Here is a 144179-nt window from a genome sequence, read left to right as displayed (position 1 = left end):
AAATATTTTGATAAAAATCAAGGTCTTAGACGTGTATTTGATCATGTCAAAATGGCAGTTTTTTTCCAGTTTTTCAGTTTCTAAGTCTATGATTGCTGACCATGATAATGGAGGCCTTTACACAGTCAAAGAAAGGATGGCCCCAGCAATACAAAATGGTATTACTCAAGAAGCAGAATCTGTTTGAAACATAATTAAACGTTCTAGACGTGCTTCCACATTTTCTGTAGCATTGTGTTAATTGCCTAATTAAAAGTCACCACCTGACAGGAAAACATTTGGACTCAGAGCAACTTGTATTGTTCCACTCATAAATAAATATATATAGCATAGAAAAAAAAGTGAAAGAAAGCAAACATAAGAAAACATTAGGTAGTATATACATTTTAGAAATTATTATTGTTAAATTAAGAGTTAGTTATGTAGAAGCACTTTCTAAACCTTTAGTGAACAACCCAAATAACCAGGTAACATTGAACAAGGTCACATGGCTTCTTTTTCATGACTGACACAGACACCCAAGTTCATCAAGAAGGAATCCTGTTGCAAATGGGAGATATACTGTTGTCTGTTTTTTTTCTTAATGCAGGTCATCTGAACTTTCTAGCCAGTTATGTCGTTCAGCCACCATGGAGTCCTCATGATGATCAGGCTGATAACATTACACTAGAGCTGTGTAAAAATATCACAACCTACAGCACCTACGTAGTACTGCACACAGGAGCCTGGAGAAGGGGGGATTTTTTTTCGAAGAAACTGATATTATCGCATATCTTAAGGAAAAAAAAATGTAACCACCCTTTTCAATAAGGTTTATCTTATTTAGTGTTTTCAACTGTCCTGCCTTTCTTAAAGCTGTACATGAATATGACTTGCTTAAACTGTATGTTTAAATTGCAGGTCCTATTAAAACTGTTGCTCTTTTGTTTAAAAAGAGATTCTTTATTTTAAATTGTTGGTTACAAACCTTGACATCCCTCTCGACAAGCAAGTTCATTTTTAAATGCTTACATTACTTAGAAGAATCAGTGTGATTATATGGTAGTTACTGGAATCCATATTTCCATACAGACTTTTCAAGTTGCCATGGTTGCTAAGTACATGTGTGACTATCAGTCTAACAGCCAAAGGTAAATATCAGAGTCAATGTAGGAACTACCTCATATAGCACAAGCTTCCTAACATCACAAGAGAGACAGAAGATTTTAAATAAATTTAAAATTGAATAGAACTTTCCTTTTGTTGTGTTTCCATATTAAATTAAGTCATAGTAGAGTTGGCCACATACACAAAACCCTTTTTTAAGTGAGAGCAGGCAGATGCCTGTAAGAACAATGGGTTATATTAATATGAAGATTAAAAAATCAGAAGTTAAGAAAATAATGGCTATTTAAGGTGATTAACTCAATATACAAAGTAAGGTTAAGACGCATACTTTGCTCTAACTACTTCACTTGCTGAGCAAAGAAGAACTTTGATTTTTTCTTGTGTGTGTAATTAAACCTGAAGAGATTCAGTTCAAATTTAAGAGTTATCTTTCTATGATGCATTATTAGTATAAGATCCTAATATACTAGATGAAGATCCTTTTCAATATAACAGCAACCTGATTTACAATTAAATTTCTTCATTTGAAAGATACTTTTAATTAATAATAAAACACTTATATAGCACTTTTCTGGACACTCCACTCAAAGCGCTTTACAGGTAATGGTGACTCCCCTCCACCACCAACAATATGCAGCATCCACCTGGATGATGCGACAGCAGCCATAGTGCGCCAGAACGCTCACCACACACCAAGGATTATTAGGTAAGGGCCAATGGGAAATTTGGTGTTACCCCTACTCTTTTCGGGAAATGCCCTGGGATTTTTAACGACCACAGAGTCAGGACCTCGGTTTTCAACTCATCCGAAGGACGGTTCCTGTTTACAGTATAGTGTTCCCATCACTATAGTGGGGTATTAGGACCCACATGAACCACAGGGTGAGCACCCCCTGCAGGCCCCACTAACACCTCTTCCAGCAGCAACCTTAGTTTTTCCCAGGATGTCTCTCATCCATGTACTGACCAGGCTCACACCTGCTTAGCTTCAGTGGGTTGCCAGTTGTGAGTTGCAGGGTGATATGGCTGCTGGCTACTTTTATCCAATCTGACTGTCTCATATAATCGCATTAAATGCTAAAATACTGCATGGTGTCAGTTCTGTTTGACAAACAGGAAGTTAGTGACAGACAGCAAATGAACCTTAGTTATGTGCCCATGGGCTTAGTTATACCCCGAAGAGATGAGATTGTTTGTCCTAAGTAAGACTTTTGTATTTTATAAGAAAGGCTTTCATTTCCTTGTGCCAAATTTGTGTCTTTTTCTGTCAGTGTTTGAATCTGTTTGCCACTCAATAGTTAAGTTTAGGTTCTGTAAAAAGTACTCACTGTTACCGTAACTTGATTTTTTATGGTTCTATAGACTTGTGCTGTACAGTATATACACAGATATTCACAAGTCTAATTACTGTTCTCTGAACCCACATAGTGCCAGAAACAAAGAAATTACATGACTACTCAACATTTCTTGTCTAGTGGTTTATTGTACTTAACCTTCATAAATTTGCTTGTTTGACAAGCTGGTGGTAGGACCTAATTTCTCACTCAAACTTCAAATTTAGTTACACTACTTGTTACAATTGGTGTCAGAGCTCGACAATCCCAGACAAGATGCAATCCTCTACATTATTTTTAGTTTTTCATTTGTTACACAAATCCTTGTAGGGTTGTTATAGGATAGTAGGTAAGACTTAACACAAGACATAAAACTACTATTCACAATACCTGTTACATCCTTGACTCTATCACCTTATTTTAAATCTTCTGTCCTAATACTTATTATTGCAATAATAAATTATAAATAGTCCTGTTTGTCAAACAATACTCTAGCCTGCCTTCTAAATCTTATTAGCTTATAATAAGGGGGACAACCATTGGTCTCTCACAAAAATACAGAGTGGCAGATTTGGAATGCAAAGTTAAATATTTCCACAAATATGAAAAATACTATTGCTTTCCTTAGATTTAGTCAATGTCCCTTCAGTGATAATGAGAATTTTCAGTTCTTCAAAGAGGAATCCAGCAGCAAAAGTGGGATACGGGGTCTAATTAGCTCCCTCTCTCCCATCCCTGAATCCCTAACCCCATTGTGGTAACCCATTACCACTGCAGAATACAGACACCCTCTTCCTCCTCAACAGCAAAGGACACCAAGAATTCCCACCAGGCAGTACTTAGGGATGAGATTAACAAGGGTTTAGTGGTGCCCTCTGTCACACCCAAGCCACAATCACCCCCTCCACTACCCATAGACCCAGGTAATGAAGAGCTCCATACAGACAATATCAAAACATGACAGGGCCCACAAAATCCTGGTAGGAAAATACTAAGGCTTCCAGCAATGTGCGATCAATTTGGTAGCAGCAGTCACGTGAATCAGCCAAAAACACCTCTACTGTACATATAAATCTAGCAATGAGTCACCATTCAGTATTAAAACAGAAGGTACAGTAGTAGATAGACTTGACTAGATCTGCCCCCTGAAGTGATCTTCAACCCCACATAGACTTATTTTAGAATGATCATGAATAGCTTCTCATAAATCTTTTCAGTATTGTGGAGAAGCTTGTCAATCACCTTGTGGTATTTATCAGATGCACTGGGATTGTCTCCAAAATTCTGTGAGGTTTGTAAATCTCTTATGGAAGCAAAGGAGAGGCCAGGGAATAATGGTTACAATTAGGCAGGCCAACCAGTCAGATATTGCAGTGAAGTGATCTGTCCTAAAGGTCATCACCTGAATAGAATTTAGGAAGAATTTCCAAAGACAAGGAAAACTGAAGGACCTACCAGACACATATTTCATCTAAGCCCTGGGGATATTGAAAAGTCTGAAGCATTAGACCACAAGGTACAGACAGGAGTATAGCGTTATCAACACCCCAAAAACAGAGATAAACAGTGCAGAGTGTTAAATAGTGAAAAATAGCTTTAAAAATAATGAAACTTTAGTGAAAATTAGTGGATGTTTGAAAGTAAGGGATTGTTTTGCTTTCTAGGTCTAGTCCTGTTCAGAACACATTGGATAATGCAACTTAATTTCCTCTTTTATGTAATTATTTTTGTATATACAGTATGTTGCTTTACTTTGTTTTAAAGTTTTACTGAAATTAAATTGCAAATGAATGTACATGTCATGCGAATGAATGGACAGTATTACAGGACTGTCCATTTTTCTCTTCTCAACCTGCCTAGCTGCCTGTCTATCCATCCTTTCACCTCATTGACAGCTGTAAATACCAATTAAAGGTAATGTAATACAATAAATTAATAAACAACAACATATGCCACAGTTTCTCAATTTCATCAACCAAATATAAAGAATACATTTGTTGGCTTTGCTCCTGAAACAGATTTTTGCACCATATGTGTTTTCTGCTGCCTCATTGCAATGTTCTACTGCTTATCATGCATCAACCACCAAAGCTCCCTGCTGCATTAGATAACAAACTCAGGGTTTATTCCCTTGAATGCTCTTTTTTGGTTAGTGTGGCACAAAGGAGCTTCTTCCTGATTTACAATTTACAACAGCACTAATTTCTACACTAGAAATTACATTTAAAGCAAAGATGCTGAATGAAAGCAAATGTGCAAATGAAAATTTAAAGGTTTCACACGTTTCACAATAGCGCAACAAAAAACCTATACAGGGTACTTTAATTTGGTATACTGTATTTTCGGCTTCATATCTGATCAAAAATAAAATAATTACTTGTAGAGATGAGGCATGTTGATTATCCTCTACACAGGAGCCCCTTACTATTGCCTTTTTAAGTAACGCATTTGCAAAAAGGAAATATTGATTGTCTACCTTGGCTGCCTGAGTCCCCAGATATATCATGAAAGACACTACATCCACTGCATGTGAAAATAAAGACAGGGATAACAAGGGTAATGTATAGATGTAATGGCGGAGATAGACATGTACATCAATATTAAAACCCTGTGTTGTTCCATAAGTATTTAATGAAACATTTCTCAATCATGTATTTTTCCTTATATATTTCCAAGCTTTGCTTTCAAAGCATTATCCCATGAAAAATGAGGTAAAGTGCTGTAACTGTATTGTTTTTAAATTGCCCTCCCCATCTACTGTACATTTGAAACTGAACTGTGGAGGTGGTATGTGCAAATATATCAAAATAAAATAATAACCTGTGTTCTCCACAGGTATAGAAACTACTGAGGGCAAAGAAATGTTATTAGTGCCAGAAGTGTATACAAATGATATTTTTTTGCAAAATATTTAAACACACTTTGGATAGAGCTTGCTAAATGATGTTTAAAATGTCATCATACTGAAACAGCACACATTTGGTTAGACTGATTTATATTACTTCTGATTTATTATCAGAAGATATGACCTACTATCATAGTTCAGAGGCTGTGGAAGACTTCAGTGTTTGGGAGTTTACTAATAATATCTTAATAGTCTTTAGGTTCCCATTTCCCTTTCTAGATGAATTGTGTATGGAGAACAGATCTGTTTGCAAATACTGTATATTAAAATATCTCATGTCATACTAAGCTATTGTATCTTCAAAACACTTGGTTAGGAATGACATATTTTACCTATTTGGGCCTATAATTTAATTAACTCTTACTACTCTTACTCTGCTCGATTATGTGTTTGTGTATCTTATTAATGTCAGAAACAACATTTCAGTTTTCAATTTTTCACTATAATAATTTGATTTCACACAATAAAACAAAAATGAGGGAGGAATTGTATTTTCTCATAAGTATGCCACTAGCAGTCCACATGCATGGCAGAATCTGTTCTTAAAGTACATAATTACTGTATATAGTTGTTACAGGGCAATCCACAAGTTAGGGAGACTACCTGTTCTGAGGTCAATGCAAGCTCATTTGTCTAGACTCAGTAAAATAACAAAGACATTTGAAATACTATAAAAAGAACTAGAACCTATAGTTTGTTCTGTTCTGAATTTTATTAGCCCTCTCATCTCTCATCTCAAATAAACCAGGGCACTATCTTTTTCAATTGTGATACTCTCCAATTTTAAAAATCTGTGATACCTTGTCAATCACAAACAATTCCCTATTGTGATTTCAAAGGATTCACCAGCCTCTCCAGCTCTCCGCTCAATGTGAAAACAGATATTGACAATGCTTCTTTATTCTTTCTCATGGGAAGGTGGCAAATTCAAAAGGATGTAACTATTTTGTAATGTAATTAAGGTTTTCCCATTGATAATTTTACTAGGATAAAACTGCTTGGAATAAGTGCCAGCCTCCGGATTCAGTGTTGACTGCCAGAGGGCTAATGAAATGGACAATGTTTTTTACCCAACTACCTCCCTCATGCATCAACTTTACATGCCCTCATTTATTTCAGCTCCTGTGGGGTTCTACATAATTGGACAAGTAATGAAGAGGAATAACTCAGTTACTAAATTACTGAAGCCCCAGACATAATGGGTCATAGACAGGAACGCCTTATAACTGATTGCATTCCTTGGTACAGTAGTTACAGCAGGTCAAGTGTGTGATGGTGTGATGGGCCTACAAACAATGTTTGATACAGGTCCTTATAATTATACAGAAAAAGAACATAAGGTTAGAAAGGTCACAAGAAGAGGAGACCATTTGACCCATCTACCCTATTTGGTTGTTATTAAGTAGATATTTGAAATTAGAATTTCATCCTGCTGTTTCTTGAAAGAAGCCAGGGTATTGGCTTCCAAAACAAGGCTGGGTTCCAGGCTGGGTTCAAGCTTGTTCCAGACTCTCACAAGCCAATGTATAAACATGTGCCTCATGTTCTCAAAAAGAACATAAAAAAGCTAAGAGCTTCCCTTTTGCTGTAGGTCTGTAATTCATCAGGATTCATGTCAGTAGCCATCCAGGAAAGGAAAGGAGGAAAGGAAAAATGTACATTTGTAAACAGGTTTGTTTGTTTTATTTAAAAGGCAGCTAAATTTCACCAACTTACATTATAGGCCAAAATCACACTCAAAACAAAGGCCAAAGAATAACCTAGACAGCAACATCGGACTGTTGATGGCCTACTTCCACAATGCCCCTTCCTTTTATTCACACTGGGAGTATAACTTATTACCATGATAACATAATCCTTCCTTTAACAATGATTATTTTTAGGAAAATATATTAAAAAAACAGATACACGATACAGAAACGTGTATTTGTAGGTGCGGAGACTATTTGTTATTTATATGCAAGGTGCATTATAGATTAATCTGAAACTTTTCTTTTTACTGTGCACTGACTTCTGTTATGCTCTGGTCCCAGGGGACTGCTCAGTGCAGAGGCCCTGTGACAAAGTGTTATATAGACTTCAGCTATCGGGGTTAAAAAGGAGGTACTAAGGAAAGAATAAATGTTAGATCTGCTTCTAGAACCACAAATCTTTTTTGGAAAAGCAAGGAAAACGTTTCAGAAGTGATGAAACAGGCCTCTACTGATGTATTATCAGAAATCTGCTTATTCCCAGTGAATGTCAAGGCAACCAAGAATCTATCACAGAACTGAAAGGCACAAGATAAACCTACACACCGGATAAAATATCAGTCCATTACAGAACACATGTGCATAGGGGCAATTTAGAGACACAAATTAACCTACTGTACATAGAATGTTTTTGGCAAGTGGAAGAAAAGCAGAGCACCGGGGAAAATCACAGTGAACAAAAGGGAAACTTGCAAAACCCACACAGCAAACATTTCAGGGTGGAATTGAATTCAACACCCAAGACCTTTTAACTACAAGGACTGTATTCATTTCCTGTATGTGCTCAAATCTGATCTCAAACCTTCCTTGAATTTCAGATCCTGAGTTACAAGTGATAAGAAAACAATTTGATTTATAAGCAAATAAAAATTTCAAAATATTCTGAAAGAACAACAATAATAATACATTTCATCATACATATTCACTTAATTTTATTACTGAAGGAACCGGGCCTTCTAGTCATCAAGTCAACATTTTAATCAAAGTGTAATTACCCCCTAATTACTACATTTTAAATGTAAAGTAATCAGCAATGTAATTAAAGTTAAGGTACCTAGTGAATCATGTTAATTACTTTCTTTTATGTTTATTTGATTCATTTTTTGGGATACCTTTATGTAGTTTTAAAATGAGAAAAATGCGTTTTTAAATGTTGATTAAATGAAATAACCTGTGAGAACCTTTTCAAGGGAACTGAGAAAATGCTTTCTCAAAATGTAAAGAAAGTAATATCTTACACCTCAAGGTTCAGGTCATTCTAAAACATGAGCCGACAGCAAAGAAGGTAAATAAACACAGGTAGAAAAGATAATTTTAATGTTACATGCTTTAATATTTAATAGTTTTTACCGTAATAAAGTATTCCACTACCACATTAGTAATAATTGCTATTATTCATTTATCCATTATTAATAAGCCAATTGTGCTGGTAAGTCAATACCAGACACATAGGGTGCAAGCAGAGACTGTAAACTCACAGCTCTCCTGCTAGACAAGACCTAGAGAAAGGACCTATTTAAAATATCTAATCAAACCATCATATATGATGGAGGTGGATGGAAACTAAAATATTTGATTAACACCCAAAGTACTGAAGCATTGAAGTAGCAGAACTACTTACCCTGTCATCATGTCACTCCTTGATAATTGATCTAACATCAGGATTGCAACGATTTTCCTATCATTTGCCATATTTTTAATATGGACCAAAGGGGCATCTATTTGTATGTACAGTTACTCAGTTTACACCTGTACAGTATATGAGTGAAACACAGAGGGGAAACAGTTCATGAGGTTCATGCCATGCCAAGGAGTTATTCCATTTTGTTGCTCCCAACGGTTTGACACACTGGAAAGACTGGCATGTGGCATGTTGAGAGGCAGAATTCACTCAGTGCATTGCACAGGTTTAGAATATACTCAAATTAGCTCCAACACTACAGCATCCCAATAAAGCCAATGAAAAAAGCAAGCAAATATGAAGTGAACTTTGCTCATTCATAGATCTCGTAAACACATTGACAAAGATGTTGCAGGTTATAATTTATCCGGGTAATTTGCATGACTCTATCTAATTTGTATTTCTATTTGGGTTGCTGTGGTCAAGCTTCAAACTGGGAATTTCCTTTTGATAAAGTGTCTACTTGTGCATGGCCCTATTTATAAATAAATGAAGCTTGTTTCAAAAGCATGAAACTGGGGATGAAAACAGTCCTTGAAAATTAATTGCCTTGCTGCAAGGAAGCGCCAGGCCGTGATCTTGTGTTATTTTAGTAAAATGTTATTTTATCAATTTAAAAGGCTATAAAATGCCATCCTCAGAACTGTACTGCCCATTAGAGGAAGATGACACTTCTAATTGGGATCTGCAGGGAAGGGGCACACATTGAAAAAATAAATAAATAAAAAATTGGACAAATTACCAGAATAACACTAAATAACCAATAATGACATGAACAAAATGCATGTGAAAATGGCCTTTAAATGAGTTTCAAATCAATTACTCTACTTGCAGTTCTGAGCAATTAGTATTAGACATTTTTTCTAAACAATTAAGTATAAATATTACCTTATCACATGAGGCTGTACATGTTTTCTTTAGAAACGTGAAAACAGAAGTGGGCTGAGAAAAAATGAAAGGGATCAATTAGCCAATAAACTCTGTCTGTAATCATTATACCTCATCTTATCCATATTACAATACCCACATACTGTACATATATATGCACAGGAGGTTGAATTGCAGTGTACAAACAAATGACTGAAGTAATTCTTTATGTTGCACACAAGGTTTAGTTATTAAAAAGTCATTAGTTTCACAATATTGTCCTATTTCAGCTGGCTACATGTCATTCTCCCTCTTTTAAATAAGGGCTTTTGATCAAATGCCTAAGAGCAAATTAAGTTTTAATCATCTAAACCTTGTTTACAACATAAAATCTTCCTCCTCTTAAATATATGCACACTGTATATGTATTTATTGAGAGTATAATAAGTCAAAACCCCTTTGAAAAGTAGCATGTCACCTTAAAGTTCTGCCTCGTGCAAATGCTTTTGATTCCCTACCTCAGCACGACACCCTTTTTAGGAATCAGCACGCATGCTTGAAAGGCAGCTGTTCTAGCTTCAATTGCTTTTATTAACAAAAATGGGGTTTGAAGCAAGCTGGAAACTAGGTGGAGTGGAGAAATCGATTCCTGTTAGCACTGCAAAGGCCTCTGTGCACTGAGAGCCTGCAAGCCTTTGGCCTCCTGTGAGGATCTCACAGCTTGTGTCAGGGATGAGCCCTGACTGGGCAATGAATCACAGCCCGGAAACATTACCACCTGCCATTCAATCAAATCTGATCAGCCCGAGTCAGCTACCAGTCACAGTCGACCAAGCTAGATGTGGAACGTTAATACATCTTGATATGCTTGCAGTAAGAAATAATTTGCTGGAGATGTCAAAAATGTAATGCAGCATAGCTCAAATGCCTTTTGCGCAACGAAATTAGATTTTCCTTATGTACCAATTATCACTGTGTATTTATGAATCACTCAGTGTCTCTCACAGCGAGAAGGTGTCTTTCTGGGTGTCCTGTTATTTTGTTGAACGAATATTTTAAGTGTGTTCTGTTTGAATAAGAAAGCTCACTTAACATTTGTGCTCTTAGTTCCCTTTGGGATCGTATATGACAGGAGCTACCTTTCAAATCTAAAGGCTGTAACTAACAAGTCTAATATCATTAAATTAATATTTTCCTCTAGGGCATCTTCCACTTGGGATGCATTGCCTGATAACATAAACACATCCACTAGCCGCAGGGCCTTCATAAAGTTGTATTATCTAAACCCTAGTTTCTGCACATGTTAAAGTTATTAATTAGTACTGCTATTGGTAAAATGCAAGGTTTTGAATTATCCTTCCCCCAGGAAACAACGTGCATTGACATTTTAATGAAAACATAGTTCTAAGAACAAAGAGGATGTAGAGGAAGAAAGTTAAGAAGAAATGATAATCTTAAGATTTATTACAGGATTATACTTGTGCTTTGCCTTCTTTGTCATTAACTTGGCTAAAATTACTGTCACTTTGCTGTACTAAAAACAAGAGAAGAATAATTACTGCAATATATTAAATTCTTCTTTCCTCCAAAGAGATGCTAATCTAGATTTTCCTCAAATTAAATGAAAACTACTGATGAAGGTTTAGTATACTGTGCATGTTTTCTGACTATCACTTACGGTATTGCATTTCTATGATATTTTCAGACTGAAAATCATTCATGTCTCTGTAGCTCAAACATTATCTTATATAAAGATATTATATAACTTAAATGATGATGATGAATTTGTAATATGATGATGAATTTGTTTCTTTTATTGATTTTTAGATATATATTGATATATACAACATACCAGTTTTAAGCAAAGTATTCTAAAAAACTCAATACTGTTCCCCATGATATAAGAATGTTAACCATTCCTTGCAGTTTCTTTTTTTACTTTTTAATAAGGCAAGTGTTAAAAGAACAATGAACCATAAAGGATAACTGATTTTTTTCTTGCCATAGTATTGTCTTACCTTATATCCCCTAAACTTCTCAAGTGTAGATTAATATCTACAGTACCTCACAGAACGATCACATTTTCATTACTCCTTGTGCTTTTTGGCTCTATCTGTTTTTTCACACAGGCCAAAGATGTCAGACAAATTTACATTCCACAAAACTGAAAACAATTAACACTAATGTGAGTGCGTATGTGAGACTGTGTGGCCTAGGTTTGTGTGAGCAAGTATAAGGGAGTGGGGACTTAGAGGGGTGTTTGAGGGGCTTGTGAAGCTTGTCTATACCTCCCTAGAGAAGGCTTCACAACTTGTCTAATTATATCTAATGAGTTTTATTAAGCATTGCTCTGGAGGAACTTGGAGATAATGCTGAGGATATTACCTCACCATTTGTGAGAGGGCAAGGATCAGCCCTTCGAATGAAGAAAGCCTTCTTTTAAACAAAGAACAAGAGCCCCTTTTTCTCTGGGAGTTTACCAGAAAGTCAATTCCCCTGGAGGATTTCAGAGCAGGAGATAATGCAGCCTTTTGTTAGATAATTTTAACACTTTAATTTAGATTAATTCTTCTCTCTGTCTGCTCTCGAATGCAGGCAGTCCCCAGCTTTCTAATGGATTTATCATCCTATCTGTCCTATGTGCCGCCCCCTGCTGAAATTGTGGAGCAGTAGGTTCTACTCTTGTGACCTTGTTGATTCGTTAACTCCATTAAACAATATGTCACGTTAATAAGCGCTGAGAGAATTGCAGTCTGTGTGGTCTACTTGTGACCCAGAAAAAAATGTTTTTTTGTACACAGGTGATACATAATACCACCTAAAGAGTATTTTATAATGTTTGAATGGTACAACAAAATCCCCTGAGAAAGCTTAAGAGCAAGAACTAATTGTGCTTGTTATAGATGCATTAGTTCTTTGGTAATTAGATATTGTATTATAGTATATTTTTGTAACGATCAAGCAAAAAAGTCCCCATCACAAAGTTAGAATCATCACTGCCACTTACAATACCTATTATTCCAGATTTACATTTATTTCTGAAGCATGTAAAGTATAATGAATGAAGGGAATCAGATAATTAATCATTGTACTATTACACCCCTTCAATATTCATTGATAAATTAACTTTACTGTTCTCTAATAACAGCTTGATGCTTATTTTTAAGGCATTAAATGTTATCAAAACCCTACTTCACTACCACTCTGTCACTGATTGGCAGGTACAATTTCTAAAGTACAAAATGTCTCTTTGTTGAGTGTGAAAACTGACAAAAACAATCACAAGAAAATTGTAGAGTGAAATATAGATAGTACATATATTTATCAATTTATATGGAGATTTGTCTTCAGTAAAATAATATAAAGATTTAGAATCCTAAATAATACAGCAGAAAAAAATAAGCTTTTTTGAGTGCATACAGTGCTTTATGAGTGCACAAAGTGCTTAATAAAAGTTTTCATTTCCAGTCCTGTCTTCCAATGCTGAGCCCGGCATAGTGGGAGAGCCCGCCTTAAATAAAGACGGACAAAACAGGGGGCAGATGAATGAAATCAACTAAAATACGAAAGGGCCGGAGCGCCCTTAAGAGGAGGAATTACGATCATGACACATATATTATTCTGTGCAGAACCACATACTGTACACAAGACTTTACATTAAGAAACAATGCATTTGTATGCCTAAGAAAAGTCATCATCATAATTTTACAGTTTTTTATCTAGAAATTTTAATAAAAGTACTTATTTTCCTTATTATTGATTACTGTGCAATTTGAATCCTTTAAGAAGTTTGTTTCATGATAGTGAGCTGGCTGTTTTCTATGTAATGTGTGGAAAATGTGCTTGGAAGCAGATATCCAAGTGTATAGTACATTAACAATACTAGAAATACATGACAGTGTCCTTGATTGAGTCTGCTGCAGTAATTAAAAAATGCGCAATGAGAATTAGAACTCAAGGGACAGGCAGAACAAATACAGCAAAAGTATGTTCTCTAAAGCCTTATTTCTTTCCTTAATAATCTTAAAGCTCACTAAGCCCTGAGGGCATTAACATTAAATGTCGTTAGTGCATTTTTAAATATATGTTTTGTGTGAGACGAGGAAACAGGAGAATTTCCCTAGTGTTTTAATTTTAGCACTTCACCAAGGATTAATAAAACCCTTGAGGGATCAAAACCACCATTGTTCTTAACCTCCAGATCTTATGCTCATAATTAATTATTAGAACAGAGCTGATTATGTACCCTTGACGCATAATCAATAAATCATACAGACTTTTTCTTGCTGTTTTCTGTCTAATATTTTCTTTTGAACCTTAATAAAAGAGTTTTTTCAACGTTTTAGAAAGGTATGTTTCTGATTGTACCTGTGCTGTAATTCATCCATTGCTTTCTTTTCATTTCAATTGACTTTTTTTTTCTCATAGAGAATAGTGGAGTTTTGCTTATGTGTTGAAATAGAGCAACAGCTTCATGTAGGTGCCTCGGGTGCTGCACTCACTTAAATAATTAAAAAAATGAATTCATATTAGCCAGAATTTACTATTAAACCTGCAGTAATTAGTACTTTATTGTTAGTTCAAAAAGATCATGAAGCCTTGAAATTGTTTTTCCACGTTAGAGTACCTACTGTACAGTGGAAGTCCTAGCTTTTAGAGGCTTATTGTGTGTCACATTGGTAAACTCCCTCTAGTGGCAATATTTTAGTTAGTTATTGAAGCCAGCTGTATTTAGTCTGGTCAGTGCTATTGATTACACATACTGTACATAAAAATGATCTGTCCATTCATCTTGCTGAGCGGCGTATTCCTAGCTACTTCAGTTCTTCTACATTCTCTTCTAGAAATGTTATTTTTATACCCAAGTTTTATCCAAGGCAATCCTTGTCATTTCAATTCTCACATTTCTGTTTTTGTGTGCCCATTAAAACTCTTTCTTTTATGGTGCAGGCTGGGAATTACAGTGCCAAGAAATAGTTAGTGAAGTTATTTAATCCTTTTGGGTGGTCCATATTGTTTTAGAATGTAAAAGCATAAATAGATCTTCATGGAACTCTTGTAGAAAGGATGAAAATAACCTGACAGAATGTTTAACATGAAAGCATAACATACTGTACTGTACAGTATATGTGGATTATTTAACAAAATCATCAAAAAGTACATACAGTATTCATGTGAATAAGTATGCAAAACCTTGCATTAATTAACTGGTCAACTCCCCTTGAGCATCAATGTTTTCAATCTAGAACTTGGCTTTTAATTTAGCTCTTAGAACTTTTGACCTGTTCTGTCTCAAAGAAAGGCTTCCAGTATTTGAGGGTTTCCTTGCACGAACAGCTCATATCAGTCGTTGTTTTAGCATCTCAAAGTGGCTTTGTTCCGAACCTTGATTTGGTCCATCCAAAATGTGATACTTCTTTTACCTTAGTCATTCTATAGTAGATGTGCTTGAATTTTTAGGATCGTTGTTTTGCAGCATGATTCACTTTTGGCTCATCTGATGAATGGACAGCCTGACACCCACTTTATTTTGCTAATACAATTCTGGATTTATTGTTATGTCACTGATACTAGTATGCTGTCCAGATCTTTGGTACTGTAGCATAACAGCCCCACACTGTGAAACTCCCACCATCATGCTTGACAATCTAGATGTGTTTCTCATATTGGAAGCTAGTTTTTGTCTTTTGCCACACAAAACTAATTTCTCTTTGTGGCCAGATTGCTAAACTTTTGATTCAAAACCTATTTTGTTCATGGCATTGATCTGTGTGGTGAAGACCAAACGCACAAAATTTCTGAACATTGTATTCACTGTGACAAGACGAGTCCTTGTTTACTTGTTGTAAACTTATTTAACCACTTGATTCTAACTAGTTCCTTAATTGTGCTATGTTAATAGGGGTTATATTATTATTTCATATACACTGATTCTTAATTGTTATTTTTTTCAGCATGTAGAGTCTGTACGTTCCCTCCATATTTGTGTGATATGAAAGGCATACTGCCATATTTTGCCAGTTGCCTTAGTTTTCTGCCATATCCAAAAGATTATACTGTCTATGTCTGATCAACTGTTCCAAATGTCCTTTCCCCATGACTAGCTGATGGAGTGGTGTTCTGACAGGGAGAGTAGTTTTCAGTTCTTGATCTTTATGTCTCGTGCAACGTGCTTCCAGGACAGGCTCCAACCTGCTGCAGCACTTGCCTGGAGAATGTATGAATAAAGCTGTCAGGCTCCAAAGTGTCTCAACATGCAAAGAAATCCATGAAGAGTGCAAGGTGGCCCCCATTGCCCAACTACTGTCAAAGTGAAGGTTATGTTGTTAGCCAACTCTGACTACGGTTTTCTATTGAGTTAGGCACCCTTGGCTAAGCACCAGCAAGGTGCCCTCAGGATCAGAAAGGCTATCCTCAGCCTACTGTACCTATAACAGTTGCCTATGTGACCTGTTCTTCCTAAGTCTTATGCTGATGCTATGAGCCTGTAACATCTCATGTGAATAGTAATTGGATGACCGAAGAAGTGCATTCTTTCAAAGCTGTCTGCACATTTTTCTTTAACTCCCCTTTGATAGTAGGAGAATAGCTGATAAAATCTAAATAGCAGATTCTAAAAAATAGTAGAATATGAACAAAAATAAAAATATAAATTCCACATTTAAAAAAAACACATCTGGACTTTTATCATTTTGACTACACTTTGCGCTTTAGAATACACAAACATAAACAAAAAAGTTTTTTAGTACATTGACATTAGCCATGTTTGACTCTTTTTGATCCAGTGTTTGTTTGGTCCTAAATTCCACCTCTATTCCTGTAGGGAATCACCATCAAAGTGCTAGGTCTCCAGATTCCTGAGGCTTAAATCTATTTCTGAATTTTGGGTAAGAAGAGAAGCAACAAGGGTATACAAATAAGAGGAAGGTTTACGGTTTTGGACTTAAGTGATAAGATCAAACATTAACCTACCCATGCTGCAAGATGAATATCATGTCAGCCTGTGTCAGAAAATATAACCTAATACCCCTAATTCTAAGGTTGGATGCAAGAGATTTGACAGTCATACAGCAGTTAAAGACCTGCCACTCCTGAAATACAATTTTAAGTAAATTAGCTTTGCATCAGTGTTCATCAAATCCACTTAGGCAATTCTGCTCAAGATAATAATGCTGTTTAAGTGGATGATCTAATAAAAGGAAGACATTACTGTTAATAATTAAGCTGCCTTTTTGTAGAATTTTGTTTATGTAGTATGGAATTGTGAAAGCTAATCAAGATGTGAATTTGAATATTTGTATGTCCTAACATTCTAGAATGATTTGTTTATTATTGATATTTGTTTATTTTTAAAGTCTTATGGGTCTGGGTTGTATTTGAAGCACATATTGGATTTAAAAATTAAAAAGGAGACTGTATCCAGTGGGACATTTCTAACAAAATAATGTAGATGGATCATAGAGATCCTTTGTGTCCTTCAGTATCACTGTGCATGTGGACAATGCAGAATTAGATAGTGGAAGTTTAATCAAATTCTTTGTACATCATCAGATATGTTCAGCTTTTTCTTCAAAACAAGGATAAAATATGTAAGCAAAACCAAATATGTACTAAAGAGCAAACTAGGGTGTTAGAAATGTACTTCTATGTGGAACTAAAATGTAAAAATGTTAAATATAAAATCTGCCCTGGGGAAAATGAATGTATTTAAGACTCATATGATTGGCACAACATCAGGAGAGATGAACACAGATTTAACCAAATTAAATTTATGTCCACAAAATTAAAGTGATGGCTCCTATTATGTATATCAGTATATATTTAAAAAATAAAATAAAAAAAATCTAACCTTCAAGAGCACAGGCTCTGTGTTTTTTCTAAAGTTACCATTGACACCCTGTTTAAGATGATTATTGATTTAGCCTTTGGGAATTTCTCTTCAGTGAAGTTACAGTGATCAACTGAACCTATATTCCTGACATTCCTTCAACTTAAAAATTCATTTGGAGAAGAAGAGTCTTGTTAGAAATCATTAATGTAGTTTTAGGACTGACATGGCACGGACAGCAATAATCATAGTCTGTAAGAACCATACTTAAGGGATTAAGAAGATTAAAATTAAACACTTTGAGGAAAGATTTTTAAAAGGTTTATTCTCCTTTTTACTCCCATAATGCTAAAAGTACTATTTCATGAAGAAACAAAGTCCATATATTTAACAGTTTATTTCTAAAGTAATTCATAATTCACATCTCTATCAATTCCCATAATAATTTGATTGTTCACTTGGAAGCAAGGCATGCAACTCATTATAAGCTTGTCCTATCCTAGAAACAAGATATACATCAGTTAAGTAATTAAGTAAACAATAAAGTGTATGTCAAAACACATATATTCAGGGAAAGTATAAGTTCATACGCTACATATAATTTGAGAACATTTATAACAAATAACATATAATAGAGCTGGAAGGATGAATGGAATAACTGGCAATAAAAATGACAACAAAAATGTGTACTCTGTGGGCAGAAAACACGTTTGCAAGGTAATACAGCTAGGGTTAAATTTTACATTCCTTCTTGTTTCACTAATTAGCTTTTCTCTCCTCCAACGGTCTGTTATCAAGTGCCATTTCTAATCCAAATGGAGGCCACGTTATCTTTGAAATTAATTACACATATAACACAAAGGCCTGCAGGAAGAATAAACAGAATAATTAGGAAAAGCAATCAAACCCTTATTAGATTTACTGGAACAAAGAAAAGGATTTGGTTGGTAGCTTTAAAAGACAATGGTCTTCTAGGTAATAGAAACTAAGGGCTTTTTCAAATCAGCACCATGGCCAGTGCAAGTCCGCAGAATGGGTTTTGAATAAGCAGAGATTAATAATAAAAGCCATACTCCCATGCATTCAACTAACAAAGATCCATAAAAGGCTCAGTATTATGAAATAAGATCTCAGGTTTGTTAAGAATCTGTTTGATACAACAGTACAATTAACAGAGTGGAATAAGACTGGAATAAGATGATTATTTCCAAAACTGTTTCAGTTCGAATAAATTACATGAGAATAAGAATGCTCATATTTTTTTATTATGATAATTTTTTATGAGCTATTTAAATACAATTCATTTAACTTGTCATACTTTGGCCACAGAGTGATCAGCGACAACTTACTCCATTACAACTATGGTATTTTACTATGTAAAATTCTGTACAAACCTCACTCCATAATAACATTATGGGTTAAACAGAAAGCCACTGAAGCTGAGAAATGTCACAGCACAGGCAGCTCAGCTGGATACAGGTTGGGCTGTCATCAGAGATGCTGAAAAGTGATGGGCAGAATGGTATTCCGTGGAAAAAGGGAAGTGTGGAAAATTCCACTGATGCTAATAAATGAAACTAAAATTAATCCCTAACCCTTAGCAACAACACAAAACAATAGAATATTAAATCTCCACATCTTCCTCTTATTATTTTATGACATGGACATTAGTATGTAATGCATTGCCAGTAGTTTTCAATGACAAAATAAAATTAAGCAGAAATGTTGTTCCATCAATTTATTTTCAGAGCAACACAGAACAGAGCAGCTTATGTGTGGTGAGGGTCTTTCCAAACCAGAGCCTGTGCTGAAAACAGGGAGTGAAAAACACGACTGTACCCTTTACTATGTACAATGATATTTGCCAACATTTCTAATTATTTTTTCATTATGTGCAGGTCGATTTCTAATTTTGCTGTCATCAAATGCCCATTTTGGACATAATCTCTTAACATTTTTTAAGTAACTGAAGAGACAAAGCATTTCTATATTTTCCATGTGCAACTGCCTGTTTATATAGCATGAATAAAAGCATTTTTAGACAGCTGCATTTCAATTACCTTTCATAAAATGTAACATCATATTGTGACAATGGACAATGGACACAGAGTGTCAAGCAGCACCATGACTGACATGCAATGAGACAGACAGCGAGAATCAGACACTGGCATGAATAACAGCAAGACAGTGAATGTCAGTTTGTAGTATGAGCTTCAGATAGAAGGACAGAGAAGAGCTGTCAGTGAGTAGACACCAATGGCACAAACAGTCACAATACTTTATTCCTTGGGTGGCTCAAATGTACCTTAAAAGAAGTCACCTGCTGAACCAAGCAAACGTAGCATTGTACTATGAGGGCTGAAACATGCCTATTGCATGTCTTTGTATGCTGAAATCATTTCATGCTAAGGATTGTTAGGATTTTATTTCCACATAAAGAGTGATAGAGAAAAAATAAATAAATAAACCATTTATTTATGTTTCAGCAATTCCTGTGAAAAAAAGTGGTAAAATGTTATAAATAACAGCTCAGTTATAATCATCACATTACTTCAGATTCAATGTCTGAAGTAAGTCTAGGTTTAGATATGTAAAGAATGTGTTCCTGTGGGCAGTAAAAGCAAAAAAAAAAAGGTTATAGAAATAAAAAAGAACCAACATCCAAACGAACCTAAGAAATGTTATAAACAAGAGGAGGTCACCGTCACCGCTCTATGAGAACAGCTGCTGTGGTAGAATTCTGGCCATCACAGAGGACAGTCACCATTCCAGGCATGAGCTCTTCACCCCACTGCCCTCAGGCAAGGGATACAAGAGCATATGGACACTTATCACCAGTCTTGAATAGCTTCTACCCACAAGCAGTGTGATTGGCGAACACATTTGGCCACACTTACACCATCTACCTCATTATAATTTCTTATTTATTGCACATCTGCAGTCATTGTTTACATGTCTGCATTGTTTACATTCAAACTGTTTACTTGTTTACGTGTACATTGTCTACTGTTTGTTTGTATATTGTCTTGATGCACTGTCTGCACTTTGTGTTTTTACATTTTTTAACAATCGAGAGACTTTCTGTAAGTACGAATTCCATTGTACCAGTACATGTACCAGTTACATATGGCAATATACTGTAGTTCAAGTTCAAGTTCAGATCATTCGATTCATAAAGTTTGTTTCACACTCCTAAAAACATAAAACATGTAATTTTATCTATTTCCTTCCTGGATAGATTTCACAAAAATAATGTCTGTCTGTTCTATGATATCTAAAAAAGCATTGATAAAAAGTATCATTTTTATCCATGTTTCTGTAGGTTCAAAGAAGCATTTTGTAAACCCTGGATTGTTTGGCTGAAGAAGGCATACATTATTTTATAATACGTAAGTATGACTTAGCAGACAAAAGTGCATGTGGAACATATCATTTACAAATGAAAGCTATCCGCATATGTTTTGTGGGGAGTGGATGCTTAAGTCCTAATATAAGTTTAAGCTGTATCAGAATTTATGAAGCTGAAAATATAAAACCCTATTTCTTCCTGGTGTTTTGCCTATAACAGTGTGTGACAGCCACCTACACACATTCACAGACAGCACTGCAGGTTCCATTCTGTGCCCATAAAGACACAGTTAGCAAACAGAAAGGGAATAATATGTCATCTTCCTTTTCAGCTACTGAGGTCACAGATAAGTATTTACTTTTGTATCATCAAACAGGAATTTATGACATGGCTCAAAGGCTCATTTGAGTAAGCTAAGACCGAATCAAGGAATGATTCAGGAAAAAAAGGTTGCTTCAAAGAATCCCTTGGTACTACTGAACCTGACAGCATTACAACCACTGTGTTCAGCTCTCAAAAAGTCCAAACCTTTTCCCCCGTGAGAGCTGTTAACATTGCTCTTCTTTTAAACATAAAATTGATGTTTAAAAACATGTTGCATACAGTAAAATATAGGAGCGAATAATGAGGTGCTACACATGCAATCTTTTACTTCATTAACAACCATTACATTATTTGTCAGGAACTGAAGATCTATTAATTTATTGAAAGGTACTGAGCTCCCTGTTTGAGGCCAGAGCTGCTTGTAACAGATACTTAAAAGTATGTTCTCTCATACTACATCTGCAGTTAAGGAGTTACAAATACTTTAATAAAAATTTATTAGAGAAAACAGTCTGACCGGAAGATTTGTAATGTAATTAAAACAGAAAAAAATACAACAAAATATTATCTTTCTTTGTTATCCTTTTTATTCTGTCACACATGTTGACACATACAGTGTACTGTATGCTATCTACTTAAACGTTATTTTCTATGAATGGGAACAAGTAATAGGTTTAATTCCATGCTGAATTCAGGTGTGAAGAAGTTCCTTTGCAGACTACGCATGCTGACTCAACTACCCACCTGAGCTATTTTCTATGAATTGCTAATATGGTGCTTTTTGATGCTACATATTGTGATATAATGGCATGTTTTTTTATTATTCTACAAAGTTGGTTTATGTTATGAATTGTTTCAACAATATTAACATCATGGATTATTTAATAGAAATATCCAAAAGCTATAAACTGTTTACTTTAAATAATGTTGTACAAGAGTTTTTCAGCATATCCAAATGTGTCTAACTATGACCGCTGTTGTATTTAATAATTGGTAACATATTTGCAAAACATAAAAAAATCATCCATAAAGAATGAAAATAAATTCATCATAATTTAGGTGAAGTGCTATTTGTGAATGGTGTTTGCTTTATTTTTCAAGAGGAAACATGTCTCCTGCAGTTTAAGTGCAACCTTTTAAGAACTGCAGTACAAAGATATTTGAAAGCCTTTCTGTAATTTATTTGAATTTTATGGGCCTACACATACCCACACACAAATGCAAAAATTGCACTGTGCCTTTTTAAAAACAGATGTTCAATGCTGCCTTCAAACCCACGTGAATTCACCTCTACACACCATAGCAAGAGTGTTGCTTAAGAGCTTTGAACATGTATTCCAAGGCTAGAGGGATGAGGTGAAATTTCCAATGCAGATTACAGTCATTTGTTACATAACTAAAGTATGAAAGTTCCAAACTCAAATTACAGCCACACTTCAACTGCCAAGAAAAGCTGTTTTTTTTTTCACTAATAAGTTCTATTGAAACAAATTAATCTTTAAAGTCACCGAGATTTTGCTCACGTGTCTTTACTCAAAATGTCTTGGGCGCCCATGTCTTAAGGTGAAACTCTTCTGGAACCCTGAAGTAGTTCCTTTCGATCTGCAGGCCATTAGTGGGAAAACAGCAATGCGTCATAAACTTGACAGCTCATTAAATGTCCCAGAGACTAACTTCGGTAGGATTCAGCCTTACATTTATACTGTCTGACCTCTTGCTCTTTTTTTCTAAATAATGGGAACTCGTGTTAGTAAACATAATAAATGCCCTATATTCCTCTGAGCCTAATAATTGGATAAGAACAAATCACCATATTTGCTGTTGAAACAAACATGGAATCCACAATGTTGCTTCATTACATGGTGTATAGGTCTTTGTAAAAGTATTTTATTGGGTTTCTTTGAAAGATGCAGCTTAATTAAAATATTGAAACAGCCTCATTGGAAACTAATTATGTTTTCATTCAAAATAGGCATTACGTTATTTAAATAGGACTGTAATGTTTCCAATCTGCAGTATAAAAAAGGTAGAGGATTTTCTGCCAGATCCATATCAGACATCCATTCATTTTCTAATAGCTTAATATCCAATATATCCAATTTACTGTATTGTATATCCAATATAGACACAGGGGTGCTAGAGCCTATTCCAGCAATCAACTGTCACGCCCTTTACACCTAGAGGGCGCTCTACTTCTGTCCTGTTCCTAGTTCCCTGTGATTATTCATGTTTTTCCACTGTGTCTTGTTGTGTAGCCTATTTACTTCCTGTGTCTGCTCTGCTCCTGGCTCAGCATTGAGGGTACAGATGTCCTGAGACCCGCCTAGCACCAGGTCGCTGAGGGCATAGGGTTCTATACCGACATCGTCTGACTCCCTGAGGCTGGGCTATCCTGTGTGTTGCCCCTTTCACAGCTACGCATAGGGTCTTTACTACTCTCCTTGTCATACCACGGCTTGCCCTTCCCGACATCTGTGACAGAAACGGGTGAAAGTTGGTATACATTCTTTATGGGATTCCGGTCCATCATAGTGTAACGCATACGGCCACCATTGAGTGTGTAAGAGCCGGCTTACCAGAGCAGTGACGTCACCGCCTTCCCCTGTGCTGACAGGAGATCTTCCTTTAGCTCAAGCGGCTGGGTCCCTGTTGAGCTACGCTGGCGGTCGCAGGTTCGGGTCCCCGACGGTGGGGGCCGACTTAAGCAGCAATGGCAAGGGTGCCGGCCTGAACCCCGGGGCGTTACAATAGGATACCACATCACACTTTCAGGTGTACATCAAACAAATCATCAATTGAGCAAACCATGAAGTGTACTCAAATAACATTTAAAATGAAAAAGAAACACACACTTTTATTTCAATTGCACCAGTGAGGGGAATAAATGAAACTTTGAACATAGGATGCTTTTACCACAGGAAATATTATGTGCTATAATTAAAATCCATAAACATATTTTAAAAATTCAGTCTAGAGAGCAACACTCCCCTGTTGCTGACAGAAATTGTTCTACTCCCACATGTGAACATTTTTCATTACATTGATTTCTTTATTTAATAAAATATCACAAGCGATTTAAGTGCAAAAACTAGCTTTCAGGTGTACAGTACATCAAATGAATTATCAATTTAACAAACCAAGATGTTCCCCATGCACCTCCCCATAAGATAATGTAATTCATCAAAACAAAAACTGTCATTTGTATTACATAAGAAATGTGGAGAAAAATATATGTTTATATATGTTAAATATGGGATTAAACATACTAAAATATAAATTTCATATAAAATCTAGAATCCTTACACAGTACACCCAATTAGACAGTACACCCAATATTTCAGACTCTTTTAGTGCAATAGTTTTCACATTCATAATAGATAAATGGACAGTTACACAGTATGTAAAACAGGTATTAAAATTAATTTCCCAGTTAATAAAAAAAGTATAACATTGTATTGATAATAAACTAAAAATAATATAAGGACAAAATGAGAATAAGGTAATTGGATGCTATGTAGTCTTTATAATGCAATTATTAAAGCTAGCTAGAGAAATTAATAAGGTCAACAATTTTTTCTTTCCTTAACATAATTCATTGCATTTTTCCTGCTGCTGGTTAGCAATGCTGCCTTGTTACTTCTTTAAAAAAAGGTGAATAAAAGACTAATTTATGGCTCTGGAAAGAACCTTCTGTGTTTAATAATTGTCCACCACAGAAGTGAATGAGCAGGAGATATTCTGTGAATAATTGGGATATAAATAAATGGTGTTAATTAAAGGTAATTTATGAGCTTAGAGATTCTTAATTATAAGCAGGCACTTGTAATGAGGAAGAGAGAAAGAGAAATTACAACTTCATTATACTGGGTGGCCTTTAACTGTATCTTATGCAGCAACAGAAGATTGGGAATACAGTGCCGACACCTCAGATAGATTGGACTGTCATCACATGTGTAGTTTGAGGTAGTTCAAGAACTTCTTTTTCAGTTTAGTTATTATCTTTCTCACAGTGTCAGGTTTCTAGGCCTAACTCGAACAGGCTTTGCTTGGTTTACAGTTGTTAACAGAAGGAACATTCTTGAGGTTGGAGTGTTAGAGATAAACTGGCAATCACTGCTCACAGCGTGTATTTAATCTGGCAAATCTGTAAGAGGATGGAGGTCTGATTATTTTAAGAATATTTAAACTAGTCTGATATCGTAACAAGTGTAAGAAAACTCTGAAAATGTTGACTTTCTCCACTTTAACTTATCGTCAAACAAACAATTGGAAATGTCAACACACTATGCAATGCACACATATCTGCAGGGTCAAGTCCCATATCTACTGTATTTAGCTTGTTGGATAAACTCTGGGTTCTCTCCCAATTTTAAGAACAGAAAACTGTATGTCCCGCGGGGTATTCTGATATTAAAAATAAATCAGAGAAACAGTTCATAGCAATACCCTGCACAGTAATATCTGTAATGGATTCAAGAGATATTGCAGACAACATTGATCTTTTGTGAACAGAGAAGCAATTCTGTATCCTAAGGGTGTTGATTTGTAGGTTTTGGAGAACTGCTTTTACGTATGATATAATTTTATTTTAAATATTTTGAGCTCATGTCTTTCTCCTAATGAAAAAATGTAGAACCTTCTATTCATTTTTTAATAGTAAAAAATATTGTTTATAATGAGCCTTTGAAAAAACTTTACTAACAAAGAAATTAGTCATGATAATAACTATCGTAAGGACATGTTAATGCAATTCTAGTTCTTAGTTACTCTTTACGCCAGTACATGATACTGCATGTTATTCAATGTGGCATAAATTATTGATGAGAATGTTATTGTTCTCTAAATTGTTGCACACTGACTGGTTGTGTTCTCAAAATATGTAGATACAGTACACCTTTATTATACACACAGAAACTCAAGAGTCAGGTAAAAATAAAAATAAATGTTCAAATTAATTCAGAATTAACAGACTTAGTATATGAAAATGTTAAATCTTGAAAACAAATTTCTACAACCAATTGTCTTCTCCTCCAACCTATTGGGTATCACACTGTTTATGTATACATTCATGGATGTAATCTTTTGTAAAATAAAACTGTAATTCATTAACTTTTTGAGAGATTTGCCTTATACAGTATGCCACCTAATTACTATTGAATTATTTTAGCAGCTTAATTTGAGGGTGAATATCACTCCTTTGCAGAGTTCCAGGAAGGATGGTTCCATTTGGTGAAAACAAGACTATCCTCATATAAAAACAGAAATTTTGTTCCATTAGATAAATTCAGTGATTGGTATAATTGTTACCATCACAGAGAGTAATGTATAATTTGATAGTGCTTTACACTGACATGCTACAGGGTTCCTTTACACCTTTCTCCCTCAGAATTGAGGAAACAGTGATGCAATTGCTTTAATTGGCTTTCAGGCAGGTTTTGAGTCTGTTTTTGTTTAATTTAGCTTGTTAATAATTAAAATATTTGCATCATTTCAACAAGCACAGCTACCACACCATTTTAATACAACTATTTCTAGAGGGAGCAAATACAGTATGTCCATGCAGGTTTACATTATTACAGAAAGAAATTGGGCTCAGTCTGAGCAAGGATCATAACACGGACATGGTATTTTGGAAATGCTGTCTCCACCTATGTTTTGAGCACTTGGGGTGGAAAATATTGTGAAGCCAGACCGGACTCTAAAATGTAATCATGCATTAAAGATTTTAACTCCTAATTAATTGATTCAACATTGGCTTAAACACATTCTTAAATAAGCATTTTATTTTTTTTCATGTCAGCCAGTTAATTAGTAAGATCTCTGTAGGGGTTCTCCAATAGACCAGATGGTGAGGGGTATTTTGTACGGGATGAAAATGCTGATTTGTCAAATGCAACTAAAACAACTTGATTGTGATTCTCACTACAGTATATCCTGTTTCTTTTCTCTCCTGGCATCTTCACTGGACTGTGAGCACCTTTGCTCACCTTCCATCCTGGCTGTGGTTAATCATAGAAACCACACTCTCTTTCTGCTAGTAGCTACACCAGAAAAGACTCAAGCTCCTGACCTCTAACTCACACTCTTAATTGAAGTTGCTTTTTGAATTTAACCTTTCCGGTGCCCCATGACCATATAATAATTACACAATCTACTGTTAAAATGTCAAAGCCAATTTCATCAGCCATTTATGTTTCAGCTCCTGCTACCCACACATTCATACTTGAGCCAGATAAAGAATTAAATTGTCAGACTATTTTTACCGCAATAAATTTAGTAGCATTGAATCTACACATACCCATAAACTGTAAATATATATAAACAGAAGAGTCTAAAATACAAAATTAATTAAAAAAAAGTGTGACAATTCTTTTTCTATTTGGATGAACTGGAATGCGCTTCTGAGGCAAATGACATTATGGCAAACTGAAATACATACAGATTGTTAGCATAGAAACATTTCCTTCTAATATCTGTTTTTATGTAGAGCGTGGACATTCAACACTGTACTACTGTATCATTGTATCTGTACTCATAGAAAAACTGTGAGAATGGATAGTAGTAGATGCTACTGTATAAAGACCAACTCAACAACATTGTAAAAACTGATGTATAATGATTAAAATACATAACAGACTACCTCTTACATTAAACATCATTCGAAAAACACCCTTTTACTCTTGATTTTCCTCCTCATTTCTTCCAATGCCAACAATAACCAAGGCTCTCCTATACTGTAGAAGAGAGTCTAAACTCTAAACTGGAATACCCAATGAATGTAGGAAACAGAATATAACAATACAGCAATTGGAAGTCTATGGATTCCTTTGCAATCACAGTGTAACACATTTTCATTAAAAGTCATTTTGAGGTTGCACAGTTTCAAATTAACATTTTAACCTAAATAGATTTTTTAATTTACCACGAACATTTAATGGCTTTTCACCTAGACATTAGTTAAAAAGGAAATGTAGATAAAAAAGTTTAACTCAATATGCACTAATTAGACATGTTTCTTTCATTAGAAACACAAAGAATCCTGATGGTGTGGAAATGAGGAAACTGTTTAAGTCCAAATTGCCTTTATAATACACCCCTTCCCCTTTCTCTTCTCTCTTCCCTAAGACGTCTAGAGGCCAAATTCACCTGTGTTTTGTATACAGCCATGTCGGTTGTGCTCTTTAGCTACAACTGATTTTCAGTCTTAAAATATCACATAACATCACTTCTTTACTGCCTTGCACTAACAACTAGTTCCCATGATGCTTTACTGACAACCCTTTTAAAGACTGCAGGGTGCTCCCTGATCAACTATTTGGTTGATATCTCAACCAATGAGAATGAGTCAGACAGATTCTCATGTTTGTTAAGGTGCCTGAGGGAGCCACATTAAATAATTAAGGTCAATAGAGATGCCGTTCAAAATGCCACAAGGTGTAACCCCATAGCAGCACATATGTACATACTGTACTGTATGTTACAGTATGTGTTGCTGTGATTTCTTAATAAATACTGACCATTATAAAGGTTTACCTTAGTATACCAAGGTAATAGTATGGTAAAGATTAGTAAATCACAATAAGGTCAAGGTAAAAAAAAAGGTCACAATAAAATACAACTATAGGAAAACTATGATTTTATTACAGTAAAAATTAATAGGGGAAAAAATTCTTTCTTCTGGGATTTCTTATTCAAGGTGAAACAGTGAACAGTGATGTTTGATTGGACCAAAGGTTTTTTATTTTAATTTTGTTAAATATAAGCTTGACAGTCAGTTGAAATAATTTTAATACCATCTAATATCATTTTAAACTTATTTTTATAGCTCCTGAGAGCTGCAAAAGCAGATTGCTTATCTATTTTGAAAAGTGCAGTTAGCAAAATTATACAGTTAAAGATTTTGTGGAAAAAGCAATTTATTTTTTAAATCCAAACTTAGTTGAGAAACACTGTGGAACAGTTTATATACTTAAGCACAAACTATTGATACGATCTGCAGAAAGTGTATTTAGAGAATTCATAATTTACACCTGCGAGATCTTCTTGGTGACAAAATGTGGGTTCACAGTTTTCAGCCAATTGAGAACAAGCATTCTTAAACTTACGGTACAATGTTAAGTTTCAAATTTAAAATTAATCTATTTCTGATAAATTGTTTAACTTTACATGTTGTTTATGGTAATAAACAGTGTTTTGAGGATGAAAAAGATTAATAAAAAACAACAGTGCAATATTAAGTACACTATGCATATAAACATCATTTGTAATCTCATGCTGCTCATAAAATTAATTAATTCAAACTGATTAATAAAATTTGCAAGATACATTTCACTAAATGAGAGAAGGCAATATATATATAATTCCTCAATTAAAACAAAAACATTATTTTGAATATGTTTAATGTTTTAGGGCATGATTATATAATGCTTACAGGCACAGGGTGTATCTGAATTCAGAACTATTTGTCAATGTCACATAGGTTAGATAATATATTGCCAATCCTGAGACAGCAGAGCTGAAAGTGAAAATAAAACTTTATGAAGCTTTTCAGCATGCTGGACAGAAGTTCCCAAAAAAAGCCATCATCCCAAAGACGAACTATGATATGGACTCACAGTTCTCTTAAAGATACAAAATATGTTTGTATTTTATACATGTTTTCTTAGTTTAAGAAAAACAAAACATATTAATATCATAGCTGCATTTTTGGGGCCCAGGTGAACTGTAGGAAGAGTGATTTGTCTCCCATCTTCAAATTTTGGCTAGATTTTGGCTGTTTTCATTGCCTTAGATTGTTCAGGAATTGTATTAAAAAATGAGTCAAATTAAAACCCTTAAGACAAACCATTCCATTGGGTAAACCCTCAATTTTGACATTTCACGTGGAACCAGTAGTATACTGTACACTCAGTCAAATTCTTATAACCCTAACCCTAGGATGGCCAGAAATGCACGGTCACTTAAATACCATTTGAATAGCATTTCTTCTCCTGAAAAATTGCATTAAAAAGATCCATCATTAAAGAAGATTAATTTATCAGAATTTTTAATCAATTGGGTTGTTTTAGGATCATACATTTTCAAACCAGATGAATGGACTGCATCAGAGACAGATAAATGCATTGCTCATTTTAATCTCAGCTAGGGACATTTTTAAGAATAATGAGTGCTTTTATGATCTGAAAAACTTTTCAGAAAGTGATAGGAACTTAGGGGTCATATAGGAGAGTCACTTAACCAGCTGCAGAGTGTTCAGGTAGTACTTTATTAGATCAGGGGTGCAGAGCTCAGGTGACTTCATTAAATATTTTTGCTCAATATCAGTGATGTATGATGAGAAAATCTAAACATTAAGCCCCTGAAATAAAGTCGCTGCAAGATCACATTGCAGTGAAGCACTGGATGACATTTAGCTACATGAAAAGAACTGTTTAGGATATGTTAATAGTGAGGATATTTATTAAGGTATAACAGGAGGACACAAAGAACCAATGTGTTATCCCTAGACCTTAAGAAAACATTTTTTGGTTCTAAGTGATTCATTTTAAGTGATTTCATGTTCTAAAGCTTTTGGAATAGAAGCTGTTTGAAAACTAACTTTAACATTGACTACATCTGTCAAATAAATGCACCAGGTACAACTAGTACAAAGAAAATCAAATAGAGAATGCTAAACTAGCTTTGAAAATTAACAACCTACAAACTATTATTTTGTTTTAAATTATTTTAATTAGTAATTAAATATATACCTATCTCTAATGTGTTTGTAATTTCAGCAACTATAATATAGCTGATATCAACATTATAGTTTATGTTTGAATAGTTCATGGAATGTCAAACAGGCAAAAGTTTCTGGTTTTCTGTTAAACTAAGAGGCTTAATAAACTGCATCTCAGATTAGGACACATCTGGAATATTGCAAAATGATCAGAGTAGCCACTTTGTACACTTGCTCAAAATGTTTAGTGCTTTTTGTAAGGAGTGTCTGTATATCGTCAGTTTGAAAACTCTTTTTTCTTTTATTCTTTCCTCCTATTGCTTTGCCTTTATGCATTACTTTTTAAAAGTGAATCTTCATCTTGCAATTTCTACAAGCCTGGAGAACAGAAGCAGCAGTATAGCATATGGCTTAGAGAGATAAGAATCTACACAGGTGAAAAATTCTGAGTTTTACTTCAATAGGATACATATGAAAGAAAAATGGCTTTTGAGATTTTTCTTTTTTATTAGAATATAGTGTTTTTAACAGATGAGATTTAAAAACATTTCACAGCTGAGTGACATTAGATTCTTTTGTGTCACCTTGCAGTGTATCATCTCCTAACACTGTCATAAGCAATCTCGCTGCTTTCATAACACTTGTATTGGTTGTCATGGAAGCCCAAAGCCTGTTTCCAGGAATACTTGCTTTTTTGTAGTCCTGCCAAAGAATGAAAAGAATTCTGCAGAAGATTGACATGCCTGGGCTCCTAACCCTTTAATCCTCTGTTTTGATTTTTTTCACTATAAATATGTCCCTTTTCATGTAAGGAAGAGCTTGTTTACTGTGTAAATCATTTGTTAGCTGCTGACTTTAATTCTATCAGTTACTAGCAGCTGGCTTTGATCCCATTGAGAGAGGCTGGAAATATTTTTTCTTCTTTTTTTTTCTTTCAGCTGAAAGGTACTACCAACTAGTTTTGGCTCTAATGCTTAATAACGGAAGGAAATCTTACAAAAAAGTTTCCCAATTATAAGTATATAACAAAGAAAACAGTTCAAAACACTCTTCCTCTTGAAGCGATTTGTGGAGTCAAAACTTCTCCACTGTTCTTGTATGCTGTACATCTAAAGGTCAAAGCCTGAGGGTTCAAAACTTCACAATATTGTATGTCAGGCTTTTCCACAAACGTCCAGTCCTCTTTGAGAGACTGAATTCCTCAATCTTTCCAGTCAGTTCCCTTTGTATTTGCATTTACATACAAGAAAGCATTACACATGTTTATGATTGTCTAATTATATCTGTCCAATCCTATATGCAGTATTTTCCTAAACACCTCCCAATGTTTCTAACAGGAATCATGAAGAATCTGATAGCCCTTTAATAGATGTATTGCTACTGCGTTTTACAGGTCATTTTGAAAAGATTTGATTCCCTGTTGAATGGAATTACAGACAAAGTGATTGACTTGTTAATTGATTGGTTTCCAATTGATTGTGGGTTTTTTTACATGTCACAAACACTAAGTGCTAGAAGTGAATACAAAGTACTTGGTTTAAGTAGTCAATTAAAATAATGAAATGTGTCCTTGTGTCAGTTCCACATATTTTAACCCACTACTTTTTTCCAATACATGCTTTGACTATTTAAAACACTTCAAGAAAAGTCCAAACTAGTCGTTTAATTTTGGATGTGGAGTGGAATAATACTGTAATTGGAGTGGAATAATACTGTAGGTTTTGCTTCTCTGCAGAATTCAGCAAACACAGCTCTGCAGTATATAGTATTAATTAAATTATCTGACTAGGTGAATTTGTACTCTTAACATGAGTAATATTAATAATTGTGAAAATAAAAAAAAATCTCATTATTCTGTATAAATAGTTGATCACATAGTTCAGTGAAGAGGTAACTTTTAAAATGTGCTGAAAATTATTTTCTTTACTGAAACTTAATCTGATAACTCTCCTAACAGTTTATATTTCTCTCTTTATGTGGAAGTTCTTACCTGGGGGTTTGGGAGGGATGAGAACAACCAAGCCACTTTCTGCCCAGCTGTTCTAAATCAGAATCATTAGTGGCATTGTTTCTCCACTACACATTTAGTCTTCTGCACCTTTCCTCTCCCTTTGCAGCTACCTTTTGATTGAGCTTCTTCTGCATATCGCTGCTAACTTTCTTGCTCTTTGACCAGGGTACTGACCCTCAGTCAGGCAAGCCAAATTTCATTATACTAAAATATTTAATAAGCATGTGATTCTTGGATATCATTATTCCTCATTAACTCGAACATTATTCGGGAGTTACACATTAAGGTCAATTCTACCACACATTGTAGAATTGTCATGATGTCAAAATGACATCACAATGATGTCATTTTGATCACGATGGTCATGAGGAAAAATGTCATGATGTTTAAGCCTCAGGCTAAGTGACCTGTGCGACAAAGGTGCACTGTAAATGGGTGAATAGGTGAACTGAGGAGAATATGCTGTACTGAAAAACATTGGGTTACTTACAAATATTTGTTTCCCTGAAAAGGAATGATATCATAACTTTTCAAGGAAGTGCCAAGCCATTGCACCTTCACTGTTGAAGTATGGATGTTTCCATGTAGAAGCGGTCGAATATGCATTAATTTGTGGTTATATGACCAATGAAAAAAATACAGTGGACACTTGTCATGTGGTGTCTAACATGGGAATCATTTAGTTAAAGTTAAGAGTGATGCTAATAAAGACAGAAGCAATTCAGAATGTCTATTAATTTACAGTACATCCCCTGCTAATTTCTTATCCTATTTTTGATCATTGTACTGGGTACTGAAATGAAATATTTTTTTTATTGAATGTAAATACTGTATGATTATGGGGAGATTCTTTATTTTAAAAAGAGAATCTTCCTTCCAGGATACAGGCTCAGGTTATTTACAAAAATATAAAATTCTAAAAACACTGAAAATGAAAATCATTTACAATAATTTGAAGTGTTTTGAACAAGTGAATCCCAGTTAACCACAAATAGCTTCTATCACGTTTCATATAACACACAGCATTACATATACAGTGTTTTATATAAAATGAAATATTTTGCAGCTTGAAAATGAAAAATGTCGAGCTTCATAAAATTTGCTCAACTTCAATCAACCTCTGTAATTAGTTCTGTTTTAGAGATGAGCAAATATGCTGTATAAAGTCAATGGACCATATCTTGAGTAAAATCAAATCACCATCTTTAAGCTTTTTTAAAAAATTTATTGAAGTTATGTTGAAAAATATATTTCACTAAACCATACACGTTTTTATACATAGTTTTTTTCATACACAGATTTTTTTTTTATTCTGTGAATACAATGAGTCATATTCTTACTGTCCTCACTTTCTGTTTTAGGGAGCATTCTATTTTATACCAGGTGGCTCAAAATGAAATTCAAACACAGAACAACACCTCTTATGAGAGATGTGCATATTCATATCAAACTTACTAGTTACTGACAGAAAACATTATTTTGCTATTTTAATTAGTTTCATATTACCAGCTACCTCTGAGACACATGGCACCTTTTGAAGTTTCCCTGATACACCTACTGATTAACATTTTTTTTTCCTTTCTTGTCTGAAATTCTGAAAATAAAATGAAAAGACAGCTTAATGTTTTAGCTGCTTTGGTTCTTATTATGTTTCCAGTGATTCAGATGTAGCAAAACAGCTTTGTTCACATTTATGACAAGCTGTCTTTCACTTGTCTTTCACACTGATGCTCCTGTTAGCAAATTATTTTCTTTTAATCTTTTTTGTGGTTGGTCTTATTGTTGTTTTCTTTATATGCTTTTTAATTTGATTTCTTTGGCAATAGATGCTGATGAAACAGACTTTCTTCTCACTTTATTTTCCACCTGTCAGTTATTAAAAAGCTTCTCTGTTCTTTCTTTTCACATTCTCTTCATTTGATGGTTTTTTGATTAAAAAGCCCCAAGGGACAGCCAACAAACATTATGGAACTTGTAAAAATTTCAAAAGGTTAGTGGGTTCACAGCATATGTTGAGCAGATTATCAGAGTTAACACTGAAACAAAAATATATAGGAAATCAAATGTTTTTTTATGGGATATCCTTGGATATCTGAGATATGTCAAACACAACTCCGGTTTATCATCAAACATTAGCTAATGATAAATTGCATCTTTTGATGACTAAGCATTTCTTAAGGTTCTTGAAACTATACTTTTGTCTAAACCCAGAGAAATGTCCTTCCAAATATTATGTGTCCTTATTATAAAGACTAACATTAATATTCTATAAATATCTGCGGTATATTCTCAGTGTCCTACACTGTCCTGTGCATATATTTAGCCATTATGTTTAGCTTGAAAGATTTCTACCAGCCCAGCAAAATTGAAATGTCAACATATTTTGTTAATAAAACTCAACCTTGTAAACTTTCAAATTTGTTTGTCAATCATTAATGCTTATATACTGTAAATAACAACTGTATCATGTTAAAAATGTACATATGACTGCAAAATATAAAACTCCTACAAAAGAAATAACAAAACAAATAATTAAATATTGGTTAATGAAGTTTATAGTAAACACTCAAACCATCTTTTAAGATATTTTTAATACTTTTTTTCTGTAGTGCTTCAGGAAAATGAAACGTGAGAAAACGTGAACAAAGCTAGGTTTGTGTCTGAAAAGAAAGCATTAGTGAAGAAAATTACAAATGCTCAAAGCTAGGGGGGAAAGCATTTATATGCAATTGTCATGCTCTGCTTTCTTTAATTTCTTGAACCTTGCTGTAAATATCTCAGATGCCCCTGGGTTTAAGGAGTTACGTAAAATGAATCATTTAACATATTCCATTTGCAAATCTAATGTAACCTGCCTGCCAATATTCAATCTAATCTTTTAAAAATAAATGTGTGCTTCCTGAAATTATCCTATAATGTAAGCCACCTCCATTCACTTGCATTTCCTTTCTGCTTCACCTGTATTTTTGCTTTACTCCATCAATATTGGATAAAGCAAGTAAGATAGAGAGCGAGATTTGTAACAATCATCAGCTCACGGCCTTTTATTTTTTCAGTGACATGACAGATTGGAAAAAAAAGTTAAAAGAAAATGGTAGCTAAAACCCATTTCATGTAAATTCAAGCAATAATGAATTTTTCACGAAGGTGGAGGATAATTTTGATTCTAAATGATGAATAGCAGCTTGAGAAAAATAAATCATTGCTCTTAATCAGATCTACAGTATATGGTGTCTAATGTAAAAAAGGCATTATTTCTCTCAAAGTTAAAAACATAACACCAGTTCTAACAATATGATTAGGAATTATACATATATACATTTAAGTTTTACTATGTTCATTTTTTTTTTCAAAACAGAAAGTACAGGTAATTTATTTTTTACATACAAAGGTTTTTTTTTTTAAATGTCCATGAACTTAACATGGGCAGCTTTTATACTGAATGATTAATATTTTCAAACATACAATATAACATCTTTATCTTTATCAGTTTTTACAACTGAGATCATATGTACATCTGAGTTCAATGGTTTGTCTTTTCTGGTGTCTGTCTTGGTGAACATTGATGATATAAACTCCACAAGGTATACATTTAGGTTTCACATGTTCTGTTGAAATGCAGTGAACTCATAATAAATTTGATTACTACCTAACCTAGCCAAACCTGTTTAGCTTTTCAATGTTATTTTCTTTGCATGGTCTGTGATTTCACATGAATTTTGTTGGATGAATATCATAAAGGTTGCTTTGGTAGTGCAGTGGTTAGCAGTGCTGATTCTGTGAAAATGGCGTGAATGTGTGTGTGTGTTTGTTCTTGTGTGAGCCCTGCAATGGACTGGCATCCTGTATATCTTGTCTTGCTCCCATTGTGTCATGGAAGCGGGTTCTGACTCCTGTAAAGTGCGTTGTTAAAGACCCTATGCGGGACGGTATAATCCAGAAAAGACTGGAGAAGGAAATCAGGGGAATGTACAGCAGGGTTAGGAGGGGTTGACAGACAGGGGGCGGTGACTGTAGTGAATCGGTGCATGGGGGGAAAATGCGGAAGCAACCAAGTCCAGGGAAGTCCAAAACGATAAATCGGGTGCAGTCCGTAATCCAAAGGTCTGGAAATTCATCCAAGACAATACACTTAAAATTCCCGGGAAGGGGAACCGAGACCGGGAACACAAAAACTAAAAGCATAATGGGATCAGGCGCTCCAAGCCCTGGTCCCAGATGGTCAGAACGCCGGGGAATAAAGCTTGCACCTGGGCTACCCGCGAGCTTGGGGAACAGGCACGCCTTGTGGCGTCCATCTTCCAATATTGAGCCAGGAACTGCAGAGACGCTAGGCTTTTAACTAAAATACAAACAAGCCACACCAGAAATCATAACAGAAAGGGGGGGATCAGAGGGGGGATGTGGAATGTAACACATTGTTTGTCTTGCAGGTTTGCAGGTGAGCCACAGTATACTATAGAACATATATTGTATCCCTGTATAGGATGAAGTGTTTAGAAAATGTATGAATGGATTCGATGAAGCTCACATGCCCAATCAAAAAGCAAAATTTAAAATAGAAAGACAAAATGACAAAAAACATAATTGTAGCATTAATCTCCCCAATGCACACATAAAGAGGTTGCTGTCAGATTCTACAATTGAATTAAATCAAATCTTATTGTAGAAGGCTGTAAGCTAGCAAGAGTTTAGTTCCAGCAGATCTACTGTAAGTGGCAATTGAGAGAACCATTTTATGAGGTCAAAAAGTTATGTGTGTAGTGTTATAGATAAACAGAAAAAAAAAATCATTAAGGTCTTCCGATGAAAAACATACTGTAGAATATAGTGCAGAAAAAATGTCTGAGGATTAGCTTGGGTGATGAGTTTACTCCAGTAAAGCTTAATTTTGTTTAACACCACAAGCTCTGTTTGCGTCTTTAAGTTTTGATTTTCCTGACCTTTTCTCAAGACTCTTCTTTAACATGGATGGAAGAATATATTGATAAATAACGTAGATCATCCGATTAACAGTAAGACCTAAGAGATTAGAGCATCACAGCTGGCCTTCCATATAGGAATTTTAACAGTTCTTTCAACAGTTTCCCCTCAAATATTAAAAGACTTAAGTGAAGAAATTAACCTACCAATGTGACATGTCTTAATTCCAGATACAGTATGACATATTCAAGACAAAGACAAAGATTAGTCACATACTGTAATGCTGAAAAAAATGAAGTGGGGGTATCCATATAACTCCAGAGAACACCCCGGGAGAACTATTAACAAATGCCAGTCTTTTCCATTTATTATACCATTTATTATACCTGACCACTGAATATATTAAAAATATAAAGAATATTAAGAATATATTGTAATATATTAAAAATGAAGCCATCCCTACTGCTTCCAGAGACAGGTCAAAGAGGTTATCTATGCTTTGAAAGTAGTAACTTGGTGATGTCACCTCTGGCCGGGAACACATTTTCTGATTACAAAATCCATTAATATCAATCTTAACTCATAATAAACAATATATCATGGTTTTATTTCAACTTCATTGATTTTTCTGGTTGGGTGAACTTTAGGTTGAATAATAGGAAGATCCTGATTACTTAATTTCTCTTGCTGTTCTGCTAAGATTTAAATTAATGGGTATAAATTACATAAATCTTGCTCCAAGAAATGATATAATCACATCAGAACTCTTTCTCCCCATGTGAGATGAAGCTTTTAGAAAAAGGCTATTACATTATGAGCTACAGTCTGGGGCACAGAAGAGCATATTTATGATAAAAAGTGCAAATTATTTAGAAAGAAACAGAGCAGTTGTTCAGTCAATATTTTAAGAATGTATTTATTTTTAAAAGCTTTGATAGCAAATTTATTTTCTTTACATCTTTAATAATGATGAGCTATCTTGATTTAGTTTGATTTTTTTTCTTTTCAAGAATGAAGACATTAAAACATGTTTTGTCATGTTTGTGTTGTCATTTTTAAGATGTACCTCTGCCAGGCTTTAAATATAGAACCAATATACAGGCTTATTCCTTTAAAAGGTCTAAATGTTAACCTACTACAGAATTCCTGAATACTTTGTTCATCTTAGTAAATAAAAGAATATCTGAGCCCACCCAGTTTCTCAACTGACTTTTCATATTACCTGTTATTATTGGAACGAGTTGCGGAGCAATTTCTATTTAATGTAATAAGTTTCCATTTGCATGTGGTTCAATGAAACACTGTCCATCATGGATGGCACCTGGTGTCTTCAGTCTTAAATACAGTGTTGAGTATTCTCATTTGGACAGAGCTAAATTTTCAATGCAATGTTCCCTTGTTGGTAAATGATGATAATTTTTTCTGTTGCATTTAGCAGTAAAAAAAAAAAAACATTTTACCACATAACACATGACACTCTTTAAGAAGTTTTTACAAGGTGTTACTGTATATTCGTCACTAGAATTTATTGTAGCAGTGCTTCTTTTTAAGTTAAATAAACCAATTTAAAATGTGCTATGTAATTACCATCTCTTCTAAAGAGCTGGAAAAATATGGAAAAATAAGAGATGCACATAGAGAACAAAACAAAAAATAAAAAGCCTCGCTTTAAAAATACTAGCAAATCAAAAACATACTTTTTGGTCACATGTTGCTGTACAAATGAGACAATGGGTGATTACTGGAAAACATTTAACAGCAGAGTCATTGTACTGAATATTAGAGTAAAGAATTTCATGTCTCAGGTGGGATATGTGTTAAATGTGAAATGTTTTGCCCTCATGACACTTTTTAAAGGATGGAACGGCGAACTGAAAAAACTGTTTAAAAGAAGAAAAAAATGTCACAGTTTCTGAAAAACCCAGTACTGGCACTTTTAAAGCAGAATAAATGGATATAAAAAATATAAAAATTGAAGTTTCAAGTACAACACCCACTTATGGAATAATTTTCCAATCAATGATAAGCTTAGATTTATGACTTGACATTGTTAGTAATGTAGGTTCTAAATATCAGGGTTTAAGTATGTGTAAACTGTAATTGAAAATATCTGGACTTCACTGCTCTTTTGTGAGTTTCAAGGTAGAGCTAATGTTTACAGAGACATTCATTGAAGTATCAGGTGGACAAAATGTCACAATCACCATCCCTCCTCTTAAGGGCTCTCTGACCATTTTGTATTTTATTTCATTACATGCACCTGCCCCCTATTTAGTCTGCCAATATTTAAGCTTGGCTCTCTCGCTATTCCTGGCTCAGCATTGGGAGTAGCCCACCAACCAGCTGGTCCAGGAAAGACCTGACGGCATAGGCTTCATCATGTTGTCCTTACAACCTGAGTCCGGGGCTCGGAGATCCTGGCCTCGTTAACCTGGTTTTACTCCCTGTTCGTGTTCCAGATCCCGTTTCGGATTTTAACCTTGTTTGTTAAACAACACAGTTTCGGATTCTGGACTGCGCCTGGTTTTCCCCCTTGGACTGTTTGGACTTGTTTGCCTGCGTCATGCCCCCCGCCCACCGGATCACCGTCGTCACCTCCCCCCCCATCTGTCAACTCGTCCTGATCCTCTACGTCTTTTCCTGCATAGGGTCCTAAACTATGCTTCACGGGAGCCTGGCTGGCTTCTGTTACACAAAATATACAGTAGGTCTCAAGAAACAGATGTGATTGACAAAAACAGAATTAAAAAAAAAAGCCTTATGCCTAATCTGAGTTTTTGGGACAGTGTCTGGACACTCAAAGAGAGCCCAACCACATTATAGTGGTTTTGGAATAGTGAAAATCATTTTATTATTTTTTTTCCTGAATTCTAGACTCAATAATTGGTTTCAAACTACAATATGAGGAAAGCAAATTTAACTTTCAGAAATAGGGGGTGATGCTAAGAAGAAAATCCCAAAAGAAACAAGATGATTCTTTATCTTGAGCAATATGTCCTATGTTTTTTTTCATTTTTTACAGAGAATGGATTCCTGTCCTTAAACAGGAATGCCCATGGCTGCTTAAGACAGAGTTTACTTCAAAATCCTTGTTCTTTTTTTTTTAAAGCAAGCTTTTCTAACCTCACTGATATCTTCTCTGAACACGCTGCATTAATTTTACCAGCATAGTCATTTTGGGGGGAATTATAAGGCTGTAGGAGTTTTAAGAACAATGCTTGACAGAATAATATGTCTAGACATTTTAAATGCTGAAAAAAGACCTTGGTTTACTGTTATAAATTTGTGAATGGCTATGCCTGTTGTATAAGCCATGAGACAGAGAAAACTATGCAGAACAGTCACATTGTCTCTCACATTTAGCAAAGGTGATTGAAAAATATCCTTGCATATAGCAGTGCAACTACATATCAGAACATTAGAATTTTCAGATAGTATCATGGCTGTTTTTCTAAACCTAGTAGTATCTTTTGACACCTGCATACATGTATCCTTCCTAGCATGTTGTTGATTCTGATTTCACACACTGCACATACATTTTTATTTCTTTGCATAATGACAGTGATCTGCTCAGTGTCATTTTATGCATTTAATGTATTGCTTATTAATCCTACTATTCACCTCCTAATAATAAAATAAATAAAATTAAATTGCATGACTTCCTGTTCCACAACTATATGCTGTAGGTAGCAGATTTTTAATCTACTTTCTAAATCACCTTGTGTTTTCTGTTTCATGATGTTGCCTGGAAATGTTTGGCTCTTTTTAAATAAATCTGCATTTTGTAAATATTATTAATATTTAGACATCTGATGTGTTTCATATCAGGTAATTTTATTTATGATTGAGTTCAAGTGTTTCTGAAACCTAATTATTTGATTATGCTTTTGTATATACAGTACATGCAAGCTATTTTCAAAAGGCAATTTGAAGCAAAAAGCATTTGAAGAAATGAAAATCATTTTAGCACAAAGAAAATGTCAGATATTACTTTTTTGCAGGTTTTTTTAGGTTCTTATAGGATTGTTTTCAAGACAATATCCATTGGATATTTGCTTGTGTTTTGGAACCATGTCGTTTTCTGTTTTATTACTATCTGCTCTTTGCCTTCAGCTTTTTTTCCATCAAACCCTAATGTGATACACACGTAGGAAGAACTGAATATTTAAAACATTATTGATCTTGTGGTTGAGTGATTTCAGATAATAATTAGATTTGTGTTATAAAAAAAAGTTTGATTTTTAAAATAGCTGATCACTCTGTCATTGTAGTATTCAAATATATCAATATTTTTACATAATATGTTTTAAGCAACAACAGAGTAATCATATCTGACACATTCTATGGGGTATTCCCAGAGATCAGTGTTTGGCAGCAATGTGCTACTGCTATAATCTATCAGGAAAGTAGGAAAGAACATTACTGTGGCTACAAAGCTTATTAACAAAGCTTCAGGCCATGCATTATTTAATGAGTGTTATTTTTAAGAGCCTGATTCAAAGCTAACATAAATTATGCAACTGTTGCAACATGCTTTTTGACTCTCAAAATATAATTTGTCCAATCTGTACATTGTGTTTAAACCATGACTATTATATAAGAACAATCAAGCGTATATAAAATGACCATGTTGTGTAGGGTAATTACTACATCTTTGTATGTAGCTACTTTATTGGTTTGTTTAAATCTGACCTAAAAGGAAATCACAAATGTAGCCCAGAAAAGATGGTTTTCATCCAGCTGATCATTTAATGTCAACACTAGGTCATTATGACATAGAAGCAAACTTTGTTGTGGGTGACCTGTTGTCTGAAAGGTCACATTTTACTCTTGGTAGTAATTATCTCAAAATTAAAAGGATTTTTCAGTCCAAATGGAATATTCAAGCAATTTTCACAGTATTTCATTCTGTATATATTCACGCATAATTAACTATTTCAAGATGTATTTACTTGATGTCTTGTTTAATGCACTTTTCTCCTTATTATCTTTATTTCCAAATAGTAAATTAAAAGCTGGTATGCTAAGTGAACAGAAGAGTAAGATTTGGGAGCTCCTTAGTGGTCCTAATCAGCTAGTGAAATAACCTGAAAATCTAATGTTTGTATGCAAAATGTTTCACAACTACAGTACATTAAGCCAGTTTCGCTCTTTGTATTACTCAGAAGAGGGACTTGTTATGTATGCATTAGTTCATCATACACTGATGGGTATTACTTTTCCCTGACATAGCTTTGGAGAATTTTTGCTGAACACTGTATTGTTCATGACAAAGACTAAATAACAAAAGGCTTGTGTTCATTAAAAATTGCCTACACAGAAATCAGGAAAGTCAAAATGCTCTAGGGCAGTGGAATGCTTCTGTCGAATGTTGCATTCTCCATTTTTAAACAAGTTTATGAATGTCATCATCTTCATAAAATCATAGTGTTGGGTCAGTGTAGAATGCATTAACATATGGGAGGTATACCTTTGTGTGATCAATACTGTCACGCCCACCCTTACTGGAGCACTACGGAGAAGGCAAGCTATACCGTGGCCGCTGTCAGTCAAGGCCAGTTAAAATTAATAGATCCATTTCAGGAATTTTATAAATGTAACCATAGTAAAAAAAAAAATTGTAACACCCGGGCGAGCCCAAGCTCACAGCCCCTGGTCACAATGGCGACTGGCAGCATTTGCACATGGACTCAAACACCTCCCGATGCCGTGAGAACATGATCTGTTTGGGGGTCACTGCCATCTGCACCAACTTACTGGGTCATAACCTCATCAGCACCAGATAGTTAAGCATTGTCCTGTCCTCTGTCTGAAGCCTGTCTGCTCAGCACATCCTCCGCCTTGCCTGCTTTCAACTGGGGTTATTGACAGGATTCCTTAGCATGTCTCACAGCCATGGCATTTTCAAGGTCCATACTGTGATGTAACGGCAACAACACTCATATAAGTGCATCACAGAAGTATTCCATAGCAATTAATATGCTAAAGCGAAACCCCCACTATCAGGAAAAGATTCATATTGATACCAAAAATCATCTGTTTCAGATAACTTTTGCACTGTTCACGTACTGTATCTACAGTAAATAGCTCAAATATAGAATTCAAGATTCAATATACTGTAGGTGTGTATGGGGGGTACACAGCAAGTTTCAATCTGTATTTATAGAACTATAGAAATAAAAAGTCCCTCCAGATATGCAAAGATGCAATGCAGCTGTAAAGTGTATCTGATCATATCAGCCATGTTCATGACCCTGAATATTAAATAAAATGTCAAGTATAGTTTTTTTTTTTAAAAGATTTCTGGCCTAAACAGCTGTTTATTTTTTTCAATTTCTGGAATGATGTCAATGTGGATAATTTAGACAATAGCTCAGTATTGAATAACAAAATAACATTTGTGTTTTCCTCGGGGAACAGTAATCAGGTAAGATACATCTTTTGACAGATTCAGATAAATTTGAGATATTTCTGTGCTTCAGAAACTGTTATTTTATATTACTGTCATAATAGTCATAAACGTGCATATTAAAAAGGACAGTTTCCAGTAACATGTATAAATCTGTACTGAATAGCTTTTTTATTAATATGCAAATATTACATTTTATAAACATTATGATTTCTGTCTCCATAGATTTTTGTGTACATGACCACATTAGATGAGACTCTGAATGTAGTATTGTCTAGAAATGCTTCTACCTATTTACAGTGGGTGAATTGGAACCACTTCAATACAATGCTACAGGGTACAACAGAATTGTCTGTAGCAGGGACATGAACCCAAAACAAGTTAAGAGTTCTATGCTCTGGCCTAACTACTATACTAAATGCCAGCCCAAAGCATGGATACACAGTTCAACCAATGCACTTTATCAAAGACAAAAAAAATCTAGGAGGTTTAGGTGAGTAAGAGAGTATTGCATTTTATTTTAACTTCCATTGTGTGTTGTATGCCTAAGGGCACTTTCCATCACGAGGGTGACTGATAACCTGTTTTCAAAGCATATCTGCTTTCAGTGAGTTTTACCTTTTACATGGCTACCATAACTGATGTGAGATCTTTCTTAAATCCATGTCTTGTCTTCTGAAGATTCCAGGTAGCCAGATCTAAAATCAATGTTGTCTAGGAGATGGTTCTTTAAGATGGAAGTGTGTCAAAGGCAGAAGAGCTTTTAAAGGAAAATCTAGCCTGAAGGTAGATTCTGTAAGAAAGAGAAATCATTTTAGACAAATTACATTTTCAGATATCCTTCAGATTATACCAGATATAGCACAACTCACAAACACTCACACACTCACAGAGGGAGAGTCTTTTAATAAACATGTTGGTTGACTGTATAGTCCTTATGTTTTAAATTAGAGCAAAATTAGAGAGCTAAATCTCCTGAAATCGTAATGAAAAAAGTAACACGATACCTTTTGACTTTGCCATGTGTGTAAGTACTGTATTTGACCTTTCCATTTCTATTTTTTATACTTTATTTACAATGCTCCATGTTAAACCTCAAATCTGAATGTGCTGTACAATAATCTAAAAATAATAACAAAACAAAAAATAAAAGGCAGACAACAATAAAACTGAAAATACTATAATTAGTTGAAGCATTATTAATGATGTAATATTAAATTACACAGTCTATATTTATTCAATGTGGCTGACAATTCTGGAATCAAATCTATTATGGAAAATATTCAATTGACATTTTTAAGTAATTTGAAAACTGTTATTCTGGGAATGTTTTCTTTATTTTTTTGTTTTTGAAATTAATGCTTTATTTTTTTACCCTATAATGTTCTGAGTGCAGAGATAATATAAAAGAATACCTGAATAAAATTCATTCTAAGACTTCTATCTGTTTTCTTAATTTGGTCACGTAAAATTACATTAAATTAGAGGACATTACTAATTACATTAAATAAACAGACAGAAAACTAGGAAGGAAAGAAATATTAACATTAATCATTTTGTAGAATAAAAAAAATACTTGATAAAATAATGAAAGTAATAAAAGAAAATTAACTGAACACTTACTTCAAATACATTTACAGTAGGTAATATTAAAAAGCTTGTAAAACAATGTGATCAATTGTTTAAATATCTAGATTATATATAAATAAATACCTTGGGAAACTATGTTAAAATAACAATATATGCACAAGTGCAAAGAACCTATCCATCTGTTTTTAACTGCTTTATTCAATATAGGGTTCTGGGAAAGCTGGAGCCTATTCCAGCAAGCAATGGGCTCAAGACAGGATAAACCCGGATGGGATGTCAGTCCATTGCAGGGCAGACGCACAGACATGCACGTACTCATACCAGGGGCAAATTTCCAAGAAACAATTTAAACAACCAGTATGTATTTGGACTGTGGAGCACCCAGAAGAAATCCACATGAAAACCAGGTGAAAACAAACTCCTTTCAGATAACACCACAGGAAATGAACCCAGGACCCCTGTCCTGTGAGGCAGCAATGCTAACCATTTAATCACCACGCTGCCACCATGATAATAACCCCAAACACAAATTATAATGTGTTTTATTAAACATAATAATTTGATCTGTCTAAGAATATTTCACTTGATCTCACTCAGCTTGCACCTCTGTGCTATAGAATATGTCCCCTAATTTGCTCATTGTGCTATGAACAATAATGTTCACCAAGACAGCTTCATAACTCCAACCCTGCTGAACCACACACTGACTCCTACACTCCTTACAGTATCCAAGGATAAGTACCCTGTTGATCCAGACAGCTCACTAATCAACTCAAAGGAATGTCAGAGTGATGCTGTCAGAGAAAGTAACCCTGTGTAAGTCAAGAGGAGAAAACAGCAGGAACTAAAGAGAGTCAAGTCCAATATCTGAATTAATCTGTTTCTGTGAAAAATACATTTCTGTTTTGTCTGTCCATCGTGTTGATATGACGTTCACCTGCCTGAAGCAACTTCACACACATAAAATCTTATCCACCTTTAAAAAGAGTAGCTCCTGACAGCATTTTTTGTAGACAGGTCATGTGTACTATACCTGTTGAGGGAAAATGTTCAATACTCTGCCTAGGTACAGATGCAGCCATTCAAACTGCGCGGCACAGACACGTACCGGAGGTAATTGGCTATGGCCTCACGCATCGTGGACGTGCGATGTCGCAAAATACTGCGGTATGTGATTGGTTGACCGACAGGGGCACTCGTGGTCGGTCGTAGAAAGATTTAAATGTCTTTACTGTGCCCGTTTAAGTATTGAATATTTATATGGAATTTTACCACTGAAGGGAAATCTTAGTAGCTGAGCATAAAAAGAATAGGAGCATACTGTAACACGTGTGAAGGCCATAAACGATATTAATTTTGGAACATAAACATACAGTATATGGCTGGTCTCGGTACTTTAAAGAAAACATACACACCAGTATTCCATTTCTCCCTAAACATTTTAAGCATCGAAGTCTTTAACTAACATGATACCAGAGTCAACAAGCATACTTTTAGAATTTGATTATAAGGGAATATAATATGGAATCGCGTATCTAAAGAAATGAATAATGATATAGTTATATTCATGTACCGCAACACAAGAATAGTACACGCTGTACGATGTCTGTTGATAATGTTTGTAGGGCTTTTTCAACTCTCTTCATACGACCGTGCTGGTGGTGCTGTGGGTTAGGTTCCTGACTCTCACATCACACGTTGGGTGTTTGAATCTAGATGGAGCCATGACTTTTTTTTTAAACAAACGTTTATTCGAAAAAATAAAATGTTTCCCTGGGTCAGAGATGAAATAAAACTTCACTCGCACCAAACAAATTTATATTTCTAAATATCACAACATGATCGAATTTAAGTCATTTTAATAACAATGAATAGTCACCTATGCGTTACAATATAAACATTTATATTGATTTAAATCGCATTTAAATCCCCTTTATTTAAAACCCATAAATAAAGCTGATACTGTTTAGACTTTTCATTATTTAAAACTATATTACAGCAGCACAATGCACAATGCAACGTAAATCGCTATCTTTGTCTTCTGCGTAATAATGTTCACCTCTCTGTCCAGCAAATTAACAATAGTAATAATAATGAACTTTATTGTATATGGCGCTTTTAAAGGTAGCTCCTCAAAGCACTTTACAGGATAAAAACAATAACAACAATACTGTTAGGCTGGGCAAACGATTTTTTTTTAAAGAAATACAAAATGAGATATAATGATGTGTTCCAGCTTAGGCATAAACGAAGAGCATAACACGGGGGTGGCGTAGCGGTCAGCTCTGGCTTTCCCATCTATACCGATGCACTGCAAGTATAACCCCCCTCTCTGTGGGAGTGCTGGCTGTAAATAAAACTTCACTCGTACCAGGGCAATACTTTGAGTTTACAGCTTGTCCAAGATCATTTATTATTAATACTATTAGTAATATCTTCGTTAAAGACTTTGATGGCGACAGCTCAAACACGAGAGGTTGAGCTTTATTAGCTCCACCTTGCGGAAATTCCGGATACTATTATTTTACTTGCGGTACCACATGGTATTATGAGGTACTATACGAGAATTTACGGTCTCGCCCGCAAAATAATGCGGCATCGCCTGCTTGTTTTGAATGGCTGCATCTGTATTGGTCTTAACTGTGAAAAAATTGCCAAGATTATAATTTATGAATAGCTGTCAGTGCTTTTGAACTATGCAACATGTCACAAAGGAAAGATGGAGATAGATTTAGTTCTTTATCACATAAATTAGTTTATCATAACAGAATTATTTCACAGAACACTCAAAATGCAGCATGAACAAAATAACAAAGGCACAGAAATGGTTAAAGTTGTCAACAAATCTATCTTAGCAGTACAGTATGTTCTCATTTCTGTATACCATTTCCCCACTAAACCATCAATGTATTATTAATAAAGACATCAGTGTTATAATTGATATCAACTGTTCAATAAAGTGTGTAGCATCATAGAATATTATGTTTAAATATGTATTGTAATGTTAGAAAAAATCATGTTAAAAATGTATTAATCTTTCATAAATTAAATTTCTCAGGAATTAATTTAAGATTTGTTTTTTTTTTTTTCCCTTAACACACAGCTAACAGCAAACACAGTTTAATCAGTGGCCACCCACTTTAGCATACCAGTTTCCTCTTTTAATGTCATATTAAACTTCATTAAATTCTGCATGGTGGCTTTTAACCAGATAATGGTGTTTGAAACATTTGCATTTGCAAAGACATTTTGTAATTATAACCAAACATGCTTAACATTTTAATACATGTACTGAAATTCAGATGAAGTGCTGATGTTTTTCTTTATCTGATCACACTCTCTTTAATTAGGATTTTCTGCCTGCATAAATGAGGTGCGACTGTATGTTCAACAGAAGCCTCAGTTTTAATTTCAGATCTGACAAATGTCAGCTCTCTTATACTGGCATTCAAGAGTTATAAAAATCCCTCGCTCAGCTCAAGCATAAAAGTCAACAGAGGTCTGATTAAGACCTTGGTAACATACAGTCTATTCTTAAGATTTCTTTCTTCAAGACAAACAGAGATGCGCAATTAGCAATGGTGTATTCTGTGTGCTGGATGAGTTCTATTATCCAGACATTCTAAACCCAAGACTGAGTCATGTCACCAGCCAACTGTGACTGGGATTCCCCAACTAGAAGTGCACAATAAGCAGAGTTCCACCAGCATTATTGATCTCTTGGAGTTCTGGCAAACAGTGTGTTTCATAACTTTTAAGGAACCTGCAGGTTTGTGGTGACATCAGTGAGGGACATACAGATGCACCCATTCAAAATGCACGGTACAAACCCGTACCACACGCAACTACTGTATGCACGAGCCACCGTGCCGGACCGTGGTACATGATTGGCTGGACAAAATGACCGACAGCGGCTAGTGGTTCATTGGTCGGTAGTAAAAAGATTTAATCATTTAATCTCTTTAATGTGCACATTTTAATCTGCTTAGTATTGAATATTTATATGGAATTTTACAACTAAAGGGTAATTTTAGTAGCTGAGCATAAAAAAAGAGGAGCATTATGCATCTGAAAGTCATAAACGATATTAATTTAGGAACATAAACATATGATGTAAACTATACTGTATATGGCTGGTCTTGGTAGTTTAAAGAAAAAATACACACCAGTATTCCATTTCTCCCTAAAAATTTTAAGCATCAGAGTCTTACATATGGTTATTTCGGAAACGTTTTTACGTGCTCCTTCTGACCATATTACTGTACGTTTATATACTTTTTGAAAAATGATCGTTTTTAACCTTTTCTGTGAATTAATGTGAAAGCATGTGAAAGGCATGGCGAATCAGAGATTCTCAAGACTTACTTTGTATGATTGGAAACGAATACATGGTCGGATCAACGAAATGCTGTGGTGTTACTTTTTGTCAATGAAAAAATAGTCTTTTCATTTACAAAGACGGTTACAAAGAATGTGGACCAGGGTAATACTTTAAGTTTACAGCTTGTCAAGGGTCATTCATTATTAATACTATTAGTAATAACTTTGGTAAAGACTTTGAATTTTTTTTATGCATAAAATATTTCTGCATAATTAAAATATTTATGATAAAGGTGGTAGGTTGTGTACTTTTGTCCAACTAAGCAATCTTGCTTTCATAAAATCTACCAACAATGTATAATGATTAACATGCACTAATACACAGTTTAAATTTAAAAGTCTAAAGAGTATACAACTTAAATTCTTAATTGAATGAAGATTGTCCCTCAGCAGTGATCGGGACTCAAAACCGAGTGTTTTCTGGTGACAACTCAAATACTGTACATGAGACATTAAGCTTTATTAGCTCCTCCTGGCGGTTTTACAAGGTGATTCCGGATACTATTAACATAATTTAATTTGCATATGGTAGAGCGCATTATGATGCGTTTTGATGCAACACACCCACCGCGTTGTACCGCAGTTTACCCTGCTCAGTTTGAATGGCTGCATCTGTATTGCTCTGTTAATCAGTGATAACCCTCTTGTGGTGTACTGTGGAGCTTGTAGTATGTCAAAAGGATGAATTCCTCAGTGGGAGAATAGGTTGGAGGAGCAGGTCCATATCATTTTGTCTAGTCAACCTTATCTGGCTCTCACATAAGAGTGTGTCAATACATTTTCCATTTTTGAACACTTATTTTCACTTATTTTTTAGGTTTGTGTTAGGTTAATTTAATCAAGTACGTTTTCTCTCTATTCTTCCAAATGTAATACTGTGGGATGTGTTATGAATTCTGCATTTGATAACAGTCCTATTAAACTTTGAGAAATATTTTTCAAGGCTTGACATCTACATGTATACAGTACATGCACATACAGTAGTTTTCATATTAATAGCACCTTTTTGTGTAGAAAATATGTTGCAGTACTTAATAACACATGGAAACATTTGGCTGGATAATTCACAGTAATTCATAGACGTTACATTATGGCAGCTCTGCTGAAAGTAAAAAATAAACACATGCAAGTTTATTGCAAATCAGACCTTTATATATACTGTAGGTTCCAGCTTTCAAAAATCAAGTGGCTTTAAAGTAGTTGTACTTATTCTTTCCTATCACACCATACTGTAAATGCTCCTTTGTGAATGACATTTGTTTAATATATTATGGCATTTCGATTTCATAGTGCATCTGACTATCTAGTTAGAATTCATTTTTAGGCCACTGGGAGTGATTGTGTCTTGTTAAATGGTGTTTTATTTATCTTTAGATTATGATGCTTTTTGAAATATTTAAATTTAAAAATTGCTAGCATAGGCACTTGACATCAATTGTAAAAATGATCAAATAAAAGTATGCCAAGGAATTAATCTACATTAACATGGTGCTGTGTGACAGTCTGGTCACATCCAATAAATTAAGTGTAGTTAGGTATGACATCTAAACAGCTTTAGACATTTTAAAACTAAAAACTTTTAAAACAGTCTAGATGCACCAGCAGTATTTGCAAATATGAATTTCTGTGTGAACAATGATGGAGTAATTATTTGTTATGTAAACTCTTGTACATAGTGTGAGAAGTTGTTCAGAAGAGTCTCTAAAGTGCTGAAAACATGTAAAATCAAAATTAGTGTAAATTTGAGCAAAACCACTACCCAATTGCTAATCAGAGAGTGAGGTTTTGTTGACAGCATAGACAACACCTTCAGCCTGTTCTCATTTATGATACTCACAAAGACAGAATCAGGAACTACTTTTACTGATTTCCATTTGTGTAACAAAGTTATTTGTTGTCATATGGCTCTAACAGCATATCACAAATTAAATCTAATATGTCGAGAATTTCTTTCATGCCTGTGGATTACCTTTTTGGTCAGTTCATGTAACCATCTTCATTCATTCATCTTGTACTGTATTTAGCTTAACAAAAGGAATATTGTTGTTTAAATACACATTGGTACACACATAGATTCTACTTTTAACATTTTTAAAGGTATATTTTGTTTGATAGGTAAATGTACTCACATATTTAATGGGGAACAATTACATTTGCAATCATTACAAAACTGTCTAAAAACACAAACAACTGTTAGGGTAGTAACGTTTTAAACAAGGAATTCATGGCACTGAATACTGAGTCATGCAATACCTTGATTATGAAACATATCAATACATTCAAAATATGGGGTAACCATTCAAATTTGTCTTAGCAGTATTCTCTATTAGGTTCAACACACCTAATTCTGCTAATAACATATTAAAAGTTATTTTACCCAGACTTGTTTAAAAGCAGTAGGAAACATTATCTTCTGGAGCCAGTAGACATTTTCCATCTATTTACTGGATGGAGGGGGTGAAATAAAGTATGATATACATATAATATATAATATATATTGTACATCGTACATGGGACTGTATAGAAGTTGCAAACTACTGCATATCAATAGGTATCATCAAAAATAAAATGACCAGGTTAAAAAAACCTTAGAAAAATTTCAGTATTGGGGTTTCATAGACTTATTTCACAACCATATCATAATCAACGGTATTAAATACTTAAAAGGTGTCACGGAGCATTTTTCAGGACCCTATGCAGATAGCAGAATCCGGAAGGGAGTGAAACAGACACTGGGAGGAGACGACAAGGAACTGGGCTGGTAGGCGAACAGGGGGGCGTGACGAGTGCTCGGGGTGAGGGCGTGGTCCAGCCGAACAAATCCAAGGGAGTCTAGGGGGGTAATCCGGGGCGAAGTCCAAGAGTTCAAAACCGGGAAATCCAGACAAGACGAAAACATTAAAAACCGTAATGGGATTCGGTGCAGGGACGGGGAGTAAAAACTGGGGAGACGGCCAGGTGTGCTGAGCCCCGGACTCAGCCAAGTTAGAACACCGATAGGAGGCCCTCGGCTCTAGGCGGGCCTCTGGGTGTCCGTCTTCCAATGCAGAGCCCAGAATAAAGTGAGCTTCTGGCTTTTAAGGAGGGGCAGGATTAGAGTCAGGTGCACATAATCAACTAAAATGTGAAAGAGCCAGAGTGTTCTTAGGAGGAGGGCTTACTATCGTGACAAAAGGAATGTATATACCGTATATCAGGGGTGGGGAATGTCATTTGGTCTGGCCCTGCCAAGGCAACCGCAGGTGGGACTCAATAAATCTAGGAGCTTTTTTCATAGCAACATAAATTTATATTAAGTAATCATAATATATATATTATATTATATTATCATAATGATAACGTAAATTTTGAGGGACAAGCAAGGAATGTCCATTACAGGATAGACAGGACACATACGAGTACATGACGGGACAGACACGCATGCTTCTCGTCGGCTGCCAGCAGCCCGTCTGCCTGGATTGCGGTGACTCAGAGGACACTCAGTGCCAGGCAGGCTGGGAGTGTACACGTTGCGAAAGTGTTAACACACTATGGCGAAACTACGGTGATCCGGTGATGATGAGACGAGATGCGATGAGACAATTCCTTGCGACGTTGATGACCTTGCCTCCGATGATTGAGGACGATGTTGTCGACTTCTTTGTCAACACAGACGATAACTCCAATCCAACCTTTATCTACGTCCATGATCAACAATCCTCACAAAAACTGAATCTCAGATGAAGATAAAGGAAATTACAGTACACAGAAAAGACCTCAAGAGTCGATGATACGTATGTTGGATATGTTCCAAGTCCAAGATGCAGGATTAGAACAGCGATCAAAGCAAAATAATCCCGTCGCTTGCAACATGGTATGACATCCTACAAATGGCAACTACAAATTAAAGAAAAGTTGATGCAGAGTGTCGATCTTTCCAAGAGAAATGGACAAATGATTATTTTTTGTTGAAGTCAAAGGCAAACCTGTGTGCCTAGTAGCGATGGGTTAGCAGTAATGAAAAAAGCCAATCAGGAGCTTCATTAGCCTCACCAAAGAGAAGCAGTTCCAGCCATCACACTAGGGGTGAGTTCATTAAATGTTCGACCAAATATAGCAGGCTAATTTTTTAATTGATAATTTTGTATGGCCTGCGAATGATGTTATAAATATCCAAATGGCCCTTGGCAGAAAAAAGGTTCCCCACCCCTGTCGTATATTAAAATAAACATATTCACCTTCACCTGTCAATATTTTGTGGTCAAATCTTTCATTAAAACACATGAACAAAATGCCGTTTTGGAATAATGGAATCATGTTCAGGTGTGAGTTCTTTTATCCTAATTGCACACCATCCACTGTCTTTTAAAAATAGCCACAGAGTCCAGAGAAAGAAATACAGAAGAGGTACATTACAGGATAGTGAGTAATGAAATTATAACTTATGCTGAGTTCTGCAAAAGAAAGAATCATGCAGAGTACACGTTGCAAAAAATGAGAAAGACTCCATCTTGTATCCACAGCACTACAGCTATTTCAGTAGTTAAGTTTGGTTACAAACTCAGTTGTTACAAAAAAGCTTTCCATTTTATTCATTTTTGGTCTGTCTACTCTGCAAAATAATATTGCCCTGGCTCTTTTTGCAGATTACAGTAAGGAAGGGAAAACAAATATATGTCCCTTGATAAGAACTGTTGACAGCCGCATTACATTGTGGAATGCTCAGCATGTTGCAATAATATAAAAGCCTTTTCAGGATTATTGTAGCATTCACCTAATATCATTCATGGCCTTTCACTGCTATGGTGTGAAGTTTTTATGTTGTGCTTTTTACATTTTGTAGGCAGAAACACTTGGCAAACACTTGATTTCTGAATAGCTTATGATTAGGCCTATAAACTTTGCATATGTACACATCATTAATTAAATGCAAAGGAAGAGCTGGCAGTCTTGTGACCCTGTTGCTTTCTCCAGCTGGTAAGACCTCATTCTCCTCAGTGGGATAATAAATAGAGCTGTACAGCACAGTGGACAGCACTCATTTTTTAAAAGTGGTAGGACCCATATCATTAGGACTTAAAGATGTAAGAATGTCATTTGGAATCTCACCTATATATTTTTTGTTTAATTATGTTTATGCTAATAATAATGTTGAGAATATAAATACAGCAACTTTATCACTGTTTAATGGAAAGCAAGGTCAGGCTTGTGTACAGTTCCTCTGAGCTAAATATAATGTAAACAAACAGAGCCTGAATTCAGATGGCATTTTTGTCATTTTTCAGTGTAGTGCTGTGGTGGAAATCTCAAATGTAAGGTGAATGAGTGAGTGTTTTTTTTTCCTTTTCAGTAAATGGTTAAGAAAACACAGAGTAAGTGGAATACAGGTGCATGGAAATCTATTAATTTGTGATAGCCATGGGGAAATTTCGAAGGAGTGCTATGCACTCAAATATTTAGAACTACCTATATTAATTGTTCATAGTTTACCTGATCAGTGGCAGAACTTTAATGCAAAGAGTTTATTTGCAAATAATATCAGGGTGTTCTGTGGGATTTTTGCTTGTCTGTTTACTGTCTCCCTGATAATAATTCTCTGACATCAAGCTTTTCTATATACACTGTATGCTTCTGATATGTCTGCCACCATATTATACATTTTATTAAGTAGTAGTAAAGATTTGTTTGTAAAAACATTAGCAGGAAAACACTGAAGTCAATTCTTGCACATATTGCAGTGCTCTGCTTCATGTGGTCATACTGTATGAATAAACTAGCAACAGAAACATGAATTGTACAAACAGCAGCTGCTGGTGTCAAAGTGTGTAGGAGTTGCTGTGACTTTTTTTCATTTAATTGGTTCAAAAATATAATTAAAATAAAAAAACATGTTCACCCATATGAAAAAAGAGGGGCTTAAAAGGACAGATCGTTCTAAAGCAGATTGCTCTTCACCATAATTTATACCATCCTTAGTCTCCTCTGCCAAGAATGCATGATTCATTATATCTAAATTTCAAACAAATCTTGAAATACAAATGCAATATCATTGAGCACACCACACTGTAGTGAAATTGATCTAACTGATGGTTAAAATACACATTTCTTCTAAATGACATCACTTTGCTATGCACTTAAGTGATTAAAAGGCTGTTCAGCCATCCCATTGTGTAGTACATACAGTATAAGACAATCTTACTTAAATGAAATTGGGTAATTTTGATAATGCAATAGATACATCATCTATGGCCCTTTAAACAAGTTGAAATCGCAATTAAATTCTAATTTAAAATAATATATAACAATTTGATAATCTGTCAGTTTGAGTATTTCTCAAATTCTGCTTTGAATTCTGCTCTTTAGTAATAAATATAAATATTTTAAAGTGAGTGCTGATTTAGTAATTTCATGCTTCTTTTATGCTAAACGTGTATTTAATCTGTATTGTTTGCTCAAAAAAGACTCTGAAATTATCACTTTGGATGTTGAGAATCCCCTGCAGTTTTGAAAGAACAACAAATAAGAGAAAACACTTCACTTGCACACTAGTATAGCAAATTGTTTCAATTAACTTTGGAAGAAAAACTTCCATACAGAAATATTGTTCTGTAGTGTTAATTAATTGGAACTTGTAAAAAAGCAAAAAGTAGTTAATCATATTATAAAAATAGATGTGCATATATATTGTATATCTACATACATATATATAACATTTACATTACTGCACACGGAAGTAGTCATTTGAAGGAGTAATAATGTAGTATAAGTATTGAGAATACAATGGTTTATGACATGATATGTCTAGTGTGGATTATCATTTTTTAATGGTGCATCTAGACATCAAGATTAGTGACATTCTCCTGTTACACTGACAGAAATTCAGTGAACAGTGGCAAAATAATTAAATTCTGTGATGAAAGACTTTCAGTCACACTCAGTCAAAGCATCCACTCCAATTATTTAGCAGACCTTTACAGTACATTCTCTCTTTTAACCATGGTTGATAATTTTCTTGTAAACTTTGTTGAAGTGGGAACTTAAACTAAGCTTCCTTAAATATCCTCTTAGTACTGTAACGACCGCAGGGTTCATAAGGAATGGAGCAGGCATAGGACTTGGGAAAAGAGGTTAAACAACACATTTATTAAGCACAACTGGGGAAAGGTACACACACAGGGAAAGGGGTTACAGCGCTGCACCTACTGTACACCAACACAGACACGGGAAGAGCCCGCCTCACAGCCCCCACCCCCTTATATGCAGTCTGGTGCCCCCAAGTCCCGCCCCTCAGGCACTGTTCCCAGCCTGCCTTGCACGTGCATGGCCAAAGGGGACGGAGCAGCCATTAAAGTGCCCCAACTGGGCACTACAGTACTATACATAAACCCCTAATGGGAACTACTATTTTATAGTATTTTGGCCAGGAATCTTTGTTAAGGTTAAGATGACCTTTTAATATCTGTCAATTTTTAAACTGTTGTATATAAAGAGTACTATTAAGTGAAGCAAGGGCAAATCTCAGCAGCACTGGGATAGGAGATCTCTGGGGAAAAAAACATGATGTTTTATAGTGTAGGTTGATCAGTTGGTGGCGATCTTTCCTCTGGACTATAATTCTCCAAGAATATGTTCCAGCAAAATGAATGGGGACATTGTACTATTGGAAGTGCCATTGTTTGGATGAGACATTCCCCTTAAGTTTTGATTATTTGTGATCATACAATATCCTATGGCACTGCTTGTAAGAGTAGGAAGTTAGTCTCTGTATCCTGACCATTTCACATTTGACTTGCATAAACTGACTTCCCTAAACTTCCCCTTTAGGGTGGAGTGGTGGCTCTGTGGCTAAGGATCTGTGCCTGTGGCTGGTAGGTTGCTGATTCAAATCCCACAGCTGGCAGAGGAATCCTACATTGTTGGGCTCCTGAGCAAGGCCCTTAATCCCAACTGCTCCAGGGGTGCCGCCGTATAATAGCTGACCCACAGCTTCTCTCCCTGTCTGTGTGTCTCATGGAGAGCAAACTGGGTTATATGAAAAGACAATTCCTAATGCAAGAAATTGTAAAGGGTTAGTAAAGTGATGTTGTTTACATTAGTATTAATTCAAGTAGGAAAAACACTTCTCTCTTCTCCATCTGATCTGTTGTACAGTATATAGTGGTGCTACTGGAGATCACAGCTACTGAATATTAATCAGGTGGGTGGATAAAGTGGGTCTCCACATACTGTATATGTGAAACATTTAGGGTTTCTTTGGCAGGAAACGTTTCATCCAAATGCAATGAATTTTAATTATTATTTTCTATTTGCTTGAAAACCTACAATGTAAAATTCTATGGTGGCTCATGGACTGTAACCTAGCATACTGTACATAAATCATGGCTATAAATGATCTTCACATGGAACAGATCTGATTGAAGGGGAGATGAATAATGTAGATTAATTCAAAAAACACATTTGTCTCTTTCATTTAACACTTGAACACACTGCAAAATCCAAATATTATTAATCCAGTGCTAATGAGGCTCTGAAATGTGCTACTTCAGGGAGCCCTCCACTATAGATTTTAAAATCTGATTAAAAACACTAGCTAAAACAAACATCCACTGAAAAAAGCAGCATTTTTCAAATTAATTTAAAGGGTCAACAAAAAATGTTAGGTTAATATAATGAGAGGCATTAAATTACAGCAAATTGAGTTTTGGAACCAGTGGCATTTGTTGCTTTTTAATGCCTCTCAAAATACTGTTCATCAACATTTTCTCTGTAAAATATTTATTTTATCTATTTGCAAGTCCTGCAATCCAAGATATCCCATTTACTGAAGAGAATGTAGATGTATGTTTAAAAGGCAAAGAGAAACATAATGAGTATAGGGGGAAAATAATGAGTATTTTAAAATATAACTGCATTTATATCTTCCATATATAGTTTTAACGATATGTTTCAGACACTGGATAGTGTCAAATGAAATCTAAAAAGACAGACAAAGGTACAACTTTTCACAACGTGAGGTGACATGTATGATAATTACACTGGCACACGATTAGCTAAAAGGGTAATATTTAAACTAATTGCTTTGTTGCAGAAAAAGGAAGTTCACATCTACTGAAAAAGAAATAAAATACCTTGTCACACTTATAGCATTAATTTTAAAATTATGCTAGAATTATATTGAAAATACTATGTACTTGCGCTACATTTCCTATAAACATCTCACATATAATTTTTAATCACTCCAGTATAATCTGTGATCACTGAAAATCATGCCGCCGTCAGGTCCAGCCATGACTGGAGATATTCCCAGAAGCACAGGCACAAGGCAGGACTGACAACATACAGTATTACTCTTACCCAAGGCAGAATGGCAGTCCTATACAGGGCCATCTTCCATAGATCCACACCTGGAAATTAACATTTATTATTACTAAAATTGTAACTAATCCTAATCCCAATCTCAGATGAATTGCATAGCATTATGAAGAACATTATCTGAATATTTGTACTATAAATTACATGCACACATTCAGCCACAGAACATAATTTGCTTATATGCATCTCTGCATCAAGTCCATGCATAATTCCAAAACTATAAAAAGATATATATATATATTAATTTGCAACAAATTAGAAACAGAATTCCAAGAAGATTTGGAATTTAAAGTAAAAAATGCAGCCATCAATTGTATTCAGTGTAAGTACAGACCTCTAGCAATTGTTTTATTTGCAGACTAAATTCATTTTGTAATTCCTGCATTTGAAAAAGAAACAGATGATTGCTAAAGAAGGCGTACTGTATATGTAATAAGACTGTTGTAAATAGGTATATATACACTTATTTTAAGTACATACAGTAGCTGGAAAGAATAAGGTGAGGCAATCTAGAAACAATTTAAAGTTGGCATGACATGTCCCTGGGAAAAAATATTTGCTTATGTAACAGAGCAATAGTGACTTTGTTGCTGCACTGACAGACATTAATGATAAACATTCTATTTTCTCACCCACTGATCCATAAAGTCAGTGGTTTCCTGATAGACTTCATTAGCATTTTAGACTGACTTCCCTTCTTGCTTTCCAAATCTAAATATATCCAAATGAGGATGAAAAAAAAGAAAAATAAAGACCTAGTGACACATTTAGTGCCAGAATTACAACTTTAAAACTAATTACTTTGGGAAGTAAGATAATGCTTCCCAGAATTCCTTTATTTTAATACTTGCCTTGCCTACTAAGGCACCGCCAACCTTACAGCAAACATTCACAGTAAAAAGTTTTCTTTTTATTTTAGAAATTCTTTGTAAATGGAATCATGCTATATGCCAGTATAATGTTTATAATAATGTTATATGCTAAGATATTGAGTGAAAAGTGGCTTTTTATTCAATAAGAGATGTTATTTATACCAGTTTAGAATGCATAGCCTTGTTTATTCAGCTTTGCTCAGCAGTCCTCACCCTCAAACTGTGCAAGATGACATTTATACAGGTACATTAAATAAGAGGCATTCTCCATGCAACATATTAATTTATACGTGATTAAACAAGATGTAGCAGGGTCTAGTAAAAGTATTTTCTTAAAGTTGAAAAATACAAAAAAAATCAGTTAACTAGTTATATGGCAAAAAAGTTTTAAATTAACTATAACAGATGTGCCCGACTCCAGTCCTGAAGGGCAGCATTCCAATTGCTTTTATAGGTCACTGTAGCACCTTAAAGGCACTTAAAGAAATTATTAATTCGATACAGTGGCCCTCCAGGCATGGAGTTGGACACCCCTAAACTAGGATATAACAAAAGTGTTTTTTGACAAGTAACCCAGGTATAAAATGCAAAGAGACAGAACAGTGATGTGAGTCAAAAAGTATAAAGAGAAACCACCAGATACTTTCTGCATTCTGTAGTGTGGCAAGATGTGAGATAACTTTGATATAATATCAGTTTTGAAGAGGCAAATCTAAAATGTCGGCATAGCATCTAAGAAACATGATGGATATGCTATCATAGTATCAGGAGAAGTCTGGCACTGATGCAAGAGGAAGAAAACCACTGTATGCTGAAGAATACAACTGTCAATGACAAAGATGAAAACTATAACAGCATTAAAGCTGAACAGATTCACCAGAGCCTCAGAAAATAAATACGTTAATAATCATAAACAAAAATAAAAAACACAATGTCCAAAAAATGTAAAATAAGTTTTCACAGGTTTTGCTGATGTTAGTGTATTCAGGTTATAACCTAAAAGCTAAATTTGTTTTTTTTAAGTGGAAAACAAACTTCAAACATTTGTTACCTTACACACATACAGTACTTAGGTACATGTGCAAGCAAACTCTAACCGTACTCAGTCCAACTTCAGTCCAAAAGTGTCCATTATTCATGACGCTGGCATAAAATACTGTAATAAAGTTTGTCATGTACAAAAGGTGTTATGTATTGTAATGTACTGTAGATATGTTTTATAATGTTCTGCTTAGCAGTACAACAGTATAAGCCATACTCATCTGTTCATATTTTCCAAACAACTCTGGCAATGATTTACTCAAATTCATTTGTAATCATAACACCATTTTTCCTATTGAGCTGTTGACTAATTTGGTGCTGAAATTTGTGCATGGAGTCTATGCAGTGCCTGGGTATTCATTTTTAAAGTGTTTCCCTTGTTTTTACTGCTCTACATTAAGAATTAATTGAATTTTGTGAAGTCACTCATGATTCTTAATTAGGACACAAAAATCTGTTAATTATGTAATGGTCTTAACACAAGGGTTTTTGTACTGTGACTAAAAATGAGGCTAAGATGTCCTTTAAATCTTCCTACTTTTATCATTTTGCAGCCTGTGATAACAAAGAACTGCTTCCTTTCAGAATCTGATTTATCTGGTTAGATTCAATAATAAATGCTAGCACTCACTATAAATTGCTTCTTTTCATTATGTCTTCCTTGTCCAGGTTAAAAGAGTACAGACTAATCTGGAAAATTTACAGTCTGCATAGAACAGTTTTTTCAGTTCGTATAGCTGTGTAATTATGGAGGGACAGAAAAAAGCAGAAGAGAGACAATGGTTGGAAATGTATTATTACTTTTTAAATCAATAAAAAAAACAATTTAACATAAGTATACTATTAAAAAAGCAGACTACAGTTGTAAACAAAATGCTAAAATAGTTTATTTCTCTACATATGCACTAATAAAGATTACGCCTTTTTAGGGTTTCATGTTTATTTTTTAAAACAGTAATAATGATTCAGAAACATATTTTCTTTAAACTGAAAACTATAACCACATTGAATTAAGAAACTGCTTAGAGCTTTTGGGTTTTTCTGTATTTTCTTCAACATTGTTAAAAATGAACAATGTTCAGTTAATTTACAGCTAACTACACTTTACAGAGTTTCCTTAATGATGCTCTTCAAGGTTTTGAGTTCAGTTTCACAATGTATCAGTAATGCATTATGCAGTGATGCAAACCAACACATTTCTTCATTTTGCTGTGATCTTGAACAGCTTTAGAGCAAAGAGTGCAAAGCCAGTCACTTTTCTTAAATACTGAATATAAATGATAATAAACCACACACTAAAGAAAACAGAGCATCAGCCGATAGAATCACAGAACAGCCGCTTCCTGTAAACATGCAAACAATTAATTTAAGTTCCGTGATAGAATCACAGGAAACATTTCCTGATGTGCAAGCTCATATGCAGTAGTTATTAGAGGCTGACTTCATGTTCACCTGCTGCTGACCTAAATGTCTCTAAACATTACAAGCAGTCTGTCATTGTGCTTATGCCAATTACACCTTTTCAGCTGTATGGTCTTCAGCAAAAGGTCATTGCCTCTCTGTCACTGAGAGGAGCAGTAGGGCACTGAAATGCTTGTTATGCTTAGTATTCATTGCAGCTCTGACATATCGGATGACAAATAATTGGAAGACATGCCACAAGATAACAGATGGGACATTCATAATAAGGTTTTATTTGTGGGGTTAGTTTAAGGCATATCACCCATTTTGTCCCCCTATTAAAAATCCTGACTCAGAAAATATAGATCAACGGACATTCTTATTTTAATTTTTCATTCAAGGAAATCATGTTCCACAAAACTATAAATCAAATACATATCCACTGCACTTCTATGAGATCATACTATCTTACAAATATCAAGATAAATGTATTGTTTGAATCAATAAATTAGAACAGGATGAGTCATTCTTGCCTGTACAAATATTACAGCTTTTGTCAAAAACTATAGAATTATAACGTGTTACCTAAAACCATAAGAAAGGTTACAAATGAGAGACCATTCACCCCATCTAGACAATTTAGTAGTTACAGTATTAGCTAAATGATCCAAGGCTTTCATCCAGCCTTTTTTTAAAAGAACCTAGAATATCAGCTTCAACAACATGGCTAAGTAGCTTGTTCTATACTCCCACAGCCCATATTTAACTTGTTTTAGCTAAATAGTATTCTAGTATTACCATACTAGTATTCTGCTTCCATTTGTCACTTGTATTATAGTTCACATTTTACAAGGATAATAAACATGCATTTCAATAAAAAAAAACATACAATAATCTATTTTCAACAGGACAATTAAGGCAATAGGATTTATTTCTATTAAAATACAGTGTATTACAGGTGTGGGGATGTGATTCAAGATATTATGTTATTTTTTTTTTATTTAGGAAGCTTCCAATTTTTGAATTTGTAGTAGAATATCCAAATCCTTTTGTCACTCTAACCCTAGTCATTTTCTGAGAATGGGCACATTTGAACAAAACAGAAAGAGCATGGAGAAAATTATTAGGATTAATCCCTATGAACTGTAAAGGAAGAGCATTGATTGCTGCTATTTTGGGAGACTGAAACAGCTGCTAACGGTCAGTATTTTTCAGTGTGCAGCAGATGATACAGGCACCTAACAGCAGTCATGCAAACTTCATTTAGGCTTCTCATTTAATGGGAAAAACAAGGCACAGGTGGACCTTTCAATTATCTGACTTGCTTATCTCACTTACAGCTACTCAGTACCTTATTAGCCTCCTCATTTCACATCAGCAGACAGCACTTCCTGTTTCAGTTAACTGCAGATTCTCAGCATGTCAACTTAAGGCTCATTACACTTTTAAAGGAGACAGCAAATTGAAGCACACCTTCCTTTGTCCAAGGTGTTTGTTGACAATGTGCCGTGTTAATAAGCTGCCAGTTTAACCCACGGTCACCTTTAGAAAGCAGTTCTATCAGAGGCACTCTTTCCCTCTGCAAAGGCACAGCTGCTTTTAGAAAGATAATATCAGCTGCAGAGCTGCCTTCGAAGGCTGATTTGTACAAAAGCCAGAAATCCTAATTACGGGCTGTCAAAAAGTTGTCTGTATGTTAGGAAAAGCAAAAGAGCAAACATTTGACAAGAAAAAAGAAAATAGCAGGTGATTTGAGACGAAACCATAGGCACAGCTGGAAAGTAATATAAAAAGATAGGTCTTTAAAGTCTCAGAAGTAAAAAAAAACATTTTAATGTCTTATATCTGCACCCCTTCATCATAACAGGGTTGGTGGTGGTTGTAGGAGCTTAGAAATGTATGTCTTTTTTATTTTTAAACTATAGATACATTCTTTGGAGGATATCATAATTTCCTCTTATTGAGCTTAACAGTGTTAGGGATGTTTCTTGGGGTTGACAAGTATTATTTCTGTATTTTTGATCTGTGAGTGTGAACAGCTTTTTGACTAGATCTTCAGACTTCTAGAAAAACCATGACTGCATGTCTAAAACATTTGCCTGCTATCTGCCTAGAAACTATGACTATCACAATAAAAGAAGTACCTCAAAATGGATCAGACAAAAAAAATCCCTGCAAAATTTTCAGTATATTTGAAAGACTATTTGACACTGCATCCACTAGTTTTCTGGTGTTAGTCCTACAACACACATGTGCATTATTAACATTTATCACATAAAAAGACTCCAGAGCACACCATGGTTAATTTCAACAATCAACTATATTAATTACATGAAAAAAGACATTTTATACACTACAAAACACATCTAGATCTTAATTAACACGATATAAATTATAATTTGCATTATAAAATGCACAAAAGTTGACCTCCATATGATACTGTACTTCCAAATGTTTCTGTAATTGTAATATGATTCATATATTCCTAGACGGAGACTACCCCTAAATTTATAAGACCACTATCAGGTTTTTAAAAACAGAGTTCAAATAAAGAATTTGGGTTTGTCAAGGTAAAAATATTTTCGGTTATACAAAAAACAGACAAAATAAGGTTGCTAAGACTAAGGTTGCTGCTGGAAGAGGTGTTAGTGGAGCCAGCAGGGGGCACTCAACCTGCGGTCCATGTGGGTCCTAATGCCCCAATTATTATCATAGCTAGAGATTAATTACTGTTAGAACTATGGCAAAAACTAAATTAATTAGTGCATTTTGCATTGATCACAGTTTGCTGCAGTTAGTGCATTTCTCTAGTGTCTACATTTATTTCTCATACATCAGAGACAGTAAGTTTAGAAAAGCAAAATGTTGTGATGCAATATACATTAATAATACTCTTCGTGTACTTCAGGTCATGAAGGCCAGGCTATCAGTACCAAAGGCATTCTAAGCATATGCAGTATACTGTAGGAAACCAAGGTGAAGAAGGACTATGACTTAGTGCAGTTTCCAACGTGAAAAATGTTGCTGGGCAGCAATAAGATGAATGTCTCGTTAGGAAGAAAATAGTGTTTTTAGCCACAAGGATACTGCAACAGAACAAATGAAAGGTGAATGCTTATCTATCCTGCACAAAGCATTGATCAGAATGAAACAACCATAAACTCAAGAGAGATTCACAACCCTCCTCTACATTCCAAATAATGGATCCACATTGTGAAAATGATTGTCTTTTTATAAAAGTAACCAGGAGAACCAATTAGAATTTGTACCAAGCTACAGGAATCAGAAGATCAGTCATACAGACTTTGAGCCAAAACACAACAAGTACAACGATGAGTCTGACCTGAAGGTGGATAGATACGTGAAAAATCTGGGGAATACAAACAAACAGGTAAATATTTACTTACTGGTTAAGATTGATTAAAAACCACAAGAAACAATTCCTTTAATTAAAACGGACATGTTTAATCAGTATATTTACAGTCTATACAGTATCTCCTGAATTAAAAAAGACTTTTAAAATTAAAACATTAAGCTCTGAGATTCACAGAAAGAAGGCGTGGGGGGGACAAAAAATGTTAAGAGTTGTCACATTAAAATCTAATTTGTTTGTGATTCAATAATTATTTCTCAGCTGTTTAATCAATGCCTACAGTTTCATTTCCAATATGAAAATAGATTCAGAGAAAAGGGAAAAAATAGCAAACAAAAATATTTAAAATTAGTGTTAGTATCATTTCCTCGTAAAGGTTAAATTCTACTCATTAAGGAGCAACTATTTTAATTTATGACCTTCACCTCTTACACTTTATAACGTAGTCTGTGCATTTTTTTTAAATTTCTAGGTAGGTTTTCCTTTCAGAACATCACATTTAAAGATATTTCATGGAGAGACGTACAGAACCACAATGTCAGCTCAGTTCAAGTAGTGTGTCTCATTTCATTCAGCGTGGAATACACTTTTACCTGTTTCTTTATATACCAATTAAAATTTGATTCAATACAAAATACGGTAAAAAATGTCAGACAAAGAAGTGTACCCTGCACAGATTGAAAATACTGTCACTATTACCCTCTCGTTTTTCTTTGGTTATCAAAATAACTTTTCACAATTTTCACCGGAACAATCCCAGATGTATTAGGATACTCACTGTAAAACAAAAATATTTGTGAATATATTTATAATATTATATAATATTTGATACAAATTTATTTTAGTTTCTTTTTGTGTTTCAGGTTTTATATTATGTCTTTCTAGAAAGATTGATATAGAGTATTTAAATCAAAGCATTAGATAACATCAAATTAGAGACACAGGAACCGATAAGAATAAAAAGCGTGACATGAATTGTGAAGAGCAGAAAATAATTATGAACCTAATTGGGAATGGAGAAAATTCTGTATTGTATGGAGTTAGTAAATAAAAGCATCAAGCGGGTTCAGAAAATCAATAATATATCAGAGTAGAAAAAGGGTCAATTGTGGGTGTTGTTTACATTGAGCACAGTATCCAACATAATTCAATGACTTATTATTATTTTTTGATTCCCTGTACCAATACTCATTTATACATTATTCTGCTGTCCCTACAGTATGTTTTTGGCACATCTGTGTGTCAAACAAATTATAGTGCTGTGTAGGAACAGGTAAAGATTCATTCCATGCTGAAAAGTAAAAAAAAGAAACAACATTTCAGCTGTGGAACCTTCTTCAGCTTCCTTTGCAGCTTACAAATGCTGATGCAGCTACTTATTCGATAGTACTGTGTAGAATTCAGTAGATCAATTAAATATAGATTTTTCATATTTGGCTCACTCTTTGGAAGTTCACTGCTGGAACTGTGACTCTGAGTCTTCTAAGCATTATTAACTATTAATGGGTGACCAAGTAAAACTTTGTCAGCACTAAAATTCTATTTTATAAAACCACTGATAGAATCCTTCAACAGAATGTACAGTACTTTCGATTATGTTTTATATACTATATGTCATATACTACTTGAAACTTTTCTTTGGAATTTAAATAAGAACAAAATATTTGGAGAAAATTGGAAGGCATTGGTGAAGGCTTATATAAGGTGCCAAAAACACTTTAAAGTTACTTCAGTACTGCAGTATATTGGTTTAAAATAATGCAAAGTGTATAAAAAAAGTTTTAAAAAAAAGAATATACCCCCCTTCTGATGGTCTTGCCAACATCACCACATTGCATGTCAACACATGGTTCTTTTCTAGAATTGATTAAAGCAAAGTCCTGCTCACGGGGGAATCTACTGTACATCCAGACAAACTTCAGTATGTCCAGAATTCGGTAGCCAGAATCCTTACTAGGTCACATGCAAGTGAACACATTACTCCTGTCCTGGAGTCCTTGCAGTGGCTTCCTATCAGGTTTTGTATTGACTTCACAATCCTCACGTTCACCTATAAGTGTCTACATAGCTTGGCTCCTCAATACCTATCTGACTTATTATCTTCCTACTCCCAACCTCACAACTTTCGTTCATCTGATTCTGGCCTCTTGTTTGTCCTCCAAGTGCAGGGCCTTCTCTTGTTATGCCCCACAGTGCTGGAATTCTATCCCCAAGGATATCAGAGAGTCACCTATACTTCACAATCCTCACGTTCACCTATAAGTGTCTACATAGCTTGGCTCCTCAATACCTATCTGACTTATTATCTTCCTACTCCCAACCTCACAACTTTCGTTCATCTGATTCTGGCCTCTTGTTTGTCCTCCAAGTGCAGGGCCTTCTCTTGTTATGCCCCACAGTGATGGAATTCTATCCCCAAGGATATCAGAGAGTCACCTATCCTGAGTACGTTAAAATTCAGACTCAGACCCTGCTTCTTCACAAAGGCTTTATTTAATTGGTGTCTGTGCCTGCTCCTTGTATCTTCCACTACATTTCCAATCCATTATCTTTCCTTATGCTAATTTTATTATCTATTGTCTTTGTTACTGTTTTGTTTTCACTGTTTTTACTCTTTCTGCTGCTTTGAGATGATATTTTTAAAGATACTGTACAAAATAAAGTTTATCATTAGCATTATTAATTTTAATGTTATATTTATTAAGCATGTCTGTGTAACCCAGGCTAAACAAAACAGAGCTCAGAAGACATACAATTACATGAAATGTTAGAAAAAACAGAAGATTGTTTATCTAATTAAAAATATGGTTTCCTTGCCTGCAATAATTAATTATGAGAGATTTATTAAAAATACTGACTGCTGTGCACATTTTAACTATAAAGTTTATTTGTGATACATGCTTTGAAGACATTCTGCTTGGTCTGTATACATAAATCACAAAGTACTGCTTCCACACGAGTTCTCAAAATGCACAAGGATATGTTATCTTTTGAACCTTTTACGGCGGTTGACTATCAGGGAACTGAAGGCCTAAGAGGTCTATGAGTTAATGGACTCTGATCCAAAGACTTTTTTTTTACTAAAGTAAAATACTATTAGTGTACCCTTGTAAAAGACCAGTACAGACATCTCTATAGTAAGAGTAAATGAAGCCTATTATCTGTGACTCTGGGCCAGGTGCTGTCAAAGTTGCTTCACTCTGATCTTTCTGCCTGATCGTGGTGGAGAGTTAATGGAGATCATTAGTCTGTGGCACCAAACAGGGGTTATATTTTCAGGGCCTGTAGATTCCCTTGGCATTTAACCATCTACAGTAGGTGTTTAATAAAATTACCAATGTGTTCTGTGCATGCATTTCAACATCCACTGAAGGATATTTATATTTACCTATTGGGTAAACATAGAGTTTTCTAAATCAGATTCACAGGAAGAGAAATGTTTAAGATTCTAATCATGGATAGTTGATTGTCTGTTACTACATTCGGTTAAAATATTTAATGAAATAAATCTGTTCTCACAGCTAATTATATGAGTCTTGAGTAAAGAGTGGTTCTAAAAAAGTCTCAATCATACATTCTGTCTGAAAAGTGTACAAAACATAAGACAAATATTTAATTAGGGAATAAAAGATGCAGAATTGTCTTATGTTTAATATAAGTTTAAACTATAGCAAATGTCAGTTTCTTCTGCTTTCTATATAGCAATGGACATCGAAAAGCATGCTATTACACAGCTGCAAACAGTACACAATTACAATACAAGTACAAACTGGTCCATTTTTAGAGACAAGCACAATGAACACTTTACATTTGTGCTGAGTGCTTCCCACAGGATAAGGGCTAAGTGAAAACAGTAGGAACTCTTCCAACTCAATTCATAGAAAGCAATGAGTGTTAGTGCAGGTGAAAAATGGTGTGCTTTGACATCAGTGCTGCTGTTCCCTATTGTGCTTGCCTGCCTGTCGAACTAACATTATGTTACAAAGGGCAAACGATAAACACTGCCCTGAATCTTTCTCCTTTCCCCCTGCTGTTTCTAAGCTTAAGAGGTAAGGTGCATCTAACAATGGTTTTCTGGCAATTCCCAACATGAATTATAACTGCCCATATGAAAAGCTGTTTTTTAATAAAAAAGAATATAACAACAACAACAACAACAACAACAACTACAATAATAATACAATCTGAATTATGAGAGCTTTAAAAGAAATCCAAATTATCACACAAATGTGTGAGTGAGATTTAAGTGATATTTTAATATGTACAGTACATATTCTTTAAAATGTTGATGAGTCTGTAATGGAGTTTTACACTTAGTCTCACAGACTAACTCACTCAAGAACACTCAAGAACATTTTGTCACTCACTGTGTGCAGCTTGGTGTTTGAAAAGGCCTAAATAAGATGGCCTCAGTTTAAGATGTGCTTATGCAATGCAGACTTAAGGTAACCTGGATCTAGATCATCTAATACTTCATACTTGAGCAGAAGATCCTTAAAGTCCACTCTGAATTTTACAGATCACAGAAAAATGGATTGTACTAATATTTGAGGATTAGGTAGAACAAGTGATGTTGTGTTGGCAGAAGAAAGATGCCCTAGTGACTACTCTAACAAACACTTTTAATGATGACATAGCGTCAAAACTAACTCCAAGATTTCTAATTTACAGCACAGGTTTGAATTCAGCACCAGCATAAGTAACTAACTTGTGAAGCTGAGGTTGGGAGCCTCTGAGTACAACCTTGCTTTTATTACGGTTTATCCTTAGAAAGTTCTGTTGCATCTGTTCCTTAATATCAGACAGACATCTGTAATGTGCAGAAAAGTAGAACTGTAGTGTGTATGTGCTAATAAACATTAACAAAATATTTTGAAGGCTGATGAACAGCACAGTCAGACAGGGCATTCATTTCTATCTGAATATTCTACTCTAATCAAATATAAATCTAGATCATGAAGGGCAAAAGAAAATTAAATGATAAAAAGCATTTCCAATTTGGAAAGCCATTCATTCTTGTCTTACAATACTTTTCAGCTCAGGTGTACCATTCATTTCCCTTGGACAGTATGTGGGAGGTAGTGTTTCCCACTCTGCAGTGACATCTTGACGAATGGCATGTGGAATTCAGAAGGATAATTAAAGATCAGGACTACCTCATTGAACCCGATAACAAACGAGATGTCCTTTCTTTCAGTACCGCTTAGATCCCTGAGATTAATGAATTTGCTCTTCCAGGTTCACCAATCATGTGCCACAAGTTATTAAACCTCAAATGTTCAGGCAGCAAAAAATAAATATTAATGTAGAGAAAGTGTAACTGCACAAGGGCTTGCATTTTCTGCAGGAGAAGAAGGAAATGCAGGGTTAAACTCTACTTTCTTGAGATTACTACACAGATCCATATTAAGGTAAAGCTGAGTGCTTTTTGTTTAAATATTAATAAAAAAAATGAAAATCATGATTTCCTAAAAAAATATACTTAGCAAGCAATCTGCATGGTCTACTTGGTAAGAGAATTGTGTGAAAATGTCAAACCATACATCTTCATTCCTCCCTCCATTGGCAAATTCCAATTCTTACTTCAGTCACTAACTCAACTAATTATTGCCTGTCTTGGACAGAGCCAAATGCTTTGCAGTAATTTACTATATTCAGCAAATACACTATGTATTTTGCATGTGTTCAGTGTGCGTAACTGAGAAACAAAAACGTGGCAACTTTTCAAATCAAGCCTCTTCGGATGAAGAATGCATGATTTATTATAACATTTGCTTAATGATAGAGACAGTCATGTAGTTAAAGAGTAAAGAAGAGATGTGAAATGGCTGCTTCAGTGCAAAGTGGAAATGAACAAATTCAATTAAATTGCAGTGCAACTCTCTGTGTTAATAAATCCCTATACAATAAGTTAAGTACTTTCAGATGTGTGCTCTCAAATGTGGACTCAAAGAACTTTGAGTTTTCTTTGGCTAGAAGTTTGCAGTTACTGTATGAGAACATATATGTAGTGGAAAATGATTTCAGCAAATTCTATGATCTTTTCAAGTTTTAGTTTCAACCCTAGAGGTATGTACAGCATAGTTTTGTGCATACTATAAATAATTATCAAAACATATACTGCATGCTACAACCTGACCCTAAAAGGAATACAAGCTTGAGATACCAAAATCTGTGGACTTTGTTTCAGACTGTGTCTGAAGCTTCATTAATAACACTTCAGTCTTATATTGGTTTATTTTTCATCAATTTTGAGACACTCAAATGATATCATCAAGACAAATAAAACCAAAGGTTGACCTGATGACATATAATTTAAAATAGTTTTAAAAAGACGTTACGTTGTATTTCACCAGCATAATCATAAAAGTTAAACCTATGTTTACCAATAATTTCAAATCTCAAGTTGATAATAATATGTATTTTGAAAATAAATGGATAGAACACTGATGGACACCACAGATTAATTTTGCAGATCAGTTGTGACTTCGACCAGAGCCATATCTCAGCAGTGACGGGATTGGAATCTTAACTTCCAACAGCATTTCTTTTCAAACATCTTGGCTAAAACTAGAACATTTGAGGCAGATTTGAAGTACATGTAAATGTGTTTTTAAGCAGAGCTTTTGTTGAAGCTATTTAAAAAGCAACATGCAGTATAACTTGATTCATATCTCAATCTATGCTACTCTGTCAGTAAATAAATGGTCAAGATATTTGGCTGAGCGAAATGTAGATATCTAATTAAAATAAGCCAGATCAGACATCAGACAAAGAAGTTAAGTAAGGAATGCAGGAAATCTGACCACATAATTAAGTTGTTAACATTTAAGGAAAGATAATGTAGAGATGATTGGATTCTTTTCAGACAGTAAAATGTTCTGGACCATAGTAGAATCATTCAGTAGTTCATTTGATCACAAAATTGTAAAGGCTTTCTAAGATTTGAGGTGTGTATCCACTTCAGACAGCAACACAGATGCATTTTATAGCATTTACAGTACAGGCACATTTGATCACTCAATGCATGTTTACTTTCTCATGTACTGTATGTTTACAAAGTTCACCAATTTCTCTTTTGAAAAGGAAAATGCTTTAAATGTGATGTGATCCCTGATGTCTAAAGTCGGACTAAACAACCACTCACAAAGAACACCTTTGATGGCAACATTCTTTAAACATGATCCAAGTTCATCAGATGGTGGATAAGAACTTGCTCTGTCTTTCATTTAGCCTTAACTGATCCAGTTTAATATAATCTATAATCACTCAAATCCTATGGAATTACTGCCAGGGATCAGTGTATTTCACATGTAAATGCAAAAGCACTTAAGGGAATGTCACATTAAAAATGCAATAAATATTTAAAGTAAATAACTTATTTTTAACATAAAAGTAAAAAACACAAAGGCAACCAAATTTTATAGTATTATACACCATTAAATCATTTATTTAAACTGAATTAGTGTAATTGTGAATTTTAATGATAACTTTCTGTGCATTTTTTCAAAATACTTCAGAGTAACACGATGAAAGGAAATAATAATAATAATATTCTGAGAAACTGTTTTGATCTATACATCTCTTCCAGTATTTTCTCTGGGAACATTATAGAGAACTGGGACACAGGTATATGAATGCATCAAAAACTTTTAACTGCATTTACAGTAAGTGGTTACAGATAAACACTCAAAATGTGATTGTAATAAGATAAGCAGAGCTATCTGGTAGTGTGACAGTGCGGAGTTGGAGGTGCCGCGGCGACCAGCGGTAAAAAGTCAACGCCCCCGTGTGAGGGGGCGGAAGCACAGGTGTGAGGTAAGCGGTGACGGAAAATAATACAAAAAGAAGTGAAAAAATAAACAAAAAGGCAAAAAGAAAGTGTCCTGCTGTGCCTTGCAACCTCCAGGCTGGGCTAACCCTATTTCTAGCCTGGAAAATAAAAAGTAACCACTAGCACAGAGCAGGGCGTGTAAGGCAAAAACCGAAACAAAAACTCTGTGTGTGAAAAAGTTATGTGTGTACCTGCCCCGGGGAAAATGCCTGAGGGGACAGGCAAAAAGAAAAAAAAAAGAAAAGACAAGAAAAAGAACGCCTTACACGGGTACAATCCCCCCTCCAGGACCATCAGTGCAAAAACTCCCCCCCTTCCGAGGTTGTCCCAGCTCATCCCTTCGGGGCTGTCCAGGGTGCCTTTATAGGAGCCGCTCAGGTGTGGCTCATCATCTCATAGCCCTTCCTTCAGGGCTACGCCTCCACACTGGGCACGGCCCTGGCATAATACCACAGTAGCAACTACCAAATGGACAAGATGGGATAAATGGACTTTTGTTTTTTTACCTTTGTTTTGTTCTTATTGACATATCTGACTTGAATTCAATTTAAAGGGTGGTATCCTGGCCATGTTAATATATTACTGTAACTGGAACCACCATCAACATTAAAAAGGGATGTTTCATTTGCAATGCTATGGGGAGGGTAGAGCATTGTTAACCGAGATGCTAACATTAATTGCAGGGATAGAATGTTCTGGTGATCAGTATTTATATCTTATAGAGCTGTTGATCATTGGGGATTTAGATTTGTCTTCCTCCCATTATTTTGTTAAGCTACCTGTATATGTTGCTATACATATAATATATATACATTGTTTATAGTATATTAGCAGAAACATCTTCAAAGACATGCATTGATATAATACTCCAAAAATGTCAGAAAATAACCTCTTGTCTACATAGCACCCAAATCATATTCAATCGGCACAGTGCCTGTGAACAATTCTATTTTAAAATATTGCATATGTAGTTTTTTCAATTGTGTTCCTTTTTTGGACAGTAAACATAAACCTGCCAGAGTAGAGTTAAAGGCTTTATCATTCACAACAAGCACTTAGGAGAACAGATGTACTACTCAAAAGATTTGTGCTGAAAATGTCTATAAATCTTTGCTTTGGAAGCTGTCAACTCCATGAGGCAAATAGGTTCTTTTCAGCAATTTCTTTCCATCATCAAAAACATTTGCATGAGCACATGTTCTGTAAGTAGGGACAAAACAAGAATTCTGAAGCCATCCTTACACATAGAAATGCATTTAACTTCAGAAGAAATACACTGAATCTTTCAAAAAGATGCAACTTAAATTACATTTCTAAAAGGCTTTTTCAACACACAGGGTAAATTAAAATGTAACTTTAGTACTGCTCCCTTGTATAATCTCAAACATGCATCTGCAAATAAATGAAAGGTATTTTCAAGAAACTTGGTTGGTTGCAATAATGAATAGTATTATACTTATTTTGAAATCACTCTCCCTTTATCACTGCCCATTCTATACAGTGAACCACTGTGCACTTAGTAAATTATAACTATAGAGGTTCCGCTGATTTACAAAAATCTGTCTGCAAGAAGAAAAATTAAAAATAGCAGGAAGAAGGCTGAGATTTGTTAACCCTCTGACATAATCCTATCATTTTATATATGTTTTAAAGAAGGAATATGTGGAATTTGTTTTAGAGATTATTGGAGGGGTACTAATCAACCCCTGATAACTAACACGAGTGTTTTTGCTTATCACTAAATGTATAGAGAAATTTGAGGCTATAGTAACACATTCAGCTCAAGAGTCAGGGACTGAGGTTTGATTCTGTACCGTGGTGACTTCCCACCAAAACACTGTTACAAGAATATCTGTCTGTCTTATATAAAGAGTTTATTCCTTTTTTTTCCCTAACCACCACTCACTATGCTCGACACATAGGTATTTAGGGACATCATCACCCAGTCACCATGACTTACTCAAATTGACAATGAGCCACAAAGGCCTGGCAGAAGAAGCCTTTAGTTAAAGTACATCCTTATACCAAAATCATATTATTTGTAGCATGATGGCCAACAGTTTTATATTTAACAAAAATGGATCAAGACGTCTGCTGCTCTATACAGTATTTACAGCATTTGAGTCTCTGAAATTTATACACAGATTCATTAAAAAGACTGGCCAACTTGAAAGTCTTTACAATTTTAATATACAATGAAATAATTACCAAACATTTAAGCTATTATCATGATGAATAATTGATCAAAGTATCTGTTTTTTACATTGCGTTTACTGAAAATGTTTGTACATTTCTTATTTAGAATTAAAAAAAAGAATAAGGAGAAAACCTAAGGAGAAAGATCTTTCCAGAAACATGCAGTCACAATCTATTATGGGCATGGTGATCACATACTGTAGCTGTTGTCCAATTTCAATTTAAGAAGACAAAGAACTCTCATACAAATTATCATTCCACCTATTTTCTGAAATTATATGTGCAAAAAGGTGAAATGAGAAGTTGTAGGATAGTTCCATGTTCCACAGAGTTGCAATGAAATAAGATCTAATTAATTCATATCTATGATTCATTGCATCTATCACATGATTTTTCTTTACATGTCCTTCATTGGTTTTTCATTGTTTCTATATCTTGTTTGGATGTGTTTGCTTTTGTGTTTGGCTCAGACATTTAAAAGTTGTGTATTTTCTTCTTAGCATAACTCTGTGGTATAGTAAAATGTGATAATTTATTAATTTATTTACAGTATAATGAAGAATTCTACCAAGTCCAAATTGAAAGGAAGTAGAGCTGTTTATGAAGAAAAAGCTCCATAAAAACATTAGAGAACACTGTTAGTTTGGTTCAACTGTCACAACAGTCATTTAGGCATTTTAACTAAAAGGTACTGTAAGTAGATTATGTTTACAGTATGGTAAAGGCAAAGCAAAATATGCAGTCACAAGAATCAGTAAAGCCGGCATCACACTACACGACTTTTCCTAGGATTTTCAGTTGTACCCTTCATTTACATTATTGTAAAAAAAACACAGCGCGCACCCATTACCGTCAGTTGTGGAGTGTAACACCCCCAGCGACTCAATTATAGCCCTCTTAATAGCTCCTACGACTCTTCATGACTCACTACGATAATGTCAAACAGGTTTGATTTTCTTGTAGCCAATCGCAAATCATAGGGGGTGGGCTCTTGTGTCTGCAACAGTCACAGCCAATGAGCACTCAACAGGAAGTAAGATGCATACAATGCGGTTGCAAGGAAAGAATAAAAGAGAGTGAAAGCGAGTGTTTTGGATCGTGCAAATGAAGGAGAGCCTCGTTGAACTTTGGAGCCAGCACAGATGTCTGTTCTTCATTTCATATTTGTCGTTTCGTTTTTGTTTACTTTCGTGCGGTGCTCCTCCTCAAATTCCGGTGAGCTCCACATTGATTGGCTGCCAAAATGAGGCGACCTCGCGGTACTTTCGTGGTGCAATTAGAGATTTGGAACTATGACGAAAAGTCGTAACGGAATTGTGTAATCAGTCAACCCCTGTGATTCCTAGTTGAATAATTTGATGCCCTCTAGGACAGAAAAGGCAGAGAGATTCAGCAAATGTAGTCATTAAAATTGACATGCCTTCCGACTAGAGTCCTGTAGTGTGACACCAGTTTAAGTCTAGGATTAAGTCTAAGTTTAAGTCTAGGATTACAGTAGTATCGGGGGGAAATATATGTGCAGTTACTGTAGAATCGAAATTGTATACATAAAAAGTGGTGTATTTAAATATTAGGAAGCATTTATATATTTGACAGGTGTTTTGCTGTCAGTGTATAAATCTGTTCACATATCACAGTATTTCATCTGTCAGTATTTTAAAAAATAAACCAGGAAAATTTCACTTTCTCCTACAATTTGTGATCATTAAATCAGCATATTAGCTGAACACGGTAAATTTAACTATATTTTATATTTATCTTGCAGAAAAAAGCAAGATGTAACACCACAATTTCTATTCAATATTTTTACTGAAAGTACAAAATCACAGCTTTTTAAAATTGTTCTTCTTTAAATTTCTCCATTTAACAAAATTATACATATACTGTATATGCACACAAATTAAAAGCAAGATTACTCTTAGAAAAAATAATAATGTTGCCCACTGCCATTGATTTTTAAGATTTAGAACACATAAACGCAACTTTTTTATGCAGACCTTTATTCCTACAGTATGTGTAACACTCAGTGTAAGAACTCAATACTATTTACAGTAAATGCCAGGTGATTAGGTGGATAGGACAAAGACAAAATACTATGAATTCAACAGTCAAATGGATTAATCAAAGCAATTTTAGCAACGCACTATAATGAATATGAAAAAAATATATATCTTAAAGTACACACGCAAGATATGCTTTTATTTAAGCACAATTTTCTTAAAAAGTAAGCGGTACTTACTGTACTGTACTCTATCTTACGCATGTCAGTTGAGATGTGAAAATTGCATAGATCTCTCTCAGTGAAAAAGCTTTGTTTCAGCTCATTTAGTAAACTTGATGCTTCTCTATTGTGAGTCTTTCAATCTTATACCTTGTTATCTGGGTTATACAGTTGCAATTCAGAAATGAAGAAAGAGATGCAATCTAGAGTTCTATTCTCTTACAACTTTACCTCACAACAGAAAAACACACAAAAATGAGAGCCACATCCCATTTTAGGAGTTCTGAAAATCTGAAAGAGAAATGGAGTTGTGGTGTTCTAATCTATTTTTTAATGTGATCAGAAGGAAACTTCATAGGTCTCAGATCGCTATCAAACAATGTGACCAACCTACTTTATTCAGTAATGGACTATAATTCCTGTAGGCTATTATTCCTCTGTGATGATTCACTGGCCTATACCATTCCATTACAGATACAATCACTAAATATGGAAGTACACGTACTGTATATGCATACAATAAGTGTATATTTGCAAATGGGCCCAGCTAAATCTCATGAGTCTGGATCAATTGGTATTTGAAAATTCCAGAGGAAAAGAGATCAAGGCAATAACAACTTTATTGATTGCCACCTCCAATTATATCAATGAAAATTGTAAAATAATAAAAATAAAAATAGCATTACATCCCCACTGTTGCAGCAATGCTTATTAATAAGACAGAATTAAGTGTTGCTGTGCCTTTCCCAGTGATGCCCCTCTCTCTACTCTGTGGTCCAAGCCACAGAGAAGCCATTCATGTGCTCACTGACTTAGGAATGTTTGTCCTCCTGGTAAGGAACAGCTCCCAGGATAGGGATATACAGTTACCAGCTCTATCATGATGGATGTGCATTCTTGGCACCTGGGTGTCCAGTAAGACTCTAAGTACTTCTGGATTGCGGTACTAGAGTAAGAGGTCATGGTTAATCACCCCTACAGTTGACCAACCAATCAGGATTTTGCTTATGTTATATCTAAGGTTTTTGATAAATTTGGCATTCCTGCTAATGGCGAAACATGATTCAGGCTTTTATTTTAAAAACCACCTACAGACATAGTCATTCTTTGGTGAGACTATTTGTAGACTGTGGTATTACATCTACGTACTGTATCTGAGCAATAAGGCCATCTATGAATTTTTGCTTCTGCATGCAATATGTTTTTTAAATGACAATATCTAAATCATCTTCTCCAGATTTATGATTTTAGGGGACATCTGAAAAAATCCATTCAAGCTGTTTTTTCTTTACTTTGGTTGGTTTCAGAGGAAATTACAGTACATCAAAGAACAGCTCTGTTTTCAAGGCTTTTTGTAACTGATGCAATCAAAGTCCACAAAAGTTCAAGGTAATAGCTTTACATTATGCCTGATACTTTGATCCAAAACAATTTAGCCATGCTAACATGATCTTTTTTTAACATCAAATATTTAGTATCCATGTAATAGAGGAATATTTGTAATTGAAAGCCATGACGTTCTGGTTAGGGGTCCACAGTTTAAGTCACTGCTACACACCGGTGTATAAGGTTCTATTAGCTATTAGTCTTCTCCAGTCTATATTGAGTCATTCATACAGTACATCCATAGCTTTAGGATGACTACAGCTAAGGGAAACATGGTTTTCTGAGTATATTCTAGTCTTTGGTGTTCATGGGCAAGTACTTTAAAATTCCTCAGAAGAAACAGAATCAGAAACTTTTTCGTTTGGTGGTCAACAAATACTGATATCAAAATTGGCCCCTCATAATTTCCAAACCTTCCAATTTTATATTGGTATGATTACAAAACCAGACAATAAAAGGAACTTATAATTGGTTTTTATATTTGAACCATATATGTTGAATCAATAGGTTTAATCTCTCTTTAATTTGGGAAACAAGATAGCAAAATGTGTTAGTGGGGCCAGCAGGGGGCGCTCACCCTGCGATCCATGTGGGTCCTAATGCCCCAGTATAGTGACAGGGACACTATGCTGTAAACAGGAACCGTCCTTCGGATGAGACGTAAAACCGAGGTCCTGACTCTCTGTGGTCATTAAAAATCCCAGGGCATTTCTTGTAAAGAGAAGGGGTGTATCCCCAGTGTCCTGGCCATATTTCTCATTGGCCCTTACCAATCATGGCCTCCTAATAATCCCCATCTATGAATTGGCTACATTACTCTGCTCTCCTCCCTACTGATAGCTGATGTGTGGTGAGCGTTCTGGCGCACTATGGCTGCCGTCGCATCATCCAGGTGGATGTTGCACATTGGTGGTGGTAGACGGGAGTCCCCATTACCTGTAAAGCGCTTTGAGTGGAGTGTTCAAAAAAGCGCTATATAAGTGTAATCAATTATTATTATTACTGAAAACTGCGATTTCAAATTGGAGTACTCTTTGCCTTCAATTGTCTTTTTTTTGCTTTTTAATGAATGATAACATTTCACAGGGAGAAAGTCTGTACTGTGAACACAACAGGAAAAGTTAGGGTTTGTCCTAATTCCATTTATGATGCTAATAAGACTGCAAATTTTGCACAATGGGAGGTTTTTGTTTTCAACTGGTATATACTTTCTTTGATTCACATAAAAACACAGCTTGAGCTGTAAGCCCTGAGTTTTTGTTTCCTGAAAGGCAAAAAGAAGACTAAAAATCTTTAACATTCTTCTTAACAATCTTTAACAAAGCCTGCATTTGGTAATATTTTGCCAACTCCGTTTCTTGTCCAAAGTCCAGATAGTGTATGTGCAGTAATGGAGAAGGCTTAAAAGGCATTATCAAAGCTGCCAGAAATATATTTGTATTCACAGTTTACAGTTTTAAAAGAACTAAAATTAAAGTTAATGTCAGGATGGAGAACTAATTAGGGCTGTTATAGAAGGCCTTGGATTTCAATCATAGGTAGTGGCATTTCCTGCTGTACCCTTGACCAAGGCACTTTTTTCTAGATTTCGGCAACGTTGTTTAATGTAACATTATTAGTATTCACGAAATTCACTTATATATGCATATAATGTATGATATATACACACTAATCGCTCCTTTTAAGGGCGCTCCGGCCCTTTCGTATTTTAGTTGATTTCATGCACCTCCCTCCTGTTTATTCATGTTTATTGAAGCCTGCCGCTCCCACTATGCCTGGCTCAGCATTGGGAGATGGACACCCGGAAGCCCGCCTACCAGCGCGTCCAGGAGAGACCCGACGGCATAGGCTTCATCACGTCGTCCTGACCATCTGAGTCCGGGGCTTGGAGCGCCCACCTCATCATCCTGGTTTTATTCCCTGTCCCTGTTCAGGATCCCATTCCAGATTTTAATTGTGTCTGTTTCATCTTGGATGGATCCCAAAGTTTTGGACTTTGGACTGCGCCGTGGATTCCCCTTTTGGACTTCCTTGAAATTGTTTGCCATCGCCACATGCCCTGAGCACCAGATCACCGTAGTCATGGCCCACTGTCTGTCAACCCATCCTGATCCTCTTTGTCTGCTTCCCCTGTTGTCCTTCTCCACTTACTCCAGATCATATCGTCTGCATAGGGTCCTGAACTACGCTTCGCGGGAGCCTGGACTGGCTTCCGTTACAATAGCTATGATACTAATAAAAGTTAGAAAGGGTACCGTGATTAATCCAATGATTATTTTGAAGTATCCAGTACCAGATAGAAGGGTCATTTCATTTTCCTGTTCATTATTCAATCAAGAATTCTTCCAGTTGAAATCAAATTGAATATATACTGTAATCATTCGGCATATGGACAACATTAATTTATAACCTTTGATAAAAAAGAGATACATGCAGAAGTATGAAATTATAATGTACTTTATCTACAAGTGTCCCAAGCTTTTCAGCATTGTATCTTCTGCTGTTAGTTCTTAATATTCTTTTCAAACCTCTTGTATTCACACATTTTTAAATGTATGACCCTGAAAACACTTTCTTACAGTAACCATTTCTGTTTACAATTTCCATTACGGCATTCATTTCATTAATGAGTCATTAAAATTCTGCAGAGTTTTATTGTCTAGGAACAAATGTTACTCTAGAGAGTCGCCAATCTGAACAAAACAGATGCCTGGCTTATAAACCATCTCACAAATAACAGGTAAACAAACCAACTTGACAACTTTCAGCTTTAAATGTGTTTTTAAGATGTCCTACTGAATAAATATTAAAATTGATTTGCTGTATAGTTATCAATGTTAAAAAAATCATCTTGTGGTTTTATTTCACTAATCAAAATTAGAGTTTCAATACTGAAAGATTCATTTCAAGGCATATAAGAAACTTGATTTCCTATGGTGAAAAAGGTCTAATTATTTTGCTTTTCAAACTATCACCAGGGGTTATCACTCACCTGAACCATACATTTCAACACATTTGACGGAGCCAGTATTAAAAGTGACAAAAGGGAATGCATAAAAGACTCTGCCCACCCAAAGTGCAGGAGCAAGGCAACAGCAGGTAGAGATTCAGTTGATACTCAGGTTGTCACTAAGATTGCAGGTTAAGGAAGATTTGTGACTGATAGTGGAAGAGCCAACACTTATGTGCTCGCTGAATTGTTCATGCGAGGGTGCTTTGTCTCACTAACAATTGACACAACAACAACCATAATGTCAGCTTGAGAATCCCATGCAAAGAGCAACATACAGCTAGGAACCCAATTAACACCGTTTCTGATGATACTTTAAACAACACATTTAAAGAAAATATCAAGTTTTCAAACAGCTTAGCCAGACACTGCTAGGAATGCAGGTAGATTTCTGTATTTCAGTCATCACCAGTTTGAGCAGAGTGATGTCATTATGTAACTCTGACACAGACGACTCCAGCAGTCATAACTAGTTTAGTGCCACTGGCCAGTTAGACTAAGCAGGTTGGATTTGCCAGCCTGCTCCACAATTGTCACCCCAGTGACTTTCCAGCTGCCTGCAAACTTGCAGTACTCCAATAAATGTGAACATTGTTCTGGGCGCTGTGGAAATTCCACTGTAAAAATTGGAGGATGTCCATTTTTTACAAAGCTGCTTTGTCCAGACCTGCAGGAAAGCATTAATGGTCCTGACGGGGCCTTTAGCAGAAAAAATAAATTGATTAACAATAGGTTGTTCTTAACAGGACTGTATTTACAGATTTCTAAATGTAACTTTTCTGTCTGAACTTGATCAGTTCATATGGAGTCCATAAAATAGCTAAATTAAAATTAGACTTATCAATGAATAACGTTTAATCAAATGTAAAATGTCAATAATTCTCTGTATAAACAAACAGCACAGACACATTTATAGATAATTCAATAACAGAATGAAGTAGAAGGAAGAAGATAGCAATAAAAAGGGCAGTTGCATGTGCAGACTCTAAAGAAATAGAACTAATGGGACATACAAGAGATCTTATCTCAGCCTATTTAAAGATCAGAGAAAAAAATCTTTTTAGAATGCACCAGGGGGATGCTTTTAATGAATAAAAATATCTGCAGTTAATCAAGGACAAGGCAAACAAGTTGTTTTTAAATAGTGTGTAGGGGTTAGATTATTGAAAACAAGTCAAGATATTAAATGCAGAAGAGTACTTCAGCAGGGGCTGTTTGATAACAGCTTACATAGTCAATAGTCAATTTGATGAGCTGATGTGCTAACCTTCTCTTTATGTTGGTTGACAAATAATACCAGTTCCTATAAAGCATTCACTATTTAAATAATCTTTCTTGTGTATCACAATGGTCAGAAAAAGAAATAGATTGTTCATGACAAGCGCAGATCTAGCTCTATAAAGAGCTCTCACATTTGTGAACCTTTATCAATCAATTGACATTTACATAAATGTCCAGGAAGCCAGGGTCTCTTTGAAATTATCAATGAACGGTCCAACGTCTGTTGGACTGTTAAATTAAAGTCTTGTTCTATGCATGTGTAAAGCAGAAATACTATCTTTCATAACTCTAGAGGCCCATATATCTTAATTTAGAAGTCAGTGATAGTTGTAGAGGTCTATTGCATTGAAAAAAGTTTGAGGGTTATAATGGATATATTTAAGCATTACATGTCACCTGTATTAATTGTGTACTTGATGTCTAGATACTGTACTGTATATTTCTTGAGAAGTTAAACTCCTACAATGTAGGTATTTACAGTATTGTATGTGCTTTATCCAAACCTTTTCATTGAATAGCTTACCGTATAATGAAATGCTGAGTTAGGTTAGTTACCCATTGCTGCACAGTGACATGAATTCATATAAATACATTGAAACAATTCTCTAAATAAGCCTTCTATTCATATTTCCTCTTCAGCAACAAGACTAATACAATTATGAAAGTGGCAATCATAGTTCCGGATTGAAACCAAATCATAGTATTTGGTCAATGCTGCTACCCCCTGAAATGATGAGCTATTCTCTGTGCTCTGTGCTCAAGGAACATTAAATTAAAAAAAAAACCCATGCTTTATGTTTATGAATATCATCCATGGCTACACAACAGTTCTTTGTAATCCAATCATGGTGCATTTTTCAAAGTGTAATTACACCAATTACTATTGGCAATAAGGTAATTTGGTTTACAGAAATTACATTTTACATATTTATGCTAATCCTATACAATATGTTTTCAAACACATTTTAACTTATGTCCCTTGACTTAACTTGGTAAATGGGGGGAACTCTGGGTATTGTTTTTTTCTGTAAGTGGTGCTGATGGACTAGAGGGTGGCACTTTTCCCTGTTGACCTGAATTTCTAAACTGATGTCCCAGCATGTTGACATGAGATATTTTGGATTTTGGGGTTTCTGCTCTCACTGCCTGGGACAGGGAACCTGCCGGCTGAGCTAAAGGAGACCTCCCTCAGCCTGGGTGGCTGAGATCCCTGTTATATGCAGGAGCGTATCCATTATAGAAGCATCATTCTTCTAATGAGACAATAAACTAAGGTTTCACTACCTGGTTATTAAATATCCAATACCACTTTACGCAAAGGCTTGTGTCACTGAAACAAGCTATCAGCCCATGTTGATAAAGTTGAAACTGAGGTATCTTTGAAAAACTGGTTAGAAAGTTAAAATGGTTGTTTTTTCAGTATTCTAAAAGGCAGTTACATTTTATCCATGTAGTGTGCTGAATGGCTGTTAGATGAAACACAGGTCTGTACTTTAATATGGATGAAGTTGATTATCCAACATGTTTAGCAGGATCTTGTGGGAGCTTGTGGGATGAAAGTAACTACACAAATACAAAGCTTTATTAATTTTAATCATACAATGCAAACTAAAACATGTCTTCTTTATCTAAAGGTTAGGTAGTGAGGAAATATAAAGAAGACATTTTCTCTGTCTTCAGACAGCTAGACAATCAGCTGTTTCTTTTATTTGATGATTCATAACAAAATATATAAATTAGGAAATTACGAGAGAAAAAGAAAAATTAAAATATATTAGAAAAAATGAAAATGTATAGTTATTTGGCAATATCAGTCCTTGTTATGGTAAATCTAACCTAATCTATTTGATACATACTGTACAATAAAACTATCAAAACTTTAATGGGTTGAATGAGTCTGTAACAGTGTGGGAGGGGGCAGATCCGCGACGAGCACCAGTAAAAAGTCAATGCCTCTAACTGTGGGACAGAAGCACTGGTGTGAGGTTAGCACTGGTGGTAAACTACGCAAAAGAGGGTGAAAATGAAACAAAAAGCAAAATTAATGGTGTACCGTTGTGCCTTGCGATATCCAGGCTGGGTTTACTCTACTAACGGGGACCCCTGGGGAAAAGAAGCCGCTTAGTACAGTGGTGACCAGACTGGACCATAACGGGGTAGAGCAGGGTTCGTAAGGCCAAAACGGAATAAAAACTTTGTGTGTGAAAAAGGTGTGTTAGTGCGTGCCCTGGGGAAAATGTGTGAAAGGGCAGGCAAAAAAAAGAAAAAGAAAAGGAAAAAACACCTTACACAGGTACAATCCCCTCCAGGGCTGTTGGTGAAAAGATAGTACCCTTCCGGAGGTGGCCACTGCTCGTCCCTTGGGGGCATATCCAGGGTGCCTTTAAAGTACCTTTACAGCTGTGGCTTCTCCTCTAACACAGGAATGGGAATATTATTTTGAAACTGTATAGCGGACTACTTCAGGCTGCTTTTACAGATAGCCTATGCCCTATATAAGTTTAAAATCCACTATAGGCTTATTAGTTCTAGGTTAATGATAACCAGAGCAAGAAAAAATCACCCAAAAGGCTTCTTGATTGTTGAGAGCTGATCATCTTTTTGCAAGAGCATCAAAATCCATTGACAGCCCTGTTGTGGAGATCCGTAATACACAGCTTAAGTGGTGGTCACTCAGCTGTGATCTGTGACGTGACTGGTTGATGTTGACCAAGCTGAATGTTTGCTCACACACGTAAGTAGATCCGAATAACACCAGTATCTTATGTGCTGCTTGTCGAATGAGGGGAAACTTGGCCTCGTTCAGTGATGCATAGAATTCATCCAGCTTTACAGAATGAAACTTTTGTTTTGGAAGAAAAATGCCAACTGAGATTGTATTCTTTGAACACTGCAACACTTTCCTTACAAATTAAACAAATAGCCTTTGTTCCAACCTCTGTGAAAAAGTAATTTGCAAGTCCATTCTTTGTTGAACACTCTGCATTCACTGTCAATTTTCTGCTTCTCTCCACTCATTTTGGCACAGGTTCTCTCACAGTACACTGAAGCCGGTGAATCAAATTGGTATAAACTTAGTGCGCCATATAACGGCAGAATTAATTAAATGTAAGAAAAATAGCACTAAACAAGGTGAAATATGGCGAATATAGACTAATTTATTTTTTACGCCAAGGGCCGGTTAAAACTGGCTGGTGGGCTGGATGCCACCGCGGGCTGCGGGCCTCACCCTGCTCTAACAGCAAGAATAGCTGTGACTACGAAGGTGAGGCATCACCCTTCCTCCAAGGCTCCGCCTCCACACTGGACATATGCCCGAGTAATGCCACAGGTCAAATAAACAAAGACTTCAGATATATTTATTCTGTTGTTTTGTTTGAGTTGGTAGCTGTGTCGGCATTATTCTGCATTACTCTTTTCTTTTCCTTTCAGCGTGGAATAAACCTTTACCTGTTCCTTTAAATCTGCTTTAGTTCCATTGTACAAACTACCATTGTCTATTATAACATAGCAGAGATGTGATGCAGAGTGAGATAAATCACAAAAAGGACTAAAGAAAAGATGGACATATGGCAAGACAGAGAGACAACACACAGAAAGACACAGATAGATGACAGATCTGAAAAAAACATAAAAAGGCAAAGTAATGGAATTCTACTGAAAGAAAAAATTAAACAGACTGAATGCAGAAACATTCATCAGGCTCTTTGGTAGATGAGACATGCTAGTAAACTTTGGCTCTGTGTGGGAAAAGCAACATTTCAAATACCGCAAGCAAGCTTGGTAGTAAATCTTGTGCTTGACAAGCACTGTTAATACTGCTTGGCACCAGCACTGAAAAAAAAGCAACTTCCGGGCATTGTGTTTGCATGATACCTTACTAGAATGTTGATTAATGAAGAAGGGAGACAGCACAGAGGCATTCATTTTCAATTTAACCTTTCATTTCCAATAATTACTGTCCATATAGGTACATTTATTACCATTTTTGGTTGTTTTTAGACATCCAGAAAAGGAGTAAAAAATAGTTTCAATGTGTATAATCTAAACTAGGGAGGAGTACAGAAAAGCAAAGGACAAGCTTTTAAATCTTTGCACTCAGTTTGCTGTTTGAGTTTCCTCAATTTACTCATCCTCTGCATCTTCACTCATTTTTTAGTGCAACATGTGTACCGTTTTGATTACCAGAACATAATTAAGAGACAAATGTTTCACCATTGTTAAGCCCTTTACTCATTTGTTTTGTTCAAGGGGGATTAATTTATAGACTGAATTAGGCTACAGCAGGGCTAAAGTATAAATAAAGAATGCAGCTAAAAAGAAGCAGTGGACTCCTCTGAGTTGGGTTAGATCTGGTTCAAACCTGTTGACTCATCAAAGTACATTTATAAAACTCTTTATTTTCTATAGTTTCCTGCTTTCATAATTGACAAGAGGTGCAAAAGTGGACTGCATATCTACATGTAAAAAATGATTCACCAATGCACAAAGCAATTATAATGAAGGCCACAAAGCATGGCAGTCTAGGTCTGTACATTTCTTAAGGTTGTTTCCCTTGTGATGAATAACTTTTTTATCCTGTTTTTGAGAAATAAGTGTGTTTATTCAGAGCTATTCTTCTCTTTTAAAGTAAAAAGTAATAGGTTTGTTTTTTAAAAAAGAGAAAATATAATGTTCAGTTATAAACTGAACATTATAAACTACAGATTTGATTTGAATATTGTTTTGCATTCTAGGTTATGGCTACTTGACATGAACAATGTGCAGTAAAAACAATGTCAATGGGCACAATTTTATAATTATGGCAGAACATCTTTGTAACGGGAGGCGGCCCAGGCTCCCATGAAGTGTAGTTCAGGAACCTGTGCAAATGATATAATTCGGAAGTAAGTGGAGAAGGACATCAGGGAAGGGTACAACAGAATAGGAGGGGTTGACAGACAGGAGGGCATGACGACGGGGATCTGGTTCTCGGGGGACGTGGTGAAAGCGAACAAGTCCAGGGAAGATCAAAACGGGAAATCTGAGGTGCAGTCCAAAATCCAGGAACCAGGTGATCCTTCCGAGACAGACAAGATTAAAATCCGGAACGGGATCTGGAACAGGAACAGGGAACCAGGAACATAAAAACAGGATAACGAGCCCAGGCGCTCCGAGCCCCGGTATCAGATAGTTAGGACACCAAGATGAAGCCTATGATGTCCAGTTTCTCCTGGATCCGCTGGTAGGTGGGCTTCCACGCATACATCTTACAATGCTGATCCAGGAATAGCAAGAGAGCCAGGCTTCAATAATGAGGGACAAACAAAGGGCAGGTGCACATAATCAACTAAAATACAAAAGGGTCGGAGTGTCCTTAAGAGGAGGGATCCTGATCGTGACAATCTTATAATATTTACATATATATGCAAGCCCAACAGTGGCACTGTTTTTCATTTAGACTCAATGCAACAATCACTTGTGCATGGTCTTCAGATAAATTCAGATCTACACTGGTATTTTCTTTTTTTTTTTTCAGCTTACTACGTTTTAGGTGACTAGCCCAATTTGTATTTTCAAAAGGGTTTAAAAAATGTCACCTCACATTTTGATTACATAAGCTTAATTAATATTAACTTTAAAAGTTTAAGAAAAAATTGAAATGTTTTAATGTCTCTCAGCCAAATTCTCTCTATAACCACATCCATCTGAAGGTTGTGTTTCCATTTATCTTTCAAATGCACCTTTCTGGGAAAAAAATATGTTCTATATTTCTTAACTAGCAATTAAGTGGAAAATTCATAAGATAATTAACAATGCCGGTGGCAGACAAAGAGTCATAGCTTCTTGTTAAGATATTAGACATCAGAGTTGACATTTCAAATGGTTTTAAATCAGCACACTAAAAATACCCAGCATGCATTTTTCTCACAAATCCATATAATTTTTAAATAAAACAATATGTTTTTTATTTACAAATAAGGCTTAGACTAGGGCTTTACTGATACTATGTGATGCTAAAATCGATCCTCTGCCCTTTTTATTCCAATTTAGCTACATATAATGGCAAGCATTCATCAGTTTCTGAGCTCTGCCCAAGCTGAATAGAAAACCAGCAGTATTTTTCATTCCATGGGGTATTCTATTCATTCCTCTATATATTCACTCCAACTGATTTTTATGCCACGATTGTGCCTGGCAGTACAATGTGTCAGCAATTACACAGGAAGGGATTATTTTGTCTCCTTTAAAAGAATCTGTGAGATGCATCTCAGTAGGATTAGGTAAAGCAACCAGGTGGCTTACCCAGAGGGCAAGGCCTGGTGATGAATCAAACAGAAGGAGAATAGATAGTTCTAATGCTGCAGTGAACCTGACATGCTGTCAGTCTGTTTTTTTGAGAGGATCCAGCTTTGGTCCACTTGCTGTGCATGACAGAACTCAAAATCAAATTGCAGCTGCTTCTTCTGAAGTGATGTTAGCATTCTCTAAGTGCACTTAAATCATGGTAAATGCAGGCAGGCAAGATTTACAGACTGTTGATGTACTTATTGCTCTCCTTTGTGTCGAACACTGCGACTAAGTAAACATTCACGAAAGCTTCTTTATAAGGCAGTAACAGACTTCCTACTCATGAGAATATGACAGATAAATAGCAACAAAAATTCAGTTAAGAAAGGTTTTTCCTCCATAAACTTTGAGACGTGGATTGAATTGCTGAATAATTCCAATTTAGCTTGACTTGCAAGATATTTTGCCGACAGAGATTTACGATGACCCTTATAATGCATTGGATTGTGTACACTAAATATAAACTTATACTGTCTATACAGTACAAATGATATACATTGGGTTATGTTATATTTAGGCTGAGGTATGCATTGCTACTCTAACTCTCTAAGGTGTCCCCAGTGGGTGCTGGCCTACCTGATGTGCAATTACAGAACCTACAGAATGTGTGTTAGGTTTACACAAATACTCAACAACAGTTCACATTTTTACAAGAACATTCATGTGAACTCAATCTATGTATAATATAATTTGTATATCCTAAAATGTTGTCTGCCTTGATTTTAGTCAGTGAGCTGCCATCTTGAGATACTCTAGAATCATTTAAATTGGATTGAGAAGGCCATTCAATAATTATTTTATGTCTCTACAACTTCTTTTTTGTTGACCTGGATGTTTGAATCATTGTCATGCTGGAACGTTCATTTTCAGACAAAAGTGAACTTTTGGGGAAAAAGAACCAGGTGTCTGGTCAGAATTTAACCAGCATGTCAACATTTCTTGACTTTTCTGGACACTCCACTCAAGGTTTCTCTTGTCAAGGACTCTAGGATTCGTAGCTACAATCCAACCTCAAAACATTAGACTTCACAGTGGTAAAGAGTGTCTTCTGGCTATGAGCTTCATCTTTTGTATACCACGGGCATTTCAAGTCAACTGTTATTCAAAGGATCTATGGCAAGTTTGACTTGCCTTTTTTTCTGGTTCACCTCCTGGTTGTTCTGGTTCATCGCCACCTTTCATGGACAAAGAAATCTCAGAGGACTTCTTCAAAATGAACAATATGAACGAGAGAGCACAAATGGAAACTACAGTAAGTGGAAGGGCATTTAAAAGCAAGCATATTAGGTATTTCTTTACCCAAAAGGTTAAGGGAGTGAGAACAATCTATCCAGCCATGTGATTGAAGCCAATCTTCAAGAAATGGCAGCTTCAGATCCTCGGACCAATTAACTACTAGCTACCAAATGGCCTACATGGGCTGAATGGCCTCCTATTGTTAGTAAAAGTTCATATGTTCTTATTTTCTTATCCCTTTTAAAGCGTAGTCTTACTTTGCATGCTGTGTTTCCCAAGTTGGATTCTGCTTCACCCAACCCTCTGGATGATAAAGCAGCCATGAACAAAGGATTTGCAGCTGGATATACTGTATGGTTCCATTTCTTTGCCATCATTCTTTAAGTATTTAAAAAACATACAGTGTTCCTTATTCAGAATCCAAAGGATTTATGCTGATTTGCAAAAAAAAAATTAAATGCAAATATGTTGTAATATTTGTTTACAATATGATTCAATTAACTTTGGTTTTAAATTACAGTGGTCTTTTGTGTACTTTTTCTTTCCCAAAGCGACCCACAGTAAGAAGAAAGAAATGGAAAATGCATTTATTTGCTTTATTTAGTTAGTTTGTTGCTGGAAAAAAATCTATTTCCACTCAGAGTTTATGAGACTACTGCTGTTTTACAGTAGCTTTATTCTTTAGAATGGTGCTTAAGACATAAATGTGTTTTAATTTAATTAATTAATATTTAAAGTTGTAACCGTAACTACGTACAGTTTTCTTAAAGATCTGTTAAACTACTTACCGTTTCATACAAGTACATAATTTATAGCTACCAAAAATTTTACCTTAACTAACTTTATTTACTTATACTTATACAGTACTTATATAACATACTTAGAAAGTTTCAAGATTTTTCTGAAAAGCAATCATTATTTACATGGTTTTAAATTCCTCATGAGAAATAACTGCTCTCGACTAATGAATCACCTGAAAACATTCAGCAATATTTCAGCAAAAATAGGAAATAAACTCTTGACAATCAAAAGTTAGCCTTTATATAATGATATAAAAGGAGATGCTGTAACATAACATTGAGTAATAAATATTTTAAAATATCCCTTCAAAATGACACAAATTTTTATTTTTAATATTAACTAAATTTGTACCACATCAGCACTGATGTTTATTTTGAATAAAACTCTTATATCTTATAGAATATAAGATATTCAGCTAAGGAAAGAAAATGATATGTTCAGTCTCCTTTTTATCTCATAGACTTAAACCTGACTCAACTTACTTCATTCTAGTTGTCTGTCCAAAATCTGCTTTACCTTAACCCTCACTAATAAAACAGCGGAAAGCAAGATGTTTGATCTCCAAGGGGCTTTTTCATTGTGAAAGACTTTCTAAATAAATAAACAAGGGCATTCTACTCTGAGGTTCCTTTTATGCTGTCTCTGGGGCTTGTTTCCAAGGCAACTATGTCAGATTCGACATAACAGGGGAAAACTTGCTTTTAAAAGGCCCTGGACTAGGCTGAAGCTTTGAAAGTCTACATACAAGTAGGTCTGAGACTAAAAGTTTGACTTACTTTTCTCATGTCTTGTCAGTCCTGTACTAGTTCCCATGACAACCAGGTGTTGGGTAGGATGTTTTTATGTTAACGTATTATGCTGTATACTGTATACTTGAAGGACTGTTAAAAATGTAGTAACAGTTGATTTTGTTACTTAAAAATATTAAATGGGTTTGGTGCTAAATGCAAAGAAAATATTTTTTTTTCTTTCTACTGAATTATTACAGGAATATTGGATTAAATAATAGCTGCACTATTGGAGAGCTTCTAAGCCTTATGTTGTGTTTAGCATTCTTGTTTTTTTCCTCATTCTTTTTGAGAAAACATTGCAAAAGAACTCTTTGTGATGCAATGGTATGTATTTTTGGATCTATAGTAAATCAAGGAATACTGAAAAGATTACTTGAGTCATATTGAATGTGACTCTTTAAAAATGTCAATCCTTAACCATACTATTGTTGCAGAAGATCGATGGCCTACCTATAACATTTTTCACTGACTGAATTGATACTATAAGTACAGTACCACACAGGAACACTATCCAAGGTCCTGAAACTATTAGAGCCCAAAGACACTCTGATATAATAATAATAATAACAACTGCTCACCACACATCAACTATCAGTGGGGAGGAGAGCAGAGTAATGTAGCCAATTCATAGATGGGGATTGTTAGGAGGCCATGATTGATAAAGGCCGATGGGAAATTTGGCCAGGACGCCGGGGTACACCCCTAATCTTTTCGAGAAACACCCTGGGATTTTTAATGACCACAGAGAGTCAGGACTTCGGTTTTACGTCTCATCCGAAGGACGGCGCCTGTTTACAGTATAGTGTCCCCGTCACTACACTGGGGCATTATGACCCACATTATATAGTTTCATCTAAGGGAATGCAAATAACTGAACTCTGTCTAAATGCGTGCCACTCTTATCAGTATCACAATTAAGAAATCATGAGTTAATGAAATAAGTAGGTTAACCAAAATGTCAATCAGAATGTCAACACGAACAAGAACACCTAAGATTCCTATTGCTATGGAGGTCCTAGTTTTTTTCTATTTGTGAACTGGTGCAGCAGCTGAGCCAGACACAAACCACTGCTCCCCAATAAAGCCCTCTAGCCAAAGTATTAATGAGTTTGTTGTATTTGCTCAAGGAAGCAAAAAGCCTGCCATGCATTCAATTGTGTTACCTCTTGTGATCAGAAGTGACTGTATTCCAGTAAGTTTTCCTAAACCTGAGACACTATCCAGCACAGGTCTTCTACAGAAAACCTTTAAGGATAGCTAGTGCAAAGAACCATCAGTGAATTTAAGCACAGAGCAAAGTTAATATTCATATGACAGAAAAATACAGGAAGCTATGATTATTACTATTTATAAAAAAAACATACTGTAAAATCAATTAAATACTAAATTATTCAATAAGATGACATTTGGACTGATGTAAGCTTCATTTTGTGACTGGTTAGAATATTCAGACTATAGTAAATATGCTGATTTTATGCTCATGGTCAGCATGGATGAGATTATAGATGAATATGCATATCTAAAAGTACTAGTGACAACAATAATATGTTATATAGTACTTCTCTCTATTGTTTCCATACAGGCTCATAACATACGCCTCTCTGTGCATCATATTCAGGATAGCTGTTGCTAAGATAGGTGCACCCTCTCCTGGGTTTTCAATGGAAGTACAAGACTATAGTCACATAAGTCTGAGTGGGTGTGGATATCCACATTCATCATGATTCAGACCCTAGCTGGCATAACCATGCCAAATGCTAGCTCAAATTGTTGATGAGTGAAAGATAGATATACAGTATATGCTGTATATGCTTTTATATATACATGTGCATACACATTCATAAATATAACAATACAATACAATTTACAACACCTGAAAGTGAGAGCAATCTGTCTGTCTTGTGAAACCTTTTCTGTATTTCCACTCCCTTTCAGTTCTCTTCACAGTAGATAGAAAAGAAGGATGTAACTAAAATATCTCTAGACGTACCCAAAAATTGTAGAACCTCTTAAAGCTGGCGAACAGCTAGCATACTGTATGTCACTAAAGAAGAGATAAATATGAAATGATTTTTCTTACTTCACAAACAAACAAACATCTAGCACATTTATGAATATGCATATCCTACATGCCTAGTGCTTTGTGTCCACCCTACATTTATAATGGCTTTATGCTATAGACACATTGTATTACTTAAAAACATATTTTGTTATTTCTTTTAATTTTGTTTTTGATATATTATAAAACAATATTCAGTGACTAACCTAAAAGTGAGGTTATGATAACCGTGTTTGTTGTTGTTCTCCCCATTTGATTTGGATAGTTATGGACTGTTGTTAACAAAGAGCATATCTGATTGTATCGTATACTTGTAGAAATAGGAAATAGAATTTTCATAATCCTTTGCAGCTGTTAGACAGAACAAAAAAAAACAACCAAAAAGAATCACATATTTCAATAAAGATAACCTAATCCAGAAAAGAAACCACTTACATATTCTTTTTCGTAGCTGTTTGAAAATAATTAAACTATTTGGATACATAAAATAGACTAAATGAATACATTTTCTTCTTCACAGCAGAAGTGTCATTTAATATTTAGCCAAACAGAGCACTGAATCAAATTTGTATATACTGTATAGTGTCTCTTGCATTGTTCATCTAAATATACTGCATAAAATACATTTGTTCAATAAAAAACTAAAAAGTAGAGCTTTTGTTTGCACAATTTATTAGATACATTTCATACAATACTTTGGGGCATATTTATACCGTTTACCAGTATCAGATTTCTCCAGAAAAAAGGCATGGAGTGACAGCATTCAGAACTGTAAATGCACCTATTAATTACACTGTCTCTGCTGTGGAAGAGATCTTTTCCAACAAACTGTAAAATGGACTTGGAACAGAGCCCATCTGGCACCTAATGTGAGGACTCTGCTGAGGATAAAAATTACACAATCTGTGCGTGCTGGTGACAACTTGGGATCGAAGGGAACTGAATGCTTCACGTGTGGGCAGTTGCATTTTAATAAATTAAAACAGGCACCACTCCCAAAAAGTAAGCATTAGCTATGGCACTTGGCATATGGAGTTACCAGTGCCTTTTATGTGACTGAAACATTTCCACACATAGGAGTCTTACACTGCTATAAGAAATAGCCATGACAATTCAGACTCTGGTTGCTAAGTTTTTTTCAAGAGAAAGAAAGTGCAGTAAGAGCTCTAAGCCAACATAACTGCAATGTGTAATATAGCTAAGCCTCAGTGTTGTTAAGCTGCTGAAGTTCAGAAGGATTGTATTAATACTGTCTGATCAAGCAGACAGTAACCTATGGTTCTCTCTAGGCTTTTTTTTTTTGTGAAGCGACAGTCTTCCAAATGCATACCACTAAGCTATACTGTATTTCTGTTAAGAGCTTCTAAAAACAGAATAGAACAATCTCAATAATCACATACTAAAATGCAGAACAGAAACTCAAATTCTAGCTTTCAATCCTTTCTCACAGACTTGAAATAGAGAAAGACAGACAGCAACTCCTATATAATTGAACAAAGTCTTCTACTATCATAGAAGTATAATCATGATACTACACCTGAAGAAGGTTCAACAGTCAAAACATTGTTTCTTCTTTCTACTTTTCAGCATGAAATTAACCTTTGCTAGTACCCAGGTTAATCATATGCTGAAGAATAAAAAAAAACAACAATGTCTTAGCTATGGAGCCTTCTTTGAGGAATGAAAAAGTAGGAGGAAAAATATTTCCTAATCCAAAACTCATGTTTTTCTTCTTTGTTTTACTCTCTGAAATGGAATTAACCTATGCTTCTTCTTTGTGATTTGCATGAAGACATGACTCCCTGCTCCAACCTCGTTTACTGGTACTGTCTAATAAAATGTAGGCTCTTTGATCTCCATGGGATGCCAAAAATAAGGCTTTCTGCATTCCATGTATTAGAGTTGAGTTGTCCTTTATGCAAACCAATAAATGAATCAATAATCAATAAATATGGGATTGATTAATTAGAGATATTACAATACAATTGAGTATTTTATATTCCCCTTGTTGTTGGTTTTAACTGGAAAAAACAAAACTGACTGCTATTCTTTATTTCATTTCTTGTTGTTGTTTCTATGGTTAGTTTCCAGTTTTACAATTGGAAGGAAATGTTTTTTTCATGTGTAACCATTTAAAGACTACTAAACAGTTTCAAATTCCTAGAGGCAGACTTTCACTGCTAATCGTAAACTTAAAAAAATAGTGATAAGTAAAAAACATCAAAATTCTCAAAAGAAAAATACGAACGTACAGTGGAATCCCCATTATAAAGGATGCTTTCATCAATACTGCACTACAGCACTACAGGGAGACTCAGGTAAGTGAGATAATAACAAAGTGCACAATGTTGAGAGATCCCATAAGGATATTCCTCAGTGGGCCTGTGACACCCTCAGCCATCCATGCATTATTAGTTTCATATGGCTCCTACTTGGATTGCATAAGTCCACTGGGCTTTTCCTAATAACCTGCCACTGGCAACAAGGCTCTTGCTTGTAGCTATAAACACCTGCCTTCCCTTTCAGAATATTTCACTCTTCAATGCAGTCATTTCTTTTGTTTTATAACCCCACTGCTATGCTTGGCAGGTAATGCCCGTCACTGTCCCCCCATCAAGTATCAGTGACAGGGAGAGCCTGCAACAATCTCTGATAGTGATGGCTTTTGTAATGGATTTTGTAATATAACACATCACCACTGACTTAGCTCATAGGGCACTTCTTTAGCTGACTTGATGTGTTAGGAAGGTTTAGCAGTTGTCCTTATTCTTCAGTTATATGAATAAGGTGGAGTACAAAGCTGATAAACAAATGCTTCACATAGTATTTTTTGTGTCTGTGATTTGTCAATGGTGATGCTGTGCACCAACATTTTCTGCTGCGTTTGACGCTCAAGCACTTGTAAATATATGCAGCGAGTGGTGGAAGAAATCACTTACAGTAGGTCGGCTAAGATATGATTTCGACTGAACGTAACAAACCTCATCATTTATCAATCCTAATGGAATTTCAAGTGTGCGATATAAAAAAAATCGCTTCGAAGCTCGTTGTGGATACCTACGACCCCGGTCCATGATGTCAGCACATCAGTGCTGTGGTGTAAAGTAAGTCATTAAGATTTGCTTACTTATACTTCATTCTAGAACTTTGCTTCAGAAAGTAAAACTATTAAATTAAATAGAGAGCCTGATGTATAAATGACTGTATCTTAAAACATTGTATATAGGTAACCATACAATCTTCAACAACTGACTGCAGAGTTTCAGTGTAAGAATAATAGAAGATAACGTCAGCTGTAAGTACTGACTACTTTTTTTCTCAGTGGAGTTGCAGTACGCCAGAGTTGTAGATCAAATTTTGTATGGAATTATTGAGTCACATTTTTTTAATGTGTTTGTTCCATTTTTTAGTTTACAAGATAATGCAACACACAATCAGTCAAACATGGAAGGCTAAAAAAGTTAATTAGATGTTAAACATTTGCAACAGAAATTAAGTACCTACTGTATATCCTTAGTTTACAGAATTCCAAACTATTGCGGGAAATGTAAAACACAGGCTCAATAAAAGCTTCTGACAAGCTTTCATGTACAATATATAAGGGTTTTTTGATGAGAGTGGCAGTGGTCCATTAGAGGAACAAATAAAAGAAAAATGTATTTGAATGCAGTTGTCAACACTCAGCCAAAAGACTAGTCAGGTGACCCAGCAGCTTTCATGTGATACAGAGTTACATCACAGTTAGAAGCTCATACCAATTGAGTTTTGCCATACAGTATTCAAAAATAATTGTCGTAGAAAAGGGAAAATGTATAAAACAGATACCACACTCAATCAGGAGATGTAAGAGTTGTACTAAATTAAGTAACAAGCACAGCTTTACCTGTGGATTCAAACAAAGCATGTTTATAGTCACGGACATCTTGGTTTCAGAACTACACAATATCACTCTGGTCCATTTTTCTTGGCAAAGATTATCTAGCAACTCCCCACAAACATGTGCTCCTATCCTTCTGCTCATCAAAAACACAACTCTTTCCATGACACTGTGCATCAGATACTTTTAGTGAGCAGTAAAAATCCATCTGAATGTACCAAGGTCCAAAGAGGAGCCTGTCAAAGCAAAAAGAATTGGCTCTGCTGTTATGATTGAGAATATCAAGCATAACAGTGCCGGCTGTTCATCACACTAGTCTGGAGAATCACATTCACACCCTGAGTACAGAAAAACAGGCAAAGCACTGGCCTCAATGGTATGATTTACCATAGCACTGTCACCTTCCCATCTTTCATAAGGTTCTGTGAAAAGGATTCATACTGCACCATTCAGAATAAAGTAAAAGGGTGAGTTTCTTTAGTGCACAACCAATATAATTAAATTATTATGTAAACATTTAAATTTCACTGCAATGAACTCTGGTGAGCTATAAATATTTTAGAAGAATTATTGATTGATTAATTGAAAAGCTTTCAATGATGCTTGAATCATATAACACAAAGTCACATTGTATTTAAAAAATGTAAATATAAGGGTTCATCATCCAGTAACACTATGGTAAAATTCAACATTTGATATAATGTAAATATAAAAAAATACTATTGACACAAAAGAAGGATGCTGAGCTAGAATATTAAAAGCAAAATGCAAAAAACAATAATTCAACGCGATTCCATTCCTTACGAAGTGTAGCCCATAAAATCTAGCACACAAACAAAAACATAAGCAAGGTAGCACAGTGTTTGCATTGTTGTCTAACTTCTAATGCACAATGTTCATACAAATTCAATTTCAATTTCATACAAAATGTAGCTTAACCCAAGTGTTATGTGGTATAATAGCCAGTTCTTTTCAGTTTTATGCCCAATTTTCTTAGCACCTGGCAATGATGGAAACATAACATGTAACCGATTGGCATACTAGCTGGCAGTGATGTGAAATGGGAACAAATATTTTTTTTCTATCATTTGCACTTCCTGTTCCATTTAGCCAAGTCTTAGTCACCCAGATGAGTATTTAATCTTTGCACTCATAAACTAAGCTGTCTTTTTGGAATAAGCAAAGACAAATGCTTGCAAATACTACCCATATTCCCCATTCTGCTATTTTGCAAGTGTCTTGGATAAAGTATTATTGCAGAAACTAGAGACTGCTATACAGTGCACTTGTGAGCATACTTTTCCTAAGTTGGAGGTGTGGAATTTATGTCATTAAACTGTTAGCGCTCTTGTGTCAATTCCAAATGGAGGATGTATCTCCAACTTTGGCTTCTCAATACATTTTCATGCACATCTGATTAAATAATAAAAACATCTATTAGAATTTATGCTGGCTTGTTACATATTATAAGTGTTGAGGTGTTGGGTTTAAATATAATTCTTCATACACATATACATTTGTATTCTTTTGGTTGCCTAAAGCAAGTGTATTACATTGAACCTAAAACTGTCAATATGAAAGGCAGAGAAAGCTGAAGAAATTCAGCCCATCCCCTCCAAGAGGTAAGCCCTCAAAATGTAAATTGCTGACAAGCTAGATTCCATTCAGTTCTGCTTTCCAAAGCTTGCTTTGTTGTAGATTTTTTCCCCATCTTTCTTTTTGAGGGATCTCTTTTCAGGCTTGACATCAGAGTGAAGGTACGCATATCCACAAGACTAGATTAAACGAACATTTCAGACTGTTTTTTTTCCTCCGTTTGTGATATGTCAAGTTTCTGTGCAGCTAGCTTTACTGTACTTCTTCTGAAGGGAGTACGTATGGTGAGGACAAAGGAGGAAGATGGGAAGGGGGGGCAGTTTAACAGGAAACAGAATGTCACCAGAAAAAGCTGGCCGCTCAAGATTAGAAGTATTCAGAAGTGCTGAAGGACATCTGCCGGCAATGCACAAGCTAGCAGGTGCTTACCTTTGATGAGAAAGTAAGTAATGAGGCTGTCAATTTTCCATCATTGCTGCCTCACAGAGTTGAGTTGCCAGGATTCTGCTGAGGAATAACCAGTTTTGTGAATGGTTGTTTTTCATAAAAATGAGAAATGCAAATCAGGTATTCTTTACATAGGCTATGCCTAAAGCACAAAAGCAGAGATCTACTAAACTTAAAATGTCAGCATTAAGGCACTGGATATATTTTTTTTATTTTTTGTGTGTTTGGTTATAGATCGGATTTAAATCTTTATAGTAATATTCAACATACAGTACATATTGTGTGTAAAACATTGGTTTATTCACAATTATTGAATAATTGGCCAATTTCTTCAAATAATTACAGGAGCCATTGCAAAGAATATAATAAAATCTGGATTTAAACACGTGATATATCAAACAGCTTTGCAAATTGCTGTTCCCTTGGTTTCCAAATAGTTTGTAAGGACAGCAGCTTATATCTGGAAAGTTAATTTAGAAGACTTATGATTACTGGAAACAAATTGTTATAATGCATCTTCTCCTCAGCCTCAAAGTGATTGGGTAATTCAAATGCTCGTTATACAACATACAGTTATGACACACTGGCAAAATAGGTCATCTAAATAAATGCTGTTTTTTGTAACTTTTCAAACTATTAGAAATTAACAATGTAGAAACTCTACTTACATATTTTATACAATTGCAGGATCCCTAAGGAATGAAGGAGTTAAAAAAATGTAACTTCATTCTGAATGTTTAAAAGTAGTCCTAATTTGCATTCTACTTCCTCAGGAACAATTGAGCTCACTTCTGGAGTTTCACAAAACAAGAAAAGAGCTTGAAAAAATTAATGACCAGGTTATTCCTGTTAAAAAGAGATGCCCATCACTTTGTGCAGTTTTTGTAATTCATACTTTTACCAGTGAAACTAATTTACTAAATATGCAGTGTAACGACGACATTTAATCAAATTCTGGTTTCAGTAAGCCAACAAGTTCTTTCCACTCTATAAATCGTTCTCCAAACTTGTGAATAGGCATATTATAGACACATTTTTTTGATTAAACCCAAGACCATTCCTATGATACAATGGCCGCCTAGCCCCTGACACTCATAATAAATCATGTATCCTGTCAGTTTATTTACACAATACAATGAGCAGAGGTCTGAAACAGCAGTATCTACATAGAACAGCTGCTATCTCTTCCTTTTCTGCTGCAACAGCTAATCTGTGCTATGAAACATATTTAATTCTGCTTTGTATTGTCTAAAACTTTGTAACTGGTGCAGCAGAATACTGCATTGAAGTTTCACTTTTTTCACATCGAGTTAAGGCTAGACAACAGATTGTACAGCTGCAGTTCAGTGTTTTCTGCTGATGAGTCTTAGTTACAGTAAAAACTGCTTTTTCCAAAATGCTCCTTTCCTTCACACACAATCAATGAGATAAACAATCTTTTATAATCACTGGATTTTTGACCCATGAAAACACAGGGAAGCATGTGTGACAAAGCAATCAGTTGCATTGGGCATTCATGCTGTGTACAGTTCTCTGACATGGTGACAGTAGTCATGTGTCTCAGTCCTGCCTTGTGCCTTATGTTTCCAGGATAGGCTGTTGATTGCCATGAGCTTCCCCTGAGGGTTGCAAAGAGTTAAGAATACACATGCATAGTGACATGCAAAGCATTTGGATGTTAATTAAAGCCCACACTGTTTAATCAACGGTTCATGCTAAAAACAAACTTTGGTATTTTAAGCAAAGGAAACCCCCCAAAAAATCCTTTTAATTTCCCCCTTTCTATGTCTTGTATTTAAATTAATACTTATCACTGAGAAGCACCGAACAAGCTGTTTCTACTGTATGTTAAATATTATCTAACAAGGTATGAAATTGCAGTTTTTCAGTTTGGATACTAACAAGCAGTATAATCATACTGTAAAGACCCTATGCTATACATGCTAGTTCTGAATACTAAGGTATAGTTTTACGAGATGTATCATCCATTTTTAGCAGTATGACAGATTGCATATCCCACAGGTGAACCTATACAGTATGTTGAATAACTAACAGAACATATTTTGAATACACAACAATGTTTAAATGTCAAGATCAGGTATAGAAAAGGTGTTAAGTGAGTGATGTTATTCTGTTTTTATCAGATGTACATATAATAGTGAAATAATTTAAAACTGGTAGTACTGTAGGCATAAACAGTAGGTACAAAGAGAGTTTTTTAGAATGTTTTTGATGAAGATCCTCATAAACATTACTTCTCTATTTTCTGATAATTCAAGGTAATGTATGCACAGTATTTTGATTAAGTAATGCACATATTTGTTTTAGGGTCACAGCTCTTGCTAATGTTATATCAAACTAGATTCTGATACAGTTACTGTAGTAAACTAGTGAAGGTTGCAGATGATGTAAAAATAGAAGCATTAAAAACACTACAGAAGCAGCAAAGAAAATCTAAGACTAGGCAAACACCTGACAGATGACATTTAATGTAGACTGTTACATAGAGGTATGAAAACCACAATCTATAAATATAAACTGGAAAGCATTGATCTTGAAGAAGCATTTTATGAAAACTTTGAAAAATATATAAAAAAAACTTATAAGTAAAAATGGGGAAGGAATTAAAGGGGACAAGCAATGTTAGGTTGTACAGTTAAAATATGGAATTTAAATTAAGGGATGTTAAAATTGTCCAATGATATAGTGAAACTAAATTTAGATTATTGTACACGATTGTGGTTATCACATTACAAAAACAATAATGCTGCTATGGAATCAATTCATAGAATAGCAACCTGGTTAATATGAGGCTTAAAAAACCCTATCCTGCCATGCTTAAAGTAGTGCATCATTTTAGTCATGAATCGAGAAAATTGGCATACTTTGAGACATTTAAAACTGAGAGCAGAAGGCATTTTTTTGTACAACGTGTTTTGGTCTTGAAAACAATTTCCAATATAGACACCTTTTTTTTTCAAGAAAGAGCTGGATTAATTCATCAGATCAATTAAGTACTAGCAACCAAATGAGTTAGATATCAATGGCCTCCTCTTCTTTGTTAACCTTTCTTAATGCCATAAAGGGACATAAAGCATAATAAAATAAGGTAACACTATATGCTTCATGCAATACATATATAATTGTACTTCAATTGCCATACATATATTACTTCTTTATACTCATGTATACTTTATTTTCTCCTTTTATATTTATGTTTTTATATTAATATATACATATAAAATTCCTACCTAGACAGTCAGCTGTTTTTATTAGTAATTCTCATTCTTGAAGCAGTCTTCAACCTCTTTGCACTTCTCTAAGCATTGTGGTAGAAGAGAATCATGTAATTTATGCAGATGAACTCAAGGTGCTGGTGCCAATAACACATTATTAAGTTCCATATCCCTCAGTCATCCTCCCTTCATTCCTGTAAAGCAGGTTACCTTCTCAAAAAGCTCTGGGATGCTTGCCATCTCACACTTTCTCAGCGCTCAAGCTAATTGCTCAATCCACCTGGGAACCCTCCACTAAACACTTAGCAAGATGTTGATTTGCAACTGTGTGATCTTCCCTAGTCAATGCTCGTTAAATGCACAGTGATTACTGGAAAGGATTAAGCTGGGGCATAAGTCAGTGAAAAAAATCTGAGCAAAGCTTCTACTGCGATGCAAACACATTTCTCATACCTCAGCCTCCCATGGGTACACTATAGTTCCTTTAAAAGCAATGAAACACTTACACTGTAATAAACCCAAACATATTTTAATATCTTTACAGTTGCCTTATTAAAATCCTGAAGATTTAGCACAATACTGCACTTCATCCTCTTACCTCTTCCTTTCTTTTGCCTTTTTGTCAGTTCTTAAATATTAGTCATAGAGCAACTAATATGGGGAATTGTTATTTGACTCTTTGTCTTTCAGGATTACCTCCCTTTTTGATGCAACCGTAGGTAGCTTCCAAGAACTGAGCAGTTCTTAAGCCTGTCTCTGATTTTAGCACTAATGGCACTGAACTGTACAGTACCTATCAAGCAAAGATCAAAGTTAAGGTTGAAATTAAAATCTACAGAAGCATACAGTACAAAAGGGATTCAAACTATTGCTCTGATTATTCATATCATTTCCAAGTTAACATTTTAGGCATTGGAGGTTGATTGTCACCTGTCTCAGGTGACCATTTCTGATCATAGATTCCCAAATGTATAGTTTCTAAAATGCAGCATCAGAAAAGCATGCACAAGTGCAAATACAAGACACCTGTGATCTACATAAAACATGAATATACTGTACACAATGGATTAGCTTCCTTTTTCAGGCACTCTCACTTAACTGCAGTACAGAGATAAAGAATATACTCCTTTATAAAAAAAATAAAGATGTCGGATTGGGTCTAACAGCTTTATAGCGACCCTTCAGAAAAGGCTTATCAGTTCCTGAATGTCAGTCCATTTGGCAGTGCCTCTAGGTTTCATTTTCTGCTTTGACTGAATACAACTTGTGCATCTTGCTTATTTCTTGTGCACGTCAGGTTGTCTGCAATCAATGGCCAGCAGTCTCCAGAGGAAGGAGGTGGAGAGTTAAAGATGCAAGGCTGCTTTTGTTCTCTTTTTTTTTAGAAGTATGTCACAAACGAAGGCCCCGGAGGTTCTGATAAAGAAGCTTGAAAAAGTCTCCCATTCTTCTAGTCCTGCTGGCCTTTGAAGTTCTTAAAAAAGGGGTTTAAATAATTTATAGGCATTCCTATAGTTTGAACCCTTTATTTGTCTGACCATGGTTTTTAGACAAAGTACACCCAGGAGTTCTGTTTTTTTTTCTATCACCTTTTATTACAGAGCTAAAAAAAATCCCTGTGATGTACTGGCATCCCTTACAGGGGCAGAACAATTGTGCTCCAAGTCACATCTAGCTCTCTACGGTACGTATCTGGGCTAGGCTCTGACATCCTGTTAACTTTGCCAGAGTAATCAGTGAATACTAATAATGAAGAATTGAATGGTTAAAAAATTTGCTTCCACATTTTGGCAGTACTGAATGAAGAGTAGTGTAAGCCAATAATCAACAGTGTAATTGGCTTGGACCCAAACCATAAAATGCATAGAGAACTAATAATTTGTGTATATTAGTAGTTGCACAGTACACTAATTTTCAAAACATGCTCTTGTGTAATTTAGTGTTCTCTTTTAAACGTGGGCTTTGTGCAACTTAAAAAAATACAAGAATGAATCAAATAATAAGAAAATCACCAAATCATCCACAATTTTCATTCTTACCTAGTTTTTTCCTTCACTTCCACTGCAATCCAGAAATGTTGTATCATTTACTGAGTTTCATCTCGCTTGAACAAATTTTAAAATGAAAAGTTCACTTTTTTTTTGTTACTAGCATTGAAAGTTTGCTTTATTAAAAACAATGTCCTGTTCAATTTCATTCCAGGGTTTGTATGTCAGGGCTTCACCTTACTTCCCAGTCTGGCAGTGGATTTGTTTATTCCTCATCATGGCACGCCTGGGGTGAGAGAGAACAGTCTCCGTGTTTGACAGGCTGCTCTCAGGAGCAGGCGTGGATGTCACATAACAAATTTAGCAGCTCCATTGTGCACGCACAGCTTCCTAACCTCCCACCAGCAAAGGCCAATCACTTAATGAATTCCCAGGATACAGATTCAGTCTGACCATGAGGTTGCATTCACTCTGTTTACATTGTCAGGAGTCACTTACAGTATGAATCCAGGAATTAACATGACAATGATGGTTTCAGCTTGTGTTATTTACGTGATCTGTGACTGAATACACTACAGGTAAAAGGCATTAAATACTAATCAGTAGTTAGGATTATATTCAGTCATCAAGCTTACAGTGTATCATTTGGAGTGTTTTTTTTATTAGAGCCACTGTAAAATATACAACTTGCTCACTATAACAAATTCGTTTTCTGAGTATGATTTGAGTTTTATCACTAAAATAAACTTGTTAAGAAATACATCTGCAAGATAAAACTTTTCCATTGAACGGATTCAAAGTAGTTTCCCTCCTGCAATTATGCTTTGGATTCATTGTGATCACCTGGATGTGTTCAACAAGCAGGGTTCTACAGAGAATAATGTGATCTTTTTTTTTCTACTGAGCAGTCTACAGTATTAGCAGAGAGGGGCATGTGGGGGGACAGTTACACTGAGTTAACCTCCATGTCAACTAAAACATTTAAACAATATACAGTATGTTTCTTATCTCTTCAATTGTTCTCTTATTCTTGTTTAATTCTACCTTGAGATTTTAAATTATAGACTGCTGCATACAGTATGTCATGTGATGTAATACCTAGTTTCGGCAGAATCTACTTCGCTTTACCTCCATCTGACAACTCTTTCCTAACACCATTCAGAGCTAATGCCCAAGTGGTAGTGCCACAGCAGAGAACTCTCCTTACAGAGCTCTAGTTTTATCTCCTTCCTTCCATAAACGTGAAGCTTAGCTCTGAAGATCATTAGTACAGAACCTCCTTATACTTAAAACCTCTTTGCAAGGAGTTTTGATTAAAAAAACAAGCAACATAGTTTCAACCAAATTTGCATTGGAATGTGGTTTTCTTAGGTTTTTAAATACACATGAATAAATTTCTTTACACAAACCATTAAAAATATAAGGAAAATACATACTGTACATGAGCTGTAAGAAAGGCATTTTATTCCCGTTGATACTCACTTAAAAGCTCTTCTTACATACAGTATTAATCACATTCTTATGATGCAGATAAATTAACACAAGCTATTCAACAGAGAGATATAACCAATTATATATGGGATTTCATACTTTAGTATGGGAGCCACCACCTTCTATTTCCCCTGGAACAGTACTTACAAAGAAAAAAAATGCTATGTGCCCAAGGCAATATTTTTAATTAAATGCATGGAAAACTAAAACTGAAAAAGTACAACATCTGAAGATGCCATGTGGTTCAATACATTGAAAGCACAGTAGAATTATGATATTAAACAGAAGAGATTACTGTTTATTGTCCTCATGTGCTGGAAAAGATACAGTGTGTGTTTGTTCATGTATGTGAGTAAAGATTTTTCAAATAATATATTAAACCAAACCAAAATTAACTATGGTTACTTTAAGATCCATAAAATATGCCAAAAAAAAAACAGTCTTCCCCTTGAACAGTGTAATAAAAATTGATTCAAAATGACCTATTTACCCATGTATCAGTTTTCATCAGCTCTTGCACACATCTGTAGAGCTGAAATCGAGATCGATGATCGTGACTTGGAGAATAATTATCTACATAATTTGTTGTATATATTCTGTTACTAGAACACAATGGCAAGCAACTTAAAGGGGCCATAATTCGTTACAGAACACAGTTAATTAACACACATATTGATAGGATGCTTAGGTATGTAAACATACAGTAACTGTGCAAAAATCCATTACTAGACTTTTTACTGACATGTGCTCCAAAGTCGTAGGACTGCAATCAACAACAGCAGTAGGTGTCACACAAACTATTGCTTATTAATTCACAACCCCTTTCTTATTTCTAACACAAACTATATTTATGGATTTGCAGGAAGTTATAATTGGTCACACAAACTCACTGATTACACAGAATGTTTTACTGGATTCGAACAAGCCAATACAATCAGCTACAAAATAATAAAATATCATTACTACTTCTACTTCCAGTGCTTTCCCATCTAGCAACAGCTAGAGAAACAATTTATTTTAAAAATCTTCCTTTTATTGTCATAAATGTCTTTTGCTTTTTATGTAGCAGATGCATTATTTTACCCATGGTGATTTTTGCCAAATGACTCCCAACGTGGTTCTCTCATCTACAAAAATTACTGACAACTAAAAAATATCTTCATCGTATACATGTACAAAAACAGAAACAGAAATATTGTTTTGTTTTTTTTTAATTTCAGAATTCTAATACTTTAGTATTATGTGCATACAAGACTACATTTCAAATAAAAAAATCTACAATACACAGGGTAGGAACGACTGCAGTTATTTGTCTGCTATGAAAGCTTCCCCTCCACCTTGTATGCTTCTGTTAGGTAATGTTAATTATGATTAATTGCAATTAAAGATTCTTTGAAAAACATTTGTAATTGTTATTTCCTATCAGCCAGCATGTTATAATAATTAATTTTCATTTAGTAATTAATAAAATAATTGAGTAGTGCATACAGTATCATGTGGCCTTAGTTCTAATGCACAATGATTTGTTTTATATTAAAAAACTATTTAGAGTGAAGCATGCTGCATAAGTAGATGAAACCCATGGGTCTGTACTTAGCATGTGTAATGCCAAGTAAGACAATTTGCACTCTGCATGTATTTTAGCCATGAGAGAATGTGCTAGGGAAATCAAGCTAGCTTCTTCTGAAATCTTATCTCCCCTAGCTGGCACACGTACTGAACAGTGAAGCATGTCACACTGGCAGATAATACATCAAGGATCCTATTGCATTTTATTCCACTGTGAAGTGAGGGCTTTATCTGTATATTTCAAAGGCCAGCCTTACAGGCTTCATCTCCCAAGAGAGTATAAAAGGCTTTGAAATGAGGAAGAAAAATGCCAATCAAAGTTTAATATTCTTGATTTAATAAATTAGCTTGAAGAGCACACTGTTGAATTTAAATTGGGCTATACACTATAGTTTTACTTGACTTTAATTTTTAAAGAAAAAGGAATAAATTAAACTTACAAATTATGTGTTTTTCTATCCCCTTCAGTTCGATAATAAAATATTACATCTTAAGTTAGTAGCATTGTAATATTTAACTAATAAGCTTTTACCTCTGCTCAAAATGCAAAATCGAAACACTATGAAAACACTAACACTTGTAAGTAACATATGCATATTTACCCATTTTATCAATTTAATATTCTAGTCACTGTTCTCAAGTTCAGATATATTCTCATAAACTATAACACTCTCTCATTAACTCTTATTAATCAGTAGGAGAACTGCAACAGGGTGAGTCATTTAATGTATACACAATCAATATACATCTACTGTATATGAATCACTTTTTATCAATTGTTCATCTTTTAAAGATATTTTTAATTGGAATTTCTAATTGCTAATTGTTATTTCAGAGGTATTAAGCTTTTTGATGAGCATTCCAAATAACCCATATTTTTATTTTACCCATAACCTATTGTACGAGTGTGAAGGAATGCAATTTACTATAAATCAATTGTATTATCCAAAACATTTTTAACAATATTTAATTGATTTCTGGAAACACAACAAAACAAACAACAACTTACAAGAAGTACCAAAAAACAAACACAAACATAGGAGCTCACAGGAAAGCAAAAACATGGTACCGAAACTACTTTTATGTACTGCAACAGTTAGACAACTGTGAAAAACTAAAATTTCATTGTTTGAAAAAGGACAACATATCCAATGTTACTGACAGCAACACAAAAAAATGGATGAGCGTTCAAGCGCCTAGTAAAGAAAAATTGCATGCTTGTGGAAAATTGATTACAAATGCCTCTCTGGATTTTTTTAATATGATTTACCCGAATCCGGTCCACTTTGTCATATATCAAGACTGCTTGATCACATGGTCGCTGCTGAAGTGAAGACAAGGCACTCAAAAAACTGCAGAGACTTCAGGCAGCCTTTTAAAGCAAACACCAGTGGCATGTCATGAGCATCACATTACACTTGCATTAATCCTCCATCTCCTGATTTCCTGGAAATATTTTTCTCTGTAATCTGGTCGTTTCAAAAGACAAAAATATGTCACTGTATCTTCATTATATTTCAATTTGTCTTGCTTTTTCATATATATCAAGTAAATTCTTTCACCATCTGTTTTTTTATTAAAATAATATAGTTGTTCAAGAAGTAAAAAAGTTGTAATGAATTTAAACAAAAGACTTCAAGGAAAAATGATCATGGTAATTAAGTGCACTTTTTTAACATTCCTACAGTTTGCTTATGTTAACTAACTGGGAACATTAAATACTGTGATGAAAACAGTCATAGAATCCCCTCAACTAATCTTTAAAACAATTAAATTAAAAGTAATTATAGCTATAGTATGGAAAAAAACCATGACATAGTCTGTCTTTATGTTGTATAACAATAAACATGTAAGTTTATTGCATTAAGTTTATTGATAAGTTTATAATGATAAGTTTATTTATCATTGATAAGCAGTTCCAATGAGAGTCCTGTTGTAAATTTCTAACATCAGGACTAAATACCTAAGTTACAGGCTGCACTATCAAAATACTGTACTGAAGATTCAGATAAGGTAAGCAATATTGTAGCCTTGCAACATTATGCTAACCATAAATTATATTCCTAAATATGGATTTACGTTGGTATTTTAATGTCACTGTTTCATTTTACAATGCGTTCTTAAAAATGAAAGATAGAAATGCACTTTTGGTTTGCTTATCAGAGCAAAAAGAGAACTCCCAACCTTTAAAATAAAATCAGGTTGATAGAAAACACTCAGAACTGTGTGTAGATTATCAACAGACACATACAGTATGAAAAGCAACAGTAAGCATCTGACATTCTTTAAAAGGTGACCTACAATTTAAAAACAAATAAAAAACTTAAAATTAACCACAGATATACAACTCACAAGCAAAAAATAAATGCACAAATCACAAAAAATAAGAATGCATAAAACAAAAATGAAGGCAAAACTAATATTAACTAGAAGTTTTTGACTCTATACTGTACCTCCAGGCTACTGCAGCAGTCATTAGCTTCAGAGAAAGTGTCTTGCACAGTCAAAAAGCCTGAGATACTATATGACATTTCCAGCCAGAAAACTGTCATCTTCATTTAAATAATTTACCAAACGTTATCACAGCAACTTTGAAATGAACTGCAAGCCTGTGATAACATGTCCCCTGCTTCTGACAGTGTGTCCCAGTGAACAAGATGCTCGAAACTCAAAGTATCAACCTGTAGAAGCAACGTTTAATGAATAATATATGAGGACTTCAGAAGATGCTCACATACAAATGTATTAATCTGAAGAAAGAACTTCAGGACACATGATTCTCAAGTTTTGGAAGTACACGAAACACAGAAAGAATGAGGGCTCACAATAACAGAGCTGTATGAAATGCAAAAGGCCTGGATCTCAACAGCTTTACACAGTCTTCAGTCTTAATAAATCAAAATGAAAAATAAACACAGAAAAAAAACCTTGTTTGTTCTCTCGTCAAGAGTATCAGGCCCTACCCTAGCGAAAACCTGAAAACAGTTCCACTACTGCTTCATATATGACTTCTATCTTACTTTTGTTAATAAGAATGTACAGTCATTTATTTATTTTATTATTCATAAAAACTTGTATGATCAATTTAGTCATTTAATTACTTATTGCTGTAAATAATCAATGTTCAGATGCAGTGTACTATGTTCAGGTGTGTGCACTATAGCTAATAAGCCCTTATCAAATCAAGGTACAATAAGGTACAAGGTACAATAAATAAATATATTTTTTATTACAGATTATCTCACTGAAAGGCAAATACGTAATAAGTAAACACTATGCAAAAAAGACCAGCTATGATTCATATCTCCTGTACTGTATGTCTCCACAATGGCAGACACTAATATTAATTTTGATCACTAGTATGTATTAAACAACAACAGTGATTCATAAGATATCTATTTTAATATCTAGAAGCTTCAAAGTAATAGACAATGATTAATTTCATTGCTGATCTGTAAATAACATGGTTACATAATACATTAATTAAGGATCAGTTCCAACATCGCAAGCATCATTAAAAGACAGAGTTATCAAACCGCAACGCAATCCCATCTATGCTACATTTTCAGTTAGCAGATGACGTCCCCTATGGTAAATTAGTCTTCTATTCTTTTGAGATTTATTTTGAAGCCATAGTCAGTTGGTAATAAGGTAATAACAGCTGCAAAACAGAGTTAAATTGTTGCTATTATGGGGAGTAGATTATAATAATAATAATAATAATAATAATAATAATAATAATAATAATAATAATTGCTTAGATTTATATAGCGCTTTTCTGGACACTCCACTCAAAGCGCTTTACAGGCAATGGGGACTCCCCTCCATCACCACCAATGTGCAGCATCCACCTGGATGATGTGACGGCAGCCATAGTGCGCCAGAACGCTCACCACACATCAGCGATCAGTGGGGAGGAGAGCAGAGTAATTAAGCCAATTTATAGAGGGGGATTGTTAGGAGGCCATGATTGATAAAGGCCGATGGGAAATTTGGCCAGGACGCCAAATATGTATATATATCTACACAATCATGATAAGAAGGGCCACTACATGAAGAATAGACAATCAATTGTTTTTTTTAAATAAAAACCTTTACCCATGTTTTCCCAGTTACTGTACTTATGATACTCTTTTATAGGTAGTTAAAAGTAGTAGTTTATTGGTAGACATAACTGTTTAGCTTGACTAAACTACTAAAACTTTGAGGTCACGTCAAAGCAATCCCTTTTTGAATAACCAGCAAGGAAAAAGTACAGGTAGCATTCCATTAAAGTGGGCTGCTATCCAAGAAATGTTCCTGTTCCCTAGATGTGATGTGATGGCATGAAAGTTCAAGGCAGTATACTGGACTGTATGTTTAAGTGTAACCAATTAAAACCTATGAACAGAAGGGCAACCAAAGATGTGAAAGACACTGGAATATTGTTTTTTATCAATAAGGCTGCTTAATCATTGTCAGGATGGTGAGCTCTGTATTTCTTTAACACTGCAATGTTTCTACTCAGTGGCAGAACGTAACATTTTGGATTTTGCAATGAGCAGCCATTTCTACAGGCCAGCACACACATCACACGTGACAAGCTTAACATTTATCAAATACAATGTTAATTCTGTGGGTAGCCTGACATCAAATTGGTGGCATTTACTTCACTCTGTTACAAAAGAAATAACTTCAGAGAAGTGCAAACAAGCAGCCTGTTAACATGCAATGAACGATTGCAGAAGCCTATCTTAAAAATAAAGATGTTTCTACTAATCTCCATCAATACATTTTTTGCCCTGAGGTTGTCATAAAATGTTTGCAGGCATACTTTACAAACTAAGATTTACCTTTTTTACCACACACCATTTCTAGAGATAGGTATCTTGGCATGCTGTAATGTGAGTTGGCTGCATTATCGATAGTGGAGCAATCTTAACTACAGTACATTCTCATGATTATGAAATTAATCGCCATGGCAACAGCAAGGTATTAAAATGGAAGAACAACTGTATTGAATACCAATAAGACACTTTAAACGGCTGGATCCCTTTCTCTTTGTCATGCCAATAGCTGACATGATTATAGAAGCTTTGTTCTTTGAGCAATATTTTAATGTAATACATTTTGCATTGAATGTGAAGGACATTCTTTTGACTAATATTTTTGAATGATGATTTACAGTAGTCCACTTAATTTTGTTGGATTTTGTTTAATATAATGTGTTGGCTAATATAAACTAACATTAATTGTCTCATTCATTTTTTTTGGCTAGTAATATCATGTGTAAACTACATCATGTCATACAAGTAATTACAAAATCGTTAGCAAGATTTCAGTCACAGACCATAGTGGGCAGAACTTTAAAATTGTAATCAAAGAATGTCATGTGTTTGCCAGTTCTTAAACACTGATATAATTTAAAATATGAACTTATTTGAAAGAGGAAACAGAACAAAAAACATCAGGATAGGATATTTTATCTGGCAACTTGTTTCTAGCCATGGCATCAGCACTAACCAAATTCTTTTTTTTTACTAATCTATAGTTCAACATTAGAGGCATCTCAATTGTTAAGCATAACAAACAATTGCTTAGCATTTCTAGGCAGACAGACAAATAGTGGTTTTCCCTTTAATAGACAAAACATTTTTTTTTTATTTTGACCACAAATATCCAGATTAAACACCAAAGAAACAAATGACTACCAATGCAGTATATATATTTTTTGGGTTATAAAAGAACAATTATATAAAAAAACAGCCTAAATTTAAAATAAAGTACACCAGCCACGTAATAGGAAAAAATTCTAAGAAAGTACATTGTTAAAGAGATGACTATAAATCATTTTATTGTGTCTTATCATTTAATACACAGGAACAAAAATGAATATATTATTTAAAAGAGGACACTAGTTTTGGCAAGTACAGGCTAATATTAATATTTGGCATCGTTATCCATTATCTTGTTTGAGTATGAAAATAAAGATAACATAATGTATGGTTGTGCATTTATTTTGTTCATATGACAATTAAAAAGAAAATTCTAATCTATATTTGGCAAGCTTTAGCTCCTCTCTAAATAATGGTCATGTAACATATTGATAATACAAGAACTCTGGATTTTGTACATAATGTTACAATACTAAGCGGAGAATGGACAAGATAGGAAAATTGTAGAATAAAAGCAAAATATAATCATTATTTTCAACATTTTGTGTTCAACATTAAGCTTTTTATTTTTTATATGATATATGAAATATATGGATGTGTTCATCAGAAGCAAAATACACAACACAAAAGAACACAATTCTCATAGTCTTACTGACTTGCTCTGACTCTTTCAGCTTGGGTCTCCTTCAGACTTTAACAATAATTCCACTTGCAACATCTATTTGAAGGCCATTTGAAATCACAATAATTTATACATTTGTGCCTATATCCACAGAAAACTCTTATTTTTTCTAACATGTGTATGTTGAATATTTTTAGCAGTGATATAGTTTCAATTGCACTTTGAAACTCACTCAGTTATGAGATACATATTTTTAAAAGATAAATATGGAATGTACTTTGACATTCATTGTAACCGTCCACTTAAGGAGAGAACTGAACATGGGACAGAAATGACTACTGAAGCAACTTTATATAAAGATGTTAATAAAGCACAAAGGGTCATTCTGTAAGTCTGTTTGTGCTTTACCTCTGTCACACTTAAAAAGAAAAATTCACACCAATTAACGTCTTCCTGCTAGCATGGCATGATGAGTTCACAGTCACTGACAGCTACTAGCACATTGATTTCCATATATTTTATACCCTAGAGTTGGAGAAACATTGTGCAGTGCCCCCATCATCTTTCTCTTGCCTTCAAACACTTTCCCTAGAGGCTCTCAGTAAATACAAACTCCATTTATGACTAAAAGGTTCATTTTACTCTTCAACTGTTGAAAGATTTAAAGTAAATATTTACTTTCTTCATTGTCACACCTCATATTAAGGTGGCAAACTGTTGGAAATATTGTGTGAAACTGCAGGAAGTGAGGACAAAGCCTCAACAGAAAATATCCTTATGACATATTTGCATACAGGTAGAGATAGCCATATTAAACCCCAACAAACGCAATTATAAATGTTTTCTTAACAAATTTCCAAAGTATTTCTTGAAGTGCTCTAATGTTAGTAAACAGTAAACAAAGAATCACAAAATATCTTAACCCAATGAAGCCTGCTAATACAACTGTGCATCATCCCCTTTTTAATTAATATTTGACCTGGTTATTGAAGGGGAAATGAGTATTATCCTTTGCCATTTTGCAATGCTGAAGCAATAGAACCTTCTAAAAAGACATCTAATTCTGCCTTTTATGGCATGTAGTGTTAAAATTCACAGGTGCATTTCACTGGTCACAACTGTGCAATGTTGATGAGCCTTAATAAGGTCAAAACACCTGAAAGTGCTGCAGACATCGAGTTTATATATGCAAAGGGGGGATAAGAAATCTATTTAGAAGGTTTTACCCCCTTAGCATTATGAAACAGCAAGAGGTCAATCATTTGCATGTATATTCAGAATGTGAGGAGCCTTTGTCTTACATTTTTCTATTCTTGGCTTCATGTTCCAAACATGTTGGAGTAGGCTTATTGGCTTTTACATCCCAGATTAATTTCTTTATTAAATGTGTTGGCTGGAGTAAGAAACACTAGAGAGTTTGTTAGTATTACTATGGTTGGGGACTATAATCTTTTTTAATAAAATTGCTCTTTTTTAATTCTCTGGCTCACAGATTGTAACTTTTAATCATATAAAACAAGTGCATAGGATTCATGTTCATACTACAAACTTATTGTAGTGTTATTAACTTAATACTTAAACACCTTATGAGCTGATTTATATGAGTAGTATTCAAAGATGTATATATTATTTTTACTTTAAAATAATAAAGACAAATTCACAATTAATTCTAAAGAAATTATGGAGACATAATACTGGAATATATACTGTATTTGTTACTGTATACTGTATATGAAACTGAAAAATTCTTCTAACCTATGCTCTAAACTGCAATATCTTATGGTTTTCATTTCAGCTATGCTCTGTTCTAAATTGGACCTATAATTGAGATGTTAACTATTCTTAAAATAACCTCCTTTTTTGCTCTTTCAGAGCTGCAGATTTAAAGTTATTTCTAAACCATTTTTTCAAGGAAGTGAAAGGAATATTTATGTCATATTATGATATTAGAATATTTGCAAATATTAAATGGCTTCACTGCTGTAACTTGAAAGCAAAGTTAGCAAAATATGTAGAAAACCTAAAAAATGATTACAATATATATACAATATATAAATAATATAACTGAGCTCTGCATTCTCCATAATTAAGTAAGCGTGCAAAAAAAAGAAAAAGAAAAAAATTGAACTTGCTAAAATACATTCCTACCACATGTCTTCGTGTTCAGTTTAATGTGGCTGCACAACCATCCATGCATAGTGTTCATTGCCAAGTTTGTACTGAAGGCTTCAACAGCTGCGCCTACAATGCAACTGTTCTCTTCCTTCTTAGACATAAGTGACAAGAGAAAAACAGCTAAAAATTATTCTCTGTCTCTACCTACACAATGAACTATGGTTGTGAATTAAGCTTCTCAATATCGGTTTTCTACATACAGTGACTTCGATGTTATCAGGAGAGCAGAAAACTATGCAGCCATTTTCAGGATCTTCAAGCACCAGGTTTTGTGAACTAGCTGTTCTGCAGACGGAAAATTCTCCTAGCCTGTACCTGCTTTTTATTGTCAGTATTCATGCAAAAATGTGTAATCACTCATATCTGAGACTTGACGTATTAAAATACATAGCTTTTACAAAGTGTATTCAGCACAACACCTACAGAAAAAAATAATAAAAGACACAAGGCTTTAAGTATGTGCATGTTGATACAGTAGGCATATAGTGAGAAAAGTTGGATAAATCTGCTACTGTATGCCTATGAATAACAGTTTTAGTACAGTATGTCTGGAGTTTATTTATACTAAACTCCACATCTGAAAATATTTAGGTACAAATTAATGTAATAATGAACAAATTGAACAATAGAAAAATAAATTGAAAAATTGAGCAGCTTCATTTTCAAAGAATGTGAGAGTCAAGAAACTGATATAATGGAACTTGAACGTTGTCTCTCTCAAAAGTGAATTAATAAATCTCTCTGGGATCTATATTAACTGTATTAAGTCAAAGATATATCTAAACACTGCTTCATTAAATTGCACATTATTTCTATTTGTAATTTACTTACAGGGGGTTTAATTACCCTTTTATTGACACTTGCATACACCCACGTAGATATCTCTCTGCAGTTTGCTTGATCAAAAGTGGATGAATTAAAATTAATCTTGATTTGAAAAGCAATTTTTAAAGCCCCCAGTGTCTGCTATTTTCTCTGTGAGAAACCCCTTACTAAAATTAAATTACATTCTGTATGAATTAATGAAGGACATTTTCTATATGCACTCTCTCCAATAAATTGCAATGCTATGTGTGAAAATTATGTAAATGTCTCATAGTCATAAATGCCTATAAAGTAAAGTCAGAGCTTTAAACAAGTCTTTATTACAAAAGCAAACATGAACTGGAAACCATAAACTGCAGTATACTCTCATATCTGATGTAGATACTGTATTAATCACAAACACTGGAGGTCCACTGACCTACTAGTGATTTGTTTTACCCCACATCTTTAAAACAGGTAGGGGCCTTGACCCTTTTAACGATTAATTGTAGTCTCAAAAATATTTGTATTTCTAAAAGTTACAGTACATGGCATCAGTTACTGTTCTATATACAAGAATCTATATCAATAATGCATCAGAAAAAAATCTGTTTAACTGAAATCCGGAGAATATAATTGCAGGAAAATGCACCATTGGCCTTCTTGTCTTTACTGTTTTCCCAATCTGTTTAAAAGGATTGTTCCTCATATGAATGTATAGATCAGATCTGGTTCACATGTACAGTACATACAGTAGCAGTCTGCAAATACAGCAGTTTACTATACACTTTTCAGACTTAAACTGACAGCCATTATCTGTTACAAATCCTTTCCTCATCTAAAGAAATGTTTAAAAAGCAGGAGGACAACAATTCACTTTATTCCCAAGGCAGTAACACCAGAGTGCACTACAATTTAACACTACAGTGGTAAATTGCTTTTCTTTAAATGGCAGCTTTAGTGAACTGTGAATTCCTCAGCTGATTCCAAATTTCCATCGAGCAGGACAGCTGAAGTCCAAAGCTTGAGTTCAGTTATACTTGAGGATGAATCAGGCCTACAGGTATACTAATATATATGTTATTATGGGGCACAGCAACAAAGTTGCTACATTTCTACTGTATGTTTTACTGTGAATCATTATTAATTTTTGTCTGACATTATTTTTAAAAACCTACAAAATCCAAAGCCAAGAGTCTCTTCAGAATCTAATTAACTGTAGCATTGAGCCATCTTACTGTACATCGAAACCTTTGTAGGTTATACTTAAAATGATTATATAAAAATAAATAAGAGCAAGTGGAGCACATTCATTGTACTGATTAAGACAGTTCCAAAGTGCCTTCTTTCCTTAAGCATATTTTTGTCTTTTTTATAGGCTCTTGCACAGATAATGCATCTTTGGTGTCTACAGTTTGATGTTTCATGTACACCACAATAAGAAGTAATGTTTGTGAAAAGGTTAATGTTAAAATGCAATTTACTTTTGTTGAGTGGCAACTGTATTATGACAGCATCAAATCTGACAGTAGAGGCATTCAATATCGTGAGCTCCTGTTGCAACTTGTTGTGATTACTTTAACTCTGACATGGCACAGGAGCCATAAAAGCAAGAAAAATAAAATAAATTTTATCAGTTTGGTGACAGTTTATTTCTTTATTTTCTGGCAGGCAAAATAAAAATAAGCCCCAAGACTTGACAATTCTCAGTCTATCACAGTCACTCAATCCATCATACTCGTTAGTAAATATCTGACAGTTTCTCTAGGCAAATTTGTGTGTGCAGTGCTGAGCTGAGCAAAAGAAAACATAACTTTTGTGCATTATTTACACTCAGAGAGAAGTGCTTTAATTTAGTGTTTATTTATTAGGGTAGTTAACATTTTTATTTTGTAAGCATCTTATTTATTGGAAATGATCTACCTTCAAAATGTGTTCACTGCAATATGCAACACACTGCAATGTGTTCTCGTCCTTTAAGTAATTGTCTTTAAGTAAGAAAACTTTGGTCAAACGTTAAACATTTTTCCATCAGCTTGAATTTTAGACAGAAATACATATTTTATATGTGCCATACATGCATTTATGTGTGTGAAAATAAGTATTAAGAATTTACACTGCAAATTTAGATTGTGACCTTATGTATTGTGTCTTTATTAGCAATCTGTCATTGTAGATCATCAGATTTCAGAAATCAGTGTCTAAATTAAATATTATGCCAATCCAAATGCCAAAATCCAGGATATACCAGGAAGTCTGAGACTGTCATTTGCTTATTCTGCCATTCTTGCAATTAATAAAAGATGAGTTGATTTTTTATAATTGAGCATTCGAATGTAGTGTATTTTCTGATTAATAAAGTTGTTTCTCATGCCATAATTAACAATAGTCCTAGAACTGCTTGTCTAAAGTAAGATTAGGAGTGTAAGCCAGCATTTGTAAAAAATAATGGTATATGAAACACTTAAATCTAAATTTAAAAGATAAAGTCTGAATTCTAAAGTAAAATATTGTTATGCATCATAAAGAAGGCTCCCATCTCTACTGAGAAAACAGTGATTTTTGTAATATCTGTACTTGTAGAAAAGCAGCCTTCATTTTAAACACTTCAGAGATTATGAGGTCCTGTGATCACTACAAAAAGAAATTCTTCATGGAAAGCTGATCTTTTTTCTGTCCTTTTCCATGATGAAAGAACCCTTTGTGGATCAGAATTTCCCTTCATTGGCTTTTATTTGTCAAAATCATTAAAGTTGGTTCTTTTTTGCACATTTATAATAAATCAAATGTCAACTGAAAGTAAAGATACTTAAGTTTGAAAAGTAGATGACAGCAAGCTTCACTTTATGAAACTTGTTGAATCCATGGGATGGTACTGTACCTGTAGTACTATTTTTTTTTCAAGTCACAAGACAATTATTCCATTTCTGAATTTACCAATATTGGTGATATAATTCTGCACAGAAAAAGAGGTCACTGAATTCTGTTTTTACAAAGCTCAACTGAACTGGCATATTATCTCATTGCCAGTCCAGGTAAATGCACATGTAAAATAGGGGTGACATTTTTAAAAAGGCTTGTCAGCCACATCACATTTTGGGGAAATAGCAAATTTTGTGTGAACCAAGCTTCTCATGCTGAGCTACAGCTAAGTTATAGGGGAATGGGTCTATTTCACATAGTCCTTTAGAACAGTAAAAACCTTGGTGTGCAGCCATAATCCTCATGTATGCAGAAAAGAAATCTCCACAATGATTTATCATTTAATCACACTGAGGTGCAGGTATATGCATGCAAACATGCATTTAATGCTGGCTGTCTGAGGAAATGACACTATAGAATTGTACAACAATAAACCACAGACTGAAGGTATCACAAATATGATATTTAATGTTTTTGCTGGGACTACACACATAAACTCCATAAAAAAATCTATAAGCATTTCACCAGTACCCCAGTTCAGGGACAAACACAGATTGCAGCATGTAAACCAACCATATACTGAAGATGGCTAGAAGGATCAAGTAAATGAAATCAATTAAAATATTACATCGACAGAAATTTGCATATTTTATACCTTGTACTTCAGGCGCTCCAAGAAACCATTATGCTTTTCCATTTGTACAGATGCAGCCATTCAAAGTGCATGGTACAAACCCGTATTGTGGGCAACTCACTACGTCATAGTGCGTTATAACGCGTCATACCACAGTACGTGATTGGCTGGCCAAAATGACCGACAGGGGCACTCGTGGTGCGTTGGTCAGTCGTGGAAAGATTTAATCATTTAATGTCTTTACTGTGCATGTTTAAATCCGCTTAGAATTGAATATTTATATGGAATTTTACAACTAAAGGGAAATTTTAGTAGCTGAACATAAAATGAAGAGGAGCATAACGCATCTGAAGGTCATAAATGGTATTAATTTAGGAACATAAACATTTTACTGTATGTAAACTGTAGTGTATATGGCTGGTCTTTAACATTTTAAGCATCAAAGTTTTATAAAACGGTCCCCAAATATGCGATTGCTGTATAGAACAAATTTTAATTTTTAACATTTATTTAACACAAAAATTAATCTGTTTACGTTCCCCGCCTGAGAATATAGTCCCTCGTTGCTACACAACGCAGAAACACAGTCACAAGTAACTAACAAAGAGAGGACATTAGCTAGCCAATATGATAAAGAAGAAATGACTTGTTTTTTGTTTATTTCTTTAGCACATTTATTTAAACATTTCCATCGATTGTACAAGCACTGAAAAACTGTCCAATCCCTAGTTCGTCAGGCATTTTCTTTTACTATAATAGACATAAAAACTCCCTTGCTTTTAACAGAGCGTTTCATAATTTCTAAGAATGAAAATTATTTAAACTATGCGACACTTACCATTCAACAAGAGCTCAAAATATCACAAGGATCCATATTAAGTGACCATATTAAGTTTAAGTGCCTGCGGGCACTTTTCCTGTCCGTGGGGGAGGGTGGACTGTCTTTCATTAGAAGGTTAGCCTATTCTACTCTGAGATGTGGTAGGTTGTGTACTTTTGTCCAACTGAGCAATCTTGCTTTCATAAAATATCCCAGTTTTTAATGTATAATGATTAACATGCTGTAATACACAGTTTAGAGTATACAACTTAAATTCTTAATTGAATAAAGATTGTCCCTCAGCAGTGATCAGGATTTGTAACCGGATGTTTTCTAGTGACAGCTCAAATGCTCAAAAGGTTAAGCTTTATTAGGTCCACTTGCCGGTTTTACAAAGTGAATCCGGATACTATTTACATACTATTAACATAATCTAATTTTCGTACAGTATGATGCGGTATACTGCTATACGCCCACCATGTTGTACCCCAGCATACCCTGCTTGTTTTGAATAGCTGCATCTGTATGTATTTCAGAAATAAATGTTTCTGAAACAAGTAACATTCAGCAATTGCCATTGTTGTTGTGCTTTAGCACACATTCGTGCTGTATGACACAGTATTATTTTTAAAATAAGAAATTATTTAACTATTCCAAGTTATTCATTACATTCTTTCCAATTTAATAATTGTTGTTATTTTCCACGGGGAGATATTGTTCAGTACAATGTATTACAATCATACTGTATGCATTGTACCAAGATCAGAGTTTAAACTGTATTGCTTTGCTTCTAGTTTATATAAGGCTTTAAAAAGAGAGGGGAGAGTTTAATGGGTATTTTGTGATTGTTTGTAATGTGTTTTGAGATTAAAGGATATTTTGTCAAGCTTTCATGTAATACCAAACTGATGTAAATAAAACAAGCTTTTTTTTAATTTGTGTTGTATGTTGTTTAGAATATTAGGATGTAACAGGACAAAGGATGACACCATTAAATGGATTTTACTGTATTCAACAGGTGGAATTCATGTTTTTCTCACTATAATGGAGAAAACCACAGTATAAAGAATGAATTTAGGATAATCCACTGGCAGTAATAAAATGCTTTATTTTAAGAATGTTTTGACATCTTAATTTGAATACATTAAAATGTGAATCATTCATGCATAAATTTTAGCATCATAAAACAATGACTGCAACTTCAATGCTAAAGCAGAAAATAGTTCAATTAAAGGTAATGCTTTGAAAGGTCATTTCAGTTCTAATGATATGCCTCATGAATCCACTGTAGATTTTATGAAATGCACTGAAAAATCATCTTCTAATTTTTTGTTGCTGGGATTCACAATAAAGAGATAACCATGAATTATAATCTCAAGAACTGCTACATGATGTCTACACATAGCCTGTGTGTATTATGTGCCAGAATCTTTTTTCGCTGTTATTTTTCTGACAATGTAAATGAAGATGTAATTATGCAGGTGTTATTTGTGTGAACTATTTCTGAATTTCAGACGTTTAACCTAGTTTAAAATATAAATATATTGTTATATTTGTTATATTGTTATTTTCTTATATCACATAATATGTGTGCATTTCCCCACAAGGAGATATAAAATACTATAGGTCTCTAATTAGATATCTAATACTGAAGACATTAGGCAAAATGAAAGGGAACATTTTCCTTTTTTCTGCCTAAATGAATGAATAACTGATTAATAAAGAGTGGTTTTCAATCTTTTTTACACTAATACTTTGTAAAGTTTACTGAATGTAGGTGGAGGTGCTGCAGTAGTGAGCACAGCATAAAAGTGAAATAACTTTTAACTTTAATTTCTGTATGTTCATGTAATGGTATTATAGTAGAACTATGCTGATGTACATGGAATATCACTAATTCATGGAATGTTTACTCTGAATTTCTTCTCCACTGATTAAAGGAAAGGCTTATATTAGCATATCATATAAAACATAAAAGAGCAAATGTGTAATCATGAGCAGAAAATTAATAATTAAAAGACATATCAGGGAATAAGACTGATTATGTGATTTCAAGTTGCATTTACATAGAAATTACACATGTTTGAACTCTCAGCACTTTAAATTCACTCTTCATGTTACCTTCATATATAATTAGAACGAAGTCAAATACTGTACATGTTTGTTTGAGGCCTTTGATAAAATCTAATTTTCATAACAACATGGACTGGATTAAATCAAATTTTCAATTTACCTACCAACTATAAACCCCAAACCCCAATCTCAAAGTTTCTGATTGGCAGAAGCATCCTCACTCTGCACAATAGAAACTCATCACTTATAGTAGGATGAGTTTATAACTCTCGAATAGCAGTCGCCTGGATAGGACATTGAGCTCTATGAGTGGCCATCACAGATTTTAGCCCAAGTCATGTCACAAGCCTGCTCTTACTGTTTAAGTTTGGGATTAGTCCTCCAGAGAGCCATATCTTAAAAACTACTGATGATTTTTACATAAAAGATAATTCATGATTCCTAATTTGTAAAAAATAAATGTCCATTAAATGTTTTTGTAAATCGCAATTGGCAGGTGGATTGAAATCTTTGTTTGGATTGCTTTTAAAGAGGAAACCTACAAACATCTCAGCCTCATCCTCTGTTGTGTTGTGGATATTCGAATAATAAATAAATGAAATTGAGAAATTGATCAATGTTGATGTTATCTAACATAATAATTTCTTTATTTATCAATTATGTAATTATATGAAAAAACACTTCTATATTTAAGTTGTACCCCAGTATAATTTGGACCTTGTTTAATAATTCAGTATAGCAACACACCAAGATGCAAGAGTGTCAGGATTAAACCAAATTGATGATGGGTCCAAAACAAAGTCATAGAAATAAAATTGAGAATGTGTCAAAACCAGGTCACCTGCAGTAGAGTGTACAGTAGAGTTTATTGCTTTCACTCTGTATAGTAAAGAATTAAATATGTGGTCACTCCCCTGTCCAGAAGATCTTTGGATTATTGAATGCAGTCTGAATGCAGGATACCCCTTTATTAAATATTCATGTTTATTTCTCGAAGGGAATGAAAAAAAAATGTCTGACTGCTTAAGTCAGTGTTTACCTATTTAACATGATATTAATGTTAATGGTGACAACGTGTGAAGAGGTGTAAATCTGTAAGAGTAAATATGAATACCGAGTTATCAGAGATGTTTGACCAGTCTTTTCCAATTTAATAACCTAATTATTTAATAGCAAAGATGTACCAATTATTTTATACTTTTTGCTTGATAGACCACCAAAATCGTCATCCAATTAGCAGATGAGGCAGGCATTGGAAGACAATGTCAACAAAAGTAAGACGTAGAAGGCTGATAAACAGTCTGAGCTATAAGGTTCAAAGACAATTCTAGCAGCAAAGAAAAGCAAAAATGTGGGAGGATTATTTGTTGCCTTGATTATAATGTGGGAAAGGCATCGAACATTATCAGAGGCCAAATCCCTTTAATAAAGGCCATCCTGAGCTAATTTCTTCCAGCATGAAAGTACCTTTGCTTCTAGCTTGACACCAGAGCAAAGAAGTAAAATGGGGCGATAAATTGAAGAGAAGTGCAAAATTTTTCTTTTAATAACGCAAGTATAATAGCAATATAGGTGTACAGTATCAACATCACTTTGACAAGAATCATCTCTGGTGGCTGTATGAATAATGACAAGCAAAAGAGGACCTAATTGAGACCAGAAAGTCAGAAGAAATGTCATCTCTGCCAGAAGAGTTACATTTAACTTAGAGAGTGGTTATAGGTGCCTCCAGCATAGCTGTCTCTGCAGGAGAAAGACTAGGTAAATGAAGAGATTGGAGAAAACACATACAATTCCCCTGACCAAACTGGATGTCTGAATTGGATAATTTAGAGTAACACATGCAAAATATGGAGTTTATCTGCATGGGATCTGTCAGTAATTCCCCCTGTGCCGATCTAATTGTCAGAATATCTGCCTGAGACACAGTCCAATTCAGAGACCAGTTGCTGAATAGTTGTCATCTGAGCATTTGCATTTTCAGCCACTGCAGCAGCCTGGGAGGTCATCTGTTTTTACAAGCTGGGTTTGCTAGTCCATAGACTGCTGAAATACGGCAGCCATTGCAGCCAAATCGGGAGAAAGAAATTCTTAAAGGGGGGACGAAACTGGCAAGTCGACCAGCTTTTTAAGGGTCCTTGTCTCCTCAGACCTTCCAAAGATCAAATTAAACAACCACAAGGGGTGAAAAAAATGAAAGGGTAGGGGCTGGTGGGAAGAATTTAGTAAACCTGTCATGTGATTGAAAACTAGCTTTTTTCAGGTATGATACCATGGTATTGAGTACTTTTTAACTTCAATACAGCTCTTGTATCAGTATAGATTTGACAAGGTTTGACAAGACAGGTTTTTTACCTCTGCAATATGCTGCATTAAAATGACTTTTTGCAAGGTACATTTTTTTCCTTTAACCCTTAACATTTTCAGTGCTTGTCAAGTGAGAATAATACTGGAAAATTAAAAATTAGTTACTCTGCAAAAGAGAGTTCCCTTAAAAGACAAACATTTATATTCATAATTTATATTCTAGAACTAATTCAAGGAGAAAGAAAGCCAACATTTCAGTAGGTTTGTTGACCTTTAGTCTAATTTATATTGTCTCCTGAAGTGGGAGATTATTGAAATTGAACAAGTCAATCAAAGCTGTTACAAAATGTAATGGCAAATCAAGGAACATCCAGAAAAAGATCTTTGACCTGTGACCTAGGCAAATACTAATCAATCGCCATGAAAATGACTTTGCTCTTCACGGATGATCTTGTCTGTGTTTAAACATTTTAAACATGCAGTAATTCAACAATACCATTCAACAATTATTAACTATTTGTTAATGATTCTATTAACGCTTAAACCAGGAAATACAGAAACTGCATACTGTATCAATACTCAGAAATGGGTGTTCTAAATATTAAACTCAAATTTAATCATTTACAATTTAACCAGTAAAATGTTTTATTCCAGTAATCAATCTTCAAGTTCCTAATTATAAACAAGAACTAGCAAAATGCAAAAATGCAAAAAAATACTAAATTCCTCTTTTAACCCTCTACTAGAAGACTTAATTAACTGAATGGCCCTTATGCTTTGAAGGCCTTTTTGAGTGGTTTGACATTACTTCCAGTGTTACATGAAATGTAAAGAAGACTATTAGAAATTATGCATAACAGGGATTACCTAGGTAGTAATTCTAAATTAATTAGTAATTTTCCACTTGTTCTATGAAAAGAACAAAACACTTTCAGAGAATAAACAGTTTTTAAGGATTTTATCAAAATGTACTATAACATTATCCATCTTATTTCATGCCTTGGGTGAATGGTATATTTTTAGTTTCAAGAAAATGACATTACAGTAACCATGAATGTATTGTGACTTAAGGCCGAACCCAAAGATTGCAGTCCAATACCCAGATACCCAACCATATTGCAATATGAAAAAGACTATTAATGTCAAGACAGTGGTACTTAAGTTCATGAAAATAATTAAAATAACATGAAAGTGCCATTTCTGATGTTTTATACTTCAAGGAATTTAAAAAGTATTTTGAAAAATAAAAAATGACAATCACACAAAAAAAGACTACAAAGAGAGTCTTTGTAAACAACTGATCCAGCTGGGTTATGAAACAATAAAAAAGCAATATAAGGCAGGTTGTCAATCACACAGTATGACTTAGAATTGTAAGTACAGTTAAATATATTACATAGCAATAGGCACTGTGCACAGTGTGGGATAATAACCAGTTGAGTGTGCAATATATATTACAATGAAGTGTCCAATAGCTGAAGCTTTCTTTAGGTCTCACTAATCTCAAACAGACCAAATAAATTTGCTTCAGTGCACTTGAACTTGGCATGGCCATTACAATCACCCCTGGTATTAGTATCGAAGTTAAAAAATATCCAAGTCATTGACCTCTTTTTTGAGAGCCCTCCTATCTACAGTAGATATCTCCAATGGCGTTTGACAAGTTGAGGTTTTTACCTTGTGAAATTCTTAGAAGTAATCTGCTAATTGAGGCTGAATAACCAGCTCCCATCGCTTAAAGCAAGGTTTTGGTATTGATCGTTCAAACCCTTATTTGAAACCTGAACAATGACTGAATTGTCCTGTAAATACTGTGATTAAGAGTCCGTTTTTTTGAATTGACATCCACCAAACCTCTGTGTGGGTGTCATCTGAAAAGGTTTGAAACGTGTGTAATCTTGTAAAGACTTCAGACATTCTAGGAGGAATGTTTCTAAAACTATTCTGTTAGACATAACAGATGGGCTACCTTTAGAAGAAGTCTCACAATTCAATATAATGTGATGCTTTTACTTTCTATTCCATTGAGGGATATAAAGTAAAAAAAAAACAATACAATCTTGATTATATTTTATGTTTCAGTGTGCTTCTGACAAAATGGGAACTAAACAGAAAATCATTACAAGGCACAAAAAGAGAAAGCATAAATCAACAAATAAAACCTTAAATATGTCTGAAATATGCCTAAATTATCTGAGACAAATGCAAGAAACATAATTAGTATAAAATAAGAATATAAAATAATATAATTATAATGAACAGTATAAAATTCTGAAATAAAGCACACTTGCATATAAGCACAAGACTATGTGATTCCTAACAACACAGTAAAAAATACCACACAAAGCACCATAAAAAAAAGTGAAACAAGAAACTGGAATATTCACGAGAGGAGAGTAAAATGCAAGCCTAGGTGAAATTCAGTTTCCAGCTTAGATAATCATGCATTTCAGCTGGAAAAATTGATGCCAGCTGGAGAAAAGGCACTCTCCCTCCCCAACAGTGATGCATTAGTTGAGAGGGAAAAAAATGGCTGAAGCTTGATCCTGCTTCATCAGCGTTCTTGAGAAGCAAAAGAATTGTGATGACAAGGTGTGTTTAAGGCCTGCTAACAAGCTCTCACCTGAAGTGCCTGCTTAGCTGCTAAAATCACCTTCAAACTCTGAACTAGGCAGGAAGGGAAAAATTGAGTGAAATGAAGAGCCAGCATCATTTTAAGATCCTACCATCATGTTTTTGGTTTCTGTTGGGCTATTACTTACACTAGGCATGCACATGCATTTCAGCCTTAAGCATTGTCATTTTTCCTATTCATAGCACATACATTCCCACTGCCAGGCATTCATTTACACCGGTTCCGAACTTTAAATAACTGCACATTTATCCCTTCTGACAATTTATCCTTACAGTATGTTCAGTCAATAAATATGTAAGTAATTCCCAAACCCTACTTTTATATAAAAATACTTTTAAATTTTAACAATATTCTTGAAATATCCCAGCTAGGGGCTTAGAAACAACACTGCTGATTTTATTACACATGATTGGGAAAATCTAATTTAAAACACAAAAGCTGTGAGGCTTTAGCAATTTATTAGTTTTTAGTCACAGAAGCCCCAGAGTTAGTGTAGATATGCTAAACTTACTCAATATTGCTGGAGCTTGTTCTGTAACTTGGGGCATATTATTGATCTTTTAAACTGTAAAAATCTGCATGAAATATTTGTTTAGCATCTTCATTATCTCAGAAATTATTTACTTCCAGTTTACTGCTCATCTACTGTTGTAGTACTAAAAAACTGTTTTCTATTATTAGCTTCTTTTGCAAAATTATTTCTGTCTCTTTCTCTTGGCAATCATGATGTCTTTTTTTCCTGCACCCATAGCTGAATATACTCTCTGTATTTGAATTTTTTCATGCAATCTCTATTGCGTTTTTGTGGTCTGAATGTGATTTTTTCAAACTTTTCTTCTGAATTTCTCCATTTTAACCACCTAGGCTATTTTTAGTATATAGTATATTGAGCTAATTAAGTGTTAAGTTTGAACATTATATTTGGAAGTATGATCATCCTACTTTTATTGACGCTGTACTTCATAGTCTGTTTATCGAAAGTTATCAATTTTACTTTAATACTCAGGTATACATTAGGTAATACATCAAATATTATACCACATTATGGTCACAATTCCATGCAGTTTCATCATGTTTTGTTCCCTTGATTATTACTTATTTATTTGAAAAGATGAAAGCAATAGGAGCATCTAATATCCCAATTTACATGTGGGAAACTGAAATCTACCAGTATTATAATGTCATTTTGTAAGCTTTTAATTTGTTCATTAATTTTATTTGATGTTACCTAAGAACCCAGTATTCTCTAAAATACAAAACTAATCATCCAAAAAATTCCCATGAATTCTATCTAATGCCCCAGTCTGCCCCCCAAAATTGGATAAAACTCAGTTACTCATGCAGGACTATGTTAGGGAGAAAGCAGAAGAACTTGAATAGCTCAACATTCGCAAAGACAATGAAAAAAAGCACAAAACAAAACACAACTGCGAAGGGTTAATTCTCTTAGGAGTTCTATAAGCTCATCTGAAGTGTTTCAATTGGAGACAGAAATATATCAAAGAAAGTGCTGAGAATGCAACCAGAAAACAAAGCCTCTGAGTTGGCTGTTTGCTTTACAACTTACAACAGGCCCACAGAAATACCTAGAACCATGGAGGTGTTCGATCTTTAAACATTGTTACTCACTGTGTATACACAGTGCTACCAAGGCATATTAGATAAAACTGCATCGATTAACCACGGTATACAAGAAAATATTCAATAGCTGAATTGAACTGACTAGTTTACCAGGTGAGCTGTTACAGATACAGGCTTGGCTTTTTATAATAAACTATAATAATAAACTTTATTTTATATAGCGCCTTAAAGGTGGCTTCTCGAAGCACTTTACAGAATGACAACAACAATAAATAAAAAGAAAAAATAATTTTTCTTTCACTTGTAGACCATTCAGAACCAGGAATGATGATGGTCTGAAGAGAGGAATGAAATCCGAGGCAGGGAAGGGGTAGGAATGGGTGCGATGTTTTATGTGTCACATGCATTGAAATATATATATATATGTATTCTGTATTACATGTATGTGCCATTTTGATCTATGTGGTTTTTGTTTATCTGTATTTTAAGTAAGTGAACATGTGTGGTCCTGAGTGCAGAGGCATAAAATGTGACATGTGGCATCTTGAAGCACTTTTCTTAGGATTGAGCAACATAACTCAAAATATCACAGATCACAGTTATTGCTGACAAACTATTTTCACACTTTAAAGTGAGCAGTTTGAGCTTTCAAGTTTTGATTGAAAATACTTCCATTAAAAAAAATGTTTATACATCACATTTTTTAGTGAGGTTACTGAATACTTTTTCAAGGCACTATACAGTATATGACTTAAGCCCACAGGGCATAAATACAAATTATTAGTTTAGTTGGGAAGTCTCAACTGATTCTCGAAAGTTCTCCTGTAGCTTTTTAATTTAAAGAATTAATGAAAACTAGAATAACTATTCAAAAGTAAGCTCTGTGAAATAACATCCAACAGTGAGCACCATAAACACAAACAAAACCAATATATAGGCACTGATTTTCATGACTTTTCATAAAATACAGTCCAAAAGGACAAAACATTTCTGTGTATTGAGACAATTTAATCAAAGCAATCTAGCGCATTTGCCTGGTGCTGTGGCCTACCTGGCTTGGGTACGCGGCGAGAGGCAGGATGGGAGTAATAGTGGCCAGGGCAGGGATTACGAAGGCCGTTGACCAGTGCAGCTGACCCATTGCCAAATGGGTGTACAGAGTGGTGAGATCGCCCGGATTCTTGTAAATAGTTCCCTGGTTTCACACCCCTGTTATACTTGTACTCAATTGCCACCCTATCCCTGTGTAACTACCCGAAAAGAACCCAGTGCGTTGCTCTCTGTCTCTTGCTCTCTCTAGCGCTCGCTCGTTCTCTCTCTCCCACTCTCTCTCTGCTGGCGCCCAGACGTGGGGGTGCTGTGCTGGCTGTGCCAAAAAATAAAAGTGCCATTTTATCAGTCAATGAGTGTCTGAACCACTGTGTCCATCCTCGCCAAACCCGAAAACGCTACAGTGTTCATAGTACAGTACAAAACTGTAGCATTTCGAACATCAAGGTCACTTCACACTTTACAACTGAACTCTACATTTTGTTCAAATATAAACTGAGGTGTGAGAATAACCTTTTGGTGCCTTTTGCAAAAACATCTGATTTACAGCTGATGCTTCTGCAAAGCAGGACATTCCTGGGGTTACTGGGCTGCAATTCATATCTATGAAAAAGAAGGAAAAGACTTAAAAACCTGCACTGCTCTAAAAAAATTTACCTTTGGATATGAAATATTAGCTTCATAGTTGCTGAGCCTTATTTACAGCTTATAACATTTCAGTAGCATCAGCTTTTTTGTTTCTCCTCTAAATGCTACAGTAAATTTGATGACAAAGAGTAAACCCCACCTGCTAAAATTCACCACCTGAGCCTATCTGCAAATGCTCATATGATGCTTACTCTTGCAATCTGTGACCCCTACAGGACTTCAAATGCTTCTAAAGGTCACAGATGGTCTGGTGCTTGGTACAACTAATGACGACAGCACATTAATCTGAATATTCATATATTTTATTCCAAGCTTCTCTGCTTCAATAGAATCCTCTAAGTTGAATACAAGAATACAAGTCATTTTTATGTTTTCTCTATGTGAAATCATTTTCCACGATATGACACTTAATTGTGCTATGTTTAATTTATATTTAATATAAATAATTGTAACAAATATATTGTGTTTATGTTATAGAACTTTTAACACTTTTCTCTTACATTTGTATGAGTTAAAATCAATTTTATAGCAATGTCAATAGTGATACAAGTATATACAGTTTACTGTACAGATATTCTGTGAAGACTTAAAAGAGTATTTTTTACTAGACGAAAATTTATTAAGGCTCACCACAATTTCATATTTTAAATAGATATATAAGTTTGTGTTCATTATGTTTGGTCAATAAGCAAGAACCCTATCTTATATACAGTATATATCTTTTTACAGTAACAGCAAGTGGTGTTCTTACTACTTATTCTTAGAAAAGGATAAAACATTATTTTACAAGGTGCTTCCAGATACTATTATCATATTTAAATTTGCATGCGGTATAATGCAGTATGATGCACCACGCCTACCACGTTTTGAAGCAGCGTACTCCTTGCATTTTGAATAGCTGGATCTGTATATACAGTAATCATATGTGCGTATTACAGTATATTTATTATATAAGATATACAATACAGTACATACTGTATGTAGCGTATATGGAACAGGGTAATTCAGCTCTCACTACTATCTCTTTCATATTCTACTTAATAAAAAAATAGGGAATTGAAGACCTGACTTTTCTTCTTAAAAACAGGATTTAAACAAACATAAATCTTATCTTGCAATAAGGCAATATACAGTATGGAACTCATTTGTTTTCCACTTGTAAAATAAGCGCAGTTTTAAGTCGAAAAATTGACGACAAGGGGTTATAAGAGAGAAAAGAAGAATGTATAATGATGAGATATTTGGGTTGAGCATTCTTAGAAAATCACTTGAGAAATAGCACATGATGTAATTATACCAGTGAAGGTTGACTGAAATGTTCTAGAAAGTGGTATGTTTAGAATATCAATCAGTCATGCAGAAACCTCAGACATCTCCTTTCATTACAAGGTATATGAACTGCTTAGAGTCTTTAACAAGAACACACGCTCCCTCCTGGTTACTTCCACAGTAAGATTGTTTACAGCAAAGTGAAAGGCACAGATGTTTTTGTGAGCCATGGATAGTATCAATATCTCCATTAATCTATAGTATATGGATCCTGTTTTCTCTTAACTAAAATCAGCTCACATAAGAAATGTTTAATCAGACTCCTCTCTCTGATTGTAGAATTAGAAACACAACTATTACAAAATACCTCATAAAGCACTAAATTAGCAAATAACTATTACCAATGAGTATTAAGTTAGAGAACAAACTCAGAGACCCTTGTTAAAAGACTTTATAAAAGTTGGCAGTTATAAGATTTTTAAGTTATATAATTTTGAGAATATTTCTGCTGCAATTTCTGAATTATTATTTATTTACAATAAAAAATAGTGTAACATGCATGCTTATTTGAGTGTGCCCTTGAATATCTTTGGGCTTTCTGTGCCCAACGAAGGGTATCGCTCTTGCCCATTATGCACTATGGCCAATAAAAATAAGCAAAATGACCTTGACAGGTCATGAAATTTTAACTAAACAGTAAAGAGCTTATGTGCCCTTCTGGAGAACTGTGGTTACTATAATATGTATTAAATAAATATTATTTTTTATGAGAATCTTCTGCTGCTTTTAGAAGTAACTAATCAGAGTGCATTTTTATAGCGTTGTTAAGTTATTCTAATGTAATGCATTTTTGTCAGAGAACTATTCATTAATAAATTACTATCTGTTAATTAAAGTTGTCGATGCCTAATCATGGAGTCTGAATCTATCGATAATTCAGTTAATATTATAACCGCCCAGTTTAAACTAAACCCTATTAATGACCTGTTCCAATATTCACTTCCATTCTCTAGTGTATAGGTGGAGCATAAGTTAAATATATTTGACCTGCGGAAAACATATAAAATGGTCTGGTAGGTGAATTTTAATGATTAGTCCTGTGGTTCTATGTACAAGTAAGCAAGAAAATATGCTGATGTTAGATTCCAACTGTTTAGAAGGTATTTATGCATACACAGGAGTTAGCAAGTAGCATGGTGAGGAAAGAATAACATTTAATAAAGAGATATGTAGTCCCCAAGCCAGAGTCTTTTTAGGAGAGAAAAAAAAGTGAGAATGGATTTATGCTTTATGTCAGAACAGACATGTCTTTTCTGAAAACCTCATAAAGCCTGCTTACTGTACATTCATTTTTCCAAGGGTTTTAGTGTATACTCTAGTATCACATCCACTGAACAATCAGCAAACATACTTTATTATCTGAAAGTTCAGATAAATTTAGATAAAAAGAGTTTAAACAATTAATATGGGCCAGCTATTCCTGACAATTGCCAGCCAGGCTTTGGTATCACTAAAAGTAACATCAACATATAATCATTCTTTCTTTCTTCTTTTTTTCAGAAATAAACCTATTACTTGTTCCTATAATCATTCTGTACAATCAGATTTAAAAAAAACAAGCCATTTAAGCTTCAGTTGTGTTTGCTTTCATTTATTTTAGCACCTTGTGTTATACAAACAAAATAAATGTGTAGGCCTATATTGAATGAATGAAAACAAACATTCCAATTTATAGCCATAAACTTAAAGAAAAAATGTTTTTTTAAGTCTGATTTTGTGAAATTTGCATTTTTTTTATATAATCCACAAACCTTGAAGGCCATTTCCATTGCCTACTTTTATTTACATTAACCAATAAGTGGATTAGGTAAAAAAATCACCAGGAGAAGCAGAAGACAGGCCTGTCCTTGTGGGTTTTAAACAGAAGGGACTGGCCACTTGCATTTAAATGCTTCCTGATTGAAGTGCTTTTACAGGCTATTAATCTTCATACTAGTTTAGATCATTTAAACTGTATTTCAAATAACATTGGGTTGGGTTTAGAATCATTAAGTACCAATTGAGATCCCTTAAACCAACATTGCAATCTTTTAGACTCATTGTCTGTGTCCTGTAGCATCTGTTAGGAAATCAGATTGGACAAATAAGGATTGATGCTCTCATTTGAATTAATAAATTGACTGAACTGAGGGAGCCGGGTGGCTTTGGTGGCTAGTAAAGGAATTCAATGTGGGAAACAGGTCATTCGTAAGTGCAATTGAGAGGATTAAGTAGACACAGTTACACAGCTACAACAATTTTACTTCTCTGCAGTTTAGAAATGTGTTAGAACAGTACTGTGAACAATTGTTTGGTAAATTCTCAAACCAATAGCCCATTTTTGTGCTTGTGTTTTGGTCTTTCAACCTCAATGTTGAAATCCCACAAAACAAAAAGCCAGCACTGGGTCTTTTTGTCCCAATCCTGGGTTAGCAATTGCATGAAAACAGTATATAATTATAAGGCAGAAAACCAATATAAGGCAGTTTTACATAATGAAATCAAAGATGTGTGTATAATGGAAGAAGTATTTATTATGGGAGATTTTAATTTCCTCCACATGGTTTGAAAAAAGCTATCAGGGACATCACCAATGAATCTAAAATTGTAGATATGGCATTTTCACTCAGTTTAAAAACCTACTCCAGGGAATTATGGTATTGATCTTGTCTTTTCAAACAATCAAGACAGAGTGAGGAAAAGAGGTCAGAGAACCATTAGGGAACTCTGATCATAATATGGTATGCTATGAAGTATACCTCGAAACTATGCAGAGTCCAAATCAAAGGTTAACAATTTCAGAGAAGCAACCCACTGTATGGAGAAATGAGATAGAGGGCAACAGATATAGTAGGAGAAAGGTTAGAGTTGTAATTAGAATATGAATAACAATAGGTTAAAGATATACTGCTTGAGGAACAAAGCAGATTTATTCCATTCCAGTAAGTAAATCAAAGGCAAATCAAAGTCAGAAAAGTGATTTATCACACAGTTAAATCAATTAAAAAGAATATAAGGAGAAAAAAAATACTTTATAAAATAATATATAATATATAAAAAATATTATATATTAGAAAGAACAATAGAGAGACAGAAAGTAACATTGCAAAGGAGGATAAAATAAGCAATATATTTCAGTAACACAACAGCAAACAAACAGTAAAGAATGAAATATACAAACACACGCAGCTTGAGCAAACACAAAGTAATATATTAAATATTGGAACTGAAGATGTGGAAGTGTTACAGGTACTAGTAACACTTAATATAAACAAATTTCCTGGCCCTTGTAGTATTCTACAAATTGAACTTCAGGATGCAAGACATGTTATTCATAAGCCATTAAATAACCCTTCCAGTAGTCTCTCCAGACAGGTGTGATGCACATCTAGAAAATTGCCAATGTACAGTAGCATGCATCCATAAAAGAGTAACAAAAATTAGCCAAGTATAGATCAAAAAGTAAGCTGGGCCTGGTTAGTACTGGGATGAGAGGCAAAAGGATTGTAGCAATTCTTAATAAATTAGTTGTTTTGTGATTACATAGTTTACTATGTATGCAGTGCCATTTAAAAATTCAATTACCAATAATAGTCCTTTTTTATATTACAGCTGTAAAAAACTACATGAGCATTTTCCTGTGAAATTATTATTGCACGTGTTCTAACAATTGACCCTGCACATTGATCAAAAGAATCCACAATTGCAAAGATACATCGACAATGTTACTGCAATGGTCTCAGAGATTCTCAAAAAGCAACATCTTGCTCTTTTTATGGCTAATGGTTATTAACAATCATATTTTGCTTCATATGTATAGCAGTTGTCTGACAAAAATGATAGAAAAACTGATCAGTAATTGCTTATATTAATGAAATCATTACACATTAGTGTGCTGCATATAACACAACATGTACAAGAAAGTTTAGAAAAACTTGATGCATATATATGTATAATATATTTAGAAGGCAGATGTACTGTATGTAATAATGTGCCATAAAATGTGTATTAAAGCCAAAACCAAATCTTAAACCAGAAATGCTTCATTTACCATTGCAGCAAAAACATCTGAAACAAACACATACAGATTCAGCCATTCAAAATGCACGGTACAACCCCGTACCGCACGCGGTTACACTGCGGTGTACTGCGATATGTGATTTTGCTGGCCAAAATGACAGACAGGGGCACTTATGGTGCATTGGTTGTTAGTGAAACAACTTAATCATTTCAGCTCTTTACTGTGCATGTTTTAATCCGTGTAGTATTGAATATTTATATGGAATTTTACAACTAAAGGGAAATCTTAGTAGCTGAGCATAAAAAGAAGAGGAGCATTAATCAAATTCTAAAAATGTCAATATAGTGTCCATAATATTTGCTATTTTAGCTTTTCAAAGAAATGTTTATTTGTTAAAAGAAAACTCATGGTGACAGGTGGGTTTGAAGCCCCAACCACAGGCATACAAGGAACATGCTTAACCCATTACACCACAAACATAACCATGTGGGAGGGAGTGAAACTGATGAAGACATTTCCAAAGAAAGGGTAATACTGTGATCATTTGAGCTACACCATATGAATATAATTATATCATTATTAATATCTTTAGATACGCGATTCTATATTATATTCCCTATGAATCAAATTCTAAAAAGTATGCTTTTGTTTACTGTGATAATGAGCATATTCTTAAACTGATGCAGAGGGTTACAAAGAAAGTGGACCACGATAATACAGCCTGTCCAAGGTCATTCATTATTAATACTATTAGTAATTGTCACGACCTCTGCAGCCAGAGGGCGCTCCCTCTCTGTTCTGTCCCTAGTTTCTGGTCTGCTGTCCTTCTGGTCCCTCTCTTTTCCTTGGGCTATATATTTCCGGGTCTTGCACTCTGTCCTCGCTCAGCATTGATGTTCGGATGTCCTGAGACCTGCCTAGCACCAGGGCACCCCACGTCCGCTACCTGAGGGCATAGGTTTCTATACGGCATTCCTGAACTCTTTGCACTATGAGCCCGGGCCTTTTTCCCGTCTCGCCGCTACGCATATGGGTCTTTCTCCGCTCTCCTGCTCCCCACGGTTAGTCCCTTTTGGATGTCCGTGACAGTAATATTTTCCGTAAAGACTTTGATGCATAATATATTTCAACATAATTAAAATATTTAGGATGAAGGTAGAAGGTTGTGTATTTTTGTCCAACTGAGCAATCTTGCTTTTAAAAAATATACAGACTTTTTCATGTTTAATGATTAACATACTGTAATACACAGTTTAAAATGAACTCTAAAGAGTATACAACTTAAATTTTAATTGGAAAAAGATTGTCCTTCAGCAGTGACCAGGATTCGAAAACGGGAGTTTTTTCGCGACAACTCAAATGCCGTACATGAGATATCAAGCTTTATTAGCTCCACCTGGCAGTTTTACAAGGTGATTCCGGATACTATTATCATAACTGCGGTATGACACGTTATGAGGCATTGTGACGCGCTACGCCTACCACGTTTTAATGCAGCGTACTACATGCATTTTGAATGGCTGAATCTGTACTTGATTTCATTCAAATTGCCATAAGGCAAGAAGAAAGGTATTGTTGCATCGGGCACTCAGATTGTAACAAATTTGAGTTAATTATAAGTGTTAATTTGTCGGCATTTAATATTTTAAAGGATAGACCTGGAAATAATACTGTGAGAAACCATGTCAAAGCATGTAAATGAAGGATATTACATAGTATTAGTACTATATGAAGTTTAGCACCAACACTATTTCAATGAATTAAATTAATTGAAAATGAAATCCATCTTGATCACTTTTCTGTACAGCTCCTGTCAAATCCTTCCACCGTGGTGTTTTACCATTTGGATTTTCCATGTTTTCAGGACTTTGTATTTACATTCCAGAAAAGCAGCCTGACGAAAATTATGTTTTTTTTTTTCAATAACAAGCATGAGTGCATTAGCCTGCCTTGAATCTCAAGTGTAAATGGGGGTGAGTCAAAAAATGCAGACCTACATTAGAGGTGACCAAGGGTAATAATAAGTGTGAAAGAGGTGATATTCATGCGTTACCATGGTAGTGTTCTCCATTGCTATATAATGGCAGTGTTTTATTTTTTGTCATAGTGCTTTTGAAATTACTGCGGAACTGATGCCTTTCCAGCTGTGACCTTCCTCTTTTATAACAACATTTATAGTGACAACAGAAAACTCGTGGATTATCAGTTCAACTGTGAGAGAGGGGAACACATTTTAAAAATCCTGTAGATCTGTTTTCAGCATCAAGGGATTGCAACACATTACTGTAGAGTACCCATTCCAAATCTACTACTATATCATATCATTTTTTTTCATAAAGCCACTGAAAGGGCCTTCTTTATGCAATAAAAGATTTCCAGGCTTATGAAGTATACACAAGTGGACAATTTTTAAAGTAATACTGATTCCTTTCTGTAAAAATATAAAGAAAGAAAACAATTTTGAAACAAATAAATCTGAGCATTAACAACTGATAACAGTGTTGACTGACTAGTGGGACTGCTAATATCAAATAGACAAAGCTTTCTTTTATCTTGGGTATTTATGAAACCATCTAGACCATAAAATGAGCAATGTACTATCACGTTTGAACAAGAGAAACGCACTTTGATTCTAGTCAAGCAACACTCTTTTTTATCTCTTCATGCACTTACTGAGAAGCCCACTGTTTTCTGGAATAGAAAATCAAAGCCAATAACATGTGAACATTTATTGAAAAAGTTTAATTACCAATTCCACAACTTGTCTTTGAAAATGAACAGAACCAGAAGCACGCCTCTCCACTCTAGAGATACAAGTTTTGCAGTAACCACAGCAGGAAAATAAATGCCAATAATCCCTCAGTCAGAAGCATAAGCTACCCTGAGAACTGTCTTTGCTCTAACCACAAAATGAGGCTTAAAGAAAGGCAATACCTCCTTTGGCTATGATAAAAGTATTCGGCACTAAACTTTCAACTAAGTGCTACTCATTCCTCAAAACTGCCTGAGATAAAAATGTAATGAAGAAAAAAGCAGAAGCTTTCTTCAAAATGGTGTTTGTTACTGGTGATGAGAGTGGGACATTTATTTGGATAACAACAGTCTATGTGTGACCTTCAAGCACAACAAAATGCAAAAGATTTGAAATAAAGAGGCAACACAATTATCTTCTATCATAGAATGATAAGCCTATATCCTTATTAGCCAGTGAGGTTAGTTTTAACACATAGTTTTGCGAGCTTGGAGATATTAAAGGCAAAGCCATGTAGAACGTGCAGTTACACCGTTGATTAATCTCTGGAATTCTATCAAGAAAAGACTATTGGGAGATTCAACAGGGCAAGGTAAATGATTTTCCTTATATACAGACATTAAGCCTCATCTGTGCTTCACTTACTGTATAAACAGTATGTTTTGAGTGGAAGCAAAGGCTTGTAACAATTAATAAGATGTTAAAATATGAATAACTCCTAAAGCCATATCACTCTGCAACTCACAACTGGCAATCCACTGAAGCTAAGCAGGTGTGATCCTGGTCAGTACCTGGATGGGAGACCACCTCGGTAAAACTAAGGTTGCTGCTGGAAGAGGTGTTAGTGGGCCAGCAGGGGGTGCTCACCCTGTGGTCCATGTGGGTCCTAATGCCCCAGTATAGTGACGAGACACTATACCGTAAACAGGCGCTGTCCTTTGGATGAGATGTAAAACCGAGGTCCTGACTTTCTGTGGTCATTAAAAATCCCAGGGCGTTTCTCGAAAAGAGTAGGGGTGTAACCGTGGTGTCCTGGCCAATCATGGCCTCCTAATTATCCCAATCTATGAATTGGCTTCATTACTCTCCTCTCCTCCCCACTGATAGCTGATGTGTGATGAGCGTTCTGGCGCACTATGGCTGCCGTCACATCTTCCAGGTGGATGCTGCACATTGGTGGTGGTGGAGAGGAGTCCCCATTACCTGTAAAGCGCTTTGAGTGGAGTGTCCAGAAAAGCACTATATAAGTGTAAGCAATTATTATTAATTATTAAAGATGCAAGATTACGAGTCTGATGTTTACCCCATATTCTTCAAAAATAGAAAGAAAGGGAAGATGTTACATCAAGTTCAACATGGAAAGGTGGTATTTACAAACAGACACAGCTGAATGGGAGAAGCACTAATGGAACTACATTCTTAACACTGGAGCCAGGTTCTAAGATATAAATTAAACTATGCCCAATTCCAAAAATGACATGGATTAGAAGAAAAATACTGATATTATTAGTTACTGAAAATGCTAATCCAATGCCAAGATTTATTAAATTGAATTATTCTCTATACAGTATATACTGTACATGGTTTTAACATACAGTATATCTGGATTCCAACTCAATGTCCCATTCCAAAAGCTCTCTCATCGGCATGATAACATACAGTATGTGAGTATAAAGTCTGTAAGAGGGAGATGCATTGCCCATTGTGAAAAAAAGCTAAATGAGATTGTTAATCAAAATGGCCCTGAACAATCTGATGAAAAGGTCAAAACCTTATCCTTAACCAGAACCTTTTTCTGAAATAGAACCACAACTTATTATATTACATTTGGTCTGACATTTTTTAAATCCATCAAAGGAATAAAATATAAATTGTGTCACTGGATCAGATCCTGTGCACATGACACAGATACACTAATCGGCATGCCCTTATATACACGTATACATGCCCTTTTTTGCTGTTTTCTTAAAAAGACTAATTATACCCAATGTGCTCTTTTCCCAGGGAAAGGACTGGAAGGAATGGCAGTATGGTGCTAAAGCCTGGTTTCCAACTAATTAGCCTCAACAGCACAGAGTAGAAAGGAAAAGACTCCTCATCCAGGTGCTGCCCAGCAGGGCTCTACAGTTACTGAAGCGTTTAATTAGGGGCCCTGCCGCTCATTAATGAGGGCACTAACAAGAGTCCAGTCAGCACGGGGTTGGTTCGGTGGCAAGGAATGGCAAGACCCGCTGGTCGCTAATGGGAAAAGCTCACTGCAGACAGGCCACTCCTTGCCAACAGCCTGTTGGGAAAACGCTGCTGGAGGTCAATGCTTTGACACTACACAGTAGGAGACTCAAAATACTGTATTAATTGTTTGCCACCTATTATAGCACTGTTTTTCAGACTCTGCTATGAAGAAGAAAATTACAAAAGTAAAGCTTATTTCTTATTGTTGCTTCAGAGGGAAATCCAAGCTTCCAATGGTCCATTTAAAGCAGTTTTCCTGGTTAATGGAACATGTAGTAGACTACATTCTAGTCCACTAGAATGGAAATACTAGACTACTAGACTTCCTTCAGACTACTGTCAGTCTGAAGAAACTGAACCTTTTTTAGTCTTGAACA

General features: G+C 34.8%; 1 long non-coding RNA gene across 2 annotated transcripts; it reads right to left on the bottom strand.

Moving 5' to 3' along the window:
• Positions 1–44695: 44695 nt before the first annotated feature.
• On the bottom strand, positions 44696–106827 carry LOC107077689 (uncharacterized). Of its 2 annotated transcripts, none has more exons than XR_001478685.2 (4): positions 106556–106827; positions 101263–101340; positions 59511–59560; positions 44696–45000 (listed from the first exon to the last, which is right to left on the bottom strand). It is a non-coding gene; the product is annotated as an uncharacterized lncRNA (long non-coding RNA). The 2 variants fall into 2 exon arrangements; XR_001478686.2 differs by having other exon boundaries at positions 101263–101337.
• Positions 106828–144179: the final 37352 nt, after the last annotated feature.

The sequence above is a fragment of the Lepisosteus oculatus genome, chromosome 11 (assembly GCF_040954835.1).
Source record: "Lepisosteus oculatus isolate fLepOcu1 chromosome 11, fLepOcu1.hap2, whole genome shotgun sequence".
Taxonomy (NCBI): domain Eukaryota; kingdom Metazoa; phylum Chordata; class Actinopteri; order Semionotiformes; family Lepisosteidae; genus Lepisosteus; species Lepisosteus oculatus.
Note: the sequence above shows the minus strand (reverse complement) of the source record. Positions and strands in the feature narration are given on the sequence as shown.